The 142,290-nt window shown below is 33.3% G+C and overlaps 15 protein-coding genes, 4 long non-coding RNA genes, 2 other non-coding genes and 2 pseudogenes across 35 annotated transcripts in view; 12 read left to right on the top strand and 11 right to left on the bottom strand.

The window, feature by feature from the left end:
• LOC146944098 (protein trichome birefringence-like 21) overlaps positions 1 to 2,958 on the top strand; it is a 4,272-nt gene extending 1,314 nt beyond the window's left edge. The window contains exon 2 of the mRNA XM_085742476.1: positions 2,002 to 2,958. Within this exon, the coding sequence (XP_085598602.1) occupies positions 2,002 to 2,787 (786 nt within the window). The 3' untranslated portion in view covers positions 2,788 to 2,958. The remainder of the gene's footprint in view (positions 1 to 2,001) is intronic.
• A 1,508-nt stretch (positions 2,959 to 4,466) lies between these two features.
• On the top strand, positions 4,467 to 4,636 carry LOC146944097 (U2 spliceosomal RNA; annotated as a pseudogene).
• An 11,486-nt stretch (positions 4,637 to 16,122) lies between these two features.
• LOC146944096 (uncharacterized) lies at positions 16,123 to 37,920 on the top strand. Its single transcript, XR_015028124.1, has 5 exons — positions 16,123 to 16,149; positions 16,552 to 16,793; positions 36,994 to 37,071; positions 37,384 to 37,500; positions 37,587 to 37,920. It is a non-coding gene; the product is annotated as an uncharacterized LOC146944096 (long non-coding RNA).
• Positions 37,921 to 40,169: 2,249 nt separating this feature from the next.
• On the top strand, positions 40,170 to 40,241 carry TRNAG-UCC (transfer RNA glycine (anticodon UCC)). Its single transcript has one exon. It is a non-coding gene; the product is annotated as a tRNA-Gly (tRNA).
• A 1,826-nt stretch (positions 40,242 to 42,067) lies between these two features.
• On the top strand, positions 42,068 to 42,801 carry LOC146944094 (Dof-type zinc finger DNA-binding family protein). The gene has a single exon (XM_085742470.1). It carries the CDS (start codon positions 42,160 to 42,162, stop codon positions 42,640 to 42,642), a length of 483 nt encoding a protein of 160 aa, XP_085598596.1. The 5' UTR covers positions 42,068 to 42,159; the 3' UTR covers positions 42,643 to 42,801.
• A 2,980-nt stretch (positions 42,802 to 45,781) lies between these two features.
• LOC146944093 (olee1-like protein) lies at positions 45,782 to 47,104 on the bottom strand. The gene is made up of 2 exons (XM_085742469.1): positions 46,781 to 47,104; positions 45,782 to 46,417 (listed from the first exon to the last, which is right to left on the bottom strand). The coding sequence occupies exons 1-2, from the start codon at positions 46,935 to 46,937 to the stop codon at positions 46,068 to 46,070; spliced, it is 507 nt and encodes a 168-aa protein (XP_085598595.1). The 5' UTR covers positions 46,938 to 47,104; the 3' UTR covers positions 45,782 to 46,067.
• A 4,483-nt stretch (positions 47,105 to 51,587) lies between these two features.
• On the bottom strand, positions 51,588 to 55,359 carry LOC146944092 (14-3-3-like protein C). The gene is made up of 7 exons (XM_085742475.1): positions 55,153 to 55,359; positions 54,769 to 55,072; positions 54,571 to 54,658; positions 53,774 to 53,883; positions 53,532 to 53,680; positions 52,007 to 52,062; positions 51,588 to 51,931 (listed from the first exon to the last, which is right to left on the bottom strand). Exons 1-7 carry the CDS (start codon positions 55,217 to 55,219, stop codon positions 51,929 to 51,931), a joined length of 777 nt encoding a protein of 258 aa, XP_085598601.1. The 5' UTR covers positions 55,220 to 55,359; the 3' UTR covers positions 51,588 to 51,928.
• A 2,334-nt stretch (positions 55,360 to 57,693) lies between these two features.
• On the bottom strand, positions 57,694 to 66,376 carry LOC146944091 (lipid droplet phospholipase 1-like). 6 transcript variants are annotated; one of them, XR_015025847.1, is made up of 12 exons: positions 66,038 to 66,376; positions 64,382 to 64,481; positions 61,631 to 61,775; positions 60,964 to 61,031; positions 60,407 to 60,477; positions 60,047 to 60,307; positions 59,375 to 59,538; positions 59,231 to 59,286; positions 59,103 to 59,155; positions 58,401 to 58,560; positions 58,184 to 58,267; positions 57,694 to 58,095 (listed from the first exon to the last, which is right to left on the bottom strand). XR_015025847.1 is itself a non-coding variant. In XM_085742472.1 (12 exons), exons 2-12 carry the CDS (start codon positions 64,458 to 64,460, stop codon positions 57,994 to 57,996), a joined length of 1,257 nt encoding a protein of 418 aa, XP_085598598.1. In that variant the 5' UTR covers positions 64,461 to 64,481; positions 66,038 to 66,376; the 3' UTR covers positions 57,694 to 57,993. The 6 variants fall into 6 exon arrangements, 4 of the variants coding, with proteins under 4 accessions (XP_085598598.1, XP_085598600.1, XP_085598597.1 ...); XM_085742472.1 differs by having other exon boundaries at positions 58,184 to 58,281; XR_015025846.1 differs by lacking the exons at positions 64,382 to 64,481; positions 66,038 to 66,376 and adding an exon at positions 62,960 to 63,260.
• Positions 66,377 to 68,373: 1,997 nt separating this feature from the next.
• On the top strand, positions 68,374 to 68,866 carry LOC146944090 (uncharacterized). The gene has a single exon (XM_085748784.1). It carries the CDS (start codon positions 68,429 to 68,431, stop codon positions 68,840 to 68,842), a length of 414 nt encoding a protein of 137 aa, XP_085604910.1. The 5' UTR covers positions 68,374 to 68,428; the 3' UTR covers positions 68,843 to 68,866.
• Positions 68,867 to 69,300: 434 nt separating this feature from the next.
• LOC146944089 (P34 probable thiol protease-like) lies at positions 69,301 to 74,090 on the bottom strand (annotated as a pseudogene). The gene is made up of 4 exons (XR_015025845.1): positions 73,403 to 74,090; positions 71,458 to 71,690; positions 71,201 to 71,338; positions 69,301 to 69,728 (listed from the first exon to the last, which is right to left on the bottom strand). The product of XR_015025845.1 is annotated as a P34 probable thiol protease-like (transcript).
• Positions 74,091 to 74,953: 863 nt separating this feature from the next.
• LOC146944088 (ervatamin-B-like) lies at positions 74,954 to 77,196 on the bottom strand. The gene is made up of 4 exons (XM_085748783.1): positions 76,647 to 77,196; positions 76,125 to 76,357; positions 75,873 to 76,010; positions 74,954 to 75,448 (listed from the first exon to the last, which is right to left on the bottom strand). The coding sequence occupies exons 1-4, from the start codon at positions 77,131 to 77,133 to the stop codon at positions 75,185 to 75,187; spliced, it is 1,122 nt and encodes a 373-aa protein (XP_085604909.1). The 5' UTR covers positions 77,134 to 77,196; the 3' UTR covers positions 74,954 to 75,184.
• An 8,228-nt stretch (positions 77,197 to 85,424) lies between these two features.
• On the top strand, positions 85,425 to 88,559 carry LOC146944087 (putative transcription factor bHLH107). Of its 2 annotated transcripts, XM_085742455.1 has the most exons (3): positions 85,425 to 85,811; positions 87,258 to 87,488; positions 87,609 to 88,559. In XM_085742455.1, the coding sequence occupies exons 1-3, from the start codon at positions 85,518 to 85,520 to the stop codon at positions 87,732 to 87,734; spliced, it is 651 nt and encodes a 216-aa protein (XP_085598581.1). In that variant the 5' UTR covers positions 85,425 to 85,517; the 3' UTR covers positions 87,735 to 88,559. The 2 variants fall into 2 exon arrangements, with proteins under 2 accessions (XP_085598581.1, XP_085598579.1); XM_085742453.1 differs by having other exon boundaries at positions 87,258 to 88,499.
• An 823-nt stretch (positions 88,560 to 89,382) lies between these two features.
• TRNAG-GCC (transfer RNA glycine (anticodon GCC)) lies at positions 89,383 to 89,453 on the top strand. Its single transcript has one exon. It is a non-coding gene; the product is annotated as a tRNA-Gly (tRNA).
• Positions 89,454 to 90,048: 595 nt separating this feature from the next.
• LOC146944085 (uncharacterized) lies at positions 90,049 to 90,869 on the top strand. Of its 2 annotated transcripts, none has more exons than XM_085748782.1 (3): positions 90,049 to 90,086; positions 90,185 to 90,263; positions 90,478 to 90,869. In XM_085748782.1, exons 1-3 carry the CDS (start codon positions 90,070 to 90,072, stop codon positions 90,751 to 90,753), a joined length of 372 nt encoding a protein of 123 aa, XP_085604908.1. In that variant the 5' UTR covers positions 90,049 to 90,069; the 3' UTR covers positions 90,754 to 90,869. The 2 variants fall into 2 exon arrangements, with proteins under 2 accessions (XP_085604908.1, XP_085604907.1); XM_085748781.1 differs by having other exon boundaries at positions 90,050 to 90,086; positions 90,185 to 90,383.
• A 2,253-nt stretch (positions 90,870 to 93,122) lies between these two features.
• Positions 93,123 to 94,221, bottom strand: LOC146944084 (uncharacterized). Its single transcript, XM_085742451.1, has 3 exons — positions 94,099 to 94,221; positions 93,667 to 94,017; positions 93,123 to 93,572 (listed from the first exon to the last, which is right to left on the bottom strand). Exons 1-3 carry the CDS (start codon positions 94,219 to 94,221, stop codon positions 93,306 to 93,308), a joined length of 741 nt encoding a protein of 246 aa, XP_085598577.1. The 3' UTR covers positions 93,123 to 93,305.
• A 5,290-nt stretch (positions 94,222 to 99,511) lies between these two features.
• LOC146944083 (uncharacterized) lies at positions 99,512 to 101,323 on the top strand. Its single transcript, XR_015025837.1, has 5 exons — positions 99,512 to 99,707; positions 99,807 to 99,881; positions 99,968 to 100,055; positions 100,490 to 100,574; positions 101,194 to 101,323. It is a non-coding gene; the product is annotated as an uncharacterized LOC146944083 (long non-coding RNA).
• An 89-nt stretch (positions 101,324 to 101,412) lies between these two features.
• LOC146944082 (uncharacterized) lies at positions 101,413 to 102,791 on the bottom strand. Its single transcript, XM_085747911.1, has 3 exons — positions 102,592 to 102,791; positions 101,591 to 102,491; positions 101,413 to 101,484 (listed from the first exon to the last, which is right to left on the bottom strand). Exons 1-3 carry the CDS (start codon positions 102,789 to 102,791, stop codon positions 101,413 to 101,415), a joined length of 1,173 nt encoding a protein of 390 aa, XP_085604037.1.
• Positions 102,792 to 106,152: 3,361 nt separating this feature from the next.
• On the bottom strand, positions 106,153 to 109,951 carry LOC146944081 (uncharacterized). The gene is made up of 11 exons (XM_085742452.1): positions 109,617 to 109,951; positions 108,949 to 109,096; positions 108,480 to 108,747; positions 108,171 to 108,389; positions 107,976 to 108,066; positions 107,739 to 107,907; positions 107,493 to 107,650; positions 107,273 to 107,393; positions 107,017 to 107,187; positions 106,837 to 106,917; positions 106,153 to 106,741 (listed from the first exon to the last, which is right to left on the bottom strand). The coding sequence occupies exons 2-11, from the start codon at positions 109,084 to 109,086 to the stop codon at positions 106,448 to 106,450; spliced, it is 1,710 nt and encodes a 569-aa protein (XP_085598578.1). The 5' UTR covers positions 109,087 to 109,096; positions 109,617 to 109,951; the 3' UTR covers positions 106,153 to 106,447.
• A 6,012-nt stretch (positions 109,952 to 115,963) lies between these two features.
• LOC146944080 (ARM repeat superfamily protein) lies at positions 115,964 to 119,456 on the top strand. Its single transcript, XM_085742450.1, has 2 exons — positions 115,964 to 116,558; positions 118,306 to 119,456. The coding sequence occupies exons 1-2, from the start codon at positions 116,080 to 116,082 to the stop codon at positions 119,150 to 119,152; spliced, it is 1,326 nt and encodes a 441-aa protein (XP_085598576.1). The 5' UTR covers positions 115,964 to 116,079; the 3' UTR covers positions 119,153 to 119,456.
• Positions 119,457 to 119,659: 203 nt separating this feature from the next.
• Positions 119,660 to 121,324, bottom strand: LOC146944079 (uncharacterized). The gene is made up of 3 exons (XR_015025836.1): positions 120,674 to 121,324; positions 120,526 to 120,573; positions 119,660 to 120,444 (listed from the first exon to the last, which is right to left on the bottom strand). It is a non-coding gene; the product is annotated as an uncharacterized LOC146944079 (long non-coding RNA).
• Positions 121,325 to 121,899: 575 nt separating this feature from the next.
• On the top strand, positions 121,900 to 129,646 carry MEE18 (maternal effect embryo arrest 18). Of its 7 annotated transcripts, none has more exons than XM_085742448.1 (13): positions 121,900 to 122,251; positions 122,518 to 122,650; positions 123,730 to 123,826; positions 124,130 to 124,173; positions 124,904 to 125,060; positions 125,247 to 125,318; positions 126,054 to 126,137; positions 127,240 to 127,341; positions 127,652 to 127,699; positions 128,068 to 128,193; positions 128,537 to 128,629; positions 129,071 to 129,285; positions 129,410 to 129,646. In XM_085742448.1, the coding sequence occupies exons 1-12, from the start codon at positions 121,927 to 121,929 to the stop codon at positions 129,200 to 129,202; spliced, it is 1,413 nt and encodes a 470-aa protein (XP_085598574.1). In that variant the 5' UTR covers positions 121,900 to 121,926; the 3' UTR covers positions 129,203 to 129,285; positions 129,410 to 129,646. The 7 variants fall into 7 exon arrangements, with proteins under 7 accessions (XP_085598574.1, XP_085598573.1, XP_085598569.1 ...); XM_085742447.1 differs by having other exon boundaries at positions 129,372 to 129,646; XM_085742443.1 differs by having other exon boundaries at positions 128,537 to 128,695; positions 129,372 to 129,646.
• Positions 129,647 to 129,874: 228 nt separating this feature from the next.
• On the bottom strand, positions 129,875 to 132,471 carry LOC146944077 (senescence-specific cysteine protease SAG12-like). The gene is made up of 2 exons (XM_085742449.1): positions 131,978 to 132,471; positions 129,875 to 130,622 (listed from the first exon to the last, which is right to left on the bottom strand). The coding sequence occupies exons 1-2, from the start codon at positions 132,402 to 132,404 to the stop codon at positions 130,039 to 130,041; spliced, it is 1,011 nt and encodes a 336-aa protein (XP_085598575.1). The 5' UTR covers positions 132,405 to 132,471; the 3' UTR covers positions 129,875 to 130,038.
• A 3,945-nt stretch (positions 132,472 to 136,416) lies between these two features.
• Positions 136,417 to 139,549, bottom strand: LOC146944076 (uncharacterized). Its single transcript, XR_015025835.1, has 5 exons — positions 139,419 to 139,549; positions 138,705 to 138,792; positions 138,214 to 138,271; positions 136,745 to 137,059; positions 136,417 to 136,639 (listed from the first exon to the last, which is right to left on the bottom strand). It is a non-coding gene; the product is annotated as an uncharacterized LOC146944076 (long non-coding RNA).
• Positions 139,550 to 142,290: the final 2,741 nt, after the last annotated feature.

Raw genomic sequence — 142,290 nt, 5'->3', positions numbered from 1 at the left:
ATTGGATAGACTAATTGTGTAATATTCATGGTCTGACCTCAAATCAACAACAAATCTAGGTCTAGATTGTGGGGAGGAGAGCGAAAATGTGAAATCTTTTACCTTATTGAGATAATGTTTTTTTTTTTTTTTTTGTAGATGGTAGATAATGTTATAAATATTTTTACTTTTAATAGTATTTTCTATTTCTTTTTGAAAGAAAATAAATTCCTCCATTGAAGTTGAAGGTCTATCTTCTTTAAGTTTTCCTTTTCTCCTTACTTTTTTCAAAAGCTCTCCCTACTAAACTTCCAAACAAAAACTTACAAATTTTAACTTTGTTGTAATGAAGGGGTTGGATTTGAATCCAGTACTTGTCAACTTGAAAACTTGAAAGGGACTTAGAATTGTCTTATCCAAATTATCTTCCTATAATAGGAGTAGTATGCATTATTATACAACCGTACAATGCACATGGAGATAACAAAGTGGAGTAAAATTTAGAAGTAATAAATAGGAGCCATTAAATCAAGGTCGGTGCAATAATTTATAAGCCCCATACTATCCCAATTGTTTAGTCCATTAACACCGTTTTCTTTGCTAAGCTAAAAACACTTCATTACAAGTCCAACATTTTCCTAAATAAACGCATGTTTATTTCAGAATACTCTACATTAGTATTATCAAATATAGTCTATGTTCTTTTTCAAAAAATAAATAAATACTACTCCCTCCGTCCCGGAATATCTGACCCATTTTCTAAAAAAAAGTGTCCCAAAATAACTGAGCCATTTCAATTTTCAATACAACTTTCATCATTCCCAATACAATATAACACTAAATAATACTACTTTTATCATTCCCAATACAATATATTCCATTTTCCCCTTTATTTATACATTTTTCTTAATCTGTGTGAAATGAGCCAAGGGGTCAAATAAATTGGGACGGAGGGAGTATAGTCTATCTATGTTCAGTGCTGTAAGCATATTGTTTGGAGTTTGAGTTTAAGTTTCCAATATAGATTTTCTTTGTTGTTTGTTTTGTTTCTTCTTTATAGTCAATATTCAATAACACCTAAAAAGAGAGTACCATCGTAGTCATGTTAGCTGTGTCATGGTGTCAGTGCCCAAAATGTTGTATACTATATACTTTTCTAATTAGAGGCGTATGCTAACTTTTGTACTCAATATATTTAAGGAAATAGAAAGTTATTTCCTCTAATTTCTTGTATAAGTAAAAATAATTAGAGGCGTATGCTAACTTTTGTACTAAATATATTTAAGGAAATAAAATGTTATTTCCTCTAATGTTTTATATAAGTAAAAAAAAAAAACTAAAATATAACTAAACCTCATTTGTTAAATGTTCGGATCTAGAACTTCGGACAGCGGACCAGTGGAAGCAAGCTCCTCAGTCTTTCGGACATTGGTGTCTGGTCGGGTATGCGTCTTTGGTCCGAAGACCGGAGGAGGGGGTGTATATGTAAATATTCAAATTAAGATGTGTTTAAGGTGGTGATTAGGTTTAAAATGAAGCATTGGTGTTGAAAAGCTTATATAGCTTTGAAGATGTGTTATTGGGTTAGGGCCTGAACAATTAGGAGAATTAGGGTATAGGGACCCCAAATTGTCTCTTGGACAACTGTCTTCAAGCATAACTGTAGGCAAATCACGATTCTCTCTCCATGAGACCGTCTCGACTTGATCAGATGGTCTTGACTCGGTCTTTTATGGTTCCACTAGGACAAGTCTATGTGATGGTCCTTCATTGAGTTAGTGATTCAGGATGACCCGTTCGTTAAGGAAATGGGCTTCGGCCTGTTCAAAACAGTAATATATGAATAACTTTCTCATTTGTGCATAAAAACATAAACTACCAATTCTTTCAAGTATCTCTTTTTAATTTCGATAAATGATCGATATTTTTCTTTCACTATCATAATATGGTATCAATTGATCGATATTTTTCTTCTGCAATTATGCTGCCTAAATAAAACTTAATTTAAGCACACCCTTTCAGGTTGCTCGTGCTGAGGATATTACAACTAAATATGTATCATCAATTGAAGACCTAACATATTTCAAATGGTGGTTTTATGCTGATTATAATTTTACCATTGCAATGCTATGGTCCCCTTTTCTAGTAAAATCCTCTAAATCTTACATCTACAACAGTTCTAATTTCTACAAACCCGAGAGTCTTTATCTAGATGAACCAGATACAGCTTGGACAAGTCGAATTGGAAATTTCGACTATGTGATTTTCTCCGGTGGACAATGGTTTTTCCGACCATTCACATTCTACGAAAATGGTACAATTGTTGGATGTCAAAAATGCAACAACTCAATAGAACTCAACTATTACGGATACAAGAAAGCGTATCGAACAGCTTTCAAAACTACTATGAATCCTAATCTGTTCAAAGGGTTGGCATTTTTGGTGACACATTCTCCAAATCATTTCGAGAATGGCGAATGGAACAATGGTGGAGGGTGTAATAGAACACAACCATTCAGTAATGAACATAAATGGGAGGTGCATCCATATGGTCTAGAGATTATACATCAAATACAATTGGATGAATTTAGTGCTGCAAAGAACAATACAGGGAAGAATGGTTCACGTTTTGGTTTGATTGATATAACAGATGCAATGTTGATGAGACCTGATGGACATCCTAACAAATATGGGCACGTGTCTGGTAAAAATGCAAGCATTAATGATTGTGTTCATTGGTGTATGCCAGGGCCTGTTGACACTATTAATGAGATTTTTCTCTATATGATCAGGAGAATGGGATTGTGATAGAAATATTTATTTTAGATTCAAATTTGTATACTTTTGTTTTGGAAAAGTAATTTTCTTAAACAATGTATTGAACAAAGGTGTTGGTGTTTTTCCTATGAAGAATTGCTAATTCAGTATTAGGCCAGATCACATAATACAAATGAATACAATGATTAATTCTCCTTTTAAGGTTTGATTGTATTTCCGAGTATTTTTTTGTCAAGTAGTCTAGTGCTAGAAATTCTCCTTTTAGAAAAAAAATTGTAATATTTTATACTTTACATGCATTAATTATTTAAGTAAAATGAAGATACATGAAATTTGGGAAGAGGGGTTGGGAGTTCTAGATGGGGGGTGAGAAGTAGATTCTTCCCGTGAAGGTTGGGTTTGATCCAAGGGGACCTGATGGGGTAAGCTAGGGGCCATAAAGGTCTACTCTAATAATATACTCCCTCCGTTTCAAAATGAGTGTCGCTTTAGCCAAAACTTTGTTTCAAAATGAATGTCACTTTCGGTTTCCAATGCAATAATAACTTTTTCTTTTCAATTGTACCCTCCAATTAATACTCTGCACACTACTTCCAAAGTATTACTTTTAAAATTGACCAATAGTTAATAAGGATAATTTGGTAAAATAACCATTATCTTTTTTTTAATCATTGTATTTCTTAATATGTGTGTAAACACCTAAAACGACACTCATTTTGAAACGGATGGAGTATGAAAATTGCTCTATAGACACCTATAGAGCAAACTCGAACTGATGAAAATTCTATTAAAACCCAAACAAAGAACAATAATAGACCAAAGTCGCGATGAAGGACATGTTTGATTGTTCAGTGACCACTTTGAAAATCTAGTATACACAGATGCTCAATTCTAACGACAGTTCCAAATGCATACGACCTTGTTTATTTGAATTGTTACCACCCTTGAAAATCGTGATGGTATTTCCAAATGAGGGTCGAATGCTTGTACCCTTGGCGTGAACAAGATCCATGTTTACATGAGGAAGTAGATGTTTCAACAAAGCACATTCTTCTCCTCTTGGTTGGATATGAAGTTCTAAGTGAGAATTCAATTGAGGTAGAAGCCTTTTCAAGCAGATAATCTAATGCTTGATGAACAACATTTGCAATAATTCGACATGCCTCAGCATTAACACTGTTATCCCCTTTCAACATGTAAAGACAAACACATTCGTCATCCCACTTTCCAATGTTTACATTTATACCTTCACTAGTTGAAGTTGAAGTGCATGAAGTGTTGAGGTCAGATAGTATCTCAGGTTGGTAATCACAGCAGATAGTTGCTATATATGTAAGACATGAATACATATCCTAATTCAATATCATATGGTTCAACTTTCACTTTATCAACTTCTGTTGGAAGAGAAAACCTTTGCTTGCTTCCGTTTTTAAGCTTGATTCAAGTAGCAGGATTGGCATTATTCATTGAAAATTTTATTCACAAAATGGAAAATAAATTCATAATATATGGACATTGATAAACATACAAGAGATCATATACTCTTGCGAAGATTTTGATGTGTTCGAAAGTCTCATGTTCCAACATATTTAGACTTGGTTGCAAACTGAGTATTGTTGTTTTTGCATGGGGAAGTCCCACATCGTTTAGAAGTATGGCAAACACGCTAAGCAATGTTATAAATTGGGGATTTCTCCGCTGGCAGAAGCATACCTTTCTCGGCCTTTTGGCTAAGATCAAGTGTAGTATCTGTTCTTATCAGTTTAATATCTGATATGTGGCCCAATGGGTCACACGATATTAAATTACTTTTTTTAGGGAGAATACTTGGACTCTGTCGCCCATGCGTTGCCCTATTGCACGGGCTGGCGCATCCCAATGATTCAAATCTAATATTTTTGTTTATGGGTCTTATACATAAGTTTGGGCCTTAGCTAACTTCTCTAGTAAGGAAGCTTTAACTCATAACCCTACCCCCGCAAAGTCCTCCAAGTTCCAATTTGACCTTGACGTTTCTTTTAAAATTCTCATGCCTTGCATGATTTAAAAAAAAAAATACATTTTAGTTTACCAGAACACATTATTTCCAAACCCTAAATTATTTACGAAACACATTTAATAAAAAAAAAAATACATTTCCAAACCCCACATTTAACTTTATTCAAAAAAATACTTTTAAAAAAATTCTCAAACCCCACATTATTTCCAAAGAATTCCGAAAAACTTAATTTAAGTTTACCGGAACACACAAATGTATTCCAATAAACTCAGTTGAATTTCATAACACAAGTATTCCAAGAAACTCAAAGTTGAATTTCATAAGACAAAAGTGTTTCGGAAATCTCCTTTAAAGTTTTACAGTTTGAAAATAAATCAAAAACACTTATAGTGTGTTTGGTTTAGCGGCAACAAGTGTAATATCGCGTCTCTATATACATTTGCCGTGGTTTTTGAGAAGCATAATTGTAGAGTTTGATATACGCACGCCACTGGCGAGATTTTATAATTTTCCAAACACTCAGTTAGGTAATAAATGTTTTTTTTTTGAACAAACAAAAATGATATATATTAACACTGCACTAGCTGTCCTCTCAGCACAAGATGTACCGAAAAGACAACTAGAAAAGAACAAGAATTACAGTCAAAAGTACACCAAGAGGTCAGCCAATGCCTAAACACGACAAAGGGCTCGACCACCACATATGGTCACCAAAAACAAAAACGGCCTTATTAGCCTTCAGCCAGCACAAAGAATAATACTTTACTTTGTCTAGTAACTGAACCATGGAACTTTCTTTCATTTTAAATAATCTATTATTTATTTCATTCCATAAGACCCAAACAGACAACAACCAAAGGAGCTGCAGAAAAGACCTATGCGCCTTCAAGCCACCTGTAGAATAAATAAATTGCACAAAGTGACACGAAATATCATAATGATCCACTCCATCAAAGCCAATCCAATGCCGCACAAGGGGCCACAACGACCCAAAATAGGGACACATCAGGAACAAATGCCTAGCATCCTCTAGAGAGCCGCAACCTGAAACACACTGACATGCCTCTGCTTGAAGGACACCACGCATTGCCAAATTAGATTTAGTGGGAAGACGATCCCGAATCAACCGCCAAGCAAAAATTGACACCTTAAGCGGAGCCTGTTTATGCCATATCAAATCAACCTCTTGCCTATCCAGCGGTGCCCCCTGATCAGTAAGCATATTATACACAGCACGAACAATGTACCCCTCAGAAGGATCCGGAAGCCACTGCCAAACATCATAAGAAAGAGGTTGCAAAGAAACGTCACCAAGTAATTTCCTACACTCCTCTAAAATCTCTTCCTCCCACACCCACAAAATAAATGTTAGTTTGTAAGTTTATAATTTTCCAAACATTGTATTTTTATATGTTAGTTTTTTTCTCTTTTCAATTTCTCATTAATGTTCGGGTTTTTGTTATTGAAATTAACGGTTGTTTGGGTAGTTGTTGTTGATCAATTAGATTGTTCTTTTTAATATGAATGTAGATTATATATAGTAATAGTGCATTCTGGGTAGTTTAAGAAATGAAATAACACAATGACCATTGTATGTATATTCCGTGCTCCAAGCGTTTGATGAAAAGTAGGTAAAAGTAAAATTGAAATTACAATAGCAACAAAATGAAAGTACATTTATAATGAAAGAATTGGAATTATATCAAATTAGACTCTTGACCCGTGCTACCGCACGGGTCATACCACGTAGAATTTAATCGAATCAGTCGGAAAAATGTAAACATATATAGTTAATAGAAGTTTTATAACAATTTAAAAATATGTTCCCTTCTAAGACAACAATAGCAACAAAATGAAATGGTAGCATACATAACAAAAAGGTTTGAACATTAAACATCAAGACACATTACGAAAGACTTCGTGATAAACAACATTTGAGGTCGTATTAGTGTTCTCTCCATCTCCATCAACGATTAGTATTTTCAAACCTTGTTTTGAAGTGACTCTGGAAATTGCAACGTACAACTGACCATGGGAGAACACAGGATTCGACAAATAAATTCCAACATTTTTAAGTGATTGCCCTTGACTCTTGTTGATTGTCATGGCAAATGAAAATATTGGAAATTTTCTTCTTTAAAATTTTACACGGTGCATTTTTTTTAAAAAAAAAACAGCTGAGCAATAAATTCACAAAACACCTGCTTCAAATGCATTAATTGAGATGGCTCTGTATATACTAACAATACTCATATTTGCACAATTGTGACTCTTCAAAAGACATGCTTGCAAGTAAATGCTTGCGAAACCGAAAAATTAACATTGGTTTGTAGTGTTTCTTTTAATCACAAATACCAATAGTTGACATTGCGTGTTTTTTTTTGGTTTACTACTGAACCCCTATTCATGACCTGAATTTTCGATTAGCAATAATAAGTAATAATGTTTCTTTTAATCACAATGAAATATCATTAAGTTCCATGATTATTTGAAAGTTGACTTGTTATATAGATGACTGACAATTTCAAATTCGAATAGCAATAATAAGTAGTAATTTTTCTTTTAATCACAATGAAATATCATTAAGTTCCATGAATATCATTAAGTTCTATAAATATTAGTAAACTGTTTTATGTTGATAGTAAAGTTTTAAGTGAAAGGGTAAAGTTTTATGTTGACAGCAAGACAGTAAAGTTTTACACGGTGCATTTTAAGGAAAAAAAAACAACTGAGCAATAAATTCTTGCAAAACCGAAAAATTAACATTGGTTTGTAGTGATTGTACTCAATATTTTGATGAACCGAAAATTGTACTCACAGAAATTAATTGCACTCAATATTTTGTTAACCATTTGATATCTTTATTTGAAATGTCCTTCATAGCATGATTTTCATGATCTATACAATATTTTTTGCTGAATGCAAGTTAAAGCTAAAAGTGTATTATTCAAACGAAGAAACATCCATAAATTGTGCAATGATTTGGATAATTTGTGTCTTACTGGTAAACAATCATCCATAACTTGCATTTAAGCTCAATAGTCAAACGAAGAAACATTTTAAAACCATGATTTTGGCTCCATGAAGGATTATGGTACAATATTAATTGCTGGTAAACAATCATCCATAAATTGCATTTAAGCTCAATAGTCAAACGAAGAAACCTTTTAAAACCATGATTTTGGCTCCATGAAAGATTATGGTACAATATTAATTGCTGGTAAACAATCATCCATAAATTACATTTAAGCTCAATAGTCAAACGAAGAAACATTTAAAAACCATAAATTGCATTGAAAATAAAAGAGAGCATATTAAACTGGAAAGATAAAACTTTTAATTGCATTGAAATCAAAAGAGAGCACATTAAACTGAAAAGATAAAACCATAAATTGCATTAAAATGTAAAGAAAATTCAAAAACATCAAAATGGATCTAAAAACATAAACTCTAAAAACTGCACTGCAGACATCAAATTCTCACGACAGCTGGGCGCTTGACTTGAATGTAGATGGTGTCGTTCATGCCAGCATGTGGAAACCCAACTTTAACCATGACACCTTCCTCAAGTCTGCGCGCTTGTACCATTCTTTTTCATCCTCCACCATGCTTGATGTGGTGATGTAGCCTGGTTCCAAATACAGTGATGCAATTTCACTTGTTTCCACAATCATCAATCATTGTCAATGAAGTGGTCTTTTTCCCGATAGTTAAATCACACAGGCCCTTGTAAATAAGCATCTGCAAAAAAATTACTATGTTAAAAACAATTTTTTATATCTTGTAATAGAAATGACCCAAAAAAAGCAATCTAATACAAAAACATTATAGGATTTGGATCTAATGGAGCTGAAAAAGATCAAAGATTCAAAGAAATTAGTGCAAGTTGAAAAATATATATGAAACAAAACATAAGAGATCAAGAAAGGAGATGAAACATGGTTATGTTTTGCTGTGTTATTTGTACCCTTCAAGCAGTGCAATGCTAAGAGAGTTTATGCATCACTTTCCATTGTTAAGTCTAAACTGTTTTGACGTAAAAATGATGGCAGGAGAGGATAATGGGAATGCAATCGTTAATATACATGGAAGGTTATGAGTTCTACGACTGAGATGTAGGGGGTGGTTGACTGAGTTGAATTAATACATGAAAGGTTATGAGATCTACGGCTGAGATGAAGGGTGTGGTTGACTGAGTTGATTAGCATTAATACGTGTTTTCAATTGACATTATGAGGATGATTAACACTGTTTTCAATTGCCATTATGACGTTTTTGTATGAGAGAGAAAGCGAGGAGTTTGAAAATAGAGTTTGAATCAACGACTGTGATTAAGTGTGTGGTTGGGAGATTAGATTAGGAATAATTACATGCTTAGGAGGGAAAAATGTAAGGGATTAGGGCAAACATGCTAGCTCATCAAGTCTAGCTTTTATAATAAAAGATATACTAAACGCTTATATAACCAATCCGAAAAACAATTTACTAGTGTAATCTAAGCAACTGGTATAACTAACTTTTATAGAAATATCTAAATCTAATACACGCCCAAAGAAAAAAGTACATATTTTTACAATTCAATGAAATAAAGCAAATTGACTCTTCCTTTGTCAAAATTAAAATATAAAAAAGGCTAATGAGTTGGAAATGAGATCACTTTCCAATTAATATTATAAAGATTTCTTTAGAAAAGAAATGACATGCCAACTTACAAATTTAGATGCTTACTAAAAGGTACTGGACCCACATCCAAAACTTTTAATTGATGGAAAAGGGAGCAACAAATCCATTGGAACCTGGAAAGTTGGGTGGAATTTAGCCTGGGTAAGTGAAGTTTTTTCCCATGATGGGAAAGTTGAATTTTTACCATTGGATTAAAGAGGTCTATTGATCCTATCATGGTCTACCTACACTTTATTCATCATCTAGATCTGGAATTTTTACAGCGGAATCAAATAATCTTCCACCCTTCTCTCTTCCATTTCCCCATTCGCCCACCTCCACCACCACCACCAAACAAAAGCATTTGCTTCCATCCCCTATGTTCTCATGCAGCCATCATCAACATGATCATCACAAACTCATAAAACATCAACATTAACAACTTGTTAACCCAAACAGAATTCTTCATTCTTTGAAATCCCAATCTTTTTTAAACCCATAACCGTTTGTTCAAAACATGTGTGTGTTGTTTCCTATTTCTGGTTACCAAATCTCTTCCAGCTACCTATTCAAATATTGACCAAGCCTGCTAACATGGGGAACGTATAATAACAAACTAAAATTAAAGTTACTACCTCCGTTCCTTTTTAAGTGTCACTTTTTAACATTTTACACAAACCAAGACACTCAATATATTACTTTTTCTTATACAATAATCTATACTTTTACTATAATAGCCTTAGTCATTTAATATCTTATTTCATATATTTCTCTCTCCACAATAAATAACTAAGGGTAATGTTGGTAAAACAACATTTATTGTTGCATTGAACTTTGAAAGTGACAGTTAAATAGGAACAAAAAATTTCTCCAAAAGTGACACTTAAAAAGGAACGGAGGGAGTAATAAGTTTACAAACTTTTAAGAATTTGGTTCTGGATTATGCTTTAAAAAAAAATCATACTTTTAATAATTTGTTCATCATGGTTTTGTTAATGGTATTTAAGATGACCCATTGAACAAAAATATATGATTTTTTGATTTATTTTTTTTATTCTAGATGTTGAATGTGTTGTTTCTGGTTTTGGTTTTTGTTTAGGGGAAGAGTCGCCGGTAGATCGGCGGAGTGGGGCGGCGCCGACGAGAGGAAGAGGGAGAGACAACAGTGATGATGGTAAGAGGTAGAAGAAGGAGCCTGGTTTGCAGTTGGAACAGATCCGGTTAGGTGGGGGAAGGACTGAAGGAAGATGAAGGGTTAGATTAAATACTGAGAGACCATAATAAAGATGTGTTCTTCAGTTGATCTAATGGTCAGAAAAAGCTTTCCCATGATGGAAAAAAAGATCACTTTCCCAGGCTAAATTTAGCATGCAACTTTAGGAATCATGTATCCACTAAATTTGCATGATGCGTACTTAATCTTGATTTGTGACCTATTTTGCTTTATCAAAAGCCGCAAAAAGTCATGCCTAGATCATACTTGTTTGGAGGTATTCATATTCACTTGATCAGTGATGAACCAAATACCACTCTCTGATTGCAAAAAACCAAATCAGAGTCATGTAAAGTTTCATTTTCTTAGCAAATATTCATACTTTAATAATATAGTTGCCTAAAAGGGACATATTCCCCTTTATGCTGGAACAATACGTAAATACTTCTCCTCAATAAGGACTATTATCTTTCCATGGATTTTTTTTCCCTCTATACATCTTTTTTTTTTGAAATGGTAAATTTTATTCTCGTCGAGATAATGCAAGGGGCATATACTCGCGGAAAAGGAAAGAAGAAATACAACTAGGTGCCGCATATATACGGAACACCCCACACCAAAACCCTTACAACCAATTAATCCCCTTTCCCAAAACTGATGCAAAATTATACAAGCCACTACGGGGCATGCATACCCCTGCATCAACTGAGAATGAACCGAAACTACAGCCCAACCGAGCTGCAGGAAGACACGCCCAGCACAGCAGAAAAACAAACAGCTGCAGGCTATCCAAAAAAAAAAAAATGGAAGCAAGGGTTAGCAAGCGTTAAACCTTAGATTGAAAAAAAAAAATAGGTTTGTAAGCGATACACTTGTGAAAATAGGGTTCCGGAATCCGCCAGAATTTGAAAAAACTTTCTAAAATATTATTGAATGAATAAAAGCCGTCTTTTATGCTACAACGGTTAAACTTAAATCGGAAAATAACAAAATCATAATCGACCGAAAATCCAAATAGAAAATACTCCCTCCGTTTCAAAATGAGTGTCGTTTTAGGTGTTTACACACATATTAAGAAATGCAATGATTAAAAGAAAGAGAATAGTTATTTTACCAAATTATCCTTGTTAACTATTTGTTAGTTTTAAAAGTAATATTTTGGAAGTAGTGCGCAGAGTATTAATTGGATGGTACAATTGAAAAGAAAGTTATTATTGCATTGGAAACTGAAAGTGACATTCATTTTGAAACAATTTTTTTGGCTAAAACGACACTCATTTTAAAACGGATGGAGTAAAACAAATAAATAATAAAAATAGACTGAAATAATAAAATACTAAGGAAACCCTTCTACATCAAACAAGACAAATAATTTAGTTGCACAAGATTTTGAGCACTAGATTTAGACAAACTTTCATAAATAACTATTTAAAAAACTTACACTATAAACATCTTATGTTAGCTGGATCATTTTGTCTTTGAAGCCTATGTTTCGTGAAGCCAATCTATGGCAGATGCGTTTGTCAAACATGAGTTAATTTTGATAAAGGGTATGATATTTTTATAATGTTATTCTGATTATGCTTCCTACATCATATTGGCAGATTTAAACTCCAATGCCTTTTTTAGGGGTTTTTAATCTTTTGTTTTTTCCCTTCAAAAAAATCTATTGTTTCTTGTTTTTTTTATTGAGGCATAAGTCCCGTGTATTCATAAAAAAAACTTGACAAATATTTTTTTTTGATGGAAACTTTACAAATATATATTTTGAGCATATTAGTTTAATAATTTATAAAAATTTACAATTGTTTGGTAATTGAGTCTTACTCACACCGTTGAGTATCTTTCTCTTTCACTTTAACAAAAAATGATTAATATTTCACTTTCACTTTAACCAAAAAAGATCAACTTAGATTGGGCCTTGCTCATGAGGTAAAAGGGAAGATTTACCTTAATAATAACACGAACATGCAACTGAAGGCTAGCTATAGGATCAACTCACCACACATGTCAATTACGATAGTATGTGGTCGGTAATCTCATACAGTTTATGCATCTAGCATATTGGTGGCTGTTGGATCGAGATCGAACATTTCAAACTTTAATGTAGACTTCGATTTTAAAAAACTAAAATAATGAATCTAAAATATGGTCACCTAATCTCGATATCCAACAACCATTGATGTGCGAATTGCATCAATGCAGGGATGGGCTACTTTAGGCAGCCATCCCCGTGGCTATGTGAATTTTGATTGCCAACAGTCAATAATCACTACGCAGTCAACCATTGATGATCGTTGGATCGATATCAGCTCTAGAATTTTAATTTTTCAAAACTAAAATTTATGGTTTGATATTTTGATCGTCTGATTTCGATCCAGCTACCATTAATGTACAACCGCATAAATACAAATATTATCCAAGGGACAATCAAATTTCTAACTGTGTGTATCGAAAATCTAGATATATACAGTGCTAATATATATCATTTATGGCAAACATTTGCATACAATGAATTCACCAAAAATAAACAAAGAATACCGTGAGCATAGGAGAATCGACCAAACAGTATAGCATATGTACTTTTAGTTAGATTTACAACTTATCTAAACGAAGAATCAATCTGACTCTTAATTTTGATTATGAGCATCTTCTTAGCTACACCTGTTTCTAGCGAACATCCATTTCCTCAATGTTTCACAAGGACATTTTCTTTTAGACTTTTGTGCATACTTATGTCGCTCCTTATAAAGAAAACCATTGCATTAAGTCATTTCTTTCTAAAAGAAAACTTAATATACGAATGCCTTCTTTAATTATATTAATGAAACCGATTAGAAAAAAGAAAAGGCAGTACATTTTTGGGTCCCATGTGTTGTTAAACCAAAAAAAGAAAATATAACCAGAAGCAAACCCACACAAGAAGTAAAAAAGAAACAAACGATAAGGTTCACACTCTATACCTACATCCACAATCTCTTAACAAGATATTTTATTACTCAAACTATAATTTTTATAGGGAGAAAAAAAATTACAAACTATTTGGTGAAGAAATGCCTACATTGATATTCTCTGCAACACAATTTTGCATGGAAAAAATTGTAAACACTCTCAAAGATACACAACTACGCAAATCCCTAATACCCCCAAAGACTATTGTGGTGAAGAAAAATCAAACTTATTATTCATATTTACAACACTTCTTTACTTCTTTCTTCTTCACACTATTTGATATGAGACTATGAGTACTCATTTAATAAATGTCTTTCATTCTTCATCCAAAGTATTGCTAATTTTGAGAATGTGAAAGAAGTGTGCTTTATCTCTATATGGATCTTAAAAAAAAATACCTTCTTTACAAAAAAAAAAAAAAGATAAAGACTAAATTTGAATAAAATTTATGTAGTGACTAAACATTTTTTAAGGGTGTCGTGACTAAACTTAAAAGGCCGTAGTTTCTTTTCTGGAATCGAATGGACTTATAGAAACTTAAAACATATATATTTTTGATCAAATACATCTAGCGGTCCTTTAAGTTTTGAGTTTTTTCAAGTTAGTCCTTTAAGTTTTATACGTTTTAAATAAGACCTTTTAATTTATGAATGCTTACAATGTTAGCCTTTCAGTCATTCTAAATTAAAAACGTTGACATGACTGTTAACAGGGGCATAGCCCTTCATATGGGAGGGGTAACCTTGGCTACCCCAAAAAAAATATTATTCTTGAATTAGTCGGTATGTATTTATATCCGATTACCCCAAATAATAAACACTGAGCTACCCCAAACTAGTTTAGTTGCAAAAATTAGCATAAATAAAAAATTAAAAAACTATTACAAAATTGATAGATTTATTTGTATTGGTTTGATACTTTCAGTCTCAATAACAACAATAGAGAAACCTTTTTCAACAATAAAAATTATCAAGATAATAGTCATAGACAAATTAAATGGACAATGAGTTTCTTGCAAATAACCTATTAATCTATTATTAAACAGACAGTTATTGATGAAATTGGGTTCTTCAAATCCATTTTGCCCAACGTTTTAAAATATCGATTTTTATGTTAAGTTTCTAAGATTTGTTAATTTTAATCCTTAATTTTTTGTTAGAGATTAAATTCAAGACTAAAAACAATTTTTTTTGTAAAATTTTAAAAACCTGAGACAAAAATTGAATAATTTTTTAAGGACTAAACCTAAAAAATTATAATTTATGGGACTAAAAATATATTTTATCCTTATTAATACGTCTGTTTTCAAAAAAATTCTTCTTTATAGTTGGCCCCTGCATAAATTTTTCACGAGCTTCGCCGCTGACTGTTAACGTGCTGAATAGGTACAAAACGCTGCGTTTTGCATTGCCAGCGTTTATAACATTGTTTTTTTTTTTTTTTAATCTTCTGCAATTAGAAACTAGGGTTTTGGGAAGAAATTGGGGAAATAAAAAAAAAAACAAAAAATAGAAGGCAATTGCTGCGCAAATAGGTTCTACGAAGGATTTTGCGAAGGGCTCTTCCTAGAAATCAAGGCTTGTTTTCGCTCTATACCCATATATTGTTTTTCTATCCGTTAAATCTTCCCCCTCACGCCATCCATTGGAAAGGATATCCCCATCAAATTTGATACGAGAATTGGAAGAATTGGATTGAAATGTGGCCATGGAAAATTGGAATTGAAGTTATGAAAAAGACCGGAATCTATCTATATATAAAAGTTAACCCATGCCAACATTTTAGCCCTAATTAAACCTAAGCCCTAATGAATAAAATTCCTGTTTTACCCTAATCAAAACTTTAATTATGAAAACAAAAAGAAAAAGAGTATAATTAATTAACAGATAAACTTCAAAATCATATTACTAGCATATGAAAATTAGGTCTGTTTTGTTGCCCACACTTTATGCGATAAACATAAGAAGAAAAAAAGCAAGAATATTGCTTGCGGCTGTTTTGTTGCTTAATCTGTTTTGTTGCTCACACTTTATACGATAAACATAAGAAGAAGAAAAAAACAGTAAAAGTTAACCCATGCCAACATTTTAGCCCTAATTAAACCTAAGCCCTAATGAATAAAATTCCTGTTTTACCCTAATCAAAACTTTAATTATGAAAACAAAAAGAAAAAGAGTATAATTAATTAACAGATAAACTTCAAAATCATATTACTAGCATATGAAAATTAGGTCTGTTTTGTTGCCCACACTTTATGCGATAAACATAAGAAGAAAAAAAGCAAGAATATTGCTTGCGGCTGTTTTGTTGCTTAATCTGTTTTGTTGCTCACACTTTATACGATAAACATAAGAAGAAAAAAAAAACAGAGAATATTGCTTACGACTATTTTGTTGCTTAATTTCTCTGCTTCTATTATCTCTTTTTTCTCCTATCTCTTTTTTCTCTGCTTCTATTATCTCTTTTTAGTAATATCATGATCAAGGCTCATATAGTTCAATGAAAAATAAATAATACTGATACATCATTAACAAGAAAGATTTTGCATAATCGGAGAGAGTTCAAGGTAATTTTTTTCATTTAAGACAGCTACTTCTTTGTCATGTTTTACTGACTTGCTTTTACATATTTCTTTGGCCATTTTTTTGCTTCCAGTATGGGTTTTGTTGCCGATTCAACTTTCATTTTTCTGTTGTAACAGAATAAAATTTCCGCGCCTATTTTGGTCTGATGTAGCTAGAGTTTTTTTGTTAGTAAGACTTTTGGTATGTGTATTGGTGAATAAATATTTGGTATGTGTATTCTTTTTAGTAATATCTTGATCAAGGCTCATATAGTTCAATGAAAAATAAATAATACTGATACATCATTAACAAGAATTTTTTTTACTGTTTTAGTGGAATCGTCGTAGAGAATTCGAGGTAATGTATATGCTAATGCAATCTATATTTTGGATTTTCATATTCAGATGTTTACCCTTAACTATTCGGAGTTGGTTCAAGGTAACTTTCTGCATAATCGGAGAGTTCAAGGTAATTTTCTTCATAATTTGGAGCTGGATTTTGGCATGTGGAGTGGACTAATGTTGTGCAGCAGAGTTGTTTCAGATTATAGCTGCTACATAGCAGTGTTTCTTCCACCCCCTGCATTCTGTTTTGTGTCATCGTGTTCCAGCTGCAACATATCCTTTTTTTTCTGCTCTTAACTTTGGTATGCAATTGTTTTAGCTCTGTTTAAAAAAATTTATTGCCTGTTTTAGCTGGCTGTTTGTAATGGTCTCCTACTGGTTTATCAATATAGATGGTTGTGATTTAGCTCTTTAGTGTTATTGGGTTTGGTATGTTTTCTGAGGGGTGGTTTCTGATGTTCTTGAAACAAATAAGGTTTTCACTTCGAATTTTTTAACGCACACGGTTGTTATACCCTAATTTTGGACCTAAAAATACTAGTCAATTTTTCTTTTCTTGCATTATAAGTCATTTGAACTGTCTTTGATCAATTGAATCTTTCTCTGCATTTTATTTCAATGTTATTTGCAAAATTTACATGCAAGGGTATTTTAGTCATTTCCCATGTCAATTTCCTCTCAGTCTTTCAAAATTTTGTTTGAGTCTTTTCAAATAGGTTGAATAAGTCTTTGTTTCATTCTATGTCAAAATCCATTCCAAAATTTGCATTTGAAGTCATTTTGAGTCAGTTTTGCCCCTAGGGGCATTTTGGTCATTTCAAGTGCCAAGTCACTGTTTAAATCCTAAAAATTGTCTCTGAGTCTTTTAATGTTGCTTGTATGAGTCTTTGATTCAATTCCTTGTTAAAAATCCATTTTAAAATTCGTATCTGAGTCATTTACAGTCGTTTTAGCCCCAGGGGCATTTTGGTCATTTCACACGAAATTTCGGCAGAGAGGTACTTTAAAGTACCTCATTTAGGCCATTGGTTCGTTTTAGTCCGTTTTGTCAGTTTTAATCGTTTCACTTTACGTTTATTTCAAATTACGTTTTTTAATTCAATTTTATCATTTTTTTTATTTTTATTTTTTTTAAAGTCCCAATATTTCCAAAATTTGCATATAAGTCCTTTTCTTAGTTTAAAATTCACTTTTAAGTTTTTATTATTTTCGAACTTTTGGATTTTTCTTTTAAGTCCTTTTTTGTCCAAAGTTTAGTAAAATAGTCCTCCAACTTTCAAAAATTGCAGAAAGGTCCCAAGAGTTGGTTACAAAGTCCATGTCCAGGTGGCGTTTTTGCATTGGTCCAGTAATACACTTGGCAGCCTATAAAAGGCGCCAATCATTGCAGTGCCATTCAGATTTCAACAACTCATCAAAAACACTTCCCATTCTCTCTCTCTCCACAAAAACGAATCAAACACCACAAAAATCCAGAAAAAGCTCAAGAACATGATGAACAAGTTCATCATCTCAAAACCCTAACCGAATTCAGTTATCACAAAATCCATCAATTCTCATCAAATTCAAGCCATAACCGAATCAAAAACATCACACAACACAGAATTCTTCATCAAACGCAATTCTCAATCCAGTAATCACGCAATAAAGGTCAGTTCGAACGGGATTTTGTTTCGAAGTTCTCAGAAGTTCTTCGCAAGAACTTTCATCATCGAACTAGTCCCTGCAATTCAAGTGCAAATCCAGGAGATTCACACGATCACAGGGACGAAAAGAGTGAGAAGAAGAAGGATCAGAAGCTTTCTTGAGGATTTCCATTCGAATCTCCACTGAAGCCAGGTATATTCACAAAAATACTCTCGTTTACACTTTAAATCGTCATCGAAGACTCAAGATTGAAAATGAACGGTGAATTGAAGTGAAAACTTCGAAGAAATCCAAAAGTTCGAAACGAAACCCTAATTTGAAAAAATCATGGAGATTCACCGTTTGTTTTTCAAATACGAGTTCAATTTCATAATCAGAGAAGAAAATAGAGCATGTTAGGGTTTCGTTTCATGAAGTTTGAAAACATAAGAACCGAATGATTCAATCCTAGATCTACTTCGATCTGAGCTTGTTTTCAAGAAAACGTTTCCAAAATCGTAAAAAGGAGAGAAAGAGCTTTAAGAAGATGTATTTATTTCTCAGATCGGAGAAGGATTGAAGCTCCGACGCGGCGGCGCCACCATGGGCCACCACGTCGGAGGAGGAGAGTCTCATCGGAGAAGAGAGAGTCGTTTGCAGACTCTCTCTCTCTAGTTTTTGTCTTAGAGAGAGAAGTAGAGAGGGGAAATGAGTGGTGGACCGGTTCAAGGCCTTATATAGGCCAACGAACCGGTTCACCCATGGGTTAACCCATGGTTTCACCCTGACCCGTCCTTAAGCCCAATTGCCATGCCAGAAAGCTTAGTTGTTATACACACCCCCCTGTCCTGCATGTTTCTTGCTGTTCTTTTGCTATTTGCACCCTTACCTGTCCAATTTTCTTCACAAAATTCTTGAATATTTTTCTATGTGTTCTTGATATTTTCCTTAACATTTTTTGTGATCTTTTTGTGCCAAAGCCTGTGAAAAATATTTGAAGCATTTTTTTTTCCTTATTTTTGTTAGAATTAATAATTCTCTTGCACTTTTTAGTCCAAAAAACCTTTAAAAAATTCCTAAAAAATTCATATAGGTTTCTTGATAGTTTTGTAGCATTTTGTGATAATTTTCACATGTTAAAATTGGTTGAGGAAGAAGGTGTTGATTTTCTTGCTATTTTTGTCATATTTTGTGCTAAAAATGAATAGAAATTTGTTTGATTTTAATTCCAATTGCTTGATGAATTTTGGTGACCTATACCACTTGATTTCATAGGGTTTTAGCTACTGTTTGTGCTTAATTTTGTTGCATAATTGTGAATTTTGGTAGGTTACTTAGCTTACAAGTCATTAAGTAGTTAAATAATGTAAATATGCTTCAAATTTGTTTTAAAATGTCAAGTAAATCATGTAGCCTTAATTCCCATTCCAAAACTTGTTTCTAAACCTTTAAAATGTAATTGGAATGTGAGAATTATAGGTCACTTGGTTCTTGCATTTTATGAACAAATTTTAGCCATGTTTGCACTTATTTTCTATCTTTTATATTCTAGTATTCCTCTTACTTCACCTCTTTGATATTGCCTTATGCTACTAACCCTTTCATTTCATATTTCATATTCACCATAAGCATCTCCATTTCATCCTATTTTCATCTCTATTCTTCTTGCAATATGATTTGTACCAAAGATAGAATGTAAACACTTAGGAGTTCTTGTAATATCTTACTTTCATGCTTTTAATTTGCTTGGCAAAGAGGCCATAGAATGTATCTAGGGTATGATGTAAAGGACAATGGACTCTAATAATGTACACCGACACAAGCACCGACACATGCACACACTTCACTTTAGATAAATAGCTAGAATATGCATGTTTAGATGTATGTTTAGGATTGTATGTTTAGATGAATGCCTAGGATTTATACTTAGAAAAAATCAACTTTCCAAAAACTTGAACAAACTTCACTCAAACTATTTTCTAAATAAACCTTGGGATCCAACATCCCATTGTATTTTCCTTTTCATTTTCTTAATCAAATTCCAATGAAAATAATCATGTTTAGACCACATTTTGCAAATGACTAATTCAACCTCACAATTTCCTAATCCCATGCCCTTGAGGCCTCTTTCTATTCTTCAAACTCCAATTTTCAAACTTAAAATCAACCAACAAAAACAAAAACATTTTTTGGAAGAGAACTACGGTGGATTTGATCCCTTAAACGGGTACGTAGGCAAGGAATCAAAATTCCTTCAATTCAACTAAAATAAAAGTTCAAACACATTCTTCTCCCTCCAATTCTTCACTTAGTAACTTTTAGGTGTAAATAACATTTTCAAATAGCATTTAAAAATAAAGCGCGCGCGTAGAAATTAAAGACGGTTCCTATAGGTTACTATAGTCGTTATGGGTGCCTAACACCTTCCCGTAGCGAAAACAACTCCCGGACCTCGATTCTCAAGGGTTTTGCTTACTTTTTCCCTTCCCAAGAAAAAATAAGATATCACCGGTTTAAAAGGTTCAAACGTAATCAATGTTTGACACCCGAAAACCAAGATAAAACAGCTGGCGACTTCACTGGGGAGATTCGAGAGTTCCGCCTAGTCTTTATTTCCACGCTCGCGCTTGTGTTTTTACTTGCTTCTTTTACTTGCTTTCCTATGTGAATAAATGTTTAATTTCTTGCAAACGTGTGGGGTGAGAATATCAAAAGTCCTGCACCCGGGCTGAGTGAACTTAGGATTTAGGAGGGATATAATCGACAATTCATTCCGGGGGTTGCCTCGTGTTTTGGATTATGCGATCAATCCCACATAGCTGAGGCATTTTGGGGGTGATGTTGTCGGCGCGTGTTGTCGCGTTTAGGCACTTTACTTCTAATTGTTCTATGACGCTATGAACCGTAGATAACCAAACCCATCCATGGCCATTTTCTAGGACGTAGTGCGGAGGCTAAACCGAGTGTCGTCTCGAGTTTTAGTCGTCACGCGATACTACACTCAAGTTAGACCTTCCACGTATAATCATGGAGCGAGTGTTGTCTCGTGACACCATGATATACGTCGGAGAGGTTGCAAATTGGGAACCTTTTTAGAACCCGGTTACTATTATCCTAAAGCCCTAGTTTCACCGGACACCGTGTCCACCCATGACTCCTCGACTTTGAACTTCAACCCACCATGTTTTCTCCGAACTTGAACATAATCATGCATTCATGCATACATGCATACATGCGTAAACTTTTTCCATGCATTGTTATCGAAGGGCTTAGACAAATTGAATTTGTAAACATTGTAGGAATGAAGATGACTAAGTCCTACAAGTTCAAGGAAGTGGATTTGGCTAGTTTGAGAGATTTGGCACTCAAGATTGAGGATCCGACTGGTTTCCGACACCGTTACGGGGCTTTACTTCCTATTCTCCATACTAATGTGGACGAGAAGCTTGTGCACACTCTAGTGCAATTCTATGATCCGGGGTATCGGTGCTTCACTTTCCCAGACTTTCAGTTGGTGCCTACTCTAGAGGCTTATTCTTCCTTGATGGGTTTATCTATTGCTAAGGGGATACCTTTCTCAGGACCTGAAAATCCTCCTCCTCCATTGGTTATTGCTAAAGATCTCTATCTCAAGACCACCGATGTCTCCAAGAATCTTGTTACTAAGGCACATATCCGAGGGTTCACTTCAGAGTATCTTCTTGGGAAAGCCAACCTCAATACCACTTGTCAGGACACTCTCGAGGCTATTCTTGCACTTCTCATCTATGGGCTTATTCTCTTTCCGAATCTTGATGGCTTCGTGGACATGAATGCTATTATGATCTTCCACTCCAAGAATCCGGTTCCTACTTTGCTAGCTGACACATACCATGCCATTCACGATCGTTCCGACAAGGGTCGTGGATACATTCTTTGTTGTGTGCCTCTCCTCTATAGGTGGTTCATTTCGCACCTTCCGAAGTCTTTCCACGACAATCCGGAGAATTGGTCTGTTTCACAGAGGATTATGGCTCTCACTCCTAATGAAGTGGTTTGGCTTACTCCCGCTTCTAGGGTTAAGGAAATTATCTTTGGTGGTGGAAAGTTTCTTAATGTACCTCTTCTTGGTACCCGGGGTGGAATCAACTATAACCCGGAGCTCGCTTTGCGACAATTTGGTTTTCCGATGAAAGATAAGCCCATCAATCTTGCTACAGCTCCCTACTTCTTTCACTACTCCAATGCTCCCACGGGCATAAGAGAAGATTTCATGCAAGCTTGGACTAAGCTTCGGAAGAAAGAGGTGAAGCATATGGGTGTAAGGTCCGGTATTGCTCATGAAGCCTATACACAGTGGGTGATAAACCAAGCTGAGGAGATTGGTATGCCTTACCCCTCTATGAGATATGTGTCTGCATCTGTTCCTACCATGCCTTTGCCTCTACTCCCACCTACCCAGGAGATGTATCAGGAGCATCTAGCTATGGAGAGTCGGGAGAAACATCAGTGGAGAGCTAGATACTATGAGGCTGAGAACTTGATCATGACTTTGGATGGAAAAGGTGAGCAGCAGACTCATGAGGTCTTGACACTGAAGAAAGAGTTAGCTAAGGCTAAGAGAGAGATTGAGGAGAAAGATAGGCTGCTTATGAGGGACTCCAAGAGGGCTAGGGGTGCCCGTGACTTCTACGCGCGATACTGCGACTATGAGTCCGACTCTGAGGACGACGCTTCCACTTCCTATGCTTGAGGATTTCCATTTCCTGTTGTTATTTCCTTTTGTTTATGTTAAAATTGTCTTGTAAAACTACATGTTGGTGTTTGTTTCCCGCTTATGTTAATTGTTGTTTAGTAATGTTTACGAGTTTATAATTTGACTAAAACCCTTCGATAACATAAAAAGAGTCTTTTTTGCATATACATTAACACATTTCATGCATCATATGCATTCATTGACCACAAAAAAACTTCTCTCGTGCTCATTGCCTCCTGGTTTTGTCCGCCGCAGTCTGAAAAGTGGCTCGTGTTCGCAAAGTCTACCAACCAGATAGAATTCATCAGACAAGATTTCACAAGAGAAGGATAATGGCTAACTTTGAAGAAGAAAATGCTCAGCTCCGTGCCGAATTGGCCGCTATGAAAGAAGACTTGGCCAAGGCTCATGACGCTATGTCCGCTATGATGGCTTCACAAGAACAGCCAGCCACTTCTATTCCAGTCACTGCTGAGGTGATTCCCTCTATCCCACTATCTACTGTGGCTACTGATGCTCGTTTTGTTATGCCCAACGGCCGTCCTTATGGCCTCTCAGCTTACTACTCTCCTAATACTGCTGCTGGTGTCTCTGGTGTTGCCGGTCAAGGACAGATTCCTGTGTCTACTGCTATGCCTCAAGTAACTACTGTTGTTACCGACCCTATTGTACACACTGTGCAACAGGTGATTGATATTGACACTCCGCGTGGACAAGATCCCGCAATGGAAGCTATGAAGAGACAGTTGAGGGAGTTGGCTGGAGAACTCCGTGAGGTCAAGGCTAGCCGGGGAAACAATAGTGCTCCTGCTAAAGCTCGTGATCTATGCCTGGTGTCCCGATTTGAGGTTCCTAAGAAATTCAAAGAGCCAGAATTTGACAAGTACAATGGGACTTCTTGCCCACATAACCATGTTATCCGGTATGTCCGAAAGATGGCTAACTACGCCGACAATGATGCACTGATGATCCATTGCTTTCAGAGTAGCTTGACAGATGATGCAGCAGATTGGTACACTAGTCTGAGCAAAGATAACATTCATACCTTTGAGGAACTCGCCGCTGCTTTTGAAGGTCAATATGAGTTCAATACCCGTCTAAGGCCAAACAGGGACTCTCTCAAAGCCCTATCTCAGAAATCAGATGAAACATTCCGTGAATATGCTCAAAGGTGGAGAGGGGCAGCTGCCCGTGTTTCTCCTCGACTTGATGAGGAAGAGTTAACACAGACATTCCTGAAGACTCTGAAGAAGGAATATAAGGAGAGAATGATAGTCTCTGCCCCAAACAACTTCTCTGATATGGTTACGATGGGAACTCTCTTAGAGGAGGCTGTCCGAGATGGTATTATTATCCTTGAGAAAGGTGAATCTTCAAACAGTGCGCCAAAGAAGTATGGTAACGGTCATCACAAGAGGAAAGAATCCGATGTAGGGATGGTGTCTGGTAACCCGTCTGCAGCAGCCATGCAACTACCGTTGCCCTATCAATACATGCAATACTCTCAACATCCTTTCTTCCCACCATTCTACCAACAATACCCTCTGCCACCGGGTCAACCACCAATGCCCGTCAATGCCATCCCTCAGCAAGTGCAACAACAGCCTCCTGCTCAACAGCAACGGCAGCAACAACAGGGTCCCCGACCCAAACCTTCTTTTCCAACAATACCAATGCGGTATGGTGAGCTGCTCCCAACTCTATTGGCTAAGGGACACTGTGTCACTAGACCAGGCAAGCCTCCGCCTAATCCATTGCCTCCCAGGTTCCGTCAGGACCTAACATGTGAATTCCATCAGGGTGCTCAAGGCCATGATGTCGAATGTTGCTTTGCTCTGAAATATATTGTGAAAGATCTGATAGAAAAGGGACGGTTGACTTTTGAGAACAGTGTTCCTCATGTCCTTGATAACCCGCTTCCAAACCATGCTGCTGTCAATATGATTGAGGCCTTTGAAAGGCTTCCCGTTCCTCAAGAGGATCCCATGTTGGATGTCCGCAATGTCGTTACTCCCTTGGTGCCATTACATGTCAAGCTTTGCCAGGCTTCTCTGTTCAAACATGATCATGATTCTTGTTCAGAATGTCTGCAGAATCCTATGGGCTGTTGTGTTGTGCAAAATGATATCCAGAGCCTGATGGATGACAAGTACTTGATTGCCAGTGATGTATGTGTGATTGTGCCAGTATTCCATGACTCTCCTGTTGAAAGTGTATCTCAGGTAAAGAATGTTGAGCCTTTGGTGATCAGGCTACCTGGTCCGGTATCTTATACCTCTACCAAAGCAATTCCCTACAAATACAATGCAACCATGATTGAGAACGGAGTGGAGGTGCCTCTCGTATCCCCAGCTACAGTTGATAATGTTGCTAGTGAAGTTACAACTCTGAGAAGTGGAAAAGTCCGTCCACCCTTGTTTCAAAAGAAGGTGGTAACACCTATTGCCACGGTAACTCCACCAGTTGCTCCTCCTGTTGACAAGAACACCGGCCCAGCAGGCCAATCTATTGAAGAGTCCAATCTGGACGAAATCCTGAGACTTATCAAGAAAAGTGACTATAAGATTGTTGACCAGCTGCTACAGACTCCTTCAAAGATATCCATCCTGTCTCTGCTCATGAGCTCTGAGGCTCATAGGAAAGTGTTAATGAAGATACTCGAGCAAGCTTATGTTGACCACGAGGTCTCTGTGGATCAGTTTGATGGGATAGTGAGTAATATTACTGCCTGCAACAACTTGGGGTTCGGTGACGATGAGCTCCCCGAAGCAGGGAAACGCCACAACTTGGCTCTACATATCTCAGTACATTGTGGATCTGACCTGATATCCAACGTATTGGTAGACACTGGATCATCTCTGAATGTAATGCCCGAATCCACGCTAAGACAATTGAGCCATCATGGAATTTCCCTGAGGGGTAGCAGCTATCTGGTTAAGGCTTTTGATGGATCCCGCAAGGATGTTCTCGGGGAAGTGGACCTGCCAATCACCGTTGGTCCCGAGACATTTCAAATAACTTTCCAAGTCATGGATATCAATGCCTCTTACAGCTGTCTCCTCGGAAGACCGTGGATCCACGACGCTGGAGCGGTAACTTCCACTTTGCATCAGAAGCTCAAGTTCATGAGGAATGGTAAGATTGTCACTGTGCATGGTGAGGAAGCATATCTAGTTAGCCAAGTATCATCGTTCTCTTGTGTTGAAGCAGGGTCCGCTGAAGGGACGCCGCTTCAAGGATTGACTGTTGAGGGTGCAGAGCCCCGGAGGGCTGGTGCTAGCATGGCTTCACTAAAGGACGCCCAGAAGGCTGTTCAAGCAGGGCAAGCTGCTGGCTGGGGCAAAGTGATTCAGATTCTGGAAAACAAGCGTAAAGAGGGCCTTGGATTCTCCCCGACATCTGCTGTTTCAAAGGGAACTTTCTACAGTGCTGGGTTCATCAATGCTATTACTGAAGATGCTGCTGAAGGTGGTCACGTGCCTGCATTTGTTATACCAGGAGGCACTGTGAGAAATTGGGAAGCCATTGATGTTCCTTTAGTCATGCATGCTTCCATGTAATGTGTCTTGTTGCTCATGTTTTTTTGTTTTCAAAATAACAATCCTTTCGCTCTGCCCAAGGCGAAAGTGATATCATTGTAAGGGCGTGTTTGTTTCGGCATTGCCGTTATCAATAAAAGTTGTCGTCTTTCTCGCGACTCTTTGTTTTTTACTTTTTAGTGCCTTTTTCTTGGAAATAATGGTAATGCCAGAAAAAACCAAAACATCTGTATTTTTCTTATTAATTTCAAAAATCTGCATGAAAAACTTTTTCTAAAATCATCCCAATCATATTATGCAGATTGAACCATAATAAACCCGTTGAACACAGTGACCCTATGGTTCCTCCAAATTTTGAATTCCCTGTATATGAAGCTGAAGATGAGGATGATGATGAAGAGATACCGTATGAGATCACTCGACTGCTTGAGCAAGAAAGAAGAGCCATTCAGCCTCACCAGGAAGAGATTGAACTCATCAACCTGGGTACTGAAGAGAACAAGCGAGAGATCAAGATTGGTGCTGCACTTGAGCCAGAGGTGAAAAAGAAGATCATTCAGCTTCTCCATGATTATCCAGATGTCTTCGCATGGTCCTATGAAGATATGCCGGGTCTAGATCCTAAGGTTGTGGAACATCGGATACCGACAAGACCTGAATGTCCTCCTGTCAAACAGAAATTGAGAAGGTCTCGTCCAGACATGGCTCTTAAGATCAAGGCTGAAGTACAAAAGCAAATTGATGCGGGTTTCCTCATGACAGCTGAATACCCTGAGTGGATTGCCAACATCGTACCAGTACCAAAGAAAGATGGGAAAGTTCGAATGTGTGTTGATTACAGAGATCTGAATAAAGCCAGTCCAAAGGATAACTTCCCACTACCTCATATTGATGTGCTTGTTGACAGTACTGCTCAATCCAAAGTATTCTCCTTCATGGATGGTTTCTCTGGTTATAATCAGATACGGATGTCTCCTGAAGATAGAGAAAAGACGTCCTTCATCACTCCATGGGGAACGTTCTGTTATAAAGTAATGCCGTTTGGCTTGATAAATGCTGGTGCTACCTATCAAAGAGGTATGACAACTTTGTTCCATGATATGATTCACAAAGAAATTGAAGTATATGTTGATGATATGATTGTGAAGTCAAGTGATGAAGAGCAGCATCTTGTGTATTTGAAAAAGATGTTTGAAAGACTGAGAAAGTACAAGCTGCGTTTGAATCCTAACAAGTGCACATTCGGTGTACGATCTGGGAAATTGCTTGGCTTCATTGTCAGTCAAAGAGGCATTGAAGTTGATCCTGACAAAGTCCGAGCCATCAGAGAGATGCCGGCCCCTCAAACTGAAAAGCAAGTCAGAGGTTTCCTCGGACGTCTGAATTACATTTCAAGATTCATATCTCACATGACTACTACTTGCGGTCCAATTTTCAAATTGCTCAGAAAGAATCAGCCTGTTGTATGGAATGATGAATGTCAGGAAGCTTTTGATAGCATTAAAGAATACCTGTTAGAGCCACCTATCCTTGTCCCACCAGTGGAAGGAAGGCCTTTGATTATGTATCTGTCAGTGTTGGATGATTCAGTGGGTTGTGTTCTCGGTCAACAAGATGAGACTGGTAAGAAAGAGCATGCTATCTACTATCTGAGCAAGAAGTTCACCGACTGTGAGACTCGGTACACAATGCTTGAAAAAACTTGTTGTGCTTTAGCTTGGGCTGCCAAACGCCTGCGTCATTATATGGTGAATCATACAACTTGGTTGATATCCCGAATGGATCCAATCAAGTACATCTTTGAAAAGCCTGCTGTTACTGGAAAGATTGCGCGTTGGCAAATGTTATTGTCTGAATATGATATTGTGTACAAAGCTCAGAAAGCGATCAAAGGAAGTGTCCTTGCTGAGCACCTTGCTTGTCAACCTCTTGATGATTACCAGCCGATTAAGTTTGATTTCCCTGATGAAGAGATCATGTATCTGAAAGCAAAAGACTGTGAAGAACCACTGATCAATGAAGGGCCGGATCCCAATAGCAAGTGGGGATTGGTGTTTGATGGTGCTGTTAATGCTTACGGTAAAGGAATTGGAGCCATCATTGTGACTCCGCAGGGGCACCACATTCCTTTCACTGCTCGAATAACCTTTGACTGCACAAACAACATAGCTGAATATGAAGCATGCATCTTGGGCATTGAAGAAGCCCTTGATCTGAGAATTAAGCACCTTGACATCTATGGAGATTCTGCACTTGTTATTAATCAGATAAAGGGTGAATGGGAGACTCATCATGAGAAGCTGATCCCATACCGTGACTATGCGAGACGGCTGTTGACGTATTTTACCAAGGTTGAGCTACACCACATCCCTCGGGATGAAAACCAGATGGCTGATGCTCTCGCTACTTTGTCCTCCATGTTTCGTGTCAATCACTGGAATGATGTGCCCGTAATCAAAGTGCAGCGTCTTGATAGACCCGCTCATGTGTTTACCATTGAAAATGTGCCAGATCAGGCTGATGGAGATGTGAGTGACAAAAAGCCTTGGTATTATAACATCAAACGATTCTTGCAGAATCGTGAATATCCACCTGGTGCTTCCAACAGAGATAAAAAGACCTTGAGACGATGGGCTAGCAGATTCCTTCTGGACGGAGAAATCCTATACAAGAGGAACTATGACATGGTCTTGTTGAGATGTGTTGATAAACAAGAAGTTGAGAAATTGATGCATGATGTACATGATGGTACTTTTGGGACCCATGCTTCGGGTCACACCATGTCAAGAAAACTGTTAAGAGCCGGCTATTACTGGATAACTATGGAACGTGATTGCCACAAACATGCTAAAAGATGCCACAAGTGTCAAATTTATGCTGATAAGATTCATGTGCCTCCACATGCCCTCAATGTTATCTCTTCCCCGTGGCCTTTCTCTATGTGGGGCATTGACATGATCGGAAGAATTGAACCAAAAGCTTCCAATGGACATCGTTTCATCCTAGTGGCAATTGACTATTTCACCAAGTGGGTTGAAGCTGCTTCCTATGCTAATGTGACCAAGCAAGTGGTTGTCAAGTTTATCAAGAATAACATCATCTGTCGATATGGTGTTCCCAACAAGATCATCACTGACAATGGTTCCAATCTGAACAATAGTATGATGCAAGCTTTATGTGAAGAATTCAAAATTGAACATCACAACTCTTCTCCTTATAGACCTCAGATGAATGGTGCAGTTGAGGCCGCTAACAAGAACATCAAGAAGATTGTTCAGAAGATGGTCACTACTTACAAAGACTGGCACGAAATGCTACCATTTGCTTTGCATGGTTACCGTACTACAGTGCGCAGTTCAACCGGGGCAACCCCTTTCTCTTTGGTGTATGGTATGGAAGCAGTTCTCCCTCTGGAAGTGGAGATTCCATCTCTTCGAGTAATAATGGAGGCAAAGTTAACTGAGGCTGAATGGTGTCAAAGTCGGTATGATCAATTGAATCTGATTGAAGAGAAGCGTATGGACGCTATGACTCATGGACAGTTGTATCAAGTGCGAATGAAGAATGCTTTTGACAAGAAAGTCCGACCTCGAGAATTCAAGGAAGGCGAACTTGTATTGAAAAGAAGAATAAGTCAGCAACCCGACCCAAGGGGCAAGTGGACACCTAACTATGAAGGTCCTTATGTTGTCAAGAAGGCTTTCTCTGGTGGTGCTTTGATTCTCACACACATGGATGGTGTTGAGCTTCCAAATCCTGTTAATGCCGATATAGTCAAGAAATACTTTGTCTAGAAAGAAAAGAACAGCGTGGTAGGTCGAAAACCCGAAAGGGCGGCCTAGGCAAAAATGCGCTTCCCGGTGGATCGAAAACCCGAAAGGGCGATCCAGGCAAAAGTTAGGGACAAAAAAAATGAATATAAAAAGCTCGCTGAGATTGTACGCAACTCAGGCAAGAATGAGCGCCTCGATGAGCCGAAAACCCGAAAGGGCGGTTCATGCAAAAATGAGGTTGACAATAAAAGACAAGTAACTATATCTGGCAAATCACTATCACCCCTTGGGGCATCTGCAACTGTCAATGATCGTCTTCATCAGAGGCTTCTGTATTTGTGAATTCAAAATTTCTATGAAATGTAGCGGTCATCGTGTTCAATGTATCACCAACCAATAAAATTACCATTTTCCAAGCTTTGTAAATCTGTGAAGTCATGCCTTTGGCTGACTCTCACTCTTCTACATCAAGTTGAGCCTCTCTATTGTTTGAAACTCTATTTCCTTGCTACTTTCAATGCTATATACAAAATATTTTCTTTCTATTTGATAATGTCAATGTCTGAAACAAACATTTTTGAAAATTAAAAATCTTTTTCTGTCTATTTTGAAAGCAAACCTGAGCAACAGGGTACATTTCAATGAAACATGCATGAATGAATGAATATCAATGTCTATTTCAATACATGTTACAAGCAGGTTACTCCCCAGGATGATCTGTGGTCAATGGCAAGAATGAAAAAACAGAATGAAAGTGAAAAATGGAAAAATACAAATGAAAAGCTCGCTAAGTTGAAAACCCGAAGGGGCGGCTTAGGCAAAAATGAGCACCCCGCTGATTGTCAACCTATGAAGGCAATTCAGGCAAAAAATGGGGCAATGAAAAGAATATTATTCCCCGGTGAATCGAAAACCCGAAAGGGCGGTTCAGGCAAAAGTGGGGTTTGAAAATGAAAAATGAAAAGAATGAAATATTGAAAAAGCATTGACCACAGATGCGAACATCCAATGTTTACCCAGCACTGACACGCCTAGCAACGGCGACCTGTATCCAAGAACTTTCCAAGGATCCCTCCTTTGCAAGTTTTATTGCCCTCAGCCATGGTTTCGATACGTCTCTCAACGACGGTCTCTCCAGAGAAGTTTTTCCCCTGTGAATATGTTGCAGCACGAGCCACTACGTGCCCAATCTTCCAATGTCTTGTCTACCTTTGTGAAGTTTTTCTGCCAAATTGCCAACCAATCATGCATTTCGAGCATTCACACATGCATAATCATGCATTTTATATGCTCATACATCCAATAATCTTGCTATACCATACATACATGTTGCATATCCAACTGTCAACTGTCAAATTCAATCCAAATTCCAACTGTCAAATTCAATTTCAATTTCAATTTCAATTCCAATTCCAAATTCAATTCAATTTCAACCTGTCAAATTCGAAGCAATTTCCAATTTCAATGTCAAACTGTCAAATTCGAAGCAATTTCCAATCTCAATTTCAATTCAATGTCCAAATTCGAAGCAATTTCCAATCTCCAATTCCAATTCCAATTTCAATGTCAACCTCCAATTTCATTTCCAATTTCAATGTCAACCTCCAATTTCATTTCCAATTTCAATGTCAATCTCCAATTTCAATTCCAATTTCAATGTCAATCTCCAATGACAATCTCCAATGTCAATGTCAAATGTCAGTGTCAATGTCAATGTCAATTTTCAATTCAATTCCAATGTCAATTGCAACTTTCCAATCCAATGTCTATGTCTATGTCTCCGTTCAACCTCAACTTTCAATCCCTCTTCCAATGGCAATCTTCAATTCAAACCAATGTCAATTCACTCTCAATTTACTCTTGGGCCAACAAAAATGGTCATTTTTGAATTAAGTCAATGACAATTTACCCTCAATTGGTATCTTGTTAAACCAGACTTTCAATTTGTATCTTGTTACTGGTCAAGTGCCAGGTTCGATCCAAAAAGAACCACTTGTACCTACTTGTATACCTATGCTTCCGGACAAACGGCAAGTTCGATTTGAAGAACAGTTTGTATCCAGCTCATGCTCTGTTATCAGTCAGACGGCAAGTTCAATCTGAAGAACAGTTTGTACCCAGCTTATGCTTTGTTATCGGTCAAACGACGAGTTCGATCTAAGAGAACAGTCTGCACTTTCCCACATGATGTGGTGATAATCCAACAAGCAAGTTCGATCCAAAGAAACGGCTTGTATCAGCCCTCTTGTCTATGTCTCCAGCCAAACAGCCAGTTCAATCCAAAAGAACAGTTTGTGTCTGCCTATCTGTTTGTATCTCCAATCAAGTGTCGAGTTCGATCCAAAGAACAACTTGTATCTGCCTATATGTCTATGTTTCCGGTCAAGTGCCAAGTTCAATCCCAAGAACAGCTTGCACCTATCTCTCGTTTTGTATTTCTCGGTCAAGTGACTAGTTCGACCCAAAGAACAGCTTGCACCTTATTATTCTACTCCCTGGTTTGTCTACCCTGTCAATGTCCACCTGAATCCCCGGTGACATGATAGGTTCCATAGACTCCAGTTGTTTGTCTTGCATTCATAATCAAAGTATTGCATAACATTCATATCTTTGAAACTCTGAAAGCGTATTTTTATGTCCAAAAGCAGTGCAAATGTTAATATTTAAGTATCTTCGTCCCGTCAACTCTAAGACTTCGTCTCTTGACTCTCCGGACAAAGAAACTTAAATAGGGGCAGCTGTTATACCCTAATTTTGGACCTAAAAATACTAGTCAATTTTTCTTTTCTTGCATTATAAGTCATTTGAACTGTCTTTGATCAATTGAATCTTTCTCTGCATTTTATTTCAATGTTATTTGCAAAATTTACATGCAAGGGTATTTTAGTCATTTCCCATGTCAATTTCCTCTCAGTCTTTCAAAATTTTGTTTGAGTCTTTTCAAATAGGTTGAATAAGTCTTTGTTTCATTCTATGTCAAAATCCATTCCAAAATTTGCATTTGAAGTCATTTTGAGTCAGTTTTGCCCCTAGGGGCATTTTGGTCATTTCAAGTGCCAAGTCACTGTTTAAATCCTAAAAATTGTCTCTGAGTCTTTTAATGTTGCTTGTATGAGTCTTTGATTCAATTCCTTGTTAAAAATCCATTTTAAAATTCGTATCTGAGTCATTTACAGTCGTTTTAGCCCCAGGGGCATTTTGGTCATTTCACACGAAATTTCGGCAGAGAGGTACTTTAAAGTACCTCATTTAGGCCATTGGTTCGTTTTAGTCCGTTTTGTCAGTTTTAATCGTTTCACTTTACGTTTATTTCAAATTACGTTTTTTAATTCAATTTTATCATTTTTTTTATTTTTATTTTTTTTAAAGTCCCAATATTTCCAAAATTTGCATATAAGTCCTTTTCTTAGTTTAAAATTCACTTTTAAGTTTTTATTATTTTCGAACTTTTGGATTTTTCTTTTAAGTCCTTTTTTGTCCAAAGTTTAGTAAAATAGTCCTCCAACTTTCAAAAATTGCAGAAAGGTCCCAAGAGTTGGTTACAAAGTCCATGTCCAGGTGGCGTTTTTGCATTGGTCCAGTAATACACTTGGCAGCCTATAAAAGGCGCCAATCATTGCAGTGCCATTCAGATTTCAACAACTCATCAAAAACACTTCCCATTCTCTCTCTCTCCACAAAAACGAATCAAACACCACAAAAATCCAGAAAAAGCTCAAGAACATGATGAACAAGTTCATCATCTCAAAACCCTAACCGAATTCAGTTATCACAAAATCCATCAATTCTCATCAAATTCAAGCCATAACCGAATCAAAAACATCACACAACACAGAATTCTTCATCAAACGCAATTCTCAATCCAGTAATCACGCAATAAAGGTCAGTTCGAACGGGATTTTGTTTCGAAGTTCTCAGAAGTTCTTCGCAAGAACTTTCATCATCGAACTAGTCCCTGCAATTCAAGTGCAAATCCAGGAGATTCACACGATCACAGGGACGAAAAGAGTGAGAAGAAGAAGGATCAGAAGCTTTCTTGAGGATTTCCATTCGAATCTCCACTGAAGCCAGGTATATTCACAAAAATACTCTCGTTTACACTTTAAATCGTCATCGAAGACTCAAGATTGAAAATGAACGGTGAATTGAAGTGAAAACTTCGAAGAAATCCAAAAGTTCGAAACGAAACCCTAATTTGAAAAAATCATGGAGATTCACCGTTTGTTTTTCAAATACGAGTTCAATTTCATAATCAGAGAAGAAAATAGAGCATGTTAGGGTTTCGTTTCATGAAGTTTGAAAACATAAGAACCGAATGATTCAATCCTAGATCTACTTCGATCTGAGCTTGTTTTCAAGAAAACGTTTCCAAAATCGTAAAAAGGAGAGAAAGAGCTTTAAGAAGATGTATTTATTTCTCAGATCGGAGAAGGATTGAAGCTCCGACGCGGCGGCGCCACCATGGGCCACCACGTCGGAGGAGGAGAGTCTCATCGGAGAAGAGAGAGTCGTTTGCAGACTCTCTCTCTCTAGTTTTTGTCTTAGAGAGAGAAGTAGAGAGGGGAAATGAGTGGTGGACCGGTTCAAGGCCTTATATAGGCCAACGAACCGGTTCACCCATGGGTTAACCCATGGTTTCACCCTGACCCGTCCTTAAGCCCAATTGCCATGCCAGAAAGCTTAGTTGTTATACACACCCCCCTGTCCTGCATGTTTCTTGCTGTTCTTTTGCTATTTGCACCCTTACCTGTCCAATTTTCTTCACAAAATTCTTGAATATTTTTCTATGTGTTCTTGATATTTTCCTTAACATTTTTTGTGATCTTTTTGTGCCAAAGCCTGTGAAAAATATTTGAAGCATTTTTTTTTCCTTATTTTTGTTAGAATTAATAATTCTCTTGCACTTTTTAGTCCAAAAAACCTTTAAAAAATTCCTAAAAAATTCATATAGGTTTCTTGATAGTTTTGTAGCATTTTGTGATAATTTTCACATGTTAAAATTGGTTGAGGAAGAAGGTGTTGATTTTCTTGCTATTTTTGTCATATTTTGTGCTAAAAATGAATAGAAATTTGTTTGATTTTAATTCCAATTGCTTGATGAATTTTGGTGACCTATACCACTTGATTTCATAGGGTTTTAGCTACTGTTTGTGCTTAATTTTGTTGCATAATTGTGAATTTTGGTAGGTTACTTAGCTTACAAGTCATTAAGTAGTTAAATAATGTAAATATGCTTCAAATTTGTTTTAAAATGTCAAGTAAATCATGTAGCCTTAATTCCCATTCCAAAACTTGTTTCTAAACCTTTAAAATGTAATTGGAATGTGAGAATTATAGGTCACTTGGTTCTTGCATTTTATGAACAAATTTTAGCCATGTTTGCACTTATTTTCTATCTTTTATATTCTAGTATTCCTCTTACTTCACCTCTTTGATATTGCCTTATGCTACTAACCCTTTCATTTCATATTTCATATTCACCATAAGCATCTCCATTTCATCCTATTTTCATCTCTATTCTTCTTGCAATATGATTTGTACCAAAGATAGAATGTAAACACTTAGGAGTTCTTGTAATATCTTACTTTCATGCTTTTAATTTGCTTGGCAAAGAGGCCATAGAATGTATCTAGGGTATGATGTAAAGGACAATGGACTCTAATAATGTACACCGACACAAGCACCGACACATGCACACACTTCACTTTAGATAAATAGCTAGAATATGCATGTTTAGATGTATGTTTAGGATTGTATGTTTAGATGAATGCCTAGGATTTATACTTAGAAAAAATCAACTTTCCAAAAACTTGAACAAACTTCACTCAAACTATTTTCTAAATAAACCTTGGGATCCAACATGCCATTGTATTTTCCTTTTCATTTTCTTAATCAAATTCCAATGAAAATAATCATGTTTAGACCACATTTTGCAAATGACTAATTCAACCTCACAATTTCCTAATCCCATGCCCTTGAGGCCTCTTTCTATTCTTCAAACTCCAATTTTCAAACTTAAAATCAACCAACAAAAACAAAAACATTTTTTGGAAGAGAACTACGGTGGATTTGATCCCTTAAACGGGTACGTAGGCAAGGAATCAAAATTCCTTCAATTCAACTAAAATAAAAGTTCAAACACATTCTTCTCCCTCCAATTCTTCACTTAGTAACTTTTAGGTGTAAATAACATTTTCAAATAGCATTTAAAAATAAAGCGCGCGCGTAGAAATTAAAGACGGTTCCTATAGGTTACTATAGTCGTTATGGGTGCCTAACACCTTCCCGTAGCGAAAACAACTCCCGGACCTCGATTCTCAAGGGTTTTGCTTACTTTTTCCCTTCCCAAGAAAAAATAAGATATCACCGGTTTAAAAGGTTCAAACGTAATCAATGTTTGACACCCGAAAACCAAGATAAAACAACGGTAATGTTACTAGCCATAAATTACACATCTATTTAGCTTCATATGATTTGGACCATTGTCTGAGTCTATAATTTATGGTGGTGTTTGAATTAAATTGGGGTACAATTCAAAATTTAGTACCAAGTTGTATAGAATTGATTATGCATAATGTGAAGGGGGTGGTTTTTATAATTCATGTGATAGAATAGTTTGGTTAGCTGCATAATAGGAATGCGACCGCTTAATCTATTGACAGTGTCTTTATATTAGTGTTATGAAATTTTATTTCAAAGTTTCTGCTTGATAATTTATTTATCATTTTTATGGAGAAATCATTTTCATATTGTGTTGGCTCCATATGGATAAAAAGTATTTACACATACCATAGATGTTCTAACTTTTGGTTTTCATTTTACGTTTTAGGCTGATATAAACACTGTATGTTTTGCTGATGAAATTGGCCATTTTATTTACTCTGGAAGTGATGATAGTTTCTGCAAGGTATGTTCTTAAGATGGCTTCTTTTCTTATGTTGTTATTACTTTCTTTTTCCTTCTTTTTGAGTATCCCAACTTTTGATTTCATATAGAAGTAATGAACACCTTTTACACAGGAATTCAATCTCATACTTATATCGTCAAGGTTAAATAAGTATTGAACTTGAGAGTAGTTATTTGTTGAGATAAATTTCAAAGCTCTTAGCTTTGATTATCATCACTTATTGTAGAAAGTTTATATTATAGTTAGAGTTGTTTTGTTCTTTCCCTCTTGACTTTAGGTTAAGGACATATCCTAATGTACAAATTTGTTTAGAACTGGGACCGGCGTTGGTTAAATGCTAAAAACAAGCCAGCAGGGTTTTGATGGCACATCTTGAGAGCATTACATTTATTGATACCCGTGGAGATGGACGTTATTTCATTTCAAACGGTAAAATGGTATTTATAGGTGATTTTTTTTAATTATGTAATAGGTGATTTAAAATGGTATTTATAGGTGAATTTTTTTTTCTTCAGATCTGACAAGTGGCTGATTTTTTTTGAAGTATACTGATTTTGGTGGACTTGAAGTGAAGGTTCTATGATTGGCATGCAATATCTTTTTTGTTATTTGATATCTATAGATTTTCTTTAGAATATTTGCAGCTGTTTTGGTTCGTTTTGATCTCTGGTGTGTGGGATGTGATATTATTTTCTTGAGTCTTCTTGAAGATGTTGTCTTAGTACACGAAGTGTTATTTAGGTGGCCTTTGTTCAGCTCATTTCATTAAGTAGTGTGATACAATCTTTTTCATTTAGTAGTGTAATACAATCTTTTTCACTCAAAAATTATAGTTAAATTTCACAATTTCAAATCTCAGATTCTGAGACAATTATTGCAAGCTTAATCCTTTGTGAATTGTTTTAAACTTTTTTTTATATGTAGATGAGAATGCAAGCACAACTTAAAACTCAGAACACATTTGCAAGATCCAAGTTGAGCTAGGCTTACGAATCCCTTCAATTAACCAGGATTTGTATGTTTATCATATAAATAAATTTTCAAATGGCAAAAAGTATCATACTTCAAATACACCACTGTTATCTCTTAAATACCTTTTGACAAAAGAATTTTTTTCGAGTTTTAAGGGAGAGAAGTAATTAGACAATCAACTACTTGATGTGAATTTCCATTTTCAATTTATATATGACCCGTGCGGCATCTACCTACCACAATCTGTATCCTCTCACGGCCAATTATATGTCGCAGTTTCCAAGGTAACATCAAAGAAACATTTGAAAATACTCATAACTGATGAAAATGGTGATTGCATTGATAACACAACCAATGTCGTATACAAGAAAGTATTTTAGAATGTATGAACTTCTACATACTATATAAGAATCATTTAGCTTATTTTGTAATTCACTTTATCTAACATTTTCATTAATTGTATTTTCATATTATGCTTAATTTTATTTGTTACTATATAAGACTATTTATCAACGAGAAATTCTAATATGGTCACAGGACCAAAGAAATAGTGTTTGGTCACACACACATAAAAAAGTATTTTTTTTTCATAATAAGGGGGAAATTGATAAAAAAAAGATGATTGAATATTTTGAGGAGAATCTTTTTATGTGTGTGTGTCCAAACATTATTGATTCGGTCATGTGACCATGGCAGAATATCTCTTTATATTATGTGTTATATTATACTATATTTTAATCCACACTATAAATGCTCGTGCGTTAGCACGGGTAGGGGATCTATATTACTTAAAGTTAACCTGTAAGCAATATTTTGCCTTAGATTTAACCTAATTTCTCTGCTTAATTTTACTATATTAACCCTATCTCTTCTATTATCTCTTATTACTTAAATGAACCCGTAAGCAATATTTTGCCCTAGATTTACCCTAATTTTTCTGCTTAATTTTACTATATTAACCATATCTTTTCTATTATCTCTTATTACTTAAAGTTAACCCGTAAGCAATATTTTGCCCTAGATTTACCCTAATTTCTCTGCTTAATTTTACTATATTAACCCTATCTCTTCTATTATCTCTTATCTCTTATTACTTAAAGTTAACCCATAAGCAATATTTTGCCCTAGATTTAACCTAATCTATCTGCTTAATTTTACTATATTAACCATACCTCTTCTATTATCTCTTATTACTTAAAGTTAACTTGTAAGCAATATTTTGCCCTAGATTTACCCTAATTTATCTGCTTAATTTTACTATATTAACCTTATCTCTTATTAATAAAGCTTAACCCGTCTCGCTATTACTTAAAGCTTAACCCGTCTCGCTATTATGTTAGTCAAATTATGTTCCTAATTTCAATGATAATCGCATTTATTGTTCATTCCAATTAAAATATCAAAATATGTGTCGGGTCGATGTCATGTTACAATATCAAGGTCGATGTCATGGACATAATATGATATGGTACAGTACCAATGTCTATGATAATTAATATTATGAATTTAATTAGAACAATTATGACATTCAACTAAACTATTATGTTACATGTTACTGTCAAATATTACCTTCGATATGACCCGTGCGATAGCACGGGTCGATGGTCTAGTTGGATTGAAATTGGGGAACAATGGAGTTTAGGGTTTGCAATTTAGGGGAAATGAGTGATTCAAGGAGAAAGGCATATTCATTACACACCGGCAGTGCAAAATGCATCGTTTCGTGTCTATTCAACAAGTTAACGACCACAACGACATTTTTTAATGGAAGATAGAAAGGCTAACATTGCAAGCATTCATAAACTAAAAAGACTTATTCAAAACTTATGAAACTTAAACAACGAACCCGAGAAAAGACAAAACTTAAAGGACCGCTGGATGTATTTGGCCTATATTTTTTCCTGATCAAATAGTCTAGTGATTAGAAATTCACCCCTTAAAATATATTTCAATCTAAATTATTATATGATAAACGAGAAAGATAAATAAATAAATTTTACTACTGCCCCTGACATTTATTATAATTTCACACATATTAAGAAAATTTGGTAGTGCAATATTTTCCACTATATATACTGATATTCTAAATTATTTCTTTACTTCTTTAGTTAAACAAACAACAAGATGCGTTTGTAGTCCAACGGTTAGGATAATTGCCTTCCAAGCAATAGACCCAGGTTTGACTCCCGGCAAACGCATTAAATTGCACTTTTTTAATCAAACAAAAGAAAGAATAGACAATTATTTGGTAAGAAAAGAAAATTTAATATTTTTTTTTGGTACAGAAAAAATATTTAGCTTATGTTAGGATTTCCCCTCAAATCTGAGTATAATTAAGGACAAGTGAAAGTATATTTTGGTTAAAAATTATAACATTAAATGCCTCAATAAAGTTATTATGTTGCTTGTTTTTTCCATAAAATTCACATTTTTTAGTGATTTAAGAGGGCTGAAGTCCAACAAAATTTACTTTTGGTTAGTAAGAAACTATTATCCTAACCTAACTCTCCCTTTTTCCTTTCTCTCCCGTCATAAAAACCCTAGTTTCTTCTCCTTCATCCACCAAAGAGGGGTGATTTAGGGTCAATTTTTGACCCAAAATCACCCCTCTAACTCGTTTTTCTATTTCCCTTTTACTGAAATAAGTGATTTTCACATCTATTTCGTTTTATTTTGTGATTTCGTCGTCTTCGTGCGACGTTGGTTGTTCGTCGTCTTTGTGCGACGTTGTTTGTTTTTCTTGTTTCTCTCAGGTATTTGATCACTTCAGATTGTCAGATCAGCTTCGATCCAGTGCAGATCCAATCAATGACTTTTGTGTCATCCACGTTGCAGATCCAAAAACATGGTTATTTCGGAGATTTAATTATAGTCATATGTGTATAGGCATTTGTTCGTTGCCGTTTTATGCTATTAATATGGATGTTGTGAGTCTGTTCACAGATTCATCCTTTTTGTTTTTAGCGAATTTGCATTATATCGATGTACTCTTTCAATTTGAATGAATAAATATCTTTTATTTTATCAAAAAAAAAAAAAGAAACTACTCCTATTAGTTAGTATGCACAGCAAAAGTTGGAAACAAAATTATCCCCTATAACAATTATGTTGCCTCCCCATTACTAGCTTCCACCGCAGTAAATGTTTAACTAGAGAAACATGACCAAATAAGGTGATTGTGTTAGATTATCCTACAACATTGAATCATCAAACACTAAATTGAAATTTGCAAAATATTGATAAATGCTGACTACCAAACGAGTCCTAATTAGCTTGATATGAAAGACATTAATGCTAATTAGTCACTATTTATTATAAGAACTTTTGAAAATAAAATAGAAGGAGAATTTCATTTTCACTAGAATAATCAAGTTTATTCTTTCTTTCTTTCACACACATGTATTATTATGCAAAACAAAAGTACATGCATTCCCTTTCGACTAACTTTTGACACTTTGCAAGCGATCTATCTGGATTAGGCCCACTTGTTAGACATTTCAGCACTACATGATGATGACGTAGACTAACTCAAATTCTCATTCTCATTGGACACAAAAAGTAAAACTCACCAAAAAATTCTAGAAAATTGCTCTTCTCCCTAACATAATTGTTCTTTCCCTTATAAAATGAAAGTTAACTCATTCGAAATTTTTTTGGGGTAATTAACTCACAGTATCAATTTTTAGATCGATTTAATCACTTTTTAAATTAGGTTAATCGATCTAAAAAGTATCAACGTGAGTTAACTATCGCTAACAAAATGTAGCGCCTGAGTTAACTTCGACTTAATCAAGAAAATGAACAATTTTAAAAATGTGAATATCAATTTTCAAAACTCTACTGTTCAGTACCCTCAACCGCTTTCCACTCTTCTGACTTTTCACATTTTCTTTCACAAGTCACTTTATACTCCACCTACGTCTTATTTTTTTTGTCGTGTAGCACGTGGTTTATGATTGTGCTAACTAATAAGCACTTTTTTGCTTTATTTATCTCTTATGTACCTATAAATAAAGCCCTTCTATAATATTTCCTCCTCAACGCCAACCAAAACCTTCTCTATTAAGAATAATCCAATAACAACCTCTCTCTATTTCTCTCTCTCTACATGAAAAAATGGCTGAAGTGAGAAAAGGTGAAGAGATACAAGGGATTAAGCTATTTGGCACAACAATAAAATTGCATGAGGAATTAAAAGAAGGTGAAAAAGAAAGTGAAGATCAAACGGTGGTGAAGAAGATAGAAAAGATCATACCATGTCCAAGATGCAAGAGTATGGAAACTAAATTTTGTTATTTCAATAATTATAACGTTAATCAACCAAGACATTTTTGTAAGAGCTGTCAAAGATACTGGACGGCTGGTGGGGCCCTCCGTAACGTTCCGGTTGGAGCAGGTCGTCGGAAGACCAAGCCGCCAAGTCTTGAGGATAGCGGTTCACCGGAAAGTTGTGTCTATGAAGCTGCTAGTTCTGATGATGGCCAGAACTACTTAGGGTTAGAACAATTTATGCCTCCTCAGAGTGATTTTCGGGAAGTATTTTCCGGCAAGCGGCGGAGGAAGACCTCAGGTGGTTATTCATTAGCATCCTCCTTGTGATTTCTTGTTCTTTACATGATTATATATCGTAAAGAATGGATGGAGAAGAAACCATTTTCCTTCCATGTGAATTTTACGTATTAGAAGTTTAAAACGGATTGAAAAACTAAAACTACATGTAACATGTATATATATTTCATCTGAATTTCGTATTCTCAATTGAACTTAGTGCAAAAGAGAAATAAATTTGAACTTAGTGCAAGCTTGATGGTTACTTTGGTATAACCACATAATTTTAACCACAAATTATTGTGCCAATATTATTTCGTCAAATTTATGGCTAATCCAAGCATTCATCTACGCTGAGTAAAATAATAATGCTAAAAAAAATTGTAGTATTAATTTATTAAAATAACCCTTATCTTCTTAAGAAACTTGATTAGAGTTTTTACCAATATACTCTTCACCAGCAAAGGATCCAACATTATGAACTATTATTGCATTTTTTTTTCTCGGATTTGAGTTTTTAAAGTATTGGGAAAAAAAATTAAGCTTTACCTTAAAAACAGAAAAGATCTCAAAGGAGTGTATAGAGAATGACATTTTTTTACCATATATATTGATTTAGTAAAAATTAGTAGATTTAATATGCCTCTAAAAAAATGTAGATTTAATATAAAAACTTAATAGAACGGCCATACTATTTTTTCCACGGTCCAATACGTGTTAAAAGAATATTGTTTGTTTCTGCTACTAGCATCAAGGTCAATAAACTGTTTATATTAATGCATAATCTACGAAAGCACATAATTTGGAATTATATGTATACATGGAAGGTTTCAACAACCGAGGGACCAAACCATATATATCCCTAAGTATTATGATGTGAACAACCAACAAAAATGCCGGGACAAATTATTCTATATGTAATGTTCAACCATACAAGGATACGTCACGATTCCTTTTAGTTTTTTTTTTTTTTTTTTTAATACAGCTATTTATATGGTATGAATGGGATGCAGATAAATGATGTGATTCAAGGGGATCATTATACACATTAGCTGTGATATGATTGTTTATCGATCCACGAAAGCTATACAAAGTGATGAATATGGATATAGATGAAATGGTCATAGATAGATACATAGGTAAGATTTTAAAATATACACTAAAACACGAATATTTGAGTTAACTACATTATTTCTTTTTCTCTTGAGCACGGTAAAGGCCGGCAGAATCATATCAAATCTTTTTTTTTTTATTGGCAAACATACCAAATCAAAATTAAAAAAAAATATAGTTTTGAATTTTAAACCAATTTGTATATTCTATAATAGTACTAGAATTGGTTATGATTGGATCTGGGTACCAGATTTGAGACGGACCAGGATTTGGTGCTGTAGAAAAGCACACAATTTGGTGCTGTAATAAATCTCTGCCATTGATACCAAAATGGACGGTTCAGATGAGACACCAGTTTAACACAGTTTAATGATTTGAGCCATTGATCTAAATTGGACGGTCCTGATCTGTTACAGCAGGAAATCCAAATCCGAAACCCACTGATACCTTTGGTAGAATATGACGCAGTACGAAAGTAAGGATTAACAAGCGATAAACCTAAAAGATAAACAGACAAGTTGCAAGCAACAAACCTGTTAAAAAGGGGCATGAAATCCACCAGAATTGAGAAAAGTTCTCGATAATCTTATTGAATGAAAAACTGCCTCTTAAGCTACAAATGTTTAGTTTAAATACTAGGGAAAAAACAAACCCTAATGGGGCAAAAATAACAAACTGAGACAAAAACAGTTTTGGGCCTTCAAATAACTTCGATTGGCTAAATTCACCCATACGTCATGACAAAGCGATGTGTTATGCTCGTGAGCGAATTCCCTTCCCGAAAAGGTATAATTCGAGTCTATCCAACACCGGATGTCAAATCTGCACTATTCTCATTGAACCTTTCTTGCGCGTCACTTCATCTTCGATACGTGCAACCAGTTTGCCTACATCAGAATATAAGTATAAATCGTTTTATGAGTACTCTTTAATCCCCTAATGTCTTCTATATTTTAGACTAGACATCACCCTCTCACACTAAATTTTTATTATTATAAAAACAAACATAAAAATTGACTTATAAAAACAAACATAAAAATTGACTGATTCTCTAGCAACCATTTTTTATTTATATTAAAGAAAATAATTCAAATTATAAACCAGTTGATATGTGGTCTATACTGCTAAAAGTATTTTGCTGGCGAGTTTTGGTTCTTTTCAACTAGGAAAAAATAAAATATCCTCGAAAGACTTAAGACTAGAGTATGAAAGGCAACATAAGGAAGAATTATTCTTCGATCATTAATATAATGGAAAACTTGATAAAGTTTCTGATTAATGTTTACTTGATTAGCTGTATGAATTTATAAAATTAGAGCGGTCGCTTTCAAATATTTTTTTCCTTCGATTCTCACAATCAAATTCTTTTGTCAAACAAAAGACAGAGAGGTTTTATTATTAATTAATTGATATGATAAACTGTTTTAAATTGAATATTATGTTTTAGATACACACTCAACATATTATTTCAATTTCAAACAATCATCCTTTTATAATTTTTCTTTTGTCATATCAGATAGACATAAGACGACAAATACTAACTATGCTTCAAAATACTATATGGCGAAGGTGGTTGGTAACTTGGTATAGAATTGGAATTGTTCATATAAAAGTTTAGGTTCAATTATTGTTTACACGTTTTAATTTTTAGTTGGTTATTTATTTTGCAAAACTGGCTAGCATGCTCTAATAATTGGGAAGTATCAATTTTATTTTTCACTTGAAAATTCTCGTACTTTTTTGTGACAAATCAAATGATTTGACTTAAATAATTAACCACTTTCAATTAAGAACAAATTATTTAGAAAAATTCGATTCTTAGCTACGACAATCACCTGAGATCAGACTTTATTAACCTCCTACGAAGTTTTGGAAGAATTAGAGAAATTAGAGAAGAAGAGGGTTAAGACCAAAATAAACATATAGCAATGGACTAGAAGCCTAGGTCTTAGAGAAAATTCACTTTTAATATAAAAAAAAAATCACTCAATATTTTACTACAAAATAAAATGATAAAACAAATGAGAATGCTAATGATGGCTTTTAGGACATTCGTTAAAATACTAAAATAAATAACTTTACAACAAAAAATTATGTAATTATTATTAAGACAAAATTTATACTAATAGGATCCTTAACCAATGTCTTTGGGATACTAATTAGCAAACCCTAAGACAAATTGGGATGAATCGTACATTAAAAAACATGACAAACTAGAGAAAATAAAAATGAAAGGAATAACCTTTGAGGGTCATGAAATCTAGTATAACTCCTCCAAAGGTACATACATAAAAGCTTCCATTATTAATCCCACATAAGAACCCTAATTATTAATGTGGGCAAAGGACAGAAGGTTGAGCTATCTAGTCCTCCTTTTCAGTTCCATCTTCATTAATTCCAAGTTCTTTGAGAACCTCACCACATTTAGGTAGACGCTCTTTCTTAAGGAAACCAAGAGGGCTAGCAGCACGAACTGGGGACACAATTCCATTGTTGTTTGTGACACTGATCCTAGCAGCTTGTTGTAGGTGAGCTTCTGAGTCAACCTCTGAGCAATCTTTCCTTGGACTCTTGCAAAGAATAACTTCACATGTTTCATCCTCATGGTCTCCATCTATCTCCACACTGTATTTTCCTGATTTATCTGTTGTTGCTTCTTTGTTGAATGTCAATGTTCCATTTTCTTCTTTGCATTCCACACGCACCGTTGCACCTTCATTACATATATGGCCACAAAAATTATTATTTATGTCAAGTTGCAAGACATTCGATATGCTAAGGCACGAGTTAGAACTCTTAATTCTCCGCTTCTTAGTAATAAATGTGTGTGAGTTTCATCGTTAGACTCTTTAAAAAAATAAAAATCAATAATCTGAATTTTACTTTTAGGTATTACGAGGCACAGACTATACACTAGACACGACATGACATGTGAACATCGATAATGATTTAAGAAAATGACATATATGTGACAGTGTGTGTTGGTGTCAGACACGATACATATTTGACACCGGACCACGCATAATTCGAGGAGTATATGTGCTTCATAGATTCACATTAAAAAATATGTACGTACCTTCAATGAACTCGGTCAATCTGGTGATGAATTGGGTGCGACATGTGTCACAGTAAACAACACCTTCTACAAAGAAGCGTTCAGGCTTGGAATAAGCCGCACCTAAGAAGGATAAAAAGCAAAGGGTGAAGACAAGGGGGATTGTAGACTTTGCCATTGTTCTTGATATTGTTGGTATGAATATATGAAAATTAATTTACTTCTAAAGGTGATAGTATGTTTGCAATGAAGAAGGGTTTGCATTTTATACTAAAAAAATAATGGATCAAACTAGTTTCTGTTTATTTTTTCTGTTTGTTCTTTGAGGTTCTAATGTCTCCCGTTATTTGTGGATGGTCGAAATTTTTGTTTTGACCCGTTTTTTCCTCTCCTAGTTTGAAATTGCAATCTTAGGCAATGAAAATTAGAAATGTGAGATGTATAATTAGTCATGAAGACCAGCTAAATAGGAAAAAGAATGAAGGGTCAACACATATCATTTCAGCAAACAACAAAGATCATTCGTTGCCGAAGAACTTTATTGAGTCACAACAAGTGGTATATAACATTCCTAATTACATTCTTTTAAAAAAAAAAAAAAAACATTCCTACTTACATCTACTATAATTTGTAAATTTGTAAATATAATTAGTATGCTCAAGAAATTACATCATCACCCATGGTTCCCAAATGGCAATATAAGAAAGTAGTATGCTTTGAAAATTACATCATTACTTATGGCTCTTAAATGGCAACAAATATTATTTCTCATTATTTGACATGTGTTCCACTTACATATGATTACAACGTACCCCCTTGGTCCTTTTTATAAGAAATATATGAGTCAACAAAGCTTGATGTATGTGGTTCATAATAGAGATTAAATATATCAACATTTGCTTATTCATTTGTCTCTTATAAAAAGAATCAAATCAAATGAGATATTACTCTCAACAATTTAAATATTGTTCTTTTCATCGGTTTTGGTCATTATAGTTATTTCTCAATTTTATATCAATCAACATTTCTCGCTTACCAATGTACTCCCTCCGTCCCTTTTTATAGGAGTAGTTTACAAAAAAGATTTGTCCCTATATATAAGATCATATACAAATTTCTAGATGGATTGATTACTCTTTTTCCAAATATAACTCTTATTAGTACTACCAATTTGTTTGGTATATGAAAAGTTAACATTAAATATATATATATATTTAATTAAGGGTCCTGCTAACCAATGTCCTCAAGGCAATGGTTAAATGAACTATAAATAGAAAATTTGTCTTGAAAATATAAATTTTGACTTTTGGTGGTGGTCGGGATTCGAACCCCGGACCTTGCATATGTTATGCATTGTCCATACCAATTGAGCTAAGCTCACGTGGACATAAATTTTGACTTTTGATTAAGTAATAATTACACAACTTTTTATAAAAAAAAGTTATTTGTTTTGGTTGTTTAATCAATGCCCTGAGGGCACTGTTTAACATTCTCTTTTAATTAAGGGTAATCTAGCAATATTCACAATATTAGAGACAATTTTATTACTCAAACAACTTTTCTTAATATCCGTGATTTTTGCAAACTACTCATGTAAAAAGGAACGGAGGGAGTATAATGTTTCTTTTACACAAGTTACATTTCAAGTCAACCTACTTCTACATTCTTCCATCTTCATTACTCATAAGTCATATCTATATTGAAAAAGTTAACAAATTTATAATTTAGTAAAAAGTCAAAAATTGAGCTGATAATAATGGTAATAAATTATATTAACCTCGTAGGTCTAAAAGACTTTGTTATGGCATGTGAACTGATCATTTTAGTTAAACAAGCTTTTTAAAAATGTCTTAACTTGATCTATTTTATCAAAAGTATGGTCTGACGTAGATTTGATGTAGGCTAAATCATGCACTGAACTGCCCTATTCCCACCCCTATCCCTACGCGCCATCCGAAAACGCTTTTGAATTCCAACCATCCGAACCATAAGATTTTTCTTGATAGCCATGACACGATCAAGCTTAGTAACTTTCACTCCTTAACACACTTCCATCCATCCGAACTATAAGATTTTTCTTTATTATTTAAGATAGGAACACTTTGATCCCAACATTGATGAATCATCTCTTGGTACACCGCCTCAAGTGGTCAAGCACTTTCAAATTTAAATTGTCGTGATGCAACACAATGTGAAGCATCAAGCGGCCAAATTAGAAGAAGGTTCAAATCTCCAAATCATAAGGGGCATATTAAGACAACGCTCAAAAGTTCAATCGAATTAGGATTTGATCAAAGACATAAGGAAATTCAAATCTCCAATGGTCATTACAAGGAACACATTTAGCAACTTACAATTATTTAAACGCTCAATTAGTAAAACAAAAAGTATTACGACGCTCAACAAACTTACTACATTTTCTCACTAACCACTTTTCTTTATAATTTAACTTTCATTTTTCTTCTCGTGTTTGATGGTTAAAATATTGAAAAAAGAGAAAATTTTCAATAGAGAGAATACAAATCCCTACACCTCCCTTTTTCTTTTCCCTCTGGACAAGCAACATCCAAGTGTGATGCATACCATCAACTATTCTTTTTATCTTTAAAAAAAATCAACTATTCTTTTTAGGTCCTCCACATCATTCTCCATCCAAGGTATATTATATGGATATCCTATTTGATCAAATGTTATATCTTTTTTGTTTTATTTAACCAAGTAATTCATATTTATAAATTAAACGGTGTAGACTATTGTCCATCTTCTAATAAGCTTGAGTTGAATTTTTTTACCAAGCAAGTGCATTTTTTGAATTATTTATCAAACAAGTATAAATTAAAATACACACACACACAAACAAATGGGTAACTTGTGACTGCCACTATTAAGATCCCACACTCCCTCATCAATACATGAAAATATTTTCATTAGCTTCTCTAGCATTTTTATCCTTAGGGCAAGTCAAAGGTAGCAGCCACGACTTACCTATTTATGTATTACTTTAAAAAAAAAAACATCTCACACCTTTTTGGTAAATAACTTCAAAAATATTTAAACGAAAGATAAATTATTGTCATAAAAATGGGGAAATCGCTGAAAGAGAAATTACATTTCGACAAAATTTTTGCATCAAATTCGACAACGAAATAGATGGTTAACATGATTTAAATATGCAGTTAACACGATTTAGTGGATGGTTAATGAATATAAGAAGATATTGCATTTCATCTACCATCCATTAAACATAATTAATTAATCACAACTTTGATTGATTTTTTTGGAGGAACGATTTTGAATTTTTTTTTTTTAAGAAATTTTCAACTTCATTAACCACGATTTTTAAGTGTGTTATTAAATATAAATTGTGATTAATGAATACCAATTAAGTAAACCATTTGAAAATGTTCTATGCAGAAAAACTGCTCTATACGCGTTAATGGGAACCAATTATACAATTTAAAACAATTTCAACAAAGAGTATACGAAAAGCTATTAATATGGTTTGTTAATAGGTTATTTTGGACACAAGATTTAGCTAAAATACTTATGATAATTACATCAGCATTTTGTTAAGAAAATCAACCATATACAAATGAATGACAAAACTCATGGCAAATTCAACTCCTTTGCAGAATGAAGTGAATAAGAACAAATAGAGTGTAAAATCAATCCTTAGGATTTCAAAACAATCCCAGACGTAAGCATTTTCTTATATTAAATCAATAGTTAAGGTGAAACCAATCCAGATAGGAAAAAATTTCAATTGCCTGCGAAAATATTTCTCTCCCGTTGATTTTCCTCACGTTCTCTCATATGTGGCCATCCACACCATTAAAACTTATTTGCAAAATTTAATTTTTTGTTAGCTTTTAAATTTTAAAGGCCTAGATATCACTGGGCACTGGCCTCTCCTTCACGAGAGAGGAAATAATCTTCCTTTTTTTGGTCGAAAATAATCTTCCTTTTAAACTTAAAAGAATATATTTATAAGTTCGATATGCTTTTGTGCAAAATAAAATATAAAGTAACCAGGCTTCAGAAAAAATAAGTATAACGTAACCATAGCAAGTATCACTATCAATGATCGCAAAAAAGGATCAGCATCTCTGAATGTCTAAAAGACAACTAAAAGTGGCAACACACACGATTGCAAGTTCTAAACCCTCAAAGGAGAAGAGTTTATCTATTTACAAAAAAAATAAAAAAATTTTAAAAAATCTAATAAGAATAATCTATCAGCACCAATTAGGATTGAGTTTAGTGGTGGGGATTAGACTCCCACAACATAGCAAACCAAGATTCCGACGTGTATCGACTAATAAAATTTTCGGAAGAGAGAACCTATGAAAAGCCAAAAAAGAAAAAGAAAGAATAATCTATCATTGAACTAAAGAAACAAATTTTCAATACAAATTAGTTTATTGCCTTCGAAAAATAAAAATCCAAATGTGGTAATTTGATAGTGGTGATTGCTTTATAGACTTTTGTTAGTCAACCTTTGAAATAAGTCTCAATGGAATGGATTAGATTCCTCTCATGTGGCAAAAATATAAAGGAATGATAACATTAGAATTTGAAAGAAAAGGGGGAAAAAGTGATTTAAGGGTTGATGTGTGAAAATTGAGAGAGAAAAAAAATTGGGAGGATCCATTTCCAATGGAGGCTTGGTTCAAGATTGAGAAGACATTATGACTCAGTAATTTTACATTTACCTCCCACTAACAACACTAATAGGGCTCGAACCCCGAACCTCCGTTTCTAAGATATGTCGTTTTACTACTAGACCAAACTCTTTAAATTACTTACAAACATTTAAAATAAACACTACTTTTTAAAATGATGAAATCATCTAAGGTGGCATTTTTTTTAATAGTGTATATGTAAACAAAAAGCACCAATTAAATTATTACAGTCATCCATGAATCTTATGTTTTTCGGGTAGCTAAAAAGCATCTAACGCAACATTGGAATTGCTGGATTTCATTGTCAAATGAAAGCCCCAGGGTTTATAATTTTCCTAGAGACAGACTTACTGTTCAATTAAAACATCCTAGTGGTGAGCTTTAAAATTCCTACAACTAGAAAACATGGAAACAGAGATCCACCAGAACTTGCATAGAGACTAGTCTTTCGTATTCACACCACAAACCCCTAGTAAAACCTGTCACTTTACTGCATGCAAAATATAACTTTGTTAAGGTAAAAGTAAAACCAGAAGACAATCTCTCAGGTAACACAATTACGTACCTCTGCATTATCTCCTGCAGGAGGAGCTCGGGCAGATTCTGCCTTTTGTTCCTCGACTGTTAAAAAGGAAGGAAATTCAGGAAAATTGATTGAAGGGCAAAGGCGGAAAAGTAATAAATTAATGTTCAGTAGAAAATAATATGCATACGAATTAGGAAGTGCGAAGGCAAGTTTGAAAGCAAAGTAACAATGGCAAAATTGAGGCAAAGTAGACAATACAGCATTATACTAATTAATACTAACGAGTTTAAAACAACCAGAAAGGAAACACTAAAGACAAACTATAATACCACTAAGACCCAATGCTGGAAGTTAATGATGATTCAGTAAGCAATGAGAATCATAAACTTTTGAGTTGGTGCTTGGCCGATATTTAATATATTTTGGACATATATTGGCCGATGTTAGACCCCAAAACTGGGATTGAGAGATGAGCCACTGATTGATGATGGTTGAGAAAGAGCAGGTGTTGTCACAGCTATTAGAATGAGGGAAAGTTGAGGGTTGGTACAATAAACCACTGCTGCTGGAAAAGATGGTGGCAGTTTGGGACAACAATGGCTGACAGTTATGAATCACAGTTCCAATAGGGAAAGTAGGTTTATTACTGTGCAAAAACCCAAAATTTCCCCTATAATGACTCAATTTTAACGATACTTCTGGGTTATCTCAGCCAAAACATTGGCGCTCCTATCCCAGCACCCAAGACGCAAAACCAGATTCCAATTCAAGACAAGAAGGCGGCTGCGACAGCCGCAACTCCATTCTGGGGGGCAAAGTAGCCACTGTTTCACCCCACCCCCCGCAATGCGGCACTATTGACAAGAGAAGTTGCACAGACAAGAGGGGAAATAGGTTTTTTACTGTGCAAAAACCCAAAATTTTATTTCCCATATATAATGACTCAATTTTAATGGTGCTCCTGGGTTTTTTAGACCACAACACTGTGACGCTCCTATCGCAGGACCCAAGATGCAAAACCAGATGCCAAGACAAGACACGAAGGCGGCTGCAACAGACGCAACTCCATTCTGGACCACACGACACATCTGGCAGGCAGCTAGCCACCGTTTCACGCCACGGTAATGCGCCGCAATTGGAAACATCTGAGTTTTTAGAACTACTTGCAGGTTATTTTGAATCATTTTTCAACAAAAACTGTCAGGCCTGCTTTCTACAGGATTGTGAAGTTATGTAAATTCATAAGGATTTTTTTAAAATTTTTTGAAGATGAATTATGTTCATGTTTCATGGAACAAAACAAGATCTAGTTCCATTGGATCTTCTTCTGATCCAAAAATTAGTTGGAATCTCTATCAAGTGGGTGGGAGGGCAACTTATTTAACTAACAACTAACAATCACATGGACATAGAGAGAACAATCTAAAACAAGCTTGTTATCAACACATCCTCCTGTCTGACTAAGGAAAATATCAAACGCTAACAATAAAAAACAAAGCATTTCAGGTAAATTTCACATCCTCTGCATATCAAATTAGCATAGTTAATAGAAGATAGTTTTCACCTCCTTCCTCAGGAATGTCAGAAGTCCACAATGTCAGGTTGTCCCTCAGAAGCTGCATGATCAGTGTGCTGTCTTTGTAAGATTCCTCATTGAGAGAATCCAACTCAGCGATTGCTACATCAAATGCCTGCTTGGCAAGGTGACAAGCCCTGAAATACGAAAGAAAACAGTTGTTTAAGAGACCAGCCTAGCACTGAGGGGGGTGCAACATTCTTTGAGTAAGAACGTAATATTAGATATACCTTTCAGGAGAGTTCAAGATTTCATAATAGAACACAGAGAAGTTCAAAGCCAAACCCAGTCTGACGGGATGTGTAGGAGGTAACTCAGCCTCTGCAGCAGTGGAGGCTTCCTGCAATTATTTTCATGTATGAATAATAATAGTCAATACTAATGTGAACCAGTGCAAAAAAATTCTTGAGTGAACTGGTGCAAAAAAAAAAAATCTTGAAACTCAACAGAAAGTTTGTCACTTCCCCTAGACACGATGATGGTTTTTCAAGTAAAAGAGGACACACCATGAAAACCAATCATAGATCAGTCTTGGGACAAATATAAGACACATAGTGAATGAATGCCATGCCTGAAGACTAAGCACCAACATATAACACCTCACTTCATCTTCAAATCAATCACAGCCATATTTTTATAGTAAACAATCATTAGGCTAACCCCTATGAAGTGTATATAACAGTTTACCACAATGAATTCGAATGCAAAAGTTATTTTAATCAATCTTTTCCCAATAAAAACACCTTTTATAAGTTTTAGGCAATAATTATAGCTTAAACCTATAACAAGATTAGATGGAATATTATAAATGTAAAAAAAAATCATTACTGATCCCGAAAAGCCAAGTCCTGCAGACTGCTTTATTGAAGAAACAAATGCATATAATGCATATATACTAAAATCAGAAATGATATGAATGTAAAGTAACTCAAACCAAGCATGATTAAGCTTTCAAGAACAATTGTAAATCAGTAATGAAATCAACAGAACATTCAAGAGAAACAACCCCGACAATTGTGTAGAATACCTGATACGCTTTCAAGGATTGATCAGCAGCCTCTTTCCTCTCATCACCGCTCTTAAACTCAGCCAGATAACGATAATAATCGCCTTTCCTACAACACAATCAAACACGAAGTAAAACAACAACATTCAAGATCCAAATTTCATCGCGAGCAAAAACAAAACAAAACAGAATCAAATCAAAGCCAAAAAATAAACCTACATTTTGTAATAGAACACATTAGATTCACCAGAAGAATTCGGAATAAGATGATCATCAATCACAGTCATAATATCATTACAAACATCAGCCAACTCTGATTCAACTTTTTTCCGATACTCCTTGATCCGATTGACATTCACATCACTCCCTTTCGCTTCTTCTCGCTGCTCAATTGACGAAAGAATCCTCCAAGAAGCCCTACGTGCTCCAACAACATTCTTGTAAGCAACTGATAACAGATTCCTCTCTTCAACCGTTAATTCAACATTGAGTTTCGCAACATTCTTCATCGCATCAACCATTTCTAAAAGAAACAAAGCAATTAAACAAATAAGCAAAAAAAAAAAAAAAAGATACGAATCAAAAGCGAAAATGCGATGTTACCTTCGTAGCGTTCGGCTTGTTCAGCGAGTTTGGCGGTGTAGACGAAGTTTTGGTTAGGGGAAGCCATGGAAGATCGTTGAGATTTGAAAATGCGTAACGGTTTTGGTGGTTTGGGTGATGAAGAAGAAGGGAGAATGAGGGTGTCTTTTTATAGAAGCGCGTTTGAGAAGTGATTACGCCTTTGTTTGAGTCGATATTGATTGAATTGAATTTGAAAAAGGAATGTTTGTGTTTTTGCACTTTTTGCGTGATTGATGTGCTAATGTATCGAAATTGAATTTTATAAGGAAATTTTCTTGTAAAAAGATTATTATAAATAAGCGATTAAATAAAAAGGGGGAATTAGTCACTTTAATCCATGAATAGGAAAGAAATACTCACTTTAGTCCCTGAATGCAGAGAAATTGCAAAACAGTCCCTGAATGTAGACTCTGTTGGCCAATTTCAGGGACTAAAGTGACTAACAGAGTCTACATTCATGGACTAAATTGACTAACGGAGTCTGCATTTAGGGACTAAATTGACTAACAGAGTCTACATTCATGGACTATTTTGCAATTTATCTGCATTCAGGGACTAAAGTGACGACTTATTTCCTATTCAGGGACTAAAGTGACTAATTCCCCAATAAAAAGATTTTGTTTCAAGATAATTGTTTGATTGAATAAAATTCTTCAAAAAAAAATATTTGCAAAAGTTCTTGAAGAATAATTTGTCAAAAAAAAAGTACTTCAAGAATAAATTGCACTACTTTTTTTTATTTAGAACAGAAAAGAGTGAGAAAAAAAAAATACAACAAACCAAAACTTCTTAATTATGCTGCACCTGCACCCCTTAGCAATCACATATCAGCTTCAACACTTAAAAATATAATTAAAATAAAAAATAAAAATACAAAAATATTTGTGGGATTAGACCAAAGCTCAAGCCAGAATAAACAAGGGAACTCAACATCTATCCTGTTAAAGATATTGTAATAAAAGTTGTGGAGGAGAAAAGAGTATAGAGCAAACACCCACAGAAACAACAAGGAAGAAAACCTTTAACAAAGTTTAACATCAACAAAATTTGAATTTAGAAAAAGCCTAATTTATTACGATTTAAAGAATTTAAAATGCACAACGGGGTATAATTCATACAAATCATACCATTCTATTGAAGATCAATAGAAGCAATTTTGTCAACACAATGATTTCCCTCTTTGCAAGATATGGAAAATGTAAAAATACATGTTTCTTGTTAACTCCAAATAGTTCAACAATCCATTCCTTAGATATCAAGGAACAATATTAGAAACTAACCTTGAAAGTAAGTAGTGTTATGCCGACTGACCACAAAGCTACTTTATTGACATCCTTATAGCGGTAAATACCTCCACGAGGTGGAGATAACCCTTAGTAGAACCATCAATATTACATTTGACCCACTTTTTTTGTTGTTGAATGAGATAAGATTCCAATATAAAGGCGGTATAACCAACAAAACGGTTAAAACCACTTAAGTAGTAGAAGAATTCCAAATATTTTTGTCCCAAGGCATCTCATTCAATGGAGGCTTTTGAAATGTATAAGCATCCTTGAAGCACATCTACCCGTTGGTGGATATCTTTCAAATAAATGTCCTCCGCAAAGAATTTGGAAATGTGCACAACTTGCGCTTTTCTTTGATTTATCAGAAAAGGAACATTGTAGTTTTACGTTTTTGCTTGATTTATTTGGATATAAAAGTGAATTTTAAGAGGAGAACATTTTTTTTACCTTAATTTGGATTATAAACCAAGAGATAAATAAGATCTTCTTTTACCAAAAAAATTGTTTGAACAATTTTTTTGTTAACAAACTACTTTAAATGCACCTCAAAATAGTCGTGGAGACGTTTGATATGTATGTATAGCGTGTGTTCAAATTTGCAATACTCTTCTTCTATCCATATAGTGTAAAAATTTTGCGATTAGTATCTTTGACACCAAAAATAAACCTAAATTATATTAATATAGTATTCATCTATATTGTTTTGACGGATTTTTATGTATTTTTATAAAATAACCTGATAACATCCACAAGGTTATACGTAGGAGACCAAACAATGACAAATAATCTCTACAATGGAACTCGTCAAATAAGTTTTTATATGAGTCTCACGCGTACACATCACCAATTTTTTATTGTCATTCAATTCCCCAAACCACCACTCGAACCAAGCCGGACTGAGCGGGACTGCTTTTTTGGAGTTGGAATCCTTCTCGCACCTCAGTATGTCGAGCTTGCAAGGACTTGGTGATCTTTGTGACACTAGTCATCAAGGAACCCAGCTGAGCCGAGTGTTCCTGCAGTGTCACATCATGCGAGCACACCAAATGATCTTGTGCCCGTAACGATGCCTCTTGGTTTTTTAGCACGGACTCAACAGCAGCAACTTGTGGTTCCTACGCGGCCAATCTTTGTTGGATGGCTTAATAGAATCTCTGGACTAAGGGACCATTTGCTAGATTTCATAATTTCAGTGAAAACAAAAATGAAATAAAGGAATGGAACAAATGAATGAGATAAGTATGTTTGTATTGATGTATCAAATGGGGAGTATGATTGTATTGATGTATGCACATGAATTTACACAGAAAATAATGGGTGTCAACCCCCTAGTTTGAGAAACACGTTCTCAAGACTCAAACTAACAATTGATTTTTCCAAAGATACCTTACACTCTTCTCCTGACACTATATACTATCAGATCTTTTTTTTATCTCTTGTGACTAACTTCCTTTCCCTTATTCAATTTTCCTACGTGTATAGACCAGTAAAGGTTTACGAATGTGGGCCTGTTTCTTATCACAACATTTATTTATGATGTTGGTAAAATTGAGGATGTTTCTTGCTGTCTTAAGCTGTCAACAACATGAGCAACTACTCCTACACCAGCATTGTGAAGCCATTTCTTTTTCACCTGAAATCCAAGGAATACTCATGTTATAAATTTAACTATATCAGTGATATCAGCATACTTGAAATAAAGATTCAGAGAAATGCAGTACATGGATGTTACTATGGGCAAAGAGAGGCCAAACTGCTGAGTGAAAGTTGACATCAACTTTTATCCATCCCAATCTTTGTAATCCCTGTATCATCTCCTCTGTTAAAAACATCATGTGGACTTAGCAATAAGACAACACAATGGTTTTGGCAACAAGACAACAGTATCCCAAAATGTAAACTAGAGTATCTTCTATTAGTTTTGGTTATGGTAATCACCTTCCATAATTTCATGAAATTCTACACTATTCTGTGTATGCTGTGCAGTTTCCTTTGCTTTCACTGCCTCCGGAGGAAATTGAGGTCCATCGGAAGGAATTGGGGGACAGTAATTCACATCAACAACATGCTTGTATCCATCCAAAGATTGGCGTGGAGGCTGTCGGCACAAATACAAAATGTTAGTTATTTTACACAAATATATTTGCCTTCCCAACTTCCACAGATCAGGTGTTTTCCTTTTTCTGAAACTTAAGCCAACATGTTGCGTTTCTACATTGAACTACATATCTACATGGAATTTATAGTTATGGTGGAATATTTGAAACATAGGATATGGATAAAATTGTGATATGTTAGCAGGGATGAGTATATAACCATTCCAATGATTCAAAATTAGAAGACTGAAGTGTTAAATTGGCAAAGCACAAGAAAGAGTAGAAAAGTGCTTCTGAAATTACTGAAAATTAATGCATTATAGTCAGGCGTTATAGGAGTTCTTAACTTTCTTTGTTTTGTTAAATACACGCCTTAACCACATTCAGGAGTTCAACTACTAAATACAAATTTCATAATCATAGGACATGTTTATTTTATTGTAATCCAGATATTTAATATTAATATTAATAAACAACAATCTTAATATTTGAGACCTTCAACATAAAAAGGAGACAATCAAAGAAGAAAGATAATCATATTCACCTTACCAAGTTCGATTTCCCTCCTTATGGAGGACGTGCGCCACCCAACCATATCTATATAGGTTAAAGGAATAACACAAATTAAGGAGGAAAGGGCCAATAAGTGTCACTAATACACTGGAAGGATACGATCATATGATACATTAGCATAAACAACACGACATCTAAATGCTCCAAGTGCAGATCTACAAAACATAAAAATGCTATAAGAACATGATTGTTTTACTGAAACAAAGGAACTTTTAATCAGCAAAGAAAATTTCCATTACATACATGAATTTTCCATCTTCACAGTCAGAAGCCATTCTCAAAAGAAGGGATGGTTTGTTGGGTTTATCATCAGTAAGGAATAGCTGACTACCAGTCCGACCAATAAACAATGGAGCTACAGGCGCAACAAGCTTTTCTAGGATCGGAACACCGAACAGAAATGGAAGCTTTGAAGTATGAATGTTAACAGAAAAAATCATTACAAAAATAGTCAAAAACCCATTGAACTATATAAAAATTCTAAAGGCAGTGCATGCAATGAAGATCTTGTGGCAATCATGAAAATCAATGATGAATTCGATTAAACTTGAATGATTAAGCAATGGAAGAGAAAACGATGGAAGAGAACAAATAAGAACCAGTTAAGAGAAAGAAGTATATAGAGAAGACTCAAACAAAAATTAGAAGAACATTTACACTTTGCCCAGTAAGAAAAAATTCGTAGGACTTCTAAGAGTAAAACTTTCTGTAGATAGCACAAAATCAAACTTAGAGCTGAAAATTATTGAATATTTAAATTGTTATAACAATTAAGCCTAAACATTATGTAAGCTGTGAACCATCAGCATAAAACATACAGTATCTAAAGAAAAAAGCAATACTGCATTATATTGTCAGATATAAGTCCATATGTGTCAAAATAAAAGCTCCATAATTTGATTGTTCTGAACATACTTGTTTTTTCCCTCTTACGCCAAGATGCGGAGTTGCTAAAGTAATAAAATTCATTGGTTCCAGTCCAGCAATCATCCCTCTTGAAAAGTCTGTCTGTGAATTTTCCATCTCGCAGTTTGCTGGATCATCAGGTTGGCCACTATTATAGGTATCAGGTGAATAAAGAACAGCAATTGCATATCTAGCAAATAGGCCTCCAAGAGAATGGGCCAGAAAGGATATTCGCTTCAGGCTCGGATTCTTCTTTACAACTTGCATGACCTGTTGTGATAAAAGGAAATATTATATTATTCAAGACCTCATTCAGAACCGTGCGCTGCATTGGACAAACAGATTTGTATATAATACTTGAAGACTCACTTCATCAGCTAATCGCTTTCCAGCTTCATCAATCCCAGTAAATGTCTTAGTGTAAGCATTTGATGAACTTGCTGCAGAAATCAAATTCATTTTTAAGGACTTTCAAAAAACAATTAAAGATTAATTTAACATGGACACACACACACGAGCAATTCTGCAAAAAAAGTTCTCAACATATACAACTAACTAGGGCTAACTAATGTGTGCAACTGACAGAAATATGTTTTTCTCATGAATTTCACAGAAAACAAGCATGGTTTAGCACTAGAGAGATAGTGTGATCAACTTTGAGTTGGCTAAGGCATTTCAGTCAGTTTACCGCAACAACGCAATCATCCCAAGATTTTCAAAAAATTTCTTCTGTTGGGGCTTGAATATGTTTTTGTGCACAATACACACAACATGCATTTTCCACTACCTTCAATGAGTTTTAAGCATTTACACAATACAAAATTAAGCACAGATCAAACATAAAAATTGTATTTAAAGAAAACAAGAAAAAAAAGGTGGTAGAAACAAAATAAATGGTATTGAACCATAAGTAAAAAAGGAGTTACCATGAATTAAAAAGCTTTTCCCAAGGTTCATTTTTAACTCTTCCTCCGCATAACTCCAGTCACCTGGGCTGTATCAGTTAAAACAAGTTAAAACATCCAATTGGAGAGCAAAAACCAGCAGCAAAATAGTGAACAAATGCCAGGCACCGCTTGCGGTACAAACAGTACAATAATGACTGAAGAAATTTTCCAACATCCAATTACTAGAGATATTGTGCATTACTTATGTGTTCTATAAGAGCTTATTGATCCAGGTTTTAGTGCAAGATATATGGATTCTGAACTAATTAAGTTTTCACTGATTATTTAAGGCAAAAAAAATGTGCCACGCACATGGCCTTGCTTTTCTATGGAAAGATCTTTGATTGCAATTAAAAAGACTAGGACAGGGAAAATCTATATACTCTGAACACTCCTCAAACACTTGCTCACATGAGAACATCACAAAAGAACTCGGAATTTTAGATAATTAAACATATTCAGTGTAGTTAGTTAGTTAGAAAAAAATTTAAGATCACTAACCAACATTGTTTCACAATGGAACATTCAATACTGTATTGTATATAATCATAAAAACCTTAAGCTTGTTGGTTTTTCTTTCCACCAGCCGTTCAGACTATCTTTTAACTCAAATATGAACATAAAAACATAGTACAAACAACATTACCTAGACCAGATACCATGGACAAGAACAAGGAGATGATCAGGATCATTCTTCAGATTCCCAGTGGTTTTAGCAGGAGACTTTCCCTGAGTGGTAGTACTCATAGCTTCAGCTCTAAGGCTTATGTGTCTTTCTCCTTTGTTTGCACCTGCAGAAGTTCTCTCCAACATTAAAATCATATATTAATATTTCTATGGCATGTTACCTACAAAAGGGCAGCCCGATGTACTAAAGCTCTGACATACGCAGGGTCCGAAAAAGGGGTCCCACCATTTTGGTGTATTGGACACAGCTTAACCCTGTTTTTTTAGACATGAAGTTGTTTCCAAGACTTGAACAAGTGACCTTTCTGTCACGTAACAGCAACTTTACCGTTGCGCCAAGACCCCCCCCCCCCCCCCCCCCCTCCCAGAGAGAATGCGACACAGTCTATGAAGCACATACACTCCTAGGTGTGTCACGGTGTCGGACACGCATCCGTGTCCCACACCGACACCTATGATTACACTGAATGATGCCATTTTCTCAAATTATCATAGGTGTCCGTGTTTGTGTCCTGTCCGGTGTCCATGTATGATAGGAACCCGAATTAAAGAGAAACAAAAGAAATAGTATTATTGATTGAAAAGAAAATATTACAGAAGATTATCCCTCTGTAATCCCAGAGAAAAAGCTCCTCAGAGAAGAGACATTTCTCTCTCTGCTCAAAACCAATAAGGTTCCTAATTGAATAATTCTGAATTCCCCCTACTGTTGTGGCCAAATGGTCCTATTTATACAAACTAAGGGCATAAACTGCCTGTAACCGCTCCTAATCAATACAAATTACTACATAAACTGCCTAACTGCTCCTAATCAGCACAAATACTGCATATTATACAAAATGCTAACTGCTCCTAAATAACTATATATTAAAATAACTGACTGCATCAGCAGTTACCCTATCAATACCACCCGATACCTAACAATGTATGTGCTTCATAGAACACAATCATCATAAATTTAGACATGGAAATCTACAAAACCGCAATTGAATTCAAATTATTGTTTTATTCTTTTCTGTTAGAGCTCCGGTTCAGCGGAAAGGGTTCCCGACAATCCAAAGTTTGGCAAGCAAGTAAGTAAAGTCTGACAAAGAATTATTTCATTCAGGAATCGAAATCAACTACCAATTGAACTCAATTACTTGGTTCAATCGAATTGAAACTGTAATAATTACAATACCCCACAAATTAACCGAATTATAGAACAAGTTAAACAACAATAAATGCAGGAGTTTAGAACAAGGGAATAAGTAACCTAAAATTGAAAAAGAATAAAATAGGGAATTACCAGAAAGGTGAGTGAAAATGAAGTTAGGTGTGGAGGAAGAAGAGCAACAGGGGGACGATGAGGAAGAAGGTTGAGAAAAAGAAGTAATTAGTGGAGAGTAACTACAACGCGCGTAAATAAAAGGTGATGCTGCTGCCATATAGCAAAGGAACCAGAACTTTCCAAATAATTGTATCTATTTTTGCTTTCAATTTTAAACTAAGTAAGTGTGAAATTTCTTGGGAGCAAATTGTGACAAGTTCCAGCGGTTGTTGTGTCATAACAAAATCGTTGTTCATTTTTCAGACTCATTCGTGTGTTGTGAATTCAATTGTGAGCCAGATGAGCTGGGATGGCCACTGCCTACCAATCAGGTCACGACACCTAATATTTATACCAATCATCGTCGCAAAAAATTGGGACGTCTCCCCCTGTACAATTCTTCCAACATTTATTTTCTTCCTATTATACATTGTCTCTAACAATTTAGTTAAGCTCAATGTTTATGATGACAGAATTTCAATTTTGATTCGTATTCATCTATAACAATGGAATTTCCTAAACAAACTATATTTTACAAAGATAAAACTAACAATGTAAATACTACCTCCGTCCCAATTTAATTGACACAATTTTGTTTTTCACACATATTAAGAAAAAAGTATAAATAAAGGGGAAAGTGGAATATATTGTATTGGGAATGATAAAAATAGTATTATTTAGTGTTATATTGTATTGGGAATGATGAAAGTTGTATTGAAAATTGAAATGGGTCAGTTATTTTGGGACACTTTTTTTTAGAAAATGGGTCAGTTATTCCGGGACGGAGGGAGTAGTTGATTCCTTCAAAAAAAATGTAAATAGTAGATAGTAAGTAACATTTTAACAATTTTTTTAAGAAATAGTAGATAAAACTAACAATTTTTTTTCCATCTCTCAATAGATGTCACATTAATGTGAATGATTAATACATAGGTGTTTGCATCCAAACTAATTCAAAATAAAATAGCAAATTGATCTAAAATAATCAAAAATCGCAAAAAAAATTGAAATTTATTCTCGATTTGGATGTGCGTTTGCAATAACCACTTGGATCGAATCAGATTTTGGATTTCTTTTTGACCACCGAACCGAACAAACCATAAACATAAATACTAATACTTATTTTTTATTAGTGTAATATATTGCATTAATCTATTATTTGTTGATTTTTTAAGGGTTAATTATGTTTCTAGTCCCTATAAAATAGCGACCTTGTAAGTTTAGTCCTTACTTAATTTTAATAGCATTTTTAGTCCCTAATTTTGTTTTTTTGCCCTGAGTATTTGAAACACCCCTACTAGAAATCACCTAGGATACCTAGCATGTGTGTTAAAATTGGTGTTGGGTACATTAAAATTACAATAAATAAATACTCTCTGAACAAATTATAGAATTTCTCACCTGTTACCTCAGAAATAGTACCACTGACGTGTACTTTATACGGTCCAGCTACTTCTGCTTCTTCATCAAGAACCATCATGTCGTATAATAACTCGTATATCTGAAATAAATATAAGGAATTGGGGTGAGACAAGATGTCTCAGTGAGTTCCATCTATCCTAGGTTGTAGGCAACCTCGGGGAACCTAGGATCACCATCTGTTTCTAACCTCAACCCATTTTGGGATTATACAATTTCATCATGCATAACTCAGTGATCAAGGGATAACTACAATCGCTGTCTGAAATACTATTTTGATTATATAATAAATATAATCATACTCATAACTCTAATCATAAACATAATAATAATAAACATATATCTAATTTATCGTATTCTGGTATAACTTATACTTTGACATACTTATTTGAGTATGTCTGTGATTCTTTTCCGATAACAACTAGTTTCGGCTAACTAAGCCGGAGTTCCATAACTAAAATTTCTCATTTCCAACGATTAGTAAAATGCCCATAAAATATTGCTTCGTAGCTAATTCATTCCAAACATAATTTTCATATCGATGCACTTCTCTAAAGTACAAAGCTACTGAAATTTGACACATTTTCGTATACTTTATCATTGCATCTCATGATGTAAATTTACTATCAATAAAGTATATAAATTATTTTCTCATTTGTACAACTCAACATAAACTATCCCGTCAATATAAATTATTTTCTCCTTTGTCTCTTTTCATTATTTGTACATAAACCACATTATCTCTTCGTTGTGGTGAACGGAAATATACCACATTTCTCTTCGTTGTGGTGAACGGAAATATATACCACATTTCTCTTCGTTGTGGTGAACGGTAAATATATACCACATTTCTCTTCGTTGTGGTGAACGGTAAATATACCACATTTCTCTTCGTTGTGGCAAACGGATAAAAATTCATTACTATGACCCGTACGTCATAGGCTACATTATCTCTCGTTGTAGCAAACGGATTACTATGACCCGTACGTCATAGGCTACATTATCTCTCGTTGTAGCAAACGGATTACTATGACCCGTACGTCATAGGCTACATTATCTCTCGTTGTAGCAAACGGATTACTATGACCCGTACGTCATAGGCTACATTATCTCTCGTTGTAGCAAACGGATTACTATGACCCGTACGTCATAGGCTACATTACAGGACAGAAACTTTTACTCAACTTGCAATCTGAATTTCTCATACATTACTCAATGTAATTCAACGATTCTTGAGTCTATTCTGTAGCTATTTTTATCTACTTTGCAATGGTTCAAGTCTCACTCTCAAATGATTTTTGTAGAATAAACTATGTGCAATTTACTAACAGGTATCCAAGCTGAAAATTTCAGAATTTCCATCTAATTCCTCTATCACTTACTCAATTGACTCTACTTCTACATTCTTAATCTAAGATATTATAACCATGATATAACACTATAAAAGCACCATCTACAACTAAGATTAACCTTAACATCCTTGTTAAATTCAATCAAATGCAAACATATAATTCAACACGCATCAACATAAATCTTTATAATTTTTATGCATGAAACATGTTATATTATTCTTAAACAAAAAATTTCAATTGTTAAAACCCTAAATCATGCATGAGGAATGAGGGAATGGGAACCCACCTCTAATTTCTAGGTTGGAGATGACAAATTCAAGCTTCCATCAATCTTTCCTTTCTCCTAACTTCATTGATTTCTTGATTTCTTTCCAATTCCCAATCTTCACTCCATGAACCCTAATTTTCAACATTTTTCTATCTTCAATCTATTATCTCTAGGTTTCCCATTACATTAGAACAAGCTAGAAACCTAAATTAGGATTTGCATGAAGGATTAGAGAACTTGGGAGATGAAGAATTGATGGTGGTGATGTTTTTTGTGTTTGGCCGAGAGAGAAAAGAGAGCATAGGAGGAAAGAGAAAAATATCCTCTCCCAAAGAAAATGGAAAAATGTAGAAGGTTGTAGAAAATTGGTCAATTTTCTACTTAAAAAAAATCTCAAATGACAAGATTACCAAAATACCCTTTAAGTGAAAAAGACATAATTATCCTCCGTTAATTCGTAACCATTTAATTTCTCAAGCCCGTTAGAATAATATTACGAGATACTTACCAAATATCGTCGATTTCTAAATAAATAATTAATCCTTTGAAAATTATTTCCGTTCTGACATGTAACTGATACGACAATTTATTTAATATTACAGTATTAGTCCCTACTCAATTCAAATTTGTTTAATTTATGCTTAAACTCTTAAATTTTTGAACAATTTTTTTCAGACATGTTTAGAACATTACTAAACGTTCCTCCGCAAAAAATTATCGCAAAATTTGATTTCTACATCCTGATTTTATTATTTTTTATCTTTAACTTTTGTCGTTTTAAAAAATTCATATTTAATTCATTTCATGTCGGAAAATTCTAAATTTTAGTAAACGAACCTTTCATAGTGTTCTAATCTTGTCTCAAAAAAATCGTTCAAAAATTTAAGAGTTTAAGGATAATTAATCAAACTTTGTTTTAGCAGGGACTAAAATTATAAGTAAATTTTTTTTTATAGGGACTAAAAATGCTATTAAAATTAAGTAAGGACTAAACTTACAAGGTCACTATTTTATAGGGACTAGAAACATAATTAACCTTTTTTTTAATAATACTTATTAGTTAATTTTAATTGTTAATATGTTTTAAAAAATTGAAAATCTTCAATTCGACGCTTCTTGCAAAATTGAAATGGCCATTGTTGGATGCGGATAAGGTCATGTGGAAAGATGTGTTCAAAGCTAAGTATGATGGAAAATGTGATTATCCACAAATCTTTTTTATACAATTAAATTTAAAATTCCTTTTCTTTGGTGGAAGGGGTGTAATCTTGGGAAGGGTATGGATAATGATCAAGATTGGTTTATGGAGTTTGCAAAGAAAAGAGTTGAAATGGGGAATCTACATATTTTTGACATGATACTTGGTTGGGGGAGAACCCTCTCTCTAGTCTTTCCGAAATTATTCTCGTTGTCTCTCCAAAAGAACAGGAAAGTGAACCAAATGAGGTGTTGGATTGATGAGGACTGGAATTGAGATTTTCATTGAAGGAGGGAGCCTTTTCATCTAAGGAGAAATCGATGCTTGAAACTTCAAATGCCTTCACGGCTATTTCCCTATATGTAGCTTGAGTTGTACATTCCTCCCCACTTCTCATTTAAGTGTCGCATTGTGTGATATCATTGATAGACTTCCTATTCGTGGAAACTTAAAAATTAGCCGGTATACGAAGACTCTTGAAGTGGAGGATCATTTTTTTGGCAGTGTAGCTTTGCCAGAAGGGTTTGGTACTCAATCTTTTGGTGGATTCGAATAGGAGTGATTTACCTGGAAATGATATTTCTCTACTTTACTACTTTTTACAAACTCGTCCTCAAACAAAAAACACCAGAAGGAGTTAATGCTTATTTGGTATGCCACAATGTGAAAGTTTTGGGAGGCTAGAAATGAGGTTGTTTTCTCTTCGAAAAGAAATTGTAGAGGGTATAAATTCAGCCTCCTGAAGGTGAATGTGGTGGTTTCTAGCTGGGAAAAAAAGGGAGACATTGTATGCAATTTGAGTGGTTTTCAAACCCACTTCTTTGTCTTAATTAGATGTTGGTCTTTTGCGGGTCAAGTGCCCCTTGTACTTTTTCTAATTTGTTCCTTGATAATAACATTTTGTCATTAAAAAAATTATTTGGTCATAACATTTTTTTTATCCCTTCAAAAAAAGATTTATTTATGACATGTAGTACGTTTTTGTTTTTATGAAAATTAGCCGGCTGAAACTAATAAATAAATTGGAAAATACACTTGATGGTTAATACAACACTACTCTTCTTGTTTTCTCCATTATATTTGTCACATACCACCTACAGCTAGTGTATCAATCAATGTATATAACCAATTCATATTCATCCATTTACCTTAGCTCAACCATCTCAAACAACATATACTTCCATTAATATTTAGAAATTCAAGTACCTAAAATGGCAGAGAAATTAGATGGTGCAGTTGTTGCTAAGGGCCATGAAGAAGGAATCAAATTAGCAATATCCATGCTGAATGAGTTTGGACTTCCGTTAGGACTTCTTCCACTCGCCGATGTAATCGAAGTTAGTTTTGTTAGAAGCACCGGTTACATGCGTATCTTGCAAGAGAAGAAAGTTGAACACAACTTTAAACTGATTGGTAAGTTGGTGAGTTATGATACTGAAATCAATGGTTACATGTTGAAAAAGAAAATTAAGAAGCTCAAAGGTGTGAAAGCCAAAGAACTCATGCTTTGGCCTCCTGTCAATGAAATTACTATTGATGAAACACTCATTGGAAAGATTCACTTCAAGAGTTTAGCTGGCATCACCAAAACTTTCCCAGTTGAGGCTTTTGCTACGGGACAGTAATAGATGCAACCAAATATCATGTGACTAAAGAGCAATTAATTTTCAAAGAATTTCAAACTATGCAATAAAAGTGTTATATTTTGTTTTTAAGTTTTTTACTAAATGTTTTTCCTCGATCAGAATCCGAGCAAAAACTCCACTATGAATCAACGTTTACAAGGGTGTGAAATCACAAAGCTTAAGACTCAAACTCAATAGAATTCACTTTGTTTTTTCACTTTTTTCCTCTATGTTTGTTAGATATGAAACTAAATTCATTCTAGCAATTTAACAATCAAAGGATTGCATTATATATGGTTGCTTCTAGCTCAAGCTATCAAGCTCCAACGGTTATATCAAACTAATTACTGTGAACCTAACAGAGAGAGAGAGAGAGAGAGAGAGAGAGAGAGAGAGAGAGAGAGAGAGAGAGAGAGAGAGAGAGAGAGAGAGAGAGAGAGAGAGAGAGTCATGATCTTTGTAGCAAAGGAATCAACATATTATTAGAGGAAGTAATCAACATATATCGTTCCATTAATTAATTAATTTATATATGCTTCACAAATTTGAACAGGGAATCTAACATGTTCAAAACAACATCAAGATTAGCCACACAAACAAATCCTAGAAGCATTAAATCGTAATTTATTCTTGATCTAAAATGGAACTAATGCTTCGTTCAATTATATTTGACTGGATTATATGCCCATTCATTGATTGCACACACCCCATACTCTTTATTAGTGTTCCTTTTGATATGCATATAACCCTCCATTCCCCATGACGTGCCCCATTGGTTCTTTACGATCCAATAATCTTGACCATCCACTGAATCATAACCCACTATTAACACACAATGATTTGTATATTTAGAATTCACCGGACAATTGGGTCCATCATATATTCCCTGCCAATCGATATACAAAAGAAAATTAAGTGAAAATAAATTAATAATTGTGTTAAATATAACTTTAATCTCTACTAGCAAAGTAAGGGGCGTGACATCGAACATCAATCATCTATGATAATTGATGTGCATCAACAATGTTGCGTATTTTGTTTTAATGAAATTGAAACTGCAAGTCATTTGTTTGCAAGTTGTGCAAACACAAAAATAATTTGGGATTCTATTTTCAAATGGATGGATTTAAATGTAAGAGAATGGGGGGCTGAATTGGTTGATAATTTTATGATATTTAACTTATCATACGGAGGGAAGAATGGAAAGAAAGTATCCTCTTTGATTTGGTTAACAACATCGTGGTGTATTTGATTGGAGCACAATGATATTCTTTTCAATGAAAAATTGTCAATATTATGGAGGTTATAGATTAAATAAAGAGATTGTCATGGTCTTGATTTATAGGTGATAAAAATAAAAAATAAAAAATTTGTTTTCTCAAATTGGTCACAGTTTTGAGCACCCGTTGTACTCTCAATAAATTTTTGCTCACCAAAATGTTTTAATTCTTTATAAAGTATACCATTTATATATTCAAGGGTTGTTTAATATGAACCCCTAAAAAAGTATAAAGGCGGATCATTTCTAGTAAAATATCAAATTTATTAATAATAATAAAATAAACAAATGTAATATTTTATTAAAATTTAGAAAGAAGGGGTCAACCTTTGGACCATGTTTTAGATGCACCATTTTTTCAAATTCTTTAAAATAAAAAATTGATTAATAGTTTGTTTCCATGTCTTTTATAGAAGAAGGGATTGTCTATCCTATGCAATATTATTGCATAGGTTAAGAAAACTACAAATGGTACAAAAAAAAGTATTGAAAACAATAGTTATTTATTACAAAATTATGTATTTAACATAAATTGTACAAAGGCTAAAATATGGTTTTGGTCCCTGCAAATATGCCTCGTTTTGGTTTTAGTCCCTGTAAATTTTTAAAAAACAAAACATTTTGCAGGTACCTTTTTAAAAATCAAAATATTTTGCAGGGGCTATTTTTCTACAAAATGGGTTCATTCATCATGTGTCACATGTGCAAATCATCACAAAAGTGGGGTCAGGGACCAAAATCAAAACGAGACATATTTGCAGAGACCAAAAACTAAAAAAAAAATTACAGGGACTAAAACCAAAACGATGCATATTTGTAAAGACCAAAACCATATTTTAGCCTTGTACAAGTTTTAAGATAAATTTTCGATTTTAGACTTCTTCTTAATGTTTTTAATCTTATGTTCAAATCAGAGACTTTTTTTACTCATGTACAAATTAAAGGCTAAGGTATGCGATTTATGCAAAAAGATGAAAATTGAAATATATAAAATATTTATAAACGTTAAATTTAATTTTTTTAATTTTATAAAGATTAAAAATATATATTTAACTTAATTAAAAATCAGAACTACTTACGGATGAATAATGATGGAAGTCTTGGGGTGCATAAAGACACACACTAATAGGCTGCTTAGCAACTGCACAAAATAGTCCTTGTTCTGATTGCTCCACATGATAATATTTATCAATGCTACTAAATGCATTGTTTCTCACCTACAATTCATGAACAAAGGTGGTGGTCAAAAATTAATATAACGAAATCAAAAAATAAAAAGTAATTTTGTTAATGATGCATGTAAGCTTTATAATATTGGTAGAAATCAATTCAGAACCTGTGAGGCTTTGCAAAAACCCTTCTTTGCCGTATAAGCATAATCATAATCTGATGCAAGTCCTTTGTTTCCTATAACCCAATTGAATGCATTGTTCACAAATCCGGTGTTGCATGCTCCACTTGCAGGGTTACAATCCAAAAGTTCTTGCGCTGAAAGACTAATAAGCTTCCCTGTTGTTATTGCATTTATTCCTTCAATGGCGCCTACAGCTGAGAATATCCAGCAAGTACCTAACAAAAACAAATGCAATGTGGTAAAAAAAAATTCTTTACTAATATATATAAGTTAAACATGTTTTTAGTCTCTATTAAATTATCCCTAGAAGAGCAAACTATGGATTAAAGTTAAAACAAAATTTATGTAGGAATTAAACAATAAAAATTCTGATTTTTTTTTTTTTATGGTTTCCTCTGCTAAAAATAATTTTATTTAGGGCAATGTCATTTATTATATGTGTACACTTCATAACTAAGGTTTGAACTTTGACTCACCACATTGTGAAAGATTTGACTGTTGATAATAAATTATAAATTTATAAATATCAAAAATATATATACTTAAAATAATATATGATGTGTGGTAGGCGGTATGCTTTTTAATTATAACAATATTTTTTTAATTTATTATGAAAATATGCCACAATTGACTGAATATTTTTTAAAAGGCAATCACACTAAATATTTTATTTTTGGAAAAAGAGAGATATATTTCTTCATTTTTGACTAAGTGAGATATAGTAGTTTTTAGAATACCATAATATGGCAAAAATGTGTTTTAAACGTGGACCATTTTTTAAAAATAAAGAATTTTGTCCAGAAAAGATATAAATGTAGTGTTTCACTGAAAATGGTACGAGTCTATATATGGACCATTATTTGAGATCCATATAGGTGGCCCTAGTCTCTAACGTATTAATTTTATTGTTCTCCCATAACATTACAACCAAGGTTATCAAAATCGGGACTTTACTTCAAGTCGAAAGGGAGTAGCAAAATCGAGACTCGTAAAATCGCAATCAAAATCGAAGGATTTTACTCAAAGACTTTTGTAGAATCGATATAGGATAGCAAAGTCGGGACTTGTAAAATCGCAATCAAAATCGAGGATTCTACCAAAACAAAAATAATGCTAAATATATGTTATAAATTGCATATAGTCATAAATGACTAAAGTTCAAAGTCCACAAAATACATATAGATAAATGACTCAAAGCCTAGATGCAAATATTCTTTGTAGTCATAATAATGCTAAACAATCTAGACAAAATATATACTTAAAGACAAATCCTAAATGCGTGACAACATACTTGATCACAAGTGAGTAAGGTTATGAAGTTTCAAGGCAAAGACTAGAGGGCTAACAAACACGTGTAACTATTGAGGAAGTGTGGGGGAAGGATGATGGATTGAAGGATGGAGGCATCTAGTTAGGTTTAGTTCATTTTGAACTAGAAGAAAAATGAACAATTACGTGTAACTATTGAGGAAGTGTGGGAGAAGTGAAAGAATGACAATTTTTGGCCTTTAGGGTATTTATAGAACCGGGTCATGGATTCAAATCGGGTCAATTTATGAACCGGGTCAAAAATTGACCCTTATAAATAAATGAACAAAATCCTTCAAAATCCTGCGATTTTGAACGGATTTCACGATTTTGTGCGATTTTGATAGGATTTTGCCTGTTTTTGGAACTTTGCTATGGATTTGAGTCGTTGAAGCTACGCAAAGTCGCAAAAACCAGGATTTTGGGACTTAAGTCGCGTTTTTGATAACAATGATTACAACACATAATATCAGTATTTATAGAACCATTTTAACTGAAATCTATTGGAAAAAATATTAATTTAACACACGTGACATTTTATAATTGTTCATGTTATTAAGTGTATCAATTAATATCATGCAATGTGACATAATTAATGATGCAAACACAGCAAACTTACTACAATCGGCGGTCTGATCCTTCACATTAGTGACAGCTCCTTTCAACCTCCAATCCAAGGATGAAGGTGCAGCATTGCATGATGATATGGGAACATCATTCAGCTTCAATGTGTCATTAATCATGGACATGTCAAGGTTGTGTAACATTCTTTCTTGAAACTCTTGGGGGCTCCAATCAGCAAAGTTGGTAAGACCAAGAAGGAAGCCATGAGGTGATGGCTTTCTATTGGCATTAGTTTCTGTGATATACTTCAAATTGGAAACAAAAATGTCAAATTTCTTTGCCATCTCTTCTTGGTCTTTATAGACCCTTCCATGGTCTTTCATCCATATTTGGAATAACTCTATAGTTTTATTTTGAGTAGGAAGCTTATCAAGGTTTGGGCCCAATATGGAGGAGTACTTGGTTGGGATACCATAAGTACTTGAAGAGAGACATAAGAATATAGTGAAGATGATAATAAGGAGAAATGGGTTTGATGTGAGAGACATCATCAAAGTTTGATTAAAACCAACCGATTTGGAGTAGTTTTTTTTTTTTTTTTTTTTTGTAAAAGATTTGGAGAAATGTGTTTTCCTGGTATTACCATGTATTTATAGTGAATGAATTGGCAAAACAATTGGCGGTCACATTTAATAATAATCATCAAAACACAATATACATAATATATAACTTTTTTTGGTCAAATATATATCTACTTTCAATATTCTATATAAGGTAGAGTTTTATTATGGGAGACTAGACCATATTTTAAGTTTAGTTTTATTGCTCAGCTTCTAGAGACAGTTTTTTTTTTTTGTGTTTCTTCAATTTATATATTTGTGATTTAGATGTAACCAAAGTAAATTCATTTTCAACGACCATATCTTCAATTGGAAAATTTATATTATCCATATTGGAATTATGCTTACCTTGCCAACATTTGACTAATATTTTCATATCATGAACAACATTAGAATTTGAATTGTGAGCATCGGAGGTAACTAAATTTCTAAACTTGGTTGCAACTGTTGGTGAAAGGATGATTTTGGTTTTGTGAAATCAAATGAGAATTGAAGAAAGAGAGAATATGAGAGAACAAGATTGAATATATGAAAAGCACATGTTTATTATTCACAAGAGTGAGATATATATACAACAAGTAGTTGCTATAGTGTCAACAAACTAAGCCTAAAAACACAGAAAGTTGCATAGGGCATAACTAACTAACTAACCTAAACTAATTGTTATATACACCTAAGTTTGAATTATTAATCTCAACATGCTTTCTTAATTTAAACTTTCAAAAGCTACAACACCTAGTTCTCTTTTTAGTTTTCAAATATGGACCTTTTTGATAGACTTGATGAATATATAAGTTGTTCGATCATTTATAGGACAATATTCAACAATTATCGTGTCCTTGTTTGCTTGATCCCTAAGGTAGTGAAACCTTGAAAGATTTTATAACCACCTGGTAATTTTTATATAGATGTGATGTGATACTAGTAGCATTAGAATCGAAAATTAACAAATAAATAGTAAAAATAATCATTGAGGAAAGTAAAAATAATCAAATTCATTCGCTACCATTATTTTATGATAAGCAGAACACTTGCCACTTTATTGTCATGACTTGTATTACATCATTGAGTGAAACTTTCATATCTTTCCATTTATTTATTTGCTTATGCTTAAGAATTTTGAATAGGATAACTGACGTGTTGAAAACAACATCAACAATGCCCACACAAACAAATTCTATATGCATAAAACCATATATAATTCTTGCTTTAACTTATTATTGATCTAAAATGGAACTAATACTTGGTTTCTTTCCATTATATTTGACTGGATTATAAGCCCATGAATTTATTGCACACACCCCATACTTTTTATTAGTGTTCCTTTTGATATGCATATAACCCTCCATTCCCCATGACGTGCCCCATTGGTTCTTTACAATCCAATAATCTTGACCATCCACTGAATCATAACCCACTATTAACACACAATGATTTGTATCTTTAGAATTCACTGGACAAGTAGGTCCATCATATATTCCCTGCAAATGGATGAAAATAAGAACTAATTAAGTAAGTGTTGTTGTCTTAATTTTAAATTGATAAAAAGATAAATTATTGCATTAAGTAAATTTGTTATCATCCATTAAAAAATACATAGAGATTATCATAAATAGATTAATTATTATTGTCAAAAAAATAAATAGATTAATTATTGTGTTAAAAATATTTTTATTCTCAATAAAATATTATCTATTCAACTTCTGTTAGAAAAATTTGACTAAAATTTTATAAAATGAATGCTTTGGTCTTACAAATCAAAGACTAAAAGCTTGATAGTCAAAAGATCAAACTTATAAAGATTAAAGTTAAAAAGTTGTGACTTCATAAGGTTTAAATATATGTAACCCTTTGGTAAAAAATAAATAAATAAATATTTAAACCCTTAATTATAGAATTACTTACGGATGAGTAGTGATGAAAGTCTTGGGGTGCATAAAGACACACACTAACAGGCTGCTTAGCAACTGCACACAATAGTCCCTGGTCTGATTGCTCCACATGATGATATGTATTAATGCTACTAATTGCACTGTTTGGAATCTACAATTCATGAACAAAGGAGATGGTTAAATTAAGATAACGAACTAAAAAATTCTAAGATTTTTTTAAAGTTCAATGATGGAAGCTATATAATATTTGATAGAAATTAAGGACCTGTGAAGCTTTGCAAGCACCCTTCTCTGCTGTATATGGATAATCATTTTCCAATGCAACTCCTTTGTTTCTTATAACCCAATCAAATGCTTTGTTCACCCATCCACTGTTGCAACCCCCACTTATAGGGTCACAATCCAAAAGCTCTTGCTCTGAAAGGTTGATAAGCTTACCTGTCACTATTGCATTTATTCCTTCAATGGCACCTACAGCTGAGAATGCCCAGCAACTCCCTAACAAAAACAAATGCAATGTGGTTAAAGTAATGTTTTTAACTTTGCATATATTTTTTGTCAAAAAAAAAAAAAAAAACTTTGCATATATTTGATCGATAATATTTTTTTGGTAAGCAATATAGTACATACAAACCCATTTAAACTGAAAATTAAATCTACTTCATGTGACGTATTATAAGTAGTAAACAATATTAAAAGTGTTCCTTTAAAAAAACATTATCCATTTTATATTCATGCTAGGTGTTATTTAAGATTTTTTTCATGCAAACACAACAATGAAACTTACCACAATTCTTTTGATCCTTAATATCAGATACAACTCCTTTTGACCTCCAATCCAAGGATGAAGGAGCACTACATGATGATAAGTGAACGTCGTTCACCTTCATTGTGTCAATGTTGGTGGGCATGTCAATGTTGTTTAAGTATCTTTGTTGAAACTCCTCGGAGCTCCAATCAGTAAAATTTGTAAGACCAAGAAGAAAACCATTAGATGATTTTCTCTTTGCATTTGTCTCCGTGATATACTTCAAATTGGAAATAAAAATGTCGAATTTCTTTGCCATCTCTTCTAGGTCTTTGTAGACCCGTCCATGCTCTTTCATCCATAATTGGAATATTTCTATGGTTTTATCTTGAGTAGGAAGCTTATCAAGGTTTGGACCCATGATGGAAGAGTATTTGGTTGGGATTCCATAAGAACTTGAAGAGAGACATAATATTGTAGTGAAGATGATGAAAAGGAGAAATAGGTTTGAGGTGTGGGAAATCATCGTCACTTTTTATTAAAACTAACTGTTAATAAAACGTTGTATGTAAGATGTGTATTCCTCGTATATAAGTTGCATGTATTTATAGTGACTGAATCATAAATTGGCCATGCAACTGGCTGGTATGTATATTATTTTTTTGAATAGGGCTGTTATGTATATTCATTTTGCAACCTGCCAATTCGTTTATAGTTAGGAATGGTCAAACTATATATCCCGTCATCCCTCAACATGGTTGGGATGACCAACTTTCTAGAATTGTATTTTTTAAGGGGCCTCAAACTATTACTTTTTAAAATATATATTAAAATGAAATTTTATCTTATTCAATATAATTAAGGATTAAATAAATAGTAGAATAAAATTAATTAATCATATCTAAAAAATGATTGCAAAAAAAAAAAAACATGCATGTTGTTTTTTTGAACAGGCATGCATGTTGATATTTTATAGAACTAGTAAAATATTTGATTAATAACTTAAAAAATATAGACAATCTAGCTAGTTTTACAAATAGTTGTCGATGCTATAAAAACACTTGTCAATGAAATGGAGAATAAACGTGGTTAATCTATTAAAAACACTAATTTGTAAATGCGATGAAAATTTTGCTGAATCCACACATTTGATTTCTAAATGAAATAATTATTGATTATTTTTTACTTATCTCGGACCAAATTTTAATTACCAAAATCTCGTTTCCTTGTGAATCGGACGTTAACAAAAAGAAATATTCTTCTTTCATTGTCCCATTCAGTTATGTGGATATTTATTGCAAAAACAGTCCTAACATGTGACGTGCCGGCCCAACATATTTGGAGGCCTAAAGCATACTAAAAAATGCAGCTTTTTTAATGAGATAAATTAATATCAATTCATAGGTTTTATAAAGAAAAATATTACAATTAAAAAGAAAAATAAATATTGCATAATATAAGTGGAAGTATTGTAAGTGCAGCCCTTCCGACGGAAAAATAGTGCGCATTATTGAGCTGTATAGGGAAGTGTTGAACCCATGCCGTAAGCATCAGACAGCCTCGCGTCTACCATCTTTAATTTACTTCATGACAAAGTTGAATAATTCATTTGTTGTATATGTATACATACATAAATTTGTTTATTGTGAGGCCTTTATTCTAAGTCAAAAAATCGGAGGCCTAAAGCGAGGGTTTGGGTCGCCTTACCCTTAGGCCAGCCCTGGTGACGTAGTAAACTATACAAACTTGCTATTTGGCTGATGATGTATCGTTTTTGCAACTTGCCACATTTACGCTGCGAATATCTGAGTAAGGGGAAAAATACAACGTGCTCAATCCTAATTTACATGGCGATTGTGAGAGTAACAAAAACAAGTTTCTTTTTACCAAATTAAATTCATGTCATTTCACTTTTAAAACAGAATCTAAAATACAATTTGGTTACTATAAAAAAAAAATACAATTTTATTGGCAGCATTAAAAAAATATGTGGATTCAGCTAGGATGGGTCACCCCGTTAAAGAGTTCTATTAATTTGCACGCACCTTTAAATAATTGATCTAAACTCAACAAAATAAGTCCTTTTAGAGTGCACACTACTATTAACAACTACATGAATATGAGCTTCCATCTATAAAACGTATGGAAAAAACTATAGAAAAATTGACATAATAGAAACTGATTTTCAGAAGACTAATACATTTCATAGTGCATAGTTTTATATTCCAATAAATAATTCAAGAAGATTGTATGTTAAGTTATGCGGTAACGAGAATTTATGTTGAGTGAATTCATTTTTTAAAATTTATTCTGTCTAAAAGTGAATTGAATGTAAAGTAATTTGTGTTTGGATATGCTCATTTAAATGTGAATTGAACAATAAATTTGAGTTTAAGAAATCAATTCTAAAATAAAAAGCTAAAAATCATAGTTTCAAATCGAATTTTGAAGGTGAAATAAATTCAACTCAGAAGCAATTAAACATGTTAACATCAATTATACACCCCAAGAATCAATTTTGACTCCTTCAAAGATGAAATCAAACATACACCAAATACATTTCAATAAATTCCAAAAAACATAAAAGTACAATGTTAAAGAGGATAATCTCAGTTTGTTGGCCTTTTAAAAAAATGAATTTTAGAACTTAGTTTTCAAAATATAAAATTATACCCTCTGAAAACTAAATTCTAAAAATAAAATGTATAAGAAAACGGGGGTGCAAAAATTAATCATTTTTCTTGAAACAATTGGTCTTGTCAAAATATCATACACCCAGCCCATATACACAACCAAGAGTCTAGAAGAAGAAAATTGCTCTTCTCTCATCTGTTTTTGCTCGTTCCCGTCCTACGTGAGTTAACTCACGCTGAAAAATACACATACATGAGTTAACTCACGTTGAAATTACATCTGCGTGAGTTAACTTACACTCGGCTATTTGACAGGAATGAGCAAAAATAGATGAGAGAAGAGCAATTTTCTTGTGTTTGGTTTCACGCCTAACATGAAAAAAAATTAAACTACGAAAACTATCATTAAAACTAATACATTCTCGAGTAATAGAGCTAACATAGATGTGAGATTGTTGATGAACAATCAACGCCAAAACCACATTAGAAGCAGCTGATTCTGCTATAAGATTCAGAAAAGACACCTCTGTTGCAAATTTCAAGCTCTTCCGCATAGCTAAAGCTTCTGCAACCCCTGAATTTGGTATTGAAAAGACTTGCTAGGAACTAGCAGCAACGACAACACCTTCATTATCTCTCACTACAACACTAATACCCCACTTATCCCCCTCTATTGGACCAGCTGCATCAACATTAAGCTTATTTTTTTGAGGGAAATCAACATTAAGCTTATAGAAGCCACTAAAAGGAGGTGTCCAATGAACATTAGATATTGACAAAATTGAAACTCCATTTAGTGTCTCTATCAACACCGTACTAGCACTCTTAAAATTCACAATATATCTTTGTGCCTTTTGAACAATGGCAGCCACATCAACATCAGTTCCCTCCAAATATTTCTTATTTTTAGCACATCATATCTCATAACACAAGGCCAAAACATATACTATAATATCCTCATTGACATCAATAATATTTTTCTCCAACCACTTCTGAAAAGGTACGTATATGGAATTATGCAAATTAAATATCACACCTAAAGAGGAAGCAAGTCATATCTGCTTTAACCAATGACACTTCATGAAGAGGTGTGAAATTGTCTCATTATGTTGCCCACAAAGAACATAGAGTAGATCGTTACTTATTTCTTTTTTAAAAGGTCACTTTTTATCGGTAGTTTTTCACGTATAATTAACACATCTCTCTTAGTTGATATGTGTTAAAACATGACAAATAAATTTATCAATTAAAAGTTTTAACTTTTCTCTGTTTCTAACATTTTATTACAAATAGACTCGTTTGGAGCAAAAAAATATGTATTAGTATTAGTCTATTAGGGTAATCAAATAATTTTTTTTGGATTCGTTGTACAACAAGCTACCCTCTTACATATGAAATGCAATAAGAGAAAGAGGCACACAAATACACAACTCTTTATTTTATTTTAGTTGTTACGAATTTCATTTCAATATCCTTTTAGTTTTAAGCAAATAAATAAGCTCAGGACCACAACCGTTGATTCCCAACAAAAATGTCAAACTTAGAGGATTTGATGAGATGTCCATATCAATCTACGTTGTTTTTTGGGTCAAAGAAACTTATGTCTAATCATGAAAAATCTTAATTGGAAGTTCAGATAATAAGAAAATTATTTAATATCAGATGTAATCGTAATAAAATGCAGATTGCCTAGGCATGAATCATCAACGTGTATTACTTTATGAGTCCTGAAAATTACTTCCTAAACTAATATTAAATCAAAATGTCTGAATTCCCGTCACAAACAATTAAAAAAAATTACACTTTATCACAAAAATAATTACATTTGCTTGTGATGAGTGGACACCTCAAAAGGACATGAAATTCAAGAAAGTGCATTTTATTATGCTCAAATTAAATTTTAGGTTTCTCCCATTAAAGCATTTGATTCAGAGCAAAAAATCATGATTCAAAAGTTTTACCAATTCAAATTCAGGTTTGATTTTTAGGAAATTTTACCCCACACCCTTTCATTTATACCTTTACCCTAACATTTGACTCAAAATGTCAAATTTACCCTTTATATAAAAAAAAAACTCAGCAGTCACTCTTTCAATTGTTCACCCTACTTTTTCTAGAAATGATAAAACATGAAGTGCATCACCGGAACCCTTCTTTGCCGTAAAATGTTTCGATTTTATTATTCACGTTTCTGGAATTGTTATTGTTACTAGAATTGGTGTGAATTGTTATTGTTTTTGGAATCGTTATTGTTACTGGAATTGTTGTGAATTTCACGGTTCTAATGATTTGTATTTGTTCCATCATTGATTGAGGTTTTATGGGTTTGGCATGGTTATTTAGTTTTTCGGAGATCGTTTTATTCATAATTTTATATAATTGTTTTTCAGTATTGTTTTCATGATTTCATGGAATCGTTTGTCACTCCTCTATTGAATCCCGAAAAAGATTGCAAAGCCTTTCGAGAAATCCCAATATTTGTTTCCGGTATCGTGACGGCTCTGTCACTCTTTTGTGATGGCAATATTGGGATATAATAGATAGTGCTCCCTTTAATACTTCAAAGTATGCGAATGATTTCATCACACATGGCCCGGTGCTTTCCTAAGCTGGATTCCACTTTATTTTATAATTTCGGAAAGGATTTGTATGGCTTTCTGGTATGAATTCTGGAAACGCAAAGATGAATTTTCCGGAAAATTTTTGGAAAGGTTTTCTAGAGAGAAAAAATCAGAAGCACATACATCCTTCAAGAATAATAATAATAAAAAAAAAAACAGAAGCACATACATATGATGTGGGGGTGAACTCATAGTCTCATACTAAATTGGGAAATGTTGAAAGTGGGGTGAAAAATTAATGTGTAAAAGATCATATGGAAAAAGGGTAAAATTGGAATTTTTGAAGCTTTGTAGGGGTGAAAGTATATGTGTTGGGGTATAGGGTAAAATTTCCTGATTTTTAAATCATCGTATCAGAGTCGATTTATTCAGAATCATCTATATCATATATTATTTGCAAGTCCAATAATATTCGACACAATGAAGTGTAGTAAGAAAAAGTTTATAAGAGATCATGCATTTCTCTCTCTACAAATCCTTAGATTTTGGAAAGATAATTAGAGTTTCTATCAAAAAATCGGTTATGTCAATTGGAGAATACTTGCCGTTGCAACCTTCCCCAGCTTCAATCTGTCAAGTACATGCTATGAAAATATGTTAAATAAAATAGAGGAATCACTTTATATATTTGTACTGAAATATTTGTTACGTGACTTACATGTCTCATTCATCTTATGATATCACGATTCTCAGCATATTCGTATATGCCAACACTAATCACATAACTTCACACGCTTAGGCGCATTAATTTATTATCATAAAATTTATTTACAACTGGTTCTTTTTCCACTTCTATTTATTTAGAAAGGAAAGCGAAGTAAATTCACGAGCACCATCATAAACAATTTACTTGTATAAATGTCAAATTAGTCTATTATTTTCTTCCAAATAGAAAATTAATATAATTCTCCATAAGTTGAATTTAGACACAGACACCAAATGCATACATAAAATATAAGATGTCCACTACTAATACTATTATGCAATTGTAGGAATTAATCACAATTTCTTAGTTCAGCACAATCAAATGAAGATCTTCCACGTACAAAAGGAGAAAGACAGTACGACGTAAGATTAGGTATATGTTTCGAAGGAACTACGGGTCCTTATCCATGTTTCTTTAGCACTCAGTCTCATAACTGCTGCTGCTAGAGGCGTACCGCGTATGATTAGTTCTTATAAGAAAGGCCCAACACATTCAAGAGGATGAATCTACCATTGATGTCATTTAGTTGAAGTCTTGAAACTTATATCATTGATCCCGTTATTGCTCTTCTCCTATCAGTTTTTGCTCGTTCCCGTCAAAATAGCCGAACGTGATTTAACTCGCACATGTGCATTTTCGGTGTGAGTTAACTCACGCTGAACGTGATTACGTGAATGAGGAAAAACAGATGTGAGAAGAGCAATTCTCATATCATCCACCATCAAGTTAATAATTTGACCCAATCAATTAACTTAAATGACAATCGTTAATGTTTGTACCCGTTTTAGTGGTTTGAGTACTATTTGTACTTAGCTTTGTGCCTTTTTCTTAATAAAACTATTTTTTTTTATAATTATATAAAAAAAAAACTAATCTCTCAAACTGAAAAGATCTATATAAGATGTCCACAACTTCTAACGATTATCTTTTATCATACACATTGATCTGAAGATATCAAAATCCTAATCACATGGTTAAGAAACCTAGGGTGTACCTTTGGAAATAACTTATTTAAAGCTTATAGCACAAGTGCTTCTCATGATTATCGGGGAAACACAAATCTCACATCGGATAGATAAATTTTTTGCTAAGAGTTTATAAAGAGGAAACATTCTTCACCTTACAAACCGGTTTTGTGGAGTCGTATTATGTCCAACCACAATTTCTAAGATAGTATCAGAGCCTAACGATCGGGCCACCCACCATTTAATATACACGCACCAAGCTCAATAATGTTGGATGTGAAGGGTGTATTGGAGAAAACTCAAGTTTCACATCAGATAGATATGACTCTTGATAAGAGTTTATAAAGAGAGACATTCCTTAACATACAAGCTGATTTTGTAAAGATGATTTCGACCGCAATTTCAACATGGTGTTAGAGTCTATCTCTATTGGTCCACCCACAATTTATATCCACGCACCAAACCCAAGATTGTTGGGCATGAGGGGGTGTATTGAGAAAAATTCAAGTATCACATCAGATAGATATGACTCTTGATAAGAGTTTATAAAGTGAGACACTCCTCATTTTACAAGCTGGTTTTGTAAAGATGACTGAGACCCCAATTTCAACATGGTATCAGAGCCTATCTCTATCGGGCCACCCACCATTTATATCCACGCACCAAACCCAGGAGTGTTGGACGTAAGGGGGTGCATTGCGAAAAACTCAAATTTCACATGTGATAGATAAAACTTTTGATAAGAGTTTATAAAGAGGAGGCACTCTAAACCTTACAAGCTGATTTTTGTGGGGTTATGATAGGTCCAACCACAATTTTTAAGAATGATAAGTGCTTATTTATAAGCTTGCATAAACTTGTTTTATTGCAAAAAATAAAAAATAACGTCCAATTGTTTTTGTCTATGAAGCCCGGATACGGATACGGGTGCGGGTACGATACGATACGGGTACGTGGATACACGAATTTTTCTAAATTTAGGATACTATACGATTAGGATACGTCAACAAAAATTTATAATAAAACTTATATGTATGTAAAATACTTGAAGAAAATTAACATTGATTACTCTTCATTATTGTATTATTATAAAAGTTACAATTTTTAAAAAATAATACATGTGATCAAAATAAATTTTTTTGAAAGTTTTCTTATAAACCATATTACATTTTCATATGTTGGGATATTGAGAGACATCATTAAAAGAACTCAACACAAATTTTATCTAATGTTGATTAACTGAATCACATCTCTCGTTACGTTCATCGACAAGAAGTATAATTTTAAGTGTTTCATTGAGAAACAATTCTATTGATGCATATCTAAAATTGAATCATATACATCTATAATGAATTTTTACAACATTGTCTCACTTTTTTACTCTTGATCTTTTTCTAGGATACGTATCTGTGAAGTATCTGAGAAGTATCCTTGTGTATTTGTGGAGTATCACATAAGTATCCGATAAAAATATTTAATAAAAATTAAAATAATTAATTCTGATACTTCGTGGGTACGTATCCACAAGTATCTGTGGAGTATCGGTATCCGATACGGGTACGTCTCTGTTTTGGAGTATCCGGGCTTCATAGTTTTTTGTATATGCTATCAGTTTCTGGTTCTTAAAAAAAGTTCATTTTTTTTTTTTTTTGCATATCTTGTGTTTTTTAATAAAAGTTTATTTGCCTTTAGAAAATGTACATTGCTTTTTCTATTACTTTTTAGGCCTATTTATTATTATAGATTTTGTGGAATGCGCATGATTTTGCTGACTTGGATGACAGTAAATATGATTGACAAATATTTTTTGAAGGAGTGATTGAAAAATAATATTTTTATTGGATCCTGCCTGTGTATTACATTATAAATATCAATCTGTATACGAGCTCTACAATTGCATTAAGCTTACAAAATTATAATTATCTTTCTAAAGCTTTATAAGAATTTCATTTCAGTGACTTTTACATTCATATTTCATTTTGATCATGGATTATAGCTCTGATATTTCGAGGATACTATTCAATGCCACTTCATATAGATTTGGTGCTTCAAATGAGACTTCAAGAGGTGGGTTTGTATCAACAAACTCATTGGTTTTGGATAGTGAGAAAGGAGAACTAGTGAAGTCCCCTCCAATAATTAATGGAGAGAAAAAGATTTGTGATGCTAACAAAACTTTAGTAGCTCTGAAGAATCATAGGGAAGCAGAGAGGAAGAGAAGAAACAGAATTAATGGTCATCTTGCTAAACTCCGTGCACTTGTTCCCTCCTCTCCAAAGGTATAATAATCTTCCTTTCTTTTCGTATTTTTTATATGCATCCAATCATATTCGATCATTGTGTCACTTCGTTATATTTTTTTAAGGGAAAATGTCACTTCGTTATATTTGTTTTTAAAATATCTTTGTGGTGAAATGTGATTTTTTATAAACATGTTTTACACCGATGGTTTACCAATTGAACTTTTTTACAGTTTTATTTTGATTGTATAATTGTTTTAATATTGTTATCTGATTTTAAAAAGGCCAGCGGTGATACTTACAATAAGTGCTGAGAAGCAAGGAATTGCAGATACAAACTTGCACCCGAGCATATCAAATGTCTCTGTAACATTTTATCATCTAAGCTCTACTTACATGACATTGTTTTAGCATGTTTAAAATAATCAACATATATGATTCTGATTTAATTGCTCTGACTGAAAAAATACATTTACTTAGGTAACATTTAGAAATTTAGAAGCTGAAGTTTGAAGATTGATGGAAATACAAGCTATGGGACAGAACTGGTAGTACACGATATCATCACCCAATGCTGCATGAATTTCAATGTTCAATTGATTCATGTTTCTTTATTTACTCATGATTCATGCGTTCATTCATTTTGTACACCAATTAAGTTGCAATTAGGAATTTTGATTAAAATAAAACATGAGTAATCAATTGTACTACTACGTATACTACTGCTATATCATAACAACAATATCAAAATCATTTCAGCAAAAAATGACCATCACCAACAAAAGTTAAACATTATAATTAAATTAAGGGTCCTTGACTGGTCAAATGTATATGGGAACCGCTAAAGTCAACTATATAAGGTTGTGGAGTTGCATTTCAAAATTCTATAGTACTATAATGTAACATCATATTGGTTAGTTTATTCTTTTTTGCAGATTTATCTTCGATGGTCCCAAACTAAGGTTGTTTCATTTATTATTCAATATAATAATAAAGAAATAACATATGATTCTTAGTTGTGGGCCCACACTTCACATCACCAGCTGAATATTCTGGCCCTCAACAAATCATTCTTTCTGAATGTTTTTTATTAATAGCTGTCTACAGCTGGTTAAGCTATTCAAATAATTTATGCAATTTTACTACTAGTATTAATTTATTTGTTGTGGTGGGACTAAGTCTAGAAAATAACTTTACCTGACCAATGAAGGAATTAAGCAACCAACCATTTAATAATCCTTAAAAAATAAATAAATAAGATAGGACATGCTACCTATGACCTACGTTTTGAATGAAAGGCGTATCTGATTTCTAATATGTGTTAGGGTTTAATATCGGCACACATGATTACATTTACTCAATTTTAATTTATTATATTATTAATGCTGTCTATGTGTCATTTACGATGTCGATTTCGGTGTCAATGTTTCATAGTTTCACATATGTACATACTGTTATTAATGGTAGCTGATGGTATTCTTATAGATGGACAAAGCAACTTTACTAGCTGAGGTTATTAGGCAAGTGAAGCATTTGAAAAAAAATGCAGATGAAGCAAGTAAAGGTTATTCAATTCCAACAGATGATGATGAAGTGAAAGTTGAACCATGTGAAAATGGTGGATCATTTCTTTACAAAGCATCTATCAGCTGCGATTATCGACCAGAACTTCTAACTGATCTAAGACAAACTCTTGATAAACTTCAACTACAATTGGTAAGGGAAGAAATATCAACTTTGGGAGACAGGGTTAAGAATGAATTTGTCTACACATGTTGTAATGTAGACATTTATGATATTGAACAATGTCAACTTATTGGAAATAATGTTCACCAGGAACTGAGTTCTGTACTGGAAAGGGTTTCTACCTCGATGGATTACTCGTTAAGAGCACCACGTCTTTGCAAACAGATGCAGCAGACATCTACTTTGTCATGCAACCATGAGTTTTGCTCTTGTTGATGCCGAACATTTTGGTTCGTTAATTGATAACCGGTTTAAATGCATTTTGTCTCCAATTTTTACTGATTTACGATTTTGGTTCCCCAAATTTTAAAATATCTAAATTATTTCATCTAATGAGACTGAATTTTGATGATATGACAATTGAGATGCTTACGCAGCAATTCAGTCGATGACATGACACTGTCTAGGTGGATTTTCACTTAATAACTCATTTTTCATGTCATCCATTCAGTTGCCATACAAGTATGTCACTTGTCACATTGTAAAAAACCATCTTAAATGCATAGGTGGAGAAAATATTTGATATTTTTTCAAAATTGGGGACGAAAACCATTTATTTAAAGGGGAGGGACCAAACTCTAAAACTAGGCAAAATAGAGAGACCAAAGGTGCATTTAAATTTTAATACTATGCTAAGTAATAAATAGTAGTTTTTTGTTCTTGATGGGGTGGATAGCAGAATTGTTTTCTAATCCTGCAGGCAAAGATTTTTTTACTGAATTGCAAACACCTCTAAGTTGAAGGGTTGAAGCTGCCACAGCTACTATTGTTATTATTGTTTCTGTTGTTAGTATCATCTATCAACTAATTGTGACTTGAGTCTGTTGTAAATTTGTTATCATTTGGTAACATTTACATCAAAGTTCTGTGTTTATCTTGTACTACGGCTACAGAATAAGGATGTTATCGTTAACTTAATAGTTGTTAGTGTTGGGATACTTAAAAGAGTAACTTATTAGTATATGCACTGCAGATTACTCATGATATTTTTGTTATCCATTACTTCTACACAAGAGAGGATCCAAATCCGTTCAAATGTCATTAATCATGTATCCGATACGAAAGAAGTCTTATAACCTGTGATTGTTTAATTTCAATTTGACATGTCGAGTGGAACTGCTATTTTTATGGACAATTTGTTAGTCTTTAATTTGTTAGGGGAAGACAGATTTGTTCCTAGCAAGGATCAAAACTGTGAATCTCTTACATAGCACTTCTTCGGTGATCTAATCTTTACCACTAGGCTATGCATAGGACGTCGAGTGGAACTTCACCCAAATTTTCCATTTGATAGTACATGAAATTCACACAAATTTCTTATATATTTCAGAATCCACACATTTATGGAGCCATGAAAAAAAAATCAGAAGAAGATAGTGGTTTTCTAAATTATTAAAAGACCACATGAATTAACTTTGTATCTAAATTATAAAGTTTGTAACTCTAAGCATATTTCAGAAACAGGAGTATTTAGCAGATATGTGACAATGTACTTTATAGTTTGTTCACAAGCTTGATGAACTTTGTGCATGAAGGTTCAAAGTTATGCTTGTGAAGTTTGTTGCCTTTGCAATTATGCAGCCAGCAAGTTTTGTACACTAACTATCTGCGTTTAGAAACTAATGTCTGAAATATCATCAATTACATAAACATAATTGATCAAAGGTGACTACCCTATTTTCTCATAAGCTTTTTTGAAATATTTTCTTAGAAAGTTTGAGAGTGACAGTGATTTTTATGCAGTTTGTATAATTTAGAGCAAAATTTGTTTTTGAAGATTTACATTTGAGTTACCAGTGTATAATTGGAAAAAAAAATTGGTGCTTAATTATAAATATATAAATAGACGACTGAATAACATCAAGCACCAGTGGTCTAGTGGTAGAATAGTACCCTGCCACGGTACAGACCCGGGTTCGATTCCCGGCTGGTGCATATCTTTTTCTGTGGAACATTTTATTTTGTTTTATTTTGTCTTATTTGAGAATGTGGAGAACGGGCCCTTTTATCTAACAATTAAACACACCCTTTTTTAGACTGTTTCTTTTCACACCACCCTACTAGTTTATTTTATTGCATGCCCTACATAAAACACTCTCTAAAATTCTCAATTTTTTTAAACTATACTAGTAACATACCCGTGCATCCGCACGGGTTCTGGTTCGTCGGGGGACGATTTGTGTATATGGAATTTGATAATTGAAGTGTAGTTTTTAGCCATGTTTAAATGCATATGAACGATAATTTTGGAAGTAGTTTTATAGTCAAAACTAAGTTAATAAAAATTAAAGAAAAATATTTGGAAGGATTTTAAGAAGGGAAAAAAATAGTTGAAAAGAGAGAGCAATAAAGAAAAGTTAATAAAAGTTGAAAAAATTACAAAAGATTCCGAATGTAAAACAAAAGGTAATTCAGGGGTGAAAGTAGCAAAAGATGTAATTGGGAAAAAGATTATTGGGTCGGCCCATATGTTTGGAATAGTAAAATAGGGTTAGGTATTGTATATAAGTATATTCACATTTTCAATTACATCCATCGTTCATATCTGATAATGGCCTCAATGAAGAGGTAAAAATATAGAACATAGGGATTTTTAGGTTATATATTAATTTTAGTATATTTAGTAATATTTGATGTTGAATTCGTATTATGATTAAAAACTGCAGTGAGCTCAATTATGTTGATGTGGAGAAGCTGCAATCGTCAATTGAAGAAGGAGGAAGTTCTGAAGTTCCTAAATCTAAGGTAAACTTATCACATAACTATTACCTGGAGCTAATTGAGGTCCCTCCATGTCTGAATGTTCGATCAGATTCGTGGGAGGTTCTCATTAATTATGGTCATTTGCGTCAAAATCATAAACTGGTAAATTAACAACAGTAATTAAAATAATTTAGTTGTCAAAAATTAAAAAGAATTATTGACTGCAAAGCAGTAACTGGTGATTTAATTGTTGTAGCGAATTCCTAGCCATATTAAAGGAAGTTATCGAGATCCTGGAGTAGATCAAGAAACACTGACTCTGACCTTGCTTGATTACGAAGATGAAGCAGTGGATGCAATATGGTGCGACATTGTTGTGGAAGAAGGTGATTATGTGGAGAAGAAATTCATTGGCAGGGGTTGGCATACATTTGTGAAAGATTGTAATGTTGAAGCTGGAGACAGGTTGTATTTTAAGATGGATAGTAATCCCGGGAATTGCTATGTCAGATTCATGGAAAACGATGTATAAAAAATAAGTGTTATTTGTTTAAATTAAGTTTTCTGTTTTAGTATGTGTTTAATTTATGTTGTATTACGAACTTTTAAGTTGTGAAGATCAAATGAATGGCATGTGTTTTATATTTGACAACATTGTGCTAGTTGATGATTATATAAGTTTAGTTACAAATTATAACTAATATATATGATATATGAGCATAAAATTAAAAGGATATTTTTTGGAACAACGAACGTGAAAGAATTGATGAACAATGGTGTCCATCACAAAACCAGGAATTGAAATAGGAAGTTGATTTTGCTGTGAGATAATTGGCATTGTAAAGTATTATTCGGAACTTATCGTAATACATGATATATGAATAAGTTTAATAGTTCAAAATAAATAAAAAAATAAATAAATAAATAGATAGTCCAGTAATTTACAAATACGATTAAATTTAGAAGAAAAAGAACAAAGTATTACAGGTGGTTACATAAATATGAATATATAAAAGCAATAAAACGAAGTAGAACATTTAATTTACAACATATTAAGATGAAAAACAATTAAGGAAAATTTGTATCGGATAATTCAAAGACTTGAGCGACATAATAATCATTCGAGGTAAATTTAAATCGTACATAACCACCGGGGGTAAAATGATTTCTGCGACAGAAAATATTCCAGTTAGGTCCCAACCCCACAATTTGATTATCATTGTTGTCACGAACAATGTTGGTATTTTGGTTATAGCCATAATCTCCACACAAAATAACACTGTCACACAAATTGTAGGTAAAACAATTTCCAAGCTCCACAGGCAAATGCTGAAAGAGTAATGAATGAAATTAGTAATAATAGAAATAAAGATAATAAATAAAAGAAAGAATTATATATAAGTTTAGTTTGGGCTAACCATATACGAACGTTCCAAGTCCCTTCTCATAATATGAATATCAAAGTATTTAGTTTCATTTGGGGCACAACTTCTGGTGTGGAATGAAGGTATTGCAGTAATACAAAGTATTGGTTGAAAGTGTGAGACTTTGAAAACATTATAGCCATAATAGTTAAAGTGAACTTCAGCAGTATCAGGAAAGTTATGCAGACGTTTCAGTTTTTCCCAACCATATGTTATTGTAGGATTATGTATATTTTTTCTAATGATTAATTGCGTAATAGATCCATTGTCGTTAATAATGTCCCAAGTATTCTGAAATTGGTGACCATATCTTTCCACAAAATATGGATAGATTTCGGTATGGTTCTAAAATGTAAAAAATAAAAATGGTTAGTAAATAAAACTTATTAAAAAAAATGACATAATTGTAGTTGTATTTTGTAATAATAGTGGATAGTATATATTACCTGATAGTGCAATCGGACCACACATACATCATAGGTCGGTTCCTTTTGGAGAAGAGCTTGAATGTTTGGAAGAGACATGTTTTGTTTGTTTTATCTAATGGAGTAAAAATGAAGTTGGGAATAATGTTGATGATTTGGTTAAGTGTTTGGTATTTATAATAGTAGCATGGAGTGAAAATTAGTTTTGTACCGTATACAGTAACTAAGGCATTTTATACACAATATAAATCACATACTCCCTCCGGTCACTATTATAAGCAAATTTATACTTTTTAGATTCATTCAATAAATATTGTATTTGGTCTACAATATAGGGTACATACATCATTTATTGAATGAACATAAAAAATCAAAATTTGTTTATAATAATGACAGGAGGGAGTATGATTTAATAATAATATAGGTAGTATTCAATATTTTAAGGGTAATGTTGTATAAAGTCCAACTGTAATAATTGAAGTAGTGAGAATATAATAATTACTTAACTGAAATTACGAACATAGTCTTAGTTGTTTATACTATATAAATGGAATCTCTACTGGTGCACTCTACGTTCTGATGTTTTGTCATTTAGTAATGTAGTTATTTTGGTGACATTGAAAAGCAAAAAGGTACTCCCTCCGGTCACTATTATAAGCAAAATTTAACTTTTTAAATACATTGAATAATTAATGTATCTAGTCTTTATTATAGATTAGATACATTAATTATTCAATGTATCTAAAAAGTGAAGTTTTGCTTATAATAGTGACCGGAGGGAGTAATTTTTATTGAATACATAATGTATATGGTTTATATATTGACCAAATAAATTAAGTTATTTTTTTTTTGAAAGACAAAATACATTAAGTATTGAATGAATGAAAAAAGTTTTTATTTGTCTGCAAATGTGATCGGAGGGAGTTAAGCACCATAATACATAGTTGTATGGTGTATGTGTAAATGGAAAAAAAATTGAAAATTGAATTTTTATGAATGAAATTACTATTGGGATTTAATTAGAGTTGAAAAAAGTACAAAATGTACACAGGTGGCGGTAATGCACATCATTGAATAGTTGAGTCAATCAAAAATATGTGGTGGAAATTCAATGACTTGCTGTTATGGATATTAGCTTGTAGTCTTTACAATGCAGGCATAGTACAATAAATAAATTAAATATAAATGTTAGACTATTGAATTTGGGTCCTAATATGTCATTAATAGAGTAGCAATTATACACGTCTTGAAACTTTGCTAACCGACACGATGTTTTTCGCCATTATAGAGTCGCACTTAAATTGCAGGACACTTTTAGGATAAATGCGATTGGTTAAGCAAAATGATTTCCATCCACGTCCAATGATAACAGTTGTTTCATTAGTTGCATGATCTTTTTTGAATATCAATTTGCAATCGGTTATAGTGTTGGAAGTGCCACAGATTCTCAGGTACTGATGGTTGATAACGATAAAAAAATTACCAAGATCTTGTGGTAGAATCTGAAATTCAAAAAATTAGTAAGATAAATTGAAAGATTGAAGAACAACTACTAAAATATGGATATAAAATTACAATGAAAGATATAATATTTACCAATTTGGAAGAAATTTTAGCATTGTCAGGCATGTCGAACTCAAAGGTAATATCTCTAAGACTGGAAGTTGTCAATCTATGGTAACGTGGATATTCATTGTATGGTGTAGAACCATTGAAGATTTTAATATGAAACGTACTATTTCCTAAATATGCGTAGGACATGAGTGGATTTGATGTTATATTATAAAAAGCTCTAAATTCATGCCAACCATGTGTTAGTATTGGCATAAGTAGAGATTTGTTAAATTCAACTTCATGAAAATTTCCATAACCATCAATTAACATCAATTTGTCTTGCAGATCATCATAAAGTTCAGCAATAATAAGTGGATCTAATTCGCATATTATCTGTGATATAAATAAAACAAAGTTAGTGCAATGACATTATAAAATGGAAGGAAAAAAGGTTATATAGAATAGAAGCAATACCTCTGTGCAGACTGCTACGAAAAATGGTCTATTAGTTTCAGATGTAAACAATGGAGCAATGCTGCAATTCACCGATTTTTGATTGCCTGGTATTTCACTAAGTGATGAAGAACTGGATTCCATTATTAATGATAACTGTTCTATGTATCATTTGTTGAATATGTATATATACTGTAAAATTGGTCATAAGAAATATTTTATTCTTTCATTATAATAATATTATGTATTATTTTATGTGTGGTTTTGTTTTGATATAGTTTGTCATTATTACGTTATGATAAGAATAATTATTGTAAAATTATTTATTAAGAATATTGGTTCAGAATGGCGTGTTCGAGGAGCAACACTCCAATTGATTACAAATAAATGTTGTAGGGAATATTGCAGTGTACTTGGTGGTCAGATTAAATTAAAGATTGATTCAATTTTTTATGCTGGTTCATATTTGTATTTAAATTGGTAAACGTATATACTCCCTCCGTCCCAATTTATCTGAGCCCTTAGCTCATTTCACACAAATTAAGAAAAATGTATAAATAAAGGAGAAAGTGGAATATATTGTATTGGAAATGCTAAAAGTAATATTATTTAGTGTTATATTGTATTGGGAATGATTAAAGTTGTATTGAATATTGAAATGACTCAGTTATTTTGGGACACTTTTTTTTAGAAAATGGGTCAGATATTCCGGGACGGAGGGAGTAGTTAAATTCATATAATGGTAAAAAAATGTAAATGTGAATTTTTGATTTGGAATGTAAAAAAATTCAAAGAAAACATTTAAGTGGAAATTATTTTAGTGTATAAATTAAATTAATTATCTATAGTTCAATATGCATTTTTTTTTACAAAAGTTCAATATGCATTTTTAAACAGTGGTATATTATAGTTGTCTTTACATGAGAATTAAAAAGAAATAAAATTTCTGTTTACAAAGTTATTGTCAAGTGAAGTTTCGAAAATCAAATGTGAATAAAAGTGTGGAGATAGGCGTGCATAAATGTGCACTATTTTGTTCAAAATTACGAATGGTCAACAGGAATATTAGATACAGACTATGGTTCAGCAATAAAGCAGTATAGCAGATGCTGATATTCAATGGTCTAATCAAAATTATTTTACAGGCTACAGTTGCAAAGCAAATTTATTATACAACCATGGAATACAAACAGAAGCATTAAAAATAGGCGTTAATAAAAGTTTAGATATTACATCAAACAACATATATAAAACATAAGTTAAAGACAATTACTATTAAAGACTTAATAAAAAGTAGACATAATACTAATACATAAAAACATAAAATAAAATAAAAATGTAATGCTTAATATGGATCAGAAAATGAGATAATTAGAGTTGTGAATTTCTCAACTATACTTATGTTGAGTTAGAAGCAGAGGCTGATTCCTGGTAAACATGGCATGAAGTAGTGTAACATATTTTTGTAAATTTGAATCGAATGACTCCTGGGGTAAAGTGATTTTCTTGGCAGAATTTGTTCCAATCTAGTCCTAATATAACGCTTAAATCAGTGTCGTTCTTCATAAGGACATCAAATAGTTGGTAGTGACCTATATCAGTGCAGCAATAGAGAATATCAAATGAATGTTGTCTGAGGAAGTCTCCAAATGGCCTTGGAAGAAACTACAGAATAATAACATAAATAACACAATATTAACATCGAAAAGTTGGCAAAATATATACTTATAAATATAGAAATAAAAGGAAAATAGTAATGAAAAAAATAATAAGTAAATTAATTAATGAAGGAATTTAATATAATAACCATCATAGGTTGAATCAATTGGTAGCTTAGGACAGGAACATCAAAGAAAAAAGTGTCTTTTGGATCAAGACTTCGGCTATGAAATTTAGGATAAGTGTGTGGATCATCAAGTTCTTTGAATCCAGCAATTGCAAAAATGGTCTTCCCATAATATGAGAAAATGATCTCGGCATTTTCTGGTAGACCATTATTTTCAATGAGATCATCCCAACCATCGGATATCAGTGGAAAAATGGTGCAGTTTCTGAATTTGAGTTCATTGAATCCAGCTTCCTCGTTTATAACATGCCATGTAGTCATAAGTTTGTCATAGTATTTGTTAACAAACATGGGATCTACTTCAGGGTATTTCTGAATTGAAGAAAAAACATTTATTAACTTATTGTTTAGAATAATGTTAAATTGAAAATGATAGTTACAAAAAAAGGTAAATGATATACCTGTGAAGCAAATTTGACCACAGAAAAATGATCAATTGGTTCTTGTAGAAGGAGTTTTTTGAAAGAAGACATGTTGTTGATTTGAAAAAGCTATCAAAAGTTTGCAGTAGTTAAATATTTAGGAGTTTATGTATATGTAGTTGTAGAAAATCGCATTATAATTATTAAAGCTAAAATGTTAATAATACATTAATTTTAGTTGGTTGTATCATTAAATGATCATTTAGTTAGGTTGGTGAAAAAAATAATATTACAGTTTAGTGAAAAGTGAAAATGTAATGTTTGAAAAAAAATTTGATACAAATGGCAGTATATCTTGAAGGCAGTTTTGAGGTGGTTGTATTATAAATATGAAGATTAGAAGGGCAATTATCCATGAATTTAAATAGGAATTATTGTGTATGAAAAGTATGAATTAATTCGAAACCATGTAAATTACAATAACATGTTTGATTAATTTAAACATTGGGTTATGATTGTTTATGAACCTGGCATTTAAAAAAAGTACTCCATCCGTTTCAAAATGAGTGTCGTTTTAGGTGTTTACACACATATTAAGAAATGCAATGATTAAAAGAAAGAGAATGGTTATTTTACCAAATTATCCTTATTAACTATTGGTTAGTTTTAAAATTAATACTTTGGAAGTAGTGTGCTGGGTATTAATTGGATGGTACAATTGAAAAGAAAAAGTTATTATTGCATTGGAAACTGAAAGTGACATTCATTTTGAAACAAATTTTTTTGGCTAAAGCGACACTCATTTTGAAACGGAGGGAGTAATGTATATATGGTTTTTTAATAGAGCAATGCTATATCTCTAGAAAAATAACTTGAAGAATTCTTCAAGAATAAAGAGTAGCCAATCGCAATGCATTATTTGCCACAATTCAAGGAGGTGTGGCTGAAAAATAGGAAGTGGACAAATAAATCATCCAATTAAAATTTGCCAACTGTGTCTTGAAAAATTCTTGAAGCTATTTTTCTTGAGAAGTAGCATTTTCCTTTTGAATAAGACTGAACAAAATAATATATTACATGGAGTTTTTAAACAATCTATACATAAAAAGGTCACAATGGATTAAACAATCTATGGTGATGATAAGGTTGGGATTTTACGTATTCACAATAGACTTAGTTATCATACTGTTGTCATTCAATATAACCTCTATCTTGTGCTGTAACGAAAATGTCATAAACTTAAAGGTTACTTTCATCCTATATATTACTATCATATTTTATTGAGTTAGATATCTTAGAATAAGTTGTAGACTTAGTTATCATATTTTAATAATTTTTATTTTTTCAAATAAAGGCCATATTAGTTTCATGTTATAGTGTTCGATTCGATACTTCAAATTCAATTATTGAGTTAGATATCTTAGAATAAGTTGTAGAGAAATGTGCGGTTGGGGTGTGATCAAACCATGTCTAGAATATACACTGTTCAATCACGTGGTGAGAATCTAAACTTGCAGTACAAATAATAATGTCAGGTATAATATAAAGTTGTAGTCCTTAGTACGTCACACATAACTTGCATTGTAGCTCTATTGGAGTGGGATAGTAATAGAATATATAATTAATAGGATGTAGTATTGGAAAAAAAAAAGTTTATAATTATGCACGCAACTTTAGTTAAATTACTAAATTACTTAATTTTTGAAATAATACTTTATAAGATGATATTTATAAGAGAAAATTTGGTATCGACAATTTGATGTATTTAGTTAAAAATTCAGTCTCATATTATAAACTTCAAATGTTGATTAAACTTTTTCTTGAAAATCGGACCGGATGTAGTAGTAAATATAAGTAATAATAAGTCAAAGAAGAAATAATAATAAAATTAATTAATCTTCCTTAAACAATAATGACACAAAATTAGTTGGTTCAGAAATAAATGACATTGTTGAGTTGGTGAAGATGGACATAAATTGCAATTACCTCTTCTACAATTAAACACACAATATAGGACAATTGGCAGTGTGTAGTTTAGGAACATGTGCATAAACAATGGTATGAAATGAAAAAGAGAAAAATCCATAAACAAAAGGACAAAATATCATTCAGACCGTGTTGAAAGAACAGGAAATAAAGCAGTGGTCTTAATTTTTGCTACGCATGCTTATGAGTAGTTATTAAAAACTGTGCTTTTATTTTGCCACATTTCAATATATATTTAATAAAAGATCTGCCATGTGATATACAAAACTACTCCCTCTAGTAACTATTATAAGCAAATTTCTACTTTTTAGATTCATTTAATAAATAATGTATGTGATCTACAATTAAGATCATATACATTATTTATTGAATGAACCTAAAAAATCAAACTTTGCTTATAATATTGACCGGAGGGAGTACTTGTTATAGTCATATTGATAATTCAAAAAATCGTTATACATTATGTATTTAATGAATGAAAAAAGTTATTATTTGCTTATAAATTTGGCCAAAATATGGTATATCAAAGTATATAATTATTATAACTTAATGGAATTATGTTTTATTTTATATTGGCCGGGGTTTGAACCCCAGACTTTTGATATTTTATGCATTGTTTAACAACTAAGTTAATCTAACGATGAGAACTCAGTGGTAATTGAATTGAGATATATGATCCAGTCCTATTTATAAGAAAAAATATAATTAAAAAAAGCCAAGAAAATATATCAGATATAATGTTCATAAAAAAAAAGCAAAAGAATTAAAGAAATGCAATTTATATTATGTGAAATGCAATTTTTTTTAAAGAATTAATGTATAAATTAATTTAAATCGAAATTAATTAATTTGTTTGAGCATTTAACATAAAATTATTTATTCCATTTTATATATTTAATAACGTGTATGGTAAATTAAGTGTAATGTTGGTCTAACATAGACATTTTAAGTGAAAGACTGAATAAATTTACCATACCTTCTAATGGATGAATTATTAAGGGACCACAGGGAATGCTTTTAGTAGGTTGAGACAAAAAAGCAACAATAAATTAATTAATGGTATGAGTAACATGCATACGTGTAAAATTGATGGGTTCGTAATGGGTGCGACAAAAAAAGTTTTGTTAATAAGAATTCTTAACAGTAAGATTCGAAATAGAGACATGCATGCAGGAATATTTTGCTTTATTCAGTCTTGTGACAAAATAATTGTTGAAAAAGATTTTATAAGCTTCTATGACCAATTATGATCAATTAGGTAAGGGTGTAGATCTTGTAGTTATTGTATAGTGATCGATTTGTATTAATCGTATACCTTATGGCAAAAGTATAGATAAGTAACAGCCAGGAGTAATGAAAAGTTGCTTAAGAAGATAGATCCTCCAAAACAGAAACATTATCCTAAAACAGATGAAATTACATTGAATTTGTGCCAGGTAATATACTCAATTTGTACCTAATTCTAATTTTGTGGTATCTTAAGAAATATATTGTATTGTTAGTATAGATAAGTAACAGCCAGGTTTCATGAACAGTTGCTTAAGAAGATAGATCTTCCAAAACACAAACATACTCCTAAAACAGAGGAAAATACACAGAATTTGTGCAAGGTAATATACTCAATTTGTACCTAATTCTAATTTTTTGGTTTCTTAAGAAATAGATTGTATTGTTAATATAGATAAGTAACAACCAGGTTTCATGAAACGTTGCTTAAGAAGATATATCCTCCAAAACACAAACATTCTTCTAAAACAGAGGAAAATGCAGTGAATTTGTGCCAGGTAACATACTCAATTTGTACCTAATTCTAATTGTTTGGTTTATTAAGAAATAGATTGTATTGTTAGGATTGTTGCAATAAACTTGATAGAAGTTATTGTATTGAATTGGTACCAAAGTCAAATTGATTGTTTTAAATGACTTTAGAATAGCTTACTATAAAACCAATCTAAAAAAATTTATATTTCTGAGATTAACACTGATCTGATATCACATGCATGTATGGCCATTCAAGTTAATTTTGCGCAGTTAGGAGAATTGAGTCAATAAGTAACATGTAGCAAATGATTTGCAATTACTTGAGCTTAACTGTAAAAGGCTTTAGATGGGAACAGGTCACCTTAATAGATATAAATATAGAACCAGATCTTAGTTTTAAACATTGAAGTCGAAGTGATATAACAAAGTTGAAGAAAGTTGAAGTTGAATGTTTCAGGTTCAAACTGGGGCTTCTGGAGTTTGGATAAACAAATTTTGATGACATACCAAGCTTGATCCAACTTGTTAAAGCTACCTGTCATGTAAGTAAAAAGTATAATTAATTAGTTGTTAGTAGCTAATGTGCATATTAAGATTTTTGTTCTCTAGTATAATTGGGCATAAAAATTGATATACTTACTCAGTGAACATTTTGAAAGACTTCTTTGTAGACCACATTTGTTGTTGTTTCCTTTGGTAGTTTGTTTTCATCATGTATCAAGATCTTAATACCTTTTTTGCTTGTGACATTTTCCATTCTTGCATGATCAGTGAAGTATATGAATTTTTCTCCCACCAAATGGAAAAACATCCGTTCAACAGCTGGTTTCCTCCCATGAATTTTGAAAGAGAAAATCCTCCAACAGGCCTCACTTGGTGAGATATATCTACAATCCAAATAATGTTTGATTTCATCGACCGGTTGTTGTGAAGTTGTTGGCCGTTGGTTAGATGGAACAACTGAAGCTGTAATACGATCATATCCTTTGTGAATATACTTGAATAAGTATTTTATGGATGTACTTTGATTGCACCATTCCATGTTGATATGAGCTTGATACTTAAGCAACAATCTTCTGTTATAGGGCACAACATTCCTGTTATCCATTGTAATTCCATTTTTCACGACCGTGTAACTTGCAGAACTTCTTTTGTATACAGGGTATCCATCTTGATCAACAACTGTCTTTTCGGTGAACTTCTTTGGAAAGAACTTGGAACATTTGTCCTTTCTCATACACGGTGAGGACAACTTAGCCAGTCCACACGGACCATGAATCATGTGACTTTTGACCAAATTATATAAAACCGTATCTTTTTCAGGATCAGGGATCTCAGCAGATATGATGGAGTCAATATGTGCAGGAGTTGGGTACTTGCTTAAAGGATGTAAAAAAAGTAGAATGTGAGCATGCGGTAGACCTCTTTTTTGGAATTCGATTGTGTACATAACTGTACCACAAAGACAATATCAACAAAGGTTAGAAGACAAAAAATTACAAATAGTTAGTGAGCAATTCATTAATAATGTTTGTATAAATGACTTACATGCTACAACTTTACCAAGGACATGTCTTTTTGTTAAGTCTTTCATTAGCTCATCAAACTTGATTTTAAATATCCTTGCAATGATATCAGGACGATCTGGAGGCTTCAAATTGTACTTTTCAAGTTCTCTAGTAATCTCAGGCCAATTAGGATTACATGTAAATGTAATAAATAAGTCTGGGAATCCAACCATACTTGAAATAGCCATCCCATCAAAATACAACTGATCCATGTATCTTTTGCTGCCTACAAAGGTTGAGGGCAACACTACTCTCGTACCTTTGATTGTTTGGGTATTACCAGCTCCAGTGGATTCAGTTAGTTGCCTGTATTTACCTACTCTTAATTTTCTTTGATTTTTTCTTAGCCAAGTAAGTCTCTCTGTCTCCATCATGGTGTAACCATCAACCAAGAATTGCTGAAAAAGTCTTCTAGACAATATTAAAGTATGTGCCTCAAATTTTCTGACCATGATACGAAATGAGAGCCATCCTTTAATAGTTAGACGATTCCTTCCGGTAACAACAGTGTCATCTTTGTACCTCAGTAATATGCCTGGGCGGTAACCATCTTCCCCATAAGGGAAAATTAGTGGATATTGAAAACCTAGATAGCTTGCATGAAACTCATCAATTCTTTGTAAATGACCACTTTGACCTTGCATTATAATATCTCTCTTTGCAGCTGCATCGATATCACCTACAATTAGTGCTGCAACCTCTGAAACAGTAGGTTTGTTATAAACCCGACCATCACTCTTCCTTTCAGAAATCAGTTTCAACTTCACATGTTGAACAGGGCCATCCTTTAAGATATCTCGTGCCATTCGAAAAGCTTTAGCATGAACATTATGCTGATCAAGCATTGACTTCAATTGCTGCACAATATTCGGATCAAGATCTTTGTTGTTCCTGACATTTCAATACAACATTTGCAAATTTGATAAATGGAATCAATATAATTTGATATGCTAAATATTGAATAAGAAAATAGTTTGATACGTGTACTGACTTGAAGGTGGATATTCTATTAGCAATTTCATTATCTGTGTCATAGATGTATAGTTGTGCAAATTTAGGTCTTTGTCCTGCTAAGGGTAACATGCTGCCAATTCTATGACAGGTCTGGCCATGCAGTCTCAACGTGGGTGGCCCTCTCCCTTTTCCAATGTCGGTGTCCATACTCATACCAGGTGAAGTAAAAGAAAACATAGCATTGTAAACTCTTGCATTTGCTTGGTAATTCTTACTGTCTCTGCTTTGATGATCATATAAGAGATGTTGAAGTAAAGGAGGAGGTTGTTCCAGTAGTGGTAGTTGAACATTACCAGTTCCACAACATAAGCTAAATTTTGGCTGTGTTGTATTCCTTGATTTCTCTTTCCTCTCTTGATACCACATTAAAGAACCACAAAATTGACACTCCCAAACTGGATCACCTATATCAAAGTATCCTGTGAGGGTATTAATGGCATTAGTATAAACTTGAATAAAGATTTGTAATAGTAATGATCAGTATTAAATATATATAATTGTATTAATTTGTCTTTCATTGTAACAGACCATCAGCATGATTGTCTTGTTCATCATCAATTTCTTCATCTGTAGTATTGCCTGATTGACTTGTGTGGTCACTGTGATCAGAGTCAGAATCAGATTCTGTATCATTACCATTAACATTAGTTTGTTCTGCATTGTTACAATGAACAGGTCTGCTCCTGAAGTATTCAGCATCGTTGGCAATAGATGTTCTTTTGGTTGGACCTCTAGCAGTTGAATTAGAACTTTCTCCAACATGAAAATTGGAAAATGGTTTAGCATGACCTTGATCAGAATTGGATGTTGGTGTACTACTGAAATTATTAGGCACATGCGCATAACTTATAGTTGTATGTGAGGTTGGGAGGTTATTGTTCTCAGGAGTGAATGTCCTTGGAGAGGAATCAACCATTGAACCCTTGAATGGATGTATTGTCTCAGAAGCAGGAACGCTGGGACGTTTGTTGTGTGCATTTCTGTTGTTTCTACATAAGAATCCTTGTGCAAAGCTATCAATGGATGAAGCAGGTTTCGGGTTTGTTCCAACAGTAGAAGTTGTAGGTTTGATTGGCCGAGGTTTTGAAACTCTGGAGGACTTGTTTTGAGCAGCGTGTGTTTTGACTCCATGTACATGTTGATACTTTGACTTAGTCAGTGAAGCTGGTAGTATCCTCGTATTGAGATGTTTACTGGATGGAGAAGGTAAGTTATCAACATTAGGGATATCAGGTGTTTTTCTCTTACTTCCAACATTAGTAGTTTGGGAAGCAGTTGGTCCAGGCTGCACCACTGAATCAAATTTGTGAATAAGATTCAAGCCAGGTACATTTTGTCTTCCATAGGCAGGGGGTGTGGGTTGGATATTTTGATATAGTTTTGAAAACTGGGTATGACTGCCAACATATGGTACATTGATTGAAATTTGGCTTGAGGTTGGATTAATAGGTGTGTTAAGCCTGGATGAGGTGATGTCAGCAAGAGGTTTTGATCCAGTGGACTTAGTTATTGATGTTGGAAGCATCCTCTTATTGAATTGTGTACTGTCTGAAGAATGGTTGTTATGAACATTAGAAATATCAGGCGTTTTGCGTTTATTGCCAACATTAGCACTTTGGGGAGCAGTAGGTCCAGGCTGCAAAGTTGCATCAAACTTGTGAAGAAGATTTAACCCAGGTACACATCTTCTTCCATAGGTATGCGTGGGTTGGGAACTTTGATTAAGCTGTGTAAACTGGGTATGATTGGCAACAGATGATATAGTAGTGGAATTTGGTTTTGAAGTTGGAATAATCTGTGTGTTTAGTGTGGAGGAGGTAATATCAGAAAGAGGTTTTGATCCAGATGGTTTCTTTGAAACATGGCTTTTTTTGTTGCAAGCTGACTTCCTCTTGTGTCTAGCTTCTGCAGACTTGGTATGAGGTGATACATGTTTTTTATCCATTTCCTGCGCAGACATGAATACAACAGATCAGGTCCATATATTGCATAGATCCTACAATGGAGGGTTAGATATTAATGAAGAACATATCTATATATGATTTTCTAGTTATGTAAATGTTCCTACACTTAGAAAAAAAAGCATATGGTCTGTTATATCATGAAACAATGTAGGGGGCAGTGATCACAATCCAGATTTATGGTAAGACAATCAACTATCTTAATAAGTGTTACACCTATATGCACTGTTGTCTAATTCCACAATGATTCAAAATAATGACAAACAACCAACAGCTTGAATGGGATGCATGTAAAATGGATTCAAAGAACATATGGTTATGAAGATTGCAAGTTGATATGTACCTGGAGCTAGGACAAAATAGTTGATTGAATAGATTCAAGCTGCCCCGGGCATATGGACCTTGCTGGTATGTTTTTTAAATGAATGAAACTTATTTGTTAGAATGATGTTATTTGTTGTTTCAATATTGAAATTTCGATTTAGAAGCAAACATGGAAAACATAATTCATATATCCATGTTAAAAAGTGAGACAATGCATATAGGTGTTAATCATTTTACATCCGTTCTTGGTTGAAAAAATCCACTACTACTATTATTATTATTATTAAAGAAACAATAAAAGTGTGTTTAAAAAGAGAGTAGTATGAAGTTATAATTTAATATTGTAATTGGACTAAAGAGAAAGTCTACTACTGACCTATGAAACAACATGATAGAAAGATTTTTAGATGTGTTGTATAAGCGTGCAGCTTCTACCAGCCAACACTGTTTGATCATTTAATGCATTGCAGAAAGGGTACATATTCCAAAACACAATAGTCTTGTCAAATATGAAGGAGTGTATTATATAAGTACATTATTATTATTGAACTACATGGTGTAGTCACGTTTGATGTTTGCTAATTGTTATAAAACTATTTTATGTATCTTTTATATTATTATACGTAATTATATGCAATAAGATAAGCAATTTTTGAACAACAATCCATTTAGTTTTCAACCATTTGTTTCTGATAGGACATTAGTTATATTCTAAGATATTCTAAGATATAGTTACAGAACTGCATATATCAATAAATCATATAACTCAAAATACTCTAAATTTGTTTTCATTTTTCGCTATTATGTGTAATTTAAAATGTATGCACTTAGTAAGGAAGTGAAGCTCAATAAATGACCATTAGTTTGGAGTCCTATATGTAATGACCATGCATATATCATCCTCTCCAATTCGCTTAATGCAATTACTAACTTATTGATCGATTCAGATATATGAGTTGAAGAATTATAAGTTAGCTTCCAGTAAGATTAAGTTTTAGCACGTAACATGAAAACATTATAAGTCACGTGAAATACATAATCAGTAGAATATAACATTTTGCTTCATATAACTATGTATGGCATATCAGAAATGTCATGTGACCTGATGGTATTGCAAAGTTATAACTGAATTTCATAAATCAGTATTAACTGGAAAAACATGGTTGTAATAAATATAACTGCAAAGTCAAATATAAATAGATAAGTAGGAAGTTACATAGTAGTTGATGAAATAAGTTAGATAATCAGTGCAATAATATAGCAGCATAAAATATTGATAGCAAAGTAGGAAGTTTTATATCACTTGGCAAACAAAAGTTCATCAAGTGCATACGTTGTCATAATTATATTACAAAACATTGAGCTATATATAATGAGCTCAATAATATAGTAGCATTAGTCAGTATAGCGGGCTAATTCATTGGTAGGAAAGCAGGAAGTTTTGTATCACTTGGCAAACAAAAGTTCACCAAGTTAATACGTTGTCATGATTATATTACAAAACAAATAATATAGATAAAAGTTTTAATAATAATGCAGGTAAGTAGGTCACTTCTTCTCCTGTTTGATTAGCTTCAGCCTTTTGGATGAAGAGTGCTTGGCAGGAGTTTTTTCATCAAGGTTGCGTGGTTGGGGAACAGGAAATGTGGCCTTAGGAGTTTCTGGGGTTGTTTGAGTAAGCGCTGGTGCAAACGATGGTTCAGCAAGCAAGATGTTGTTCAGAGGGGTGAGTTGGGAAAGACCATCCCAATCAACTATTGTTTCAGCATTCTTTGGGTTGCTAATAGGTGTGATCTGAGAAATATGATCAGGATCATATTCAGATGTTGCAGACATCCCTTCCTGCATGTGGTAATTGTGTATGACATAAAGGTTAATTTGTTTGTTGTAAAAAGACTACAATTTAAGCTGTCTTCAAATATAATGATAGCACTTACAGCTGGAATGGTATGATCTTCACTTTCAAGAGTGTTTGAAAGCTGAGGAACTTCAGCTGGCTCCAAAGATGGTGCAACAGCCTGCATATTAAAGTTATGCTCCTAATTGATAAGTAAGTGTTTCCTAACTTGAATCCTTGTTAAATAAGTATTAGCTCACTCAATTATAACAATTATTACCTCAACAATAGGCAACTTAGCAATGACTTGATCAATAATTGGTTGCCCTTCCCTGTAACACACCACCGAAAATGACTTCCACCTAGGTTGCCACTTGACCTTGAAAACGAAGGTTTTTTCAGCAATACTTTCAATGATCATAGGATACTCAAAGCGATTAGTTATTCCAGCCTGTGAAAACAACAGTAAATTGCTGAGTAAACATATGAACTGTTACGCGACAACAATATTATAAATAACTTAAATAGTTTTAAACCTGAATCATGTCACTACGGAGCTGTGCTGCTGAAATACCCAACAATTGAGTGACCTCGCGGTCCCATAGAACAAAGGTAGCCTTTGTGTTCTCGTAAGATACATCAATCTCCAACTTGTACCTAACAGTCAGGTGACAACATTAGTTAAGTGTCTTAATGTTGAGATGACTATAAAATAAGTTGTGAAAGAAAGTATAATTCTGCAGGTAGAACACATACCTGACGATCTCAGTTTCGGTGTTGTGTCCAGATTCACATGTATATGGAGGTTCATCACCTTTAGCAGTCTTGGGACATTTGCAGCAAGCGAAATAGTACCAGCCAAATTTGGTAGAGTTGACCTTTTCAACGTGTGCAACAGTTACACAATACGATATCTGAAATTATCACATAGTAAGCTATTTAGCAATGCGAATAAATTACGGAAAAGAAGGTACCTACTGAAAATATGTGCACTTATTAAACCTGATCAAGTTCCATGATCTGAGACAATGGCATAATCAATGGCTCAGACAACAAATCAGCTTCAGTCGGGATCTGAGAACCACTTGATTGTGTACAAACAATCTGACTTTGGGACTCAAGCAGGTTTTCCTTAGGCAACATACATAGATTGTGTATTGATATAAAAATACTTTAAACCACAATAAGAAAACACAAAAGTATAAACCAATGTAGAGTAAATCACAACTGAGAACAAACCTTTCCCTGAAATTATTGATCTCAGGAATGTCTTCATTAATATACAACTTAGTGAAGGAGTAAGTGTTTGAAATGCTCAGTGGAAAACGACCTACAATTATGAATAGCGACATCAGTAGGACAGGCATGAGTACATGAGTAGGACAGGCATGACTACATGAGTACATGAGTACATGAGTTCACAACTTAACAAACCTTCTTCTTTGACTTTGCCATACTTAAGCAGAACTATTACCGGACCATGTTCTTTTCTCTCATTGTTGTAGTTAATAAAGGTCCCAGCATAGGACTCCCATAGAGTGCAGTTAAGAGTGACATCACTCAAGTCTCTCAAAGTAAAGTTAACCTGAAGTTTTTTCCCTGTACCTTCATGGACCTGGCAATATCCCATGTCTTGAACCACACCGATCACATCTGCACATAAATTAAACACAAACCAATTAAACCATATTCAATAAGTCAGGCATGTTAACAGAGTTATAAAAATAAACATAAGACACTCACGATATAAGAAATCAGAACGCCATTTTCCAGATATAATTTCAGCCAAAGGTTTCATTTTCAGCAGTGGATTTGGTATGTTGTGAACATTGACATCAACTGCTGTTGTCCCACCAGTCCATTTCAAACGGTACTTATGATCAGATGCTTTGAAGAGCAAATCATTGGTACCAACTTGGAAGTTGCTCAATGTGTAGGTGTTATTCTCTTTCAATATCAGATCATACATAGCTTTGTATTCAGTAGGGATCACAACTTGAATATCATCCCCCTATAACATATGTTGTATGTTAGTTTTGTCAACCAAACTATGTACATTTAAGGTCAGTATGGAGAGACACATAAACTCATATTTAAACAGCACTTGCTGATAATCAACTTTTCATGTATGTAAAAGTTATTGATATTCTTTTAGGTTTTATACTATATTTAGCATATAGAATATTAAGGCAGCTAATGATACACATTATACCTTAGCATCAACGATAACCATCTCCAAGTGCTCCCTCCCATCCTTAACAACAACCCATTTGTCTTTCACCCTCACAGCTAGCTTCCAGAAATCCTTCTTTTGGTTAATGTCACGGATAAATTGAACTGGTCTTATCATTGTTATTGCTCTGAGAATAAATAGAAACAAATATGTTATAAGTTAGACAATACATAAGAACAGAGTAATATAAGTTTGAAAAGTGTAAATACATAAAACATGGTTTTACAGAAAACTTGTTAACTCAGATCTAAAAACAAATATGTTATAAGTTAGATTTGTTTTACAGAAAACAAATATGTTATAAGTTAGACAATACATAAGAACAGAGTAATATAAGTTTGAAAAGTGTAAATACATAAAACATGGTTTTACAGAAAACTTGTTAACTCAGATCTAAAAACAAATATGTTATAAGTTAGATTTGTTTTACAGAAAACAAATATGTTATAAGTTAGACAATACATAAGAACAGAGTAATATAAGTTTGAAAAGTGTAAATACATAAAACATGGTTTTACAGAAAACTTGTTAACTCAGATCTAAAAACAACATGGAGATTAAACAATGTGGAACCAGAACAACAAATGAAGTTAATACATCGGAAAATATTGATAAGTGGATTCATGATATATGAGAGAAGTGGTTACCAGAAAAGTTGAAGTGTGAAAATGAAAGTTGGGGAGCTTAGAGTGTAGTAATTTTGTATGTGTAGTATTTTAAAAGTAGCAGGCGAGAATAGAGTTATGTATGATGATAGATATTGAAAATAGTGAAGCAGGTTTGATTGATTGGGTTTCTGACTTGGTGTATTGTTCGAAAAGGTAACTGGAAGCCTTTTAGAAAATGTACGGAAGTTGGGACATGTAGTCAGCTTCAAACCGGGATAAACATTTTGAAGTGCAATAAAACCAAACTAACATAACTTGGTACTTAGTTGTTCATTTAGTTAGGAAAAGCAATATTTAGACTTGTTTTACCCCTGAATTAAGGACGTGTCATCATTAGAGGATAGTCTAGTATGGGATTTTCCACAACATTGTTTCTTCTTATATTAAGGGGGATTGTAGGAATAGGATGCCCGAGAAGGTTAGAGAATGGCAAAATAAATTGTTTATTTTTTATGTACATTTTAGTTGCTAATCCATATGGCTGCAACTTATCCTCGATGTTGCTCCCTCCCACCGGAAAACATCTTTCTGTAGAGTTTATTTTTACTCACAAGATTTACAGGAATTCATCCTTCGGATAGGTGTTCTTGCTGCAACTTGAGCAACGCAAAGGTGCATAAAACAATCGCCACTATATATTGTCCCATGTTAGACTAGTTTTTTTCTCCTAATCCTAACAAAGTCATATTGTGTATTTTTTTTTAGAGGAACACAGTCTCATTGTTTTTGGTCACAAACCACCTAAAACATATCATTTTGAGTTTAAAGAATTGACAATTATATTTTGTGCATACTAAGCTGGAGTTGGCTGCAGCAAATGAAGCACGAATATATTTTATTACTCATGAAACACGAATATCTAATAAAAGAGAAGTGCTTATGTATGAAATTTTTCATAATATTCATGGAAGAAATAGAGAGAAAGTTTGAAACTCTTTTCATATATTAATGAAAGTAAATATCACAAATGAGAAAAGCTAAGTACAATTGACTACATCATGCCTATTTATAGACATCAATTAACATCAACTAATAACTAACTAACTAACTATATCTCTCAAATAAGTTGACCGTAGATTTTTTTTGCATTTACCCTAACTTGAATAACACACAACATTGTCCTTGAAACACGTGGGGAACTCTACCAGCATGAAAAGTTCAAACCAACAACAGGCATTGGGAGTAATTGGTTCAAAAATAAATGAAAATGGCCAAATGATTGGGTTTTTGAACACTTCATTCCGGTCATACCTACAAGTCTAGCCGTCAAGAATGTGATGCACACGTCACTTGCTCTAGTGGGACTTTCGTATATGGAGTACTCCACCTTTTGTCTTTGTTAAGTCTCAACTCTCAAGTGCATTCATTGGATAAAATTGCAACCTAACTCATACATGTCATCCCCTTCTTTATCCAATTTGCAGCACTACATCTATTGTTGGGTTGTGGAGATAACTGAATAAACCACCAAAAGATTGATTACTCTTTAATACGGTTGCAAGCTTGATCCTAGAACATTAATTAATATTTGAAAAAGTCTCCGGTTCTACAAACTAATACTATCTCTTTTAACTTTTTTTTTTAGGGAAATATCTCTTTTAACTATTAAAATTTATATTTTTCAATTTTCTGTATTAAATTGGTCATTTATTTTTTCGTTGACACATCTTTTATTCTTTCTTTTTCTAACTCTACTTCTGACAAGTATGAGCCTAAAATTATAAAAAAAGACACCTAATAAATGAGATAAGTCAAGGTCTATCGAGGTACACAACTCGATAGGACATGTGGCATCATACACGACCATTCACCGCCTCCTCAAAAAGAGCATCTCAGATCGATGTGCAATACAAGTTAACAGCCTTAACAATATATTATGAATTACCTCGTTCTACCTCGTACATCGACAAAGCGTTTGTGCATGCGCTCCACCACTTCAAAGTATAACCAACATCTTGATAGCTATAATGTTGTTCCTACAAACTGGGATCTCACCTGAATCGGATAAATGCGTCCATCTACCTCGTGTTCCGTTGCATTTAGATATACATGAGTGAGGAATGCTAGCAACACTCACTTTTTAACACTCTCTCTAGCACTCACTCATTTATTGGATAAAATCAATGTATGCTCCACCACTTTGTGGGGGTTCAATTTTTAAAGTGTAGACTCAATAATTTAAACCAATAAGAGAGTGAGTATTGGAGAGAGTGTTCAAAAGAGAGTGCAGCTAGCATTACTCTACATGAGTTATTCCTACTTACAGAAGACTCACTTAAACCAGATAGACTTCCACGCCTATCTGGGTGATTGGTTACTCTGATATCTAGATTAACCTCATAAAAATATAGACTAAATATAAGGAGAGAAGATTGCAACCAACGAGGAGCCTATCATAAGATCAAACACTATAAATAAGGGCCCCTCCCTAAGTACGATTATTCCACTTTTATCACAACTATACTCATTAACCATATCCTTCTGCTACCTGCTAGCACCTCGGAGTGTCTTTTACAGACACCCCGTACTTTCCAGAGGACCTATGACAAGGAGTGTACGAGCTGTCAAGGAGTATCCAGTCATCAACGAAGGAAGGATACCTTATGCTTAGGAGGAAAACCTCCCCTGTTCATACAAGAACAACTTCTATGACAAATTTGGGTGTATGACCATTGAATAATATATTATATAGAGTATTTCACCTCTAAACACCATTATAAAAATCACATCTATGCACACAAGTACCCACGCTCAGCTCCCTTTGCCCCTCTTATGTGCCTATGATCAATAGTACTTAATATAATATTGTAACTTATAATCATTCCAGTTTTGTTAAATTATGTTAAAGAAAAACTACCTATTTTTTACGGCAAAAGAAAAACCATTTTAGTGATATACTTCAAAATTGTTTTTATGTTGCCTCTAACCTTCCACAGCTTTTATAAAGTACAGTAAGGAATTTTTCAATTTAATTAGTGGGATCCCTATTCTGATCGTCCCAAATTCTTTAATATTGTCCAAACGTGTGATGATAAATCTCAAAATGGGTGCCCAATCCCACATTTTTAATGATCCCACGTGTGATGACAAATCAGTGTTCAGGTTTTGCCAGGATATATAATCCATGTGCCACTATAAATTGATGTAAAGATGACACATAATAACCATAAAGTTATAATCCGTGAACCTTGATCTACTTTCATGTGATTTGTTAAACACATCAGCATCTTGTTTTTATGGAACAAGAAGAAAAAAGCGTCTCACTTTTTACTATTTTCGTTTTGTTTTGGCTTTAAGAAGAATGTTGCCACATATATACACGTATAATCCGAAATTGAACTTTATTTTGTTTCCTTTTAGATCATTTGACATGTCTCACTTGTTTTTTTTTTTGACAAAAATGTCTCACTTGTTATCTCTTAAAAAAATGTCTCACTTGATGTTCAATAAGGTATTGCATGCAACCAATGAAACATTGACACTCTTCATATTCCCGGTGTCAGACACATGTTGTGTCCAACACCGACACATATAATTATACTTAAATTATACGATTTTCTCAAATTATTAGCGGTATCGTTATGTCAGTGTTCGTATTGTGTCCGGTGTCCGTGTCAGTATCAATACAACGAATAAAATTTACATTATCACGCTAAACAAGTATTTTCTCTCAATCTTTCAAAAAAAGTATTTATCTCAAGTGTGTGTATTTTCGAGGAAAGATTACAATCGTCGAAAATGTTATGCTTCGTTGAGAAAAATATGCATCTGAGTGACTGCAGTATATTCCTCTCCATGTGCATCCATGCAATGCAACAACTGTACACGTACTCTCAGATGTTGGAATCTTATTGAACTCCACAAAACGTACACAATTTTAAATCATATTAAATTTTAAATTTTAAATCAATTGCAAGTATAAATTAACATTACTGTATGTATGTGGTTGTAACCAAAAAAAAGTATGTAAGTGGTAGAAACTAATGTTGGTAATAAGCAAGTTCTGGTAGTGGCACACATCATATTTGCAATTTTGTGTGTTACACACACTCAAAGCCAAAATAAAAAACGAAAACGTAATTGCCATTGGGTAAGCCTCAGTGCATTCAATTCAAAGATGGATAAAAACTAATAGTGGACTCCAACATGGAAATGCCACAGCCATCAAATTCTCAAACATTATCCCTAACCCCTCTACCTAATGGAATTGTCACCCCCAAAGTTATTATTATACCAAAATATTTATATATATGTTTATCAGTTTATGTCAAATATTGGTGATGACTTACTTGCATGCGAAACCGCGCACTTACATATAAGCCCCTCTTCCCGGAAAATCCTAGATCGTTTCTTAATTTAACATGGCTATTCCCTTAAAATAAAAACAATTATTGATTAATAATGTATTTTAATTTAATTTTTCTTTGATATAAAATATCTTGATGCCTTGTACCAAAAAAAAAATAAAATCTTGATGCCGACATACAACTCAAACAACATTTCTATTTCTTATATGTTGAAATTGTTTGTAATTTGTTATTTGTCTCACATTGCTTAGGTTCTCGAACTACTGTTGAGTGAATAAATATGCTTGAATACTATTATCCTTTGAGTTAACTTTTGGAATGAGATCCAAACCTATTTAACATTATATACATAAATTTTTTAATCAGTGGATGAAATGACAAATTTCACCTAAAACTTACACACATATACAAGGTATTGGATTCGAACTTGGACAAAAATATATAGTCTAACAATATTAGCATTGCAGCCGAGTTAGACCTTATGACCAATAAGATGATGTAATGAAGTGTTAACTAATTATTTGGCCAATCACCAAAAAACAACTAATTATTTAGCCTCTTGATAAAATCCAACATGGCCACATTTTCCTTTTGGGTTCCCCTGGCTCAAATATCTATGATGCATCTATAAAGCTAATTTGTTTTCAATGACTTTTAGTCCAAAATAAATTGAGGGATTATATTTAACTTGTTTTCTCACGTTACGTTGGCATAACAAATCAAGGAACTTAATGAAGGAATGCAATAAAACTTAGTACAGTATCATCAAATCACTAATGCATGTGAGAATATCACAGCTAACGATCCAGATCAGATTTTATAGCAAATGAAAAATTATGAAAATATATATTAAGTGTTCATTAATGTTAGATGAGTGTGTGCACTGCCCCAAATTTCATGGTTTCATGGGGGAAACATATAGCCTGGGTCTCACGTGCAATAGATGTGGGTTTACATCAAAACCAAAACCCAATTTTAGTTACTTGTTGTCTATTTTTAATAAAGAAAATGCCAATTCATGTATTACCCAAGAAGGTCCCATAAAATTGAATTGAATTTGGTGAAGATAGATGATAGGTCTAATATTTCATCTCCACTAGCTTATAGACTAATTAGGTTGAGATTGCTCACCAAAAAAAAAAATTTGGTTGGGAGGTGGAGAAAGACTCCATGTTAGACCTGTTATTAGTGATATTGTACCAGATAGTATACCTAAAAGAATGAGATAAAAAAATTTCCACAAGTATGCTATTATATTATACATCATGTTGGTTCAAATATAGTCAAAATTTCCATAAAAAGTTATTCATATATATAGTCAAAATTGTCAATATTTATATGTCTAAGTGGCAAATAATTTCAATAAAAAAATGGCAAAGAATTTAATTTCCTCAAGTAATATCAAGTTCAAGTTTTGTGTTAGTAAAAAGTATTTTTTTCTTTTAAGGATAGTAAAAAGTATTCCTAAATTTTGTGAATGAAGAATATAGACATGAGTTTTTGCTCTTTTTTTTTCTTCTTCTTTTTCTTTATGAGTCCGTCCGGCTCAAATCAAATTAATAGAAATTTGATGAGATTTACATAATTAAATATGCTCATTTTCTTTTTATCAAGTTTAGGTACACAAATTGAGTAAAAAAAAGTTAAGGTACATAAATTATAAATATTTAACCAAATGGATGATGTTAGTGAGCTTCGACTAAAATCAAATTGTTTGGAAGAATTCGAGTTTAAATATTTATCGGCTAAACTCAACATCTACCCCTAAAAAATCGGAGGGTTAAAAAGAAAAAAAAAAGATACATATATATATTTTTTAGTACAAGATACATAAGTATTTTAACTTGCAACAAATGAAGCCCTACTGATAAATGAATAGTTTTCTTAGCAAAAAAAATTAATAATTTGAGATCTTGTGTCATAATATCCACAGTTAACATTATAAAAGGGACATCACTGTTTTCTGCATGTGCTCTGTACTTCCCCTGTATTTAAACTTCACATAGCCCTTCAAATAGTTTCATCGATTCATTTTCTCTCACTTCTCCTCTGTTCTTTCTCTGTTTTCAAACTCAAAACCACAAACAAATAAATAAAAGAAGAATCAAAAACAAGAAACACTTCACAAAACCAACATGTCAACTCCTTCATCATCTTCTTCTATTTGGGTACTGTCTAACATAAAGCTTCAATTCTTTACTCGTATCAAACGGTTTCTTCAATCCAAAGCAACCCGAAAGCGATGTGAATCCTCCGATTATTTAAACAAAGAAAAAAGCAGAGCTGAACAGAACAAGGTTGAACAGAACCATGTTGAAAAGATTGAAACAGTGCAAGTTATGGAGAAGCATAAGGAGGAGGAGAGGGAGGAGGTGGAAGAAACTGAAATTTTGTTGCAAAAGACAGTGAAGATGCTTCACTTTGGAAGCTGGGAAGAGAAGGAGGTAGCTGCAAAAGAGATTGAAAGTTTAGTTAAACAAGATGTTAAAGTAAGAAAGTTGATAACAGAACTTGGGGTTGTGCCGGTGTTGGTATCTATGGTGGCTTCCCAGGTGGTTAGTCATCGGAGAGCAGGGTTGACGACGTTGATTTACCTAGCTGATGGAACTTACACGTAAGTTTTTTGAAATTCGTATATTTTTTTTTATCAAGTAGTCTAATAGCGAATTTCACGCACCAGTTCAAGCTCGTGCCACAATATATGAAATGTCTCTAACTCTAGACTTTTTTTTAGTACAACTCATATGTTTTTGCTTCATATCTTATTAGTTTTTTATATGCATTACTTCTCCTAAAATTACAATGTTTTTTAGAGTTTGATAATCTTAATATTTGTGTTTGATTTCAAAAAGAGTAACAAGAAGCAAGCAACTCAATAATATATGTTTATGTTATTAACTTTGTGAAATTTTGTGTTTAATTCAAGTTTGAAAACTTGTGTTGTGATTGATTGAATGTGTTCTTAAGATGTTATTGGTTAAAATGTTGAATTGATGGGTTTAAAGAGTCTAAATTGTTGGGTGTGCTGAGCTAACCTATGTTCATATTCATAGTAGATGTTTATTTAATGGTAGAGAAAGATAAAATGAATGATTAAAACTTTTAAAATATTTTTAGATTAAAATATTTTGAGAGAAGAAATCACAAAGATATTAGTGCTGAATTTGAACATGAGATAAGAAGCACTAACTTCAAATTGCATGAATTAGTGCTGATTCTTATTCTTTTGTTTTTTTTTCATGTCTATATTTTTTATTTTGACAAAACATTTCTTTATAGTCTCTCTTGTACAGTAATGAGTGTCACGTTAAGAAAATAATTTATTTTTTTGAAAGGGAAATAAAAATTTCTTAAATAAGTGTTTTTTTTTTTTAAGATTCTTAAATAAGTGTTTATTTTATATATTTTATATAACATTAATTATTTTATTTTAATGTTATTCCAAAATTATTACGGTTTATATCACTCTTAAATTTATTATACTCAGTGTGTTTTCTTCCACTTAATTATATTTTATACAAGAAATTGGTGATAGTTGAGGCATCATGGGTACTGAATACTGAGTAACCACTGATTTTGACTTTCGGGGCAATAAGGACAAGATTTATTAATACAAAGTGGTTATTGGTTTGGCGGGTTTTGTTCATCATTCCACACTAACCACAACCAAACTGTTTTTTATTTAATGTAACCACAAGTCACAACCAAAGTGTAATTCTTCAAATTCACAAAGAATAAATAAACAAATAAAATTAACATTTCAAATGGAGGCAGAGAGAATCATGGTGGATGCAATTCGTAGCTTTTAGAGTTGAGTGTCTACAGGCAGTAGAACGTGAAAGTTACCAAATTAATTAAATTGCATTAATGACATCAAATCTGATGATGGAATTTAGCCAATATTTTGGCATCAAATTAAATTTCTTCAAATCTCATTGTGACAACCATAATACACTTCACATAGAAATTGAGTTGGAAGAAACATTAATATATTAAATCACCAAAATGATGGGCTACTAGGGGATAAAGTATATATTGAAGAGACAAAATTGTCATAAGAAATTGCATGCTGCTAATAAAATACAGTATAGGTAGGTAGTTCATCACATTTCTTTATTATCGTAATGACAATTTTATTATGTCTTTTATTGACAATTATCCAACACATTAATTTTTTTTTTCTCATTGACTTTACTCTGCTATAAATGATGCTTCAAATAATTTAGCCTATAGCATTGTTCAGCTCTTGACTAGTTTATGCTGACTTTGAGAATAATGTAAATATTTGTTTCTGACCAAACTTTGACCAAGTTAATACATGCTTTCCTTCTTTATACCTAACGTGTGTATTCTTTCTTCAGGAACAAGGCTATGATAGTGGAGGCAGGAATATTATCCAAATTACCTAAGACAATTGACCTTGTAGATGAGTCAACCATAAGTGAGTTTGCAGAGTTACTTTTATCATTATCATCACTTGCAAACACACAATACCCTTTTCCTTCATTAGATTTTCTTCCATTTCTTAAAGACATTCTTAAAAAAGACATGACTTTTGATACCAAAAGATCATGTTTAGGAGCCTTGTACAACCTTTCAACAATGTTAGAAAATGCAAGCCCTTTAGTTTCTTATGGTCTTGTCCCAATTCTCTTAGAACTTTCCTTAGTCAAAGAAATTTCAGAAAAAGCTCTTGCTACTTTAGGTAACTTGTTGGTCACGTTAATGGGTAAAAAAGCAATAGAGAACAACTCAATGGTGCCACAAAATTTTGTTGAGATTTTGTCATGGGAAGATAAACCAAAATGTCAAGAGTTGTCGGTTTATATTTTGATGATTTTAGCACATCAAAGTTCATCACAAAGAGATAAAATGGCACAAGCTAGGATTGTTCCTATACTTCTTGAAGTTGTTTTATTGGGGAGTCCTTTAGCTCAAAAGAGAGCAATGAAACTATTGCAATGGTTTAAGGATGAAAGACAAGTAAAGATGGGACCACATTCTGGTCCACAAACACCAAGATTTGGAATGGGGTCACCTTTAAATCAAAGAGATACAAATGAAGGGAAAAAATTGATGAAGAGTTTGGTGAAACAAAGCTTGCATAAGAATTTGGAAATAATAACTCAAAGGGCAAATGCAAATGGGGAGTCCTCCAAACTCAAGTCATTGGTTATTAGCACAAGTTCCAAGAGCTTGCCTTATTGAAGACTTCGAAGTTGACTCAATTTCTTTTTCCATGTATGTTTGAATTGACCATGAGTTCGACATGATTACGGTGGACTGTTGCCATTTTGGCAAAACATACAGTGTGAAGCTACACCAAAGTTATAGCGTCGATTTCGGCAATCTCAGCCGATTCTCTGTGTGGCTGCAAAATTGTTACATGAATATCTGAATATAAACGGTTGAATTTGGACTTTAAATCAACAAATTTGTAGGTGCTACACCAATTCAGGTTTTTAAAGTATTTAAACGGGAAAAGCAATAGAACATGATAACGTTACCTTGACATTCCTTGTACAATACAAGGATGGTTTTTTAACGGGGTTGTTTATTCTTCAATTTCAAAATCGGTGCTTAAAGAGTAATATCATAAGAGGTTATTCGGTTGACATTCACTATAAGAATTGTCTTTTTTATAAACAACTTAATCTTAACATTAGAAATTAACAAGTTTCATGTCTCGTCTCAATAAAAAAAAGTACTTTTTAATCCCTACAACAATTCGTTTACTTTTCACCAAAATATAATACTCTTAAGAGAAAACCAAGACAAGCTAAGAGCAATGTGATTTGCAGCTGAATGAAATTCTCTACAAAATGGAAGCCAGAAACATGTCTCAATTACTGTCACCACCTAGTTCACTTCTCTAGGATTTCTAAGCTACAATTGTAGTACTTTGTATGTCACTTTAGACAATTACATTGGTAAAGAAAATTGAATGGAGCACACAGAGGTTGCCTCGTAAACTTCATATAGAACAAAATACCCGCAAAATAAGCCAGGAAAATTGTCATTGTTGTCTTCGAGCAAATCACAGAACCTTATGAGCATTTCCATAATATCTGTTTATGTATGGAGACTGCAAACACAGACAAATATACAATCAATACAGAGGAAAATTCATTTTGAACGTAATCAACAGAAATTTATGGAGTAATAAACTCAATATCAGCGGAAAATGGAAATCCTTCCCTGAATATGTATACGTCCATCCTAAGATATGTTGTTTACTCACATTCAAACAGAAACATACTTGATTTTGTGCCGACCCAGATTAAAATGAATGTATATTCAGAGGTAGGTAATGTTTACTGCCAAAAAGAAATTAGCTCTTTAAATTATGTTTTCCCTCCAATTAATTATAAGCATGATTTCACTAAGTATAGCCGTTTGTAGAAGAATATCTTATAAAATCTCATAAAATCTCGAAGTACCAAATGCAGCTTTAGTTGCCACACTCGTTTCTGCGATGGCTTTTCTCCGCGTTCCCTTGCCTACAAGAGAATGAGAAGTTAAAAAAGCAAAAGGCAACATAATATTTGCAGTCCCCTAACACAACAAATCACCAAAAGTACCTCTCTATTGGCTTTCTTTGCTTCCCGAACCTTTTCCTTGGTAAATTCCTAAAGAAAGAAAGTATCAACCTAACTTGTTACTTAAAAACATGAACACTATGAATAACAAATCAACAAAATAATCTTTTTTTTTTACTTGAAGGCATACTTTTGATCTACTGATAACTTTTCTTCCTCAATAAGCTCATCAGAAAATTCCTGCCAAATATTGAACAAACGAGTGTAAGAGGCCTTTGGCCATTATTATTATTATATTTTTGGGTAAATACCGATCCTCCACAGGAATGTATGGAACCCAGTCCATTTTCATTTGCTTCATGGCAATTATTTCTTTAGCCTCTCTCTGAACTGAGTGAGTTAATCCCAATTTTATTATATGGTAGAAAAGGTGATACAACCTGTTACATAAAGAAGTTGAAATAGTTTTAGAATTAAAATCACAATTGAAAAAAAAAAAAATCAGCTCAACAAAGTTGAAAAGTTGATTCATCATGTAAAACTGATATTTCCAAATAACAGCTTAACAACTAAACCATCAAGGATATAATTCCAAAGAAACAAGGTCCCACAAGGAGATACACGCAAATTACAGATAGAAGAAACTTATTATTGATGAATTGACATGCTTGGAAGCTCAAATTATCCAAGTGTAATGAAAAAAACTTAAAAATAATTAGTTTGAGAACTTACACCTGCTACAGCAGGTATGTAGACAACTTTGAAGATATTTGTTGGTATTTTTCTATTTTTAATATTACTTATAAAATGGACCAAGAGAAAGGAACCATAAACCTTAAAACTCTAAAATAGTAATATTCACAACTCTAAAGCTTTGATAAAAAAATCACAAACCAAATGATTATGTTCAAGTGGTTGATGAATTTCACTAAGTGACAAATTGTTTCTGAGAATGCAAATTTGATTTGTCAAATAATTTTTTGTTAGACTTTACTTACCTCCGAGACGAATTACTAGGGCCCCTTATCCCTAGGAACCTGAGGTTTAACAAAAAAATTTGTTGAACCATTTTTGGAATACATTTTCTAATTACAACCCAATTATTTTTTTAACTTAAATTTAAATCTATGATATATGATTTTTACAACCCAATTACTTTTTTTTTACAAAGACTAAAACATATGATTTTTTTAAGGATTAAAAGAAAAATTCTTTACAGTTTATGGAACTAAATTTATGATTTATTTCTTGCTTACCTTTACCAAACATGCACATAATCTAAACTCAAATGATAAGATCAGTTGGACTTACATGGTGTTGGAATCCGACTATTGGACAGTTATTGTACACAGTACACACAGTTACTCATCACAGAACAGAACTCAAATAAGAAAGTGTAAAAGATACATACAATACAAGATTCCATTAAATTTGCGAGCGAATATGGTAGACATATCCACATTGTTGGGCTCGAAATTGGGCCCCACCTTCAGTTACAATCTTCTTCTACCTTTCACAATCACATTTCCAACTTCCAAGAGAATGGCTTCCTTTCCAATTCCATCTTCTCCCAATCGCAATCACCGTCGCTGTTACTCTAACCCTAACCCTCACCCTCCTCATCCACAGCCTGCTCTACTTGTCTTCTCCGGTGGAACCGCCTTCAACGGTGTCGTTGAAGATCTTAAGAATTTCACCACACGTGTCGCTCATGTTCTTCCCGTTTCCGATGATGGTGGTAGCACCGCTGAAATCGTTCGCGTCCTCGGTATATCTACATTGCTTATTATTAATCACTTAATTAATTAATTGTGTTTCTACATTGAAGATTTGGGGAATTGTGATTTTTACTCTATAGTACCAACACCTCAGTACCAACACCTCTGATCAAAGACGTGTTCAACACGCACCGACACATGTGATTAAGTTGAATTAATTCATTTTCTCAAATTACTACTATGTTGGTGTGTCAGTGTCGTGTCGGTGTCTGACAGTCATATGTTTTATTAGGGATGTGGTTGATTTGTGTTACAGGTGGTCCGGCCGTTGGAGATATACGTTCTAGGTGTCTGAGGCTGTCTGATCAAAGTACAGCAGAAGCTCTCGCGGTTCGAAATTTGCTTGGTCATCGTCTACCACTTGATCCTTTGCAAGCTAAATCAGAATGGTACCATATTTGAACTCTTTTGCTTCTCTTTCAATTATGGAATATGGATAGTAGTGTGTTAGTATATTTATTGTGTTAGTATCTAAGACCGTGTTTCAACAAACAACTTAATTAAGTGCTTTATTGCATATATAGTTATGGTATAAGTGATTATGTATAAGTTGTTTCTATAACAAGAGACAAAATGAATTAAACCGGTTTCATATTGTTTTCATATGCTATTCAGGAGAGCTTATTGGAATAAGCTGAAAACACGTGTGGATATGTGTTGTTTCAATAAGCTGTTCCAAACAGTCTCACAAGTATTTATACTTAGTAGATAAGCTCCAGTAAGACAATTAAAGTAGGCCCTTAAGTTGCTAACTAGGGGGAAGCACTTGGGTGACATAATGTCACCGTGACATTAAATCTAGACCACACAACACACATTGCCACATAACATCTGAGCCACACAACACATACAACACATCTGGGCCATACAACACAACACCTTTGTATGGCCCAGATTTAATGTCACGGTGACATTATGTCACCCAAGTATTTTCCCTAACTAGGGGTGGTGCCTTGTTTGAATAATTGAGTTTAAGAATCATGGCCATTAGCCTCCACATTTTAGAATTAGGCTCTGTTTGGTCAACAAAAGTGGATAGGTGATAAGCTAGCCTATAGTAGTGTTTGGTAAAGTTAACTGTTGAACTAGGCCTAGCTTATAAATATGAAATGACATAAAAAAAATATGCTTAATTAATATATTTATTTATTTTTCAATAAGATAACGAGGTTAAGAGTGAGAGAAAAAAATGATAAGAATAAGCTACTTGATTAGCTTATCAAAAAAGGCTATAAGCTCGTAAGAAAATGAAGGTTATCAAATGAGTCTTTTTTAGTCATATGAGCTTACAAGTTAGCTTATTGTGCTTGCCAAACATACCTTTACAACATATTCTTATGCTATATAACCTTTATTTATGTAGTATTAATAAGTTTGGTCAGGCAAAATACTATTTTTGAATTGTCCTTTTGTATTCATTTTAATTTACTTATCATCATCAATTATTAATTCTTGTAATCATGTTTAGGTACTCTATTGTGGAAGGTGATCACGTTTTATGGAAAGGCGTGTCAAAACCCTATAGGGAGACTATTCGAGCTTTTCTGGTTTATTTCCAGAATCAGGTAATTTCTACAAAGCAGGCTAAGGCTAATTCTGAATGCTGATAATTTCGTTACTTGCTCTTAATGATCTGTTTCATTGCACAAAAAATCTTATATCACTCTTATTCTTATAGAATCAGCTTTATTTATTTATTTATTATATTTTAATAATTTGCTTCTGGGATAGAGGTATTGCTAGTATTTTACAGCATATCACATCTTATCTTTTGGGAATGGGAATTAGTAATTGCTTTTCATAGCCTAAAAAGTTGCAAAATATATGTTTTTAAGATAATTTGGCATTTGTTTTTGGTCTTTATACAGATTCTCCTCCGGTCTGAAGGATCATTTTGTTTCAGCAATGGCAGGTCCTCTTTTTTTTATTCAGCAAGATACTTTCCCTGGTTTTCTTTTTTGTGCCGGAGTCCCCCTTCCCCCAAAAGCTTGCTTTTATTGATTTTATTCTTTGTGCCATAAAGACCACAGTGGGATCATTGTAGAACCATATAACTTAGCATTAGTAATTTGAATAAAAGATAAAAGTAGACGGGTAAAATGCCTAATACCTAATCTTTACAGTCTACAATGGCTATCCACAACAACACCTGATTAAATACCCTGACTTCCTATACAGTAATAGGTCAAATGCTAGAGACGGCATTACTAACAGGGTTGCTATTTACTTCACTACAACGTCCCATTTCTTGCATTGTCTGACTACTTAAGTTTGAAGGCTTGAATCCTTGCAGACTTTTGAAGAAGGTGATTCCCTTTTGGGAGTACACCATTAATACTTAATTGACACCTAATATAGTATAAAATAACTTTATGAAAAGTAAGTAACAGTTAGGATGGGTTTGACTGATTTTCTGTCTCCAAAGAATATAAATGATTGCTGGTCATGAGATTGCTGATGATATTATATATTTTCTTTTTGAATTTTCAAATTATAATCCAATGTGAATGCAACTTCTGTTTTACTTTGGTGATACGCTGATATTGCCAAGCTGGTTCTATACATATAATGATATTTTATTTCAACTGACTTTACGGCATGCAACATTCTATTGACATAGCTGACTTTTATAAACTATGCAGCATTGGAAATTTCTTTTTTGCAGGAGCGCGTATATTTTTTCAGTCCTTGGATGCGGCAATATTTTTGTTTTCAAGAGTTTCTGACATTCCCCCTGAAAGCCTTGTTCTCCCTGTGATTTCAACCAATGACAGACTTACATTAGGGTGTGAATTATGGGTACGATACATCTATTTAAATGTGGCATTATCTTATGGTTTCATGAGAAGTAAATGCTACTCTTAGGGAAAGTTTATAGGTTTCCTGTTAAAAAAACCTGATATAGAAATTCACAAAGAAGATTGTCCTGCTATTTTAATAGATAGCTGTTGCATTATCTTACATTATTATCCAATATCTGCATAGGATGGAACTATTGTACGGGGACAGAATGAAATTTCACATCCAACCAGTGGAACAATGGAACCTATTAAGAAGGTAGGTCAATGTATCTGCCGTGTCATTAACTCATTATGCCTACTCATACAGTAATTTGTTTCAATTTCTACTGATCTGAAAAGAAATTGCCATAGATAAAGCTTGTTTATATTTGAGATTCTTCAAACAACAACAACAACAACCAAGCCTTATCTCACTAAGTGGGGTTGGGTTATTTGGTCCATGTCATAGAGATTCGATAAAGTTTTATGTTGGCTGTCGAGGCCTAACACAACCCTCACCTTTTACCCGGGCTTGGGACCGGCCTTGGCAGGATTATATTTGAGATTCTTATTTGAAGAAAATGGGGAATGGTTCTTCAAGGGGATCCGACAGTCATAGTGGTGGTAATTTTATGTTAGTAATGATTCGCAGTGTGTGCTGATGTCGCATGAAAGTTGGATTGGCATTTGAAAATATTAAACGTTGGGTGTTAATTGTGTTTGAAAAGATAGAATTTCAAAATTAGTTTATTCCTTTGATTTCATCTTCTATTTTATAAACTTAGGTAGGGGGTTGGCCCTTACAATGATGGGTATTGATTTGAAATTGAAATATATAAATCGTTTTCACAGTTGCACTCGAACGTGATAGTAATTGGTGTGTCAATCTACTGAAAGTCATAGGCATTAATTTGTTGATTCACTTGATTGAGATTTTACACTATGCTGCTGGTTCTTGGCTTCGTATATGTTGTATTGCTCTTTTATTAAAATTTTATACTTTCATTGTTAGGAAAGTTTTTCGGCTCCAGCTCTTCCTTCAAAAATAAAACGGGTGTTCTACATGTCAAGCGAGGGAAAGAATTTGCTCCATGAGGTAAATGCTTAAGCTGTTGGACCTACTTGTTTCATATTTTGTTAAAGGACTTTTGGCATATTTGACTTTGGCATTGTGTAATGCGTTGCAATCAATAATAGGCAGAAGAGATAAATGGATTATATGGAAGATGCAGCTAGAGAAGGCATTTGTTTTTGAATTTTGTTGTAAATGTAAATTTTGGAAAAAGAAAGGAGGGAAAGATTTCTAATGATTGGGATAAACAATCGTTTCCCTTCTACAACAACTTAATTAATGATCCTTGATATTTGAAGAGGGTCTTATAAAAAAGGGACAACAGAATTTCGCAAGAGGGTGTTACAGATAGGGACGGAGGTAGTAGAACGCAACATGTATTTTGAAATCCGTGATGGTGGGTGCTATTTTACTTTTATCTATTATGAAAATATTGGCACAGCACAACTTTTAAACTTATCTTACTAGACGAAATATAAATTTGAATTTGGTATTGTGTTCCTAACTATGAAGCACGGACTCTGACACAGACACATCGACACCGCTAATGTAAAAAATATAGGACACCGAAACTGCTATATATATATATATATATATATATATATATATATATATTATTTTATAAAAATCTAAAATGAAAATCAAAATAGATACATGTACATATAACTTGAGCAATTTATTTCATTGGAAAAAGTTCTAAAGCAAGTTATGATGGTATTTGACCTTTATTTATTCATCTTCTATCGAACAAACTAAAAACGTTGTAATCAACTTTAATGTCTATAACCCCCCCAGTGATCAACATTTCTCAACACATATGTAACTCTTGGATCTACGGTGTGTGGAAGCAAGAGGGTGAAAAAAAAGTTTCAGACATTTGTCTCAGTTGTCCGAGACAGCTCGTATGAGTGTTATATAGGTGTCGGACACCGGTGCAAGAGTGTCAAAGTAAAGGAAAGAACAATTTAATTTGGGACACTTGTCTTAGTTATCCGACATGTGTCGTACAAGTGTCATAGGAGTGTTGAACACCGCGACACGCCTAGTCCTAGAGATTTCTGTGCTTCGTAGGTTCCTAATCCTGCTCAATTTATAACTGAAACTTCTTTTTCTCTTCTTTGAATAGGTCTTTCCCTCGGCTAATGCGGCTGTATTAGAACAACTATATAATGTAGATTGCATTGTGTATGGCATGGGCTCCCTTTTTACTTCAATCTGCCCCTCATTGGTAAGACTCTCACAATTAGCTAGCTTTTGATGATTTTTATGATCACATGTATACATTAGCCTGTACAAATGGAAACATTGATTCGTTGGGGTATAATTACATGACAGCATTATTTGCCTTGAATATTGTGAATGTATTGATATCTTGTGTCTGAATTCTGAAACACTTGATAGTTCAACTTTCCAAGTATTTTTCAGGCAACTTTTACTAGATTAATATGTAACTTTGTTGGATTACAACGTCTAGCTTTCACTCTTTATGACAGTTTTGTTTTCCCATTAGATGCTTACTGACTTGCAAACTGTTGTAGGTATTGCTGGGGATTGGGGAGATTATTTCTTCACGGTCCTGCCTCAAGGTATTCCTCGTCAACTTAATATTCACAATTTCTGACGCTTATAATATTTGAATTTTTGAACCTCAGAGTCAATCCATGTAATGGCTGAGAGTGGTGCCATCACCAAGACTCTGCCTTTATTTTCCAACATGTTAAGCCCATGTTTCATGATATGCCAGGCATGGTGTTACTAACAGAGATTAATTAATGCTTTCTTGCATAGAAGTAAAATATTTGATGAGCCCACCTATGCATGAGCTTCACACTGTATTATCTGTTATATTGATTGAGTAATGTTGGGTTAGATTTCGAAATTTCAAACATTTGAAGTTATCTACTTTTTAGGTCAATTTTCAGTTTTTCACTAATTTGATTGACAAAAAATGAAGGTACTTATGTTAAATGGCACTCATGACCGGGAGACTAATGGATTTTCAGCTTCTTGTTTTGTAACTGCTATTACGGATGCTCTAAATCGAACATATGGAGAACCTTGCAACCGTTTACAGAATCTTGTGAGAATTCCTTCGTATTGAAACTACTTGGTGTCAATATTATTATTGGGTTTCCTTAGAAACTTCACGTAATGTTGAAAGGTTTAGGATGCCAACTACTGTTGTTTCTATTACTCTTCCATTGTCCCCTTCATTTCTTAGTGCAACCTAGAGACATGATATACCAGAAAACTATACCGTTTCACTAGTGCCATCTCAATGTTATTCTTCTTTTGATATAAGATGAAATTTTCCATGCTAAAGATACAATCATACAATTATAATAGAAAATGAAAACAAAAAAGGACAGTACAACACGAATAATGTGCTAAAGAGTTTTATTTTCTCTTTATATTTGATGCAGCCTAGTGAATATATCAATACTCTTCTGGTACCAAGAAATAGTAAAATTTCTGCTGATGTTGACTGTTTGGCTTCCCAAGGAATATTTGATGTGGTATGTCTCCCAAATGTGTTCATCCTGCAAAATAGAGTCAGTATAATCTCTGATGTTTACAGCATGGTAAATTTATTTCCTGTGGTGTTTTCTTCAAGATTTCGGATGGGATATGATCATTAGTAGAGCTTGCATTTTGTTTAAAGAAGTGAATTTGATTCACAATCGATGTAAAACTTGTATGAACCATGATTCAAACTCTTTCAATGTTGTGCAACACATTATAAAAAAATTTGGATGTTGAGTCATTGGAGTGACATTGTGAAGTTGGTGTGCTCTAAAGTCAGACTTTAAATTGGATGTTCATGTCATATGTTTATAGGAAAACCTTAATGTTATCCTTGATACTGTTGCAGATTTATGTGGATCTTTATATTCTTATTTTGGTATAAGAATCCATGATCATTTTACGATGCAATTTACTCTGCTTGTGATTTGCAGATAGTCGTTGACTCCCTACTTGATCCTAAAGTGGGTATAATATATGATCCGAAGTCACTGATTAGAGCTCTTGCTGACCTAATAGAGAGATACATGAAGTCGCAGGTTAATAGCTTAATTGATACCAGATGATAATAATGACTGGCTAATCTAATTATTGCCTCACTACTGACTGCCAAATCATACATTTGCAGTCTGTCATCACAGTATACATGGTATGAAATTCTTATTCTTTATCAAGAGCAAATTTTCACACTCTTGTAGTTCGATTTTTATGTTAACCATAATTTGGGAATTCTAGGTGAATTGGTATATTTATTCCCTACCATCGAAATGCAGAGTCAGAGACTGGTGTAGCAATCAGAAGTTCTCTTATTTATGTGAAAAATATCTAGTTGACGATAAACACATGTCGTAGTGTTGTTGTATTATAAGAATTTTGAAAAGAAAACAATCTCTATTTACTGCTGTGTATATTTGTTTTTTTGTATATATATCTAACTATTGATGTGGGTTATTATCACGGATAGAGCTTTGTATGTACACCTATTATCATTTATTGTTTACTTGACTATATCTTTAAATTTTCCTTTAAAGTTGTTTCAAACTTCACTTACTACTCACTTATCTCTCTGCCAGTCACATAAATTGTGCAATTGTTAAAGTTTGAAAATTAGTCAGCTACGAAGGTTAAAATATGGGATGTGAGGTCCAAACTTTGATTTGGCAATTACCAAGTTACAAGACGAAACATAAAACCAACGTTCTCCCACTTAGTCCTTACATCCACAATAGTAAGCAATATAATACTAATGTTTATTTTTCCATTTATATGTAGGCAGAATTTCAATACAATATAAGCACGAATACGAAGAAGCAAAGAGCTTCATTAAAAGGAAATCAATGACAAATAGAAAACTTATTTATAACAAGACAACCTCTGATATTTTGAAATTCGTATAAAAATATTATATGGTGGGATAAGAAGCATGTGCAGCAATGCCACATTGACCTCCTGGTTCACCACTTTCCCTCAACAACTTCATGTAACCTTCTTCACCCCAATCTTTACCCCAAGAATTCTTAATCAACCAATACTTAGTTCCATCTTCACTTACACCGTAACCAACTGCAGTAACTGCATGGTTCATTGATTGTCCACATGTTCCTGAATAAACATCTCCCATGTAATGTTGAAATTCATCACCGACTGCAATGCCAACTGATACTGGTTGTTGTGCTACAGCTTGTAGCAGTTGTTGTTCATCATTGGCAGGTACGTCTACAAAATTTGTTATTTGAGCTGCGAATTTCATTTGATCATTTAATTGGCATGTCTGTCTACCTTCTTGATATGGATAATCTGTCTCACTAACAATACCTTGGGTTTGTATTATATATTTGAAGGCAATATCCATATTACCTCCACCACACCCATTGTTCTGTTCATCGCAGTCAACCAATTGTTGCTCAGATAATGAGATCAACTCACCAGTCTTGATTTTCACAGCACCTTCTACAGCAGCTACGACTGAAAATGCCCAACAACATCCTACAAAACATATTGAATGATATCATACTGATATGCTTATTCTTAAATTAAATTTTTCTTTATAAGACAAGTCACTTTTCATAAAGTCACATGTAATTATTGTAGTTCCATAATATTAAAATGTAACTTTTATCTCAACAAAATAACAAATGTTAAAATCTATCTATCACAAACACCGATCAAATTAGGTGTCCTTGTATCAGACACACGTCAACTTTGACACCCATAAGATGAGACCCATGGCTGACAACATCGACTAATTTCCCCAAAAAAAGAAAAAATTATTTTCTTTGACACACATTGTACGCTTCATGAACACAAGTGAGACACATGGTTAAATTTTCTCCTTAAAAAATAAAACAATTAAAAACATAAAACAATTAAAAACATGGTTAAATGCACTCCATCCGTCCAATAATAACTGAACTTTTTGCTCATTTCATAATTATTAAGAAAAAAATGTATATGTAAAAGAGAGAGAGAAAAACGGTTTAAGTGTCTTGTCAAGTATTGGTGCATTTTTCATTATGATAAATGCAAAATAGAATATATTGAATTGAGAGTGATGAAAGTAGTATTAATGAGAGTTATAATTTCTACCAAAAAAAAAATAGAGTTATAATTGAAGAAAGTCATTAATATTGCATTGAAAAGTGGAATGAGTCAGTTATTTTAGGACAATTTTTTGTGTGCAAATGGATCAGTTAATTTAGGACGGAATGAGTAATATATTGACACTAATATTTTCATTAAACATTTGAAAAGTTCTCACATATGAACATCTTTTCAAATACACACATCTTCATCATTTGTAAAATTCAATGATGATGATGAATGAAAAGTTAAATACCCTTTCGATATTCGATGGATGAATAAATATGGAAGACTAGCATTTTTTGTTTAGATTTTTTTAATAATAACTTAAATTGTTCAATTTAGAAAATTATATGAATTTTGGTTCTCAGTTTAGATCATTTCTAAATTATGTTTATATTTATATTTTACTTAATAATAATAATAAATAAACAAATATGTATCAGTTTTTGTGCTCTATATTTTTGACATTAGTAGTATTGATGTGTTTATGTGGTATTTGGTATCTATGTTGTGCTTCATTTAAAGTGTTTGGAAGATATTTGGATTTTGTGATATATAATGGAATGGAATAGAATGAGTAACATATTATAATAAAACTTAAGAACTCATTCCATGTCATTCAATCCATGAAAATTCTTAATTGCATAATTGGAGATTTTGTTAGTTTGCATGCATGTTTTTTATGTTTCAAAATTCCATGGTCCAAGATGACTAACTAAAAAATAAATAAAATTAAACGATCAAGACATTATAGTTACCACAACTGCCTTGGTCTTTAACATTAGTAACAGCTCCTTGTTGTCTCCAATCAATTTTTTTTGGAATATCATCATTCAGGTTGAAGGGTATTGCAACTGACCTCATCTTGGAAGAAGAAAGTTGGTTAGGAACTTTGAATCCAGTATGTGAAGCAATAAACTCTTCACTGGTTAAATCAGAATATGGATTTAGGCCAAGCTTGTAACTCTTGTTACGAGCATTGTTGAAATTCTCTATGTATTCTAAATTCTCTTTGAATATCCTTTTGCGTTTCTCTAACTCAGAACTATTTGTGTATGTGCGTCCATATTTTATCATCCATTGCTGATGTGCTTCAACAACGGATGATTCAGACAGTGTTCGAGACATGGCTGTGTATGCAAATGTCCACAAGATCATGATGGAAACAGCTATAAGATTCTTCATTTTTTTTTTTTTTGTAGTTAAATATAGGAATAGAAGAGAATGTTTTTTGAAAAAGGCTATGATGAAAACTAACATTGGATACGGCTATTTATAGAGTTCAAAATTCAGTTTGTGACGTAACAATAAGCAAATTATGTTCCTTCAAAAAAAAAAAAATAAGGAAATTATGTCTCCCTCAAAAAAAAAAAAAAAAAAAAAAAAGAGGAAATTATGTTCCAAACGCGAAAATCTCGGCATACATGGGAAATTGTCCAATCCCCCAATAACACGTTGGTTACTAGTTTGAGGAGATTGACTTGTAAACTTTTATTAAAAAAATAAAAAAGGTTGACTTGTCAACTCATATAGTACTCTAGAAAATATGTGCTAAATTTTTACTAAGACTTGATTTAGATCATTTGAGTAGTGTTTAGAGGTGGATATAGATCAGACCAATCGACAGACCTACGTTTGAGCCTACTTTAGGTTCAGATTTGACTAGATTTTTATTTTATTCATGTAAGGTAAAATTAAAAATTTTAAAAAATACCAACTTATTTAAGTAAATACGAATAATTCATTTTAATAACTAATCTCTATATTAGATTGTGCACTTTGTGTTAAACTTTTTCATCTTTTTTAATAGAAATCATTTTCATAAATTTAATCATATTGATTTTTAGTATATTTAAAATTATTATTATAAAATATAATTGAAATAAGTTTTCATATAAAGTCATACTTTCTAAACATCATATTAAATCTTAAAATATTACATAATTTCAGTGACATATTATATCGTTAGTCTATTTAAACGTGTCAGATTACTTATTTAAAAATACTAAATTGAAATTTACGGTCAAATCGTTGTATGCATTTTTGTGTTCAAAATTTATTACACCCAGTACTTTGAATGCTTCTACTCAAATTTCAAAGAGCTTTGAGATTTAATTGGGATAGTTAGTTCGTGCCATCAAAGGTTCTAACTTTTGGTTGAAAACTTATCCTCGGTTGGTTACATATTCATGTGGTAATCTTGCTAAACATGGTATTATGAGGGGAAGTTATTTGCGGATTGTGTGTTGTGTCCAGGTATTCTAGAAGTGGATGATCATTTGTTATGTAGGTTTAGTTTTGTGAGCATCATTTGATATCTTATTTTTAGGTGGGTGGGAACGAGAGTTATTTTTCTTAGGCATTCTAATTCCCTTGTCAACTATTTTTCTTCTTCTTAGAATATCAAGAATTGAAAATAGCTAATGCTCATTTTGCACACAACTATTTGGAAAGGTTTAGGAGGCTAGGAGTTGTGTTATTGTTTGGTCTAAAACTTAAAGTTTACCGGGTGTACTTGATGATATTATTGTAATCTTTTTAGGTGGGTCGAGTATCCTTTATACTTTTTATTTTTTTGATGGATAAAATATCAGTTGTACTTCTCTCATTCTATTTTTACAAGTTATTTTGCCGCTAAAAAAATATATAGGTTGTCAAAGTTGATTTGTCACTGTCAAATTAGATTAAAATTGATCTATGGGTTTAAATTTTACTTTAGTTCATTAACTTATTTTAAAAGTGCAGTCTAACTTACGCTATAAACTTTAAAATTAGTCAATTTGATCAATGGCAAAACAATTTGGTCCTTTTTGGGTATAAATCGGATATCCTCCGTGCGTGCAATTGTAGATATTAATCCTTCGAACATTGTGAGACTTAAATAAACGGCAAGCTCTTCCAAAGAGTTTTAACGCTGCTGTATACCTAAGGCTGGATTCGAACCCAGGACCTTGGTTAATTTGGTCCTTTGTTGGCTAATACTTTGACTTTGACTAACAAAGAAGATAAAAGGGACACCAAAATTGTTTTAACAAAGATGAATTAAGAGATCAAATTAATCGATTTTAAAGTTAGATGTTAAGGGATATATTTTAAAGAAATTAAGAGATCAAATTAATCGGTTTTAAAGTTAGAAGTTAAGGGATATATTTAAGCCTTGATCATGTAGTGTCCATAATCTTACGCGGCTTGAATAGTCCATCCCGATTGTTGCTCTTGCAGTTGCATGATCCACACCAGAGTCAATTTTCCAGTTAAGATGAGTTTGGACTGTATGATTAACGTGTTCTTCGTTTTGTCTTGCTTATCCTGTGGGTTATCAAGCTTCTAGAAAGCTTCCAACTAAGTCTAAAAATAAAAGGCTTACAATTGTATATACGTGTGACTACATTTTTCAAAGAAAATGTTTAAAAATAATAATAATTGGAATGTCTAATTTTATTTTTATTTTTTCGCGATTTGTGAATAAATTAAAAACAGAAATATTATTTTGTTTCTTTTGTGATTGATGATTGATACCATGCAGCTTCCATATATATAAACGGTGAAACTTTTCAGAAGCACTTGATTTATTCACACCCATAGACCATGCATATAAACAGATGGAAAGTGATCCCATTAAACTGTTTGAAACACTTGAATTTTCCAACTTTGATTCCAACCCAAATGAGACGCAAATCAATTTCCTAAACATGCATATCACAGCAAAACAAAAGGACTAGAAAAATGAATATAAGACAACTATAGTTTTATTTTATTTTTGAATTTTTTTATTAATTAATTAAAGTGATACTAATAATTATTTTACCATCTTTTTCAAAGGAATTTATTTAAACTATGTAAGTTATAAGATTAAGCTATTATGACTAAGCTAACGCCTAAAGTGCCAAATAAGATAGCAATAATATACAAGGTTGATAGTGGTTTAATTCAGATATACACCATCCGGTCACAAATATAAGCAAAAATCAATGTTTTAGATTCATTCAATAAATGATGTATGTGGTCCTTATTGTAGACAACATACATCATTTGTTGAATGAATCTAAAATATGAATTTTTGCTTATATTTGTGACTGGATGGTGTATTTTTTAGGAGGCTCAATCAACATCCTTAATCGTTTGGTGATAGCTCACAATGTAGGTTCAAGGCGCATTTATATCTATTGCTTTTTTAGAAGTACTAGAATCGAACTCGTGCGATGCACAAGTTTTGGTCATGACAGATCTTCTGGTCACTTCGAATTATGTGTTCCAGTATAAATAATTTAACCCATGCAACCAAAATTTTGACAACAATTAATATACCAAAACAACTATTTAATTTCAATTAATCGAAATAATTGTTTGAACCAATATTTAAGAACCAAAAACGATAAGAAGTGGGAAAGAAAATAGCAGTTTATGGGAAGTGGAAAATGTGAGATAAGAAGTGGGGGCGTTTTTAGAGGTTTGCTGATGAGAGATTAGTGTCTTGAATATACATTTTGAAAGCGAAATTAATTCAACAAAACTTGTGTGACTTAATGGCAAAGACTATGGAGGGTGACCATTTGCACCTCAGTTCGACTCCTTGCAAATAATGTAAAGTTTAAACAAAAATCATGTAAAGTCACTACAAGAAACTTGCCATTTAGCAACGGCAAAAACCGTTGGTAAAGGTCTCAAAAGCCGTTGCTATAGGTCATAAAACATATACCAAAGCCCACCTGCTACCGTCTAGGATAGTGTAAAGTTTAAACAAAAATCATGTAAAGTCACTACAAGAAACTTGCCATTTAGCAACGGCAGAAACCATTGGTAAAGGTCTCAAAAGCCGTTGCTATAGGTCATAAAACCTATACCAAAGCCCACCTGCTACCGTCTAGGATACTATGCTTATACCAACGGCAAGAATGCCGTCTCAATAGCTTATACCAACGGAAAATTAGCTTGATGCTATAGATTTCGGAGCTATAGCAACCTCCATATCCGTTGGTATAGCTTTAGTCAACCTCCATATCCGTTGGTATAGGACCAAACTGTCCGTTGCTATAGGTTCTCTCTTTTCTTTTTTTTTTAATAAAATTCACCCTAATATAAATATTTTTTAATAATAATAAAATTTTCACAATAATTCTTGACAAAAAAATAATATATTCGGCAATACTTGTTTATTGCACTACACAAAATTTAAGGTAACATAAAAAAAAATTAATTATATGATCAAAGTAGTAAGTCTTACAAACATATCCAAATAACAAAATAATGTCAATTTTATATAATAACCAACACTAAAATAGATACTACATCAAAAAAACACTAGATGAGCCTAAACATATCCAAGATAAAAACAATTTATAATCTTCCTCTCTTCCGTCTTCATCACTGCATCGACTTGAAGAATTTATCTGGTTTGGAGTACCAGCACCATCTGTGGCCTATTAAAAATAAAAATAAAATATGTTACAAACTCTACTTAATTCATGTTATCATAATATTCGAAATCTGAACTTGAAAAGTAAAATATCAATTATATAAAATACCTGTTTTGCAGCTTGTAAAATATCATTCAAATCTTCTTGAGATAATCGATTTTGTATCACTGACATCATATTTGCCATAAACACATTTGTCCTCTCTTGACTTTCTCGCATTTTCTTAAGTTCATCCCTCAATTCTTGATTTTCAGACAAAGAAGTTTTTGATTTCTTAGGTTTGGGAATATTGCCTATACAACGCACATGTCCCCTTTTCAGCTCCTTTTACTCGGAATAAATGTCATTCTTCCAAGGCATATGACTTTGTGTCCCAACCGATTGAGAAGTTTCTGCCTCATTATTATATTTGTTTAATTCTTCCTGAAAAATTTTAAGATATATAGATTATAAGAATAAATTTTAAAATAGAATTCATTAATATGACAATCAAAACAATTGAAAAGGGTCACTTTTATGTCATAATCATAACAGAAATGTTCATTAAAATAGAACAATTGAACATAATTCAGAACAGAGTTCATTAATTTAAAACAAAATTCAGAACATAATTAAATTAGAACAACTGAACCAGAACAATTAAAACAGAATAAGCAGGATCAAAGTAATGGTTGTGGATGGTCATTCAAATATATCAGTTATTTGTAACAACTAGTTCAATTTTACCAACAATAAAAACACACAGCATCATGACAAGACAATCCGAAATGAGGCCAATCTAAATAACAAAATTCCCCACCTAAATGGCATCATAAAAATCATTCAAAGGGAACTAACTGAACTATACTTGCAAAACAAACTTCAGAACAGAATTCAATCAGAGCAATTGAACCAGAACAATTGTTACAGAACAATTAAAATTGAATAAGCAAGTCCAATTTTATGTCACAATCAGAACATAATTCGGAACAATTAAAACAGAACAATTGAACCAGTTTCAATTCTTTCGGTCATAATTCAATTTTATAAAACATTCAATTTTATACAACAGCCGGGGATCCAATTTCATTGATTTAACATATCGTTTCAGTATAAGTTATAGAATCAAAAAAGGTATGAACAAAAGAAAGTCTTACTATAAATCTTGCAGCATGTTCATTAACGATTGAACTGCCAACCTATAATTACTATTCCTACGTCTATCAGAAGAAAGCAATTCCATTGTTAATCGAAGAATTCAGATCAATATTAAAGTGCAAAGAGAGAGTAATAGGGTGAAAATTGGAGGCATAACATAACATCATAGAACAAATCCATTCGGGAGTGTCTCAAATATGAAGTTAGGACCTTCGCATTCAGAATGTGACGCCAAATTCACTTGGCATCAATACTCTTCAATCGTGGCTTATTTCACTATATTATTTTATACTAACTTAAGCCACTTCAATTAGTTTAACGTGAATTATTTGACTTGAAGAGGTGAGTGAGTTAATTGAAGGCAGCACACTTACCTCAGCCACCTATCAACTAGAGAATGAATAAAGAGAAAAAGAATAAAATATTAGAGAATGATCAACCTTTAAGACTTGTGGGTAGGCCTAATTAAGGTCTTGTATAGATGATGAAGAGTTGTCACTGTGTATAAAAAAATCACGACAAATATATATAGTTTGGTGAGAGCAAGAATCATGAAAAAGAAAAGAGGGGTCATGAAAAAGAAACATGAAAAAGTATAAATATTAAATATAACCTCCAAAATCACAAATAAATAAATTTTCTAAATCCGTCACACCTTCAATTTGTCTCAATATATATCAATTTGTCCCATTACAACTCCACTATTAAATTTTGTCAAAAAAAAACTCCACTTTTTTTTTTTTAAAATCAGCCAAATTTATTCTCGTCGAGTTATACGAAGAAAAGTACCACTCACGGAAACACAAAATAAAAATAGCATTTAGAGTGGAACTATGAAAGATCGCTCAAACAGTTTCAATCGATCAAAATAGAAAAAAAAACTCATTTATAACGATCACAAGCAGCCCCAGAATCAACTGTATATTTTTACCTATTTTTCTGCATAACAACATACAAAAACTCATTGGAAAGAATCACAAACAGCCCCATCTTCAATTGCAGATTTTCTGCAAATTTTTCTGCATAAAAACATATAAAAACTCATGTGAAAGAATCACAAACAGCACCACTTTCAATTGCAGATTTTCTGCCCATTTATCAGCATGAAACATACAAAAACTCCTTTAAAATGTTCACAAACAGTCTCACTTTGAACTGCATATTTTCTGCTTATTTTTCTGCATAAAAACGTAGAAATTCTGATTTAAAAAATATCACAAACAGCCCCAACAGTCCACATTTATTTCCAATTTAATTTACCCATCATCAATCAAGGATCAACGGGAGTCTTTAAAGATACAACATATAGTTTAGTCATTAAATCTACTATAGAATTAAAATCATCAATCAAACTACTAAATTCTAAGGATTTCAACTCTTCAAGGTTCTAAATTCACTATTCCAACCACTCAAATGACAATTCCCCAACACTATAATTTTATAAGTTTCAACATGTTACTTATTTAATCATTCCAAAAGGTACAAAGAATATATGCTACCAACATGTTTCAATTTGTAAAGAAATTTATCAACGTTCAACTCACACTAGTTCCTTCCTCTCCTTTCTTCTTCAAGGACAATTCAAGAGCATAAATTACAAAAACAAAAATTCAAAAAAACTTTGGTGCTAAATATATGAAAATACCTTTGATACGGGAATAACCGAACTTCTCTAGAAAGAACAACCTCTACATGGGCCTTTCAAAGATAATGAGGATACGGTATTAGCCCTTCAATGATTTGTATAGATAAATTAATTCCTTAATAGAGAACTAGAGCAACGAGCCAAAATGACAGATTATTTTAATATTTGATAAAAGAAGAATCATTTAAGGACCAAACCAACTTAAGAGTGTTAGGTATGAAATTATTCACATGTTTTACCCAATAGCTCAAGCTCACAAAAGTTAGTTCAGGACATAATATCAAAGTCCATTCTTAAGCTTTCACCCAATAGTATATGGCCCTATTTGGTAAACACTTCACTTGCAACTTATAGAGTAAGCATTTATCATGATAAACACCTATGTATAATCGGTTTCATTAAGATAAAATAAATTTAAATTGTTTTCATATATACTATAAGTTATTTTTATAAGCTATCATGGCAACTTATTGAAATAAGCTAAAAGGAGCTTATAAACATGTCATACAAAATAGAATTTAAATTTTTTTAAAACCATCTTAACCCTGAACAATCATACAAAATAGAATTTGAAAGCCCCATTCAAACATCATGATATGAATTCTAAAGGGAAAATTTGAAGAAAATGACAAATTACCTTTCTTTTGGAGAATAGCCGAAGAGCCAAATTTATTAAAGAAGTATTCAACAATTTGTGGGGTCTGTGATGAATAGCATGTAAGTGGAAAGTGAATGTTAATATTGCGCACAAGTTCATAACCCTAATCATAAACACAAGTTCAGAACCCTAATGAAATCACAAGGGAACCATAAACATTGAACCCTAAAACACCCTAAAGCATAACTACAAAAAAATTGAAGAATAATTTAATGAAATTGACAGAGGAAAGGTTAAATAAAGAATGAAGATTGTACCTGAATGTTGTTGAACTGATGATTCATAGAGCTGGAACCCAAATCCGGTCGACGACATCGAGTTACAGAGTGAATTGAAAGAGGTGGCGAGAGAGAATGAGAAGGTGAGTGAGGGTGATGAAGCTGTGAGAGGTGGCGAGAGAGAGTGAGAGGCTATGGGTGAGACTTGAGAGAGAAGATCGAGTTTGAGAGAGTACAGATCGCAAATTCAAAAGAGATAATGGTTTGAGATCTGTGAGACAGATAAATATATATATATATTTTTTTTGTAAATTAATTTTGTTATTTGAGTGGCCAATCACGTGAGTTTAGTGTCTCTCAGATAAAAAAACTCTTAGGTCGGCTGGTCGATGACCAGACTTAATAAAACAAATTCCTATGTCAACCGTTCAAACAAACGACTTAAGGAATTTAATCTATAGCAACGGGTGGGAGCGCAAACCGACTTAAGCACAATTCTAAAAAGTGTTTTTTATACTAGTGATCGGGAGTGGATTCTGTGCGATTTGTGTTCAATATGGGTTTATCCTTACCTCCACTGAAGGATTTAAAGAAGAAGAAGAAGATTTTGTGCGTTGGGTTTTACAATTTGGGATTATTGATTTTGAGAGAGTTCTGAGTGAGAAGTTAGGATTTTGTGTTACGTTCCTGTGTGATTTGGGTTTTTTTTTTTGAATTTTTGTTGTGGGAATTAAAGAAAATGGTGAAAATTTTAGCGGGCTTCCTTGGAGCCAAATGAATATTTCGTGAAAACTTTCGCTTTTCCTCTCTTAACCTATAGCAATGTTTGAAATTTCAGTTGCTATATTTTATCTATAGCAACGCTTTTTACTGCGGTTACTAAAGGCTACCGTTGCTATATGGCAAATTTCTTGTAGTGAGTTTAAACAAAAATATATTATTTTTCTTAATTAAGAAAAACAAAAAATATATTAAAGTAGTACAAGAATCAGAACAAAGTAGAAAACTTTAGACAAATACATTGTTATAATTTTATCCTATCATTATATACAAGAACAATAAATGAGGTTTCAGTACAAAATAGACTTCTTTTGGACATGTTCAAGTTTAGATTTTTTTTTTTTTTGAAGGAAATGTTCAAGTTTAGATATTAACCATTACTTCATGACCACATCAAATAGTAATCATGATTGTCATTTAATTAGTGTATTAATTCATTAACCTTTCATCTTAACACATCCCATCAATGCAGAATTGATATTCTACAATTAGTGTATTTCTTTTGGTAATAACACTGCAGATTAGATTTTCTTAGTGCTGAAGCTAAGTGAGAATCACATTTTTCTATTTCTTTAAACATGAATAATATTTGTTTAAAGTTAAAAGAGTGGATCAAAATTAAACTACTTAAGAGTTGTTATTGTGGATCATTGGAGTGACACTGTAAAGTTGGTGTGCTCAAAAGTCAGATTTTAAATTGGATGTTTATGTGCTCACATGTTTGTAAGTAAACTGCAGCAGTTTCTTTGATATGAAAACCTTACTGGAATCCTTGATATTGTTGCTGGTTAATGCGGTTCTTTATATTTTTACTTCGGTATCCATGGTCATTTTTACGATGCAATTAACTCTGCTTGTGATTTGTAGATAATTGTGCCCCCTACATGATCATAAAGTGGGTATACTATATGATCCGAAATCATTGAGAAGATCAAAACAACTTGTTACATTATGGTTGACCAACGTCACATGACATTGGCACATCAATGTAATACAAGTGTTGTACGTTGCTGATTAGGGCTCTTGCCGACTTATATATGAAGTCGCAGGTTAATCGCTTAATTGATATCAGATGATAATCTAATTATTGCCGCTCTTATTCTTTTTTTATCAAGAGCAAGTTTTCATACTCTTGTAGTTCAATTTTTTTATTAACCATAAATTGGAAAATCTAGGTTAATTGGTCTATTTCCTTCCCATCAAAATACAGAGTCAA

This window comes from Medicago sativa, chromosome 2, assembly GCF_051527215.1.
Source record: "Medicago sativa cultivar Bolivia chromosome 2, Bolivia_mono, whole genome shotgun sequence".
Taxonomy (NCBI): domain Eukaryota; kingdom Viridiplantae; phylum Streptophyta; class Magnoliopsida; order Fabales; family Fabaceae; genus Medicago; species Medicago sativa.
Note: the sequence above shows the minus strand (reverse complement) of the source record. Positions and strands in the feature narration are given on the sequence as shown.

Bases quoted from the DNA above. Each gene is read 5' to 3' on its own strand.
- MEE18 (XM_085742442.1), top strand. From the start codon at position 121,927: ATGGTAGACATATCCACATTGTTGGGCTCGAAATTGGGCCCCACCTTC. The intron at 123,827-124,129 runs GTAATTTCTACA...GTCTTTATACAG, and splicing joins TGGTTTATTTCCAGAATCAG to ATTCTCCTCCGGTCTGAAGG. The intron at 127,700-128,067 runs GTATTCCTCGTC...CAAAAAATGAAG, and splicing joins CTTCACGGTCCTGCCTCAAG to GTACTTATGTTAAATGGCAC.
- LOC146944080 (XM_085742450.1), top strand. From the start codon at position 116,080: ATGTCAACTCCTTCATCATCTTCTTCTATTTGGGTACTGTCTAACATA. The intron at 116,559-118,305 runs GTAAGTTTTTTG...TTCTTTCTTCAG, and splicing joins CTAGCTGATGGAACTTACAC to GAACAAGGCTATGATAGTGG.
- LOC146944090 (XM_085748784.1), top strand. From the start codon at position 68,429: ATGGCAGAGAAATTAGATGGTGCAGTTGTTGCTAAGGGCCATGAAGAA.
- LOC146944092 (XM_085742475.1), bottom strand. From the start codon at position 55,219: ATGGCTTCCCCTAACCAAAACTTCGTCTACACCGCCAAACTCGCTGAA. The intron at 55,073-55,152 runs GTAACATCGCAT...TGTTTCTTTTAG, and splicing joins ACAAGCCGAACGCTACGAAG to AAATGGTTGATGCGATGAAG. The intron at 54,659-54,768 runs GTAGGTTTATTT...ATTGTGTTGTAG, and splicing joins AATGTGTTCTATTACAAAAT to GAAAGGCGATTATTATCGTT.
- LOC146944077 (XM_085742449.1), bottom strand. From the start codon at position 132,404: ATGAAGAATCTTATAGCTGTTTCCATCATGATCTTGTGGACATTTGCA. The intron at 130,623-131,977 runs GTAACTATAATG...TATGTTTTGTAG, and splicing joins TAAAGACCAAGGCAGTTGTG to GATGTTGTTGGGCATTTTCA.
- LOC146944085 (XM_085748781.1), top strand. The intron at 90,384-90,477 runs GTAAATTAACAA...TAATTGTTGTAG, and splicing joins TGCGTCAAAATCATAAACTG to CGAATTCCTAGCCATATTAA.
- LOC146944081 (XM_085742452.1), bottom strand. From the start codon at position 109,086: ATGATAAGACCAGTTCAATTTATCCGTGACATTAACCAAAAGAAGGAT. The intron at 108,748-108,948 runs GTATAATGTGTA...CATATGTTATAG, and splicing joins TGGTTATCGTTGATGCTAAG to GGGGATGATATTCAAGTTGT. The intron at 107,651-107,738 runs GTTTAATAAGTG...TGATAATTTCAG, and splicing joins AGATCATGGAACTTGATCAG to ATATCGTATTGTGTAACTGT.
- LOC146944093 (XM_085742469.1), bottom strand. From the start codon at position 46,937: ATGGCAAAGTCTACAATCCCCCTTGTCTTCACCCTTTGCTTTTTATCC. The intron at 46,418-46,780 runs GTACGTACATAT...TATGTAATGAAG, and splicing joins ATTGACCGAGTTCATTGAAG to GTGCAACGGTGCGTGTGGAA.
- LOC146944084 (XM_085742451.1), bottom strand. From the start codon at position 94,221: ATGGAATCCAGTTCTTCATCACTTAGTGAAATACCAGGCAATCAAAAA. The intron at 94,018-94,098 runs GTATTGCTTCTA...TTTATATCACAG, and splicing joins TCGTAGCAGTCTGCACAGAG to ATAATATGCGAATTAGATCC. The intron at 93,573-93,666 runs GTAAATATTATA...TTTGAATTTCAG, and splicing joins CTAAAATTTCTTCCAAATTG to ATTCTACCACAAGATCTTGG.
- LOC146944082 (XM_085747911.1), bottom strand. From the start codon at position 102,791: ATGTTTTCTTTTACTTCACCTGGTATGAGTATGGACACCGACATTGGA. The intron at 102,492-102,591 runs GTCAGTACACGT...TTGAAATGTCAG, and splicing joins AATAGAATATCCACCTTCAA to GAACAACAAAGATCTTGATC. The intron at 101,485-101,590 runs GTTGTAGCATGT...TTTGTGGTACAG, and splicing joins AAAGACATGTCCTTGGTAAA to TTATGTACACAATCGAATTC.
- LOC146944094 (XM_085742470.1), top strand. From the start codon at position 42,160: ATGGCTGAAGTGAGAAAAGGTGAAGAGATACAAGGGATTAAGCTATTT.
- LOC146944091 (XM_085742471.1), bottom strand. From the start codon at position 63,098: ATGGCAGCAGCATCACCTTTTATTTACGCGCGTTGTAGTTACTCTCCA. The intron at 61,776-62,959 runs GTAATTCCCTAT...GAACTTCTGCAG, and splicing joins CATTTTCACTCACCTTTCTG to GTGCAAACAAAGGAGAAAGA. The intron at 59,156-59,230 runs GTATCCTTCCAG...TAACCTATATAG, and splicing joins TGCTAATGTATCATATGATC to ATATGGTTGGGTGGCGCACG.
- LOC146944088 (XM_085748783.1), bottom strand. From the start codon at position 77,133: ATGATTTCCCACACCTCAAACCTATTTCTCCTTTTCATCATCTTCACT. The intron at 76,358-76,646 runs GTAAGTTTCATT...TGTTTTTGTTAG, and splicing joins TAAGGATCAAAAGAATTGTG to GGAGTTGCTGGGCATTCTCA. The intron at 75,449-75,872 runs GTAAGTAATTCT...ATCCATTTGCAG, and splicing joins ACTTTCATCACTACTCATCC to GGAATATATGATGGACCTAC.
- LOC146944087 (XM_085742453.1), top strand. From the start codon at position 85,518: ATGGATTATAGCTCTGATATTTCGAGGATACTATTCAATGCCACTTCA. The intron at 85,812-87,257 runs GTATAATAATCT...GTATTCTTATAG, and splicing joins TTGTTCCCTCCTCTCCAAAG to ATGGACAAAGCAACTTTACT.